The sequence below is a fragment of the Pezoporus flaviventris genome, unplaced genomic scaffold (genome assembly GCF_033815535.1).
Source record: "Pezoporus flaviventris isolate CSIRO_AGI_PZ_B2104156 unplaced genomic scaffold, CSIRO_AGI_Pfla_v1 ptg000001l, whole genome shotgun sequence".
NCBI classification, from domain to species: Eukaryota; Metazoa; Chordata; class Aves; order Psittaciformes; family Psittacidae; genus Pezoporus; species Pezoporus flaviventris.
The window spans coordinates 39,390,262-39,534,440 of NW_026892549.1; the positions used below are offsets into that span (position 1 = coordinate 39,390,262).

Consider the following 144,179-nt stretch of genomic DNA (forward strand, 5'->3'; position numbering starts at 1 on the left):
TACTAATGCACTCTTTTCCTGTTCTTTAATTCCCTCAACTAGATTTAATCAAATCATACCCTAATAATTTCTGGCAAGGGTGTCTTAATGACTTTTTCCCCAGAAAAGAAAGTAAGGAGGGATAAGGACTTAAGTGACTGACAGCCGATGTGGCCTTGTTTCCATTAGTTATGTTCAGCTGTTAATGAACAGTTACTAATAGGCATATTAGCTTTATTTGAAACGTTGACACATGGAGTTCTTTAACAGGTACTGACAGCAGATAAGAAGATAGATGTACCATGAACATCCCTAGCCTTGCATATAATTAAGAATTATTGACGTCTGTGACATACTATAAACTGAATAAGGTAATTTCCTGCTCCACCAAAGGCTGCTGTGGGGGCAGTGGTGTTCAGAGTACTTGTGGTTGCTGTGAGTGTGGGGCTGGCTCTACGGCGCTGTTCCGAGAAACTGAGCTGAAGAGGTGCATTTTGCAGCTTGAGGCTCCACGAAACAGCTGCTCAGGCTGCAAGGTCAAGGCAGGAATGTGGGCGAAGTGTTCGTGGTGAACGTTTCATGGCTCTGGTGAGGTCACAGAGTGGGCTGTTTCTGAGCCCGACAGCCATCTTTTAAATCAATCCTGCCCAACATTAAACCTCCCTGTCGCAGTTGGAGCTCTGTTTGTTTCCAGGAAGTAGCTGTGCAGGACCACGAGATGGCGTGCAATAGTTTCCTTTTGCTGAACTCAGGATTAGGCTCAGCAATGAGGGTGGTTGTTGGTTACCGCCTCCAGCAGCAACAGTAGTCAAATGGATGCCAGCTGGATGCTGAATGATGGTGCTTTCAGGAATCACAGATAACTGTAGAACCCACTGATTTGAAGGCAGAAATGGGCTAAGCTGAAGCTATTTCTAAATTCCAGTATTTTTCTGGCAATTTGCTGTCTTAAGCCAAGCTAACCATAGGGCAGGGTGAAAGATTGTTTCAAAGGAGGCAGATCCTTACAGGAAGGGACTTGTTTGAGATACCTTAATGCTGAAGGAGAGGCCCCAGTAACATTTCCAGCCTCTCAGTGATGCAAGTGCTGATTATGGAATTAAGTTGAAGGGGGCAGGATAAGGATCGGTGATGTTCAATCATGGCGCCCTGTCTTCCTCAATTACAGGCTTTGTCTGTACTAGTCAACAGTGTTCACAATCACTCCCTACTGTTGAGGCCCCACTGGCACCAAGCTCAGATTCTTTGGTTCATTGCTTGGACTTAGATGCCTAGAATCTGTCTCATTTTAGATTTGAATCTTGTAATGGTATTGGACTGCAAAAGTGTTTCTTCATTTGTAAGTGTCCATAGTTGACAACTAACTCATATTTTGTAGTCCTGATCCTTATTTGTGCAGCTCAGCAGTGTGCTGCATGTTTTAGTAGTAACTTTAGCAGAGAAAGCAAAAATCTTCAAACTGTTTTGCCTGTAACATCTGTGGCAAAAAGGTTTGGGGTTTTTAAGCTGTGATATAACGGGGAGCCAACACCTACCATAGCAGTTTTAAAGTGAAAAGAACTAATCTCAAAGAAAACCCCCAAACAAACCTAAACCAAACCCAAACAAGCCAAGCCACCACCCTAATCAAACAGAAAACTTCATTTAGCTCAGATAAATCTCCATCAGTTCTGCCCTGCAGGCCTGGTGAATGATCTCAAGCATAGTAATCTGCCATTTTACAGCATATCTAAGAGATTTGCAGATGTTGGCTAGAGAGCTTATAAACTGAGCAAGGAACAAATACATCCTTTTCCAGAAACCTCAATTCATGTTTATCCTTAGGCGAATATATTACGTTGCCAGGGTGCAGCTAGCAAATCAGAATTTCACTTGGGTGGATGACTGGTGTTTCTTAGGAACAGCCTTTGCACATATTTCAGTTGCAAGTTAGCACTGAAATGCAGGTTTTTTTGCTATGACATGCTTGTCATGCAAAACTGCATCAAGACTTAGAGTTCAAAGGAGAAAGACCTGGCATGTGAAGACCTGCTCTGGCTGAGAAAGGCTAGGTGGTGTGCATGGTTTTGTTACCTTACTCATTCAGAGCAGGAAAGCGCAGTCCCATCTCCGTCAGCCACGTGCTTGCCTCTCTGCTGCCCTTCCTTGCACATAGAAAGGCAGAATTTTGCCCTAAGAGGAGACTGACAAGCTGACTACGGCCCTATCAAATAATCACATTCTCAGCCTTGGAAATTTTATGCTATGGGATCAAAAGGTACGTTTCATCCGTAGTTGTGCAATGTAGTATTTTTACTCCCTCTGAACAGTTTCCTGTGTTAGGTTCACAGTTAATCCATCTTAAAAGCTGCATTCCAGCATCGCTCAGTTCACCCACAAAAGAGAGCTTCAGAGACCACAGAGGTCAGGCTCACCTTGGGCAACCCAAGGCAACAGTGAAAGCCACTTCTGCCAACAAAACAACCCATTTTAATAGCAGTCCTCTTGCCTGAGAGCTGTTTACTCTGCCTGCAAGTGGTTGCGTATTCATGTACTTTGTTCATGGCCCTTGCAGCCTTGCGTGAGCTATGAAACCTCAAAAGAAGCTAAAAAAAAGGAAACACGAGTGATGAACTCAAGCCCCAAAGACTATAGTCAACATAGGCTTGGTAGATACGTAAGAAAATCCTGCAGTGGAAGATTATATTAGCAAAAGCAATGCAGAGCCATGACATTTACATTTGACAAGGGGCACTGGACGCAATGGATGTCACTGAGAGTCAGCCCATCTGGACTTTCTGAGGTGCAGAAAGGACATTATAGCACTGCCCAGATCCTGCTCCTTGGAGACATCACTTCCCAGCCTTCGCATGTATCAGCCAACGTCTTCTGCTAGCAGCTTTCATGAATAAACAGCTCTTTGCGCTGTTCTTGCTCCTAGGTGAACAGTAGTCACAAATAACAAATCTTCACCCAACAACACTTCATTCTCACCTGCTGTAAGAGAAATAGCTTTCAGTTCTTGCCACTGGAGAGAGTGAGAAAACATAGCTAAAACTTAGCAGTGACCTTGCTACCATCTCACCCTTATCTTTCAACTTGATTTCCCCTGAAATTCTGGGGTTTGAGTCTTCAAAATAGTCTTCTTTAAAAACAAACTGAAGTTTTCTCCTATCCTGGTATTTCTAAGTGCCTGTTGTATGGGCTTGAAGCTGTGCACATACCATGTGCTTGGATTGGCACATGCCATCAGGCACTGCTTAAACAATTTAAAGAAAGAATCCGGGCATTGAAGCTTGCCCAGAGAAATAGTGCAATTTCTTTAAGAAACATTAGACCTTGGAAACGAAATTTGACATTTTTATAAACAGCAGCTCAATATTAACAGTTACTAGGCATTAGGTCGAGTTTTGTCAACTATGATACTAAAAGCTAGAACTGTAAGAAAAAAGATATAAGAAGCTATTTCACAACACTGTTTATGCCCTCAGGTGAGTTTGTGTTCACATGAAACAGGGAACAGAACAAGCATGCTCCTAGGCAGTAACACTACTAAGGCTCAGAAGTCTGACAATAGAAGATGCTTTTGTACATGTATACAGTACTTGGGTAAAATCCTTTTAGAGAGCAACTGCAACTGCTAAGAAAATAGAAACCAACTGGAAGTCTGTGTATTGCCAAGTAACATGCTGGGCACTGGAAATGGCTGATTTTGTAAAACAATTACCTTTTGTTTCAAGGTTACATTTTTATTTGAACCAGATTTCTTGCCCATCTTGCCAGTATCACCTATTTGGAGAGAAGAAAAAAAAAAACCCAAAACAACCCCAAAATTCACACTTGCTCTCTGGGCACTGCTTAATAATGAAAAGGAACTTAATGCTCCTAACCCGCTCTTGACTGGGTTTATTCCTAACTACAAAAAGAGTAACAAAAATAATGTTCTTCTGATTGCACTGTGCTTCTGAATATTTTTAGCCTAAAAGTACACATCATAAAGGAGTAGGAAGACTTTGAGGTGAAATATCGAGGACTTTGGGGAACTGAGTGAAATATTTTTAAATGCCCCTTGGAAATTTCCACACATCACTCATATGGAGGCATCCTCATACATCCGTACCGAAAGATTCACACTGCTGGAGTTCAGCGTAAGCGCAGTCTGCTCCAGAGTCTCTCACCAGCTTGCAGAATTACTTGCTTCAGCCTGGAATCCTGTCCTCTCAATGCTTGTCTGTTAGCCCACAGATTTCTTTTGGTATGTTACTAGCCCCTTCTCTAAAGCACTTGCTGCTTGGTGACTGCTGCCATATCTCGCACTACAAACACAGTATTTTAGGATAAAGCCTGAAAGCATCTTGGATTCTTGTCTACTACATCACTGAATTTCTCCCCCTTTCCTCTTTTTGCCTTACTCCCCATGTCGTTTCTAGATGGGGCTGTGTAGTATCATTCAGAAAGGCTAGAAAGGGTTACTAAAAACACAGGGAGATTTCTTGTGGTATATAGGAAGAGAGATACTGAAAGAGAGCTGTTAAAGGATAGAAGACAGATGGCTTTCTCTTTTCTAATCACTGCATTTGGCACTCTGCTTGGCTACTTCACAGAGCAGAGGGGTCCTACTGTCACCTCTTGCCTAGGACTCCTCATTTGCCATCTTTTCATGGGGAGTGCCATGCTTTTTGAACTACTTCTTGGACTCTCCAAGAAACGAGTAGGAGTCAGCACACACATCCACTGCCTGGTGTGCTCTGCACACCCTGCCCACCCCCTTCAGCCACGGCCTGTGCTCCACCTCAGTACTCTGCGGCTTCAGTGGAAGACAGGGGCTGGCCTGAGGGAGGATCATGAGTCAGCCGGTGGGAGAGAACACCCCCGGACATTTCCCTGTGCCTGAGACACCACATCCTGTCACTATGAAGGCACAGCAGCAGTTTTTAAGAGGCTGTTTGAAAATAGCAGCTCACTGACACCTTTTGACTGCAGGAGGAGAGGCACCATGCTCTCTTCAAGAACTCTTCAAAAGGATTCACAGTAATAGAAAAATGTTGTCATTGCGCATGGGCTGAACTTGAACAACCTCTATGACTGATTATGATGCTGAGAACAGCTGATGAGCACAGTGCAATTTCAAGTGCAAGGTCTTTGCTTGTGCTGTGTGTATGCTGTGCAGGGGGAATATTGGCTGTTTAAACAGTAGGTGCACTTCACTAGAGCAGGGTGTTTGATGACTCCTGTACGTATCTCTTCATAAAGACTAGAAATATGCTTTCTGAAAGAAAGATAGTATTTAAATTGATTAGGCAAATAATAAATACTGCCCTCAGCTTCCCATCTGCAGCAGTCTCTGAGCGCTGGGCATATGGCACCCTTCCAGACCACATGGCAGCCAATGAAGGAAAGCTGGTGGCTATTATTTCACCCACCTTTGGCAGGAAATAAAACATCTGTTTAATCCTGTCAGTGGGACTCCCCAGCAGTTAGGCTGAGGTGGTTAAGAAGGAATATGATTGAAAATTATGTTTAAGGCAGCAGAAGGCAGTGATATTCTTTTCAAATTTGATAAGACTTCAGCTGCTGATAGTTTGAGGGTTGTGGCCAGTCAGGACCTCTGTTTCACAGCTGAGCCGTAGAGAAATCTTCCTTTTGAAAAAGGGCTTCTTTCAGCTGGGCTCAAGGGACAAGTGGTTGTGGATTGGGACTGCTCACAAGTAGAGCAGCTGTACTGGCTGCTGCTCTCAGTTCTTTTGGTTACCAATGGTATTTTGCATTGCTGTTCAACCACAAGGCAGTGTTAAATGCTTCAACACTTGGACTATTAATGTGAAAAAGCAGCATGGGCAAACATGACATTCTGTGAAATATATAAGCAGATGAAGATATTTTGGGGGTGAAGAGCAACTTCTAAAATGATCTTTTCCCCTGGAATGTTAAAACCTGTACTATTGACTGTGAATGATAAGCCAGTGGGCTGACCGAATAGCTTGGCTAAGCAGTGATGAAGAGGAAGCTGGAAGTCCCACCTCCTACAACAGCAGCAGAGCCCTAAGAGGTCAAAAGAGGCAGCCTCAAAAAGAGGGAGGGGATTTACTATAGATGATACGGTCAGAATGGTCCACTGAAACTGAGCAAAAGGAACTTTAGACCAGGCGCTCAGATTAATCTACATAACAGTCTCTAGCAGGGAAGGGTTCAAATCCCTTTCCAGAAAAGGACAAAACAAAGTCTTGGGTTCAGCAACCAAAAGAATAAGCCTGTGCTGAATTACTGGAGCAAGATGAAAAACATTTGCTGTTTTGTGGGATTCATCTTGCTCTACCCTCTTCATATCCAGCAGAGCCTGCTCACAGACACTGTGGTGCTCCTTTTTGAACTGGTTTGGCTCAGTGGGTAGATGGGCATTTAGTTAGCGGTGGTCACTTTGGAGGGAGGAGGGTTTGGAGAATCATCTTTTTCTACAGGCAGTCACTGAGAACAGATTCCAGCTGGCTGCAAGCACTCCCACTAGGATGTGAAGCACAGCAAGGTCTAAAGTCTAAAGATGCTTCTGAGTACCCTCGTCAGCTGGTAGGCACAAGCACCCTGGCATGCAGGGCAGCACTGAAATGCACAGTCATAGCCATTACTGTGCCACCATTTAGAAACAGTTGATTTTGATGCAGTTTGAAGCAACAGAGGTGGACTAAACCCTCTAAAAAATTGTACCCACTTGAGGCAGTAGCACATAATTAAGAGGATCCCAAGTCCAACCAAAGACACCAACCAAAGCTGGAAAGCAAAATGGGACTTTGGTAAACTTGACTTTGCCACATTGAACCCGCTTCTCTACTGGCTATGACAAAGTCAGAAGAAAAAGGTCCAGTCCCTGCTGCTGCAAGTTCCTGTTGTCCTTTGCTTATCAAAAAAAATCAGCTGTTGCAGCAACAGGCTGCTGCTCTGCTTATGGGCTCAGACTTACTAAGGCTGGGCAAGATCATTACCATCTTCCACCCTGACCTCTTGCAGTATGACCACCACAAAATGGCACCAAGAGTTCCTGTGCAAGCTTCACATGCCTGAATGAATTGGAGCATATTTTGAGAAGGAAATTAAACCTCAGTTGATAGTGGTGGATTATATATTTACAACTACTAAAACTCTTACCATGTTTTGTTTCCCTCACTGTAAATAAGGGGTGAGCTTTTCTTCTACCTTACGGTGTTTGTAATACTCTGTGAAATGGCATTTTTTCAAGTCTACACTGCAGAAAGAGTGCCTTGCTTGACTGTTGGCTACACAGTCACAGGTGTCTTTGCTCTCACTTATTGATGCTATCAAGAAAGCTGCATCCCTTAAAAGGCTTCCAGCTGAATTTAAGCTCCAGGCCAGATACTTTCTCTCTGCAGGGTAACTTTTACCATCAACTCTCACTGGAACAAGGCAGCTTTAAAACTAGGAAAAAATGAACGAGGAAATCAGTGACACCAATTATATGCCAAATGAAGATAAGTCCCTCTGTCTCATTAGCACTGTTTAATTATGCTTGGATTTACATTCTAAATGTAGTTCATAAGAATTCACAAGGGCAAGTGTTCACTTCCACTGTTGTAATCTGCTCCATAGCTAATACGTCTCTCTCCTATAAGATCAACAGTTTTAAGGACCTGTCTGCTTGATTCATAAATAAAGAAGATGCTGACATTTCACCCCTTAGAAGTGAAAAATGGTGGTTAACCAATGGCTTATATTTGCATTGCTGTGAGAGTCCAGAGGTCTCATCTGACTTCTCAGCTTCCAGTGCTGGGTCTATATGACCACACAGAGAGTCAGGGCTACAGGGTCCTATAACTGCAACTAGATGCAGAGGTAGCATATTTTCAATATGCATGCGTGTATGTATTAAGGTGTTTATATGTCTGTCTCTCTCTCTTCTGTCTATCTCTTTAAATGCAGAACATCAAAGTTTGCAGGAATTTGAGTCTTATCTCCCCAGTCTCAGTCAAGCACTTGACGCAAGGCATCTCTCTTTGGGATTGATTTTAAGCTCTTTAACAGTGTATCACTACAAACCCGGTAACAAATGTTCTAACTACTTGACTCAATCTAGTTACAAGTAGATTGCAGCAGGATTCTAAAAAGCTGCCCTAAATCTGGGTCTTCTATCAAGGGGTTCAGCTGAGAAAGAAAGGAGACACACTCCCTCATGCCCTGGAGAAAATGCCCCCAGATCCAGGTCCTTGCTGACCAAGAGGAAGACTTCTCTTGGACCATGTGCAATGTAGCTGTCCAAAACATTAACGAAGGAATATCTCCAGTTTGAGAAAGGTGAGGTTTAAACAAGCATTTCCATACCAGCCAACTCCAAAAGGAGGGAATGGAGCCGTTCATAGGGGAGGAGAGAAGCAAACACTCTCTTTCCCTACCAAGTCTGGTTAGGAATTCAGTGTTAAGAAGATCCATCTAAGAAGACAAAGGTTTCCAGAACATCATCAGCATTTCTAGAAGAACAGTGAGTGCAAACATGCTGCCTAACATGGCACCAGTCTTTGCTAATCCTTTCTAAGTGGTTTTGTTTGATTCAGAAATACTATTAATTAATCTAACCACATATAAACACTATTGATTGAGAATTTTACTGTTCTCAAACTATTGTTTATTATCTTAGGAAAACATTTTACATTTGCATCCTGGATTAGTACATATCTGCCAAGAACAGATGTCATTGCTTAGTCACAGTGCACAAAGGCATCTGATGCTCGGTGTAGGTTAAGCGTTTGGTGTCCAAAGGGTAATGAACATAGATGCAGTATTAGATATGAGCTTCAGATGCTTGAATTCATGAAGGACCTACAGGAATAAACACTTGCGTGCCCATGGGATATGGAATAATTGGAACAACAGGTTCTTCCTACATGAGCTTAGTCAGGGAATGCTTAAAAACGACGGGGGGGGGGTGTGTGTGTGTAATTTCTGCTCTCTAGAGATAATTATGCAGAAGCTGAGTGCTTAAATGCTGGTAGCACCCAGATCACTGTGGTGGCTGCTGTGATGGTGGTTGTTTCTAGGAAGCTTTGGTTCTTTGTTATATGTTGCAGAGGACAGCATAGGCCAGCATGAGCGGTGTGTTAGGACTCTGTCATATGCCAGAAAAAGCACTGGCTTGGCCAAGTATTTGTATTTGTATTTGTGTGGTGGCATAAAAGAAACACTAAACTAAACGGCCGCCTGAGGGCCCCATGGGAAATGGTATTGACTATCAGGGGATGTTTCCTGTATCTCCTGCTGGTGGCTTTCCTGCTGCAGCGCACCTCTGCTGTTTGCTGTTTGTCAGGTGAGAGATAATCTCTAATCGCATTCTTGCCCTCCTCTTAACAAACTGATTTTGGTCAGTGAATAAAGCTAGTATTTCACCCACAAGGGCAGGATTAATAGCTGCTGTGTGGAGGAACACTCTCTGTTCCAAGACCTGGCTGAAAAGTTTCCTCCCTGTCAAACCAAACAGTGATCCACAGACACTGGAAGCAGACTCTAATCTCTGGCAGTTTAGAGGGGTGTAATGCAAACATGAAAGAACATAACTGCTGGATACAACTTGTTGCTTTAATGAGAACATGCCCTTGGAGTTTACGACAAACAAATTCCAGTTGCTTTATTGTATTGTGTCTGAATTTCCCCCTGTCGTTTCAGCTGGATACAGCACACTGCTGGATCGTGCCTGGAGAAGGAAATTATTTGTACAACTGTGGAGGGAAGGAGAAAATCTTTGACAAGATGTCCACAAAATGAAAAATTGAGAATACTGGTAGGGCAGCCAGGCAATTGCCCCTGTTAAGAAAGCTGTTGCCCCTCTTAAGAAAGCTGTTCCTCCTGCTGGAAAGCCAGTACACCAAAGCCCAGCTGTGAGAGTAAGCCTGCCTCTGGGGAAGCCTCTTTTCCTCCAATGGGCTCTGGAGTGAGCACAGCCAGGCAGTGGGGCAGCCTGAGCTGGAAGTGAAGACCTGTCCTGCACCATGCTAAGCCGCTGCCATTTCCCGATGTGTCTCTCCATCTTTGCCAGCTGCTGCTCACACACACTTCCCAGTGCTCGTGCTGCTCAGGCCTTGGCTCAACTCAGTCCTGGCTGAGAAATAACCCAGCCAAAAAGAGAAAACTGCGTTTTCACCCAGGCCCACAAGCTGCGTGGTTGTTGGTCTGGAGGCAAGGGAGGCTGTGTGTGCAAAGGCCTCGGGGGTGAGTCCTGGGTTGGCTTACACTGACAGCAAAAATCACATCTCCAGCTAGGAATGTGAAACTGAGAGGTATTAAACCCTGGACCAAGACCAAAACCATCATAACTCTTACACCCTTCGTGACTTTAGTTGCTATAAGACAGCATTTTCCCCTCCAAATGAGCAAACAAGTGCAAAACAATGGTTTTAATTATTAAGAAACTTCTAACATACAACCACACCTTAAAGGAATCAACTTCTGTGAAGCACTTAGATAATTTTCGTATTAAATATTTGTCTTGTGTAAAAAATACAAAATCTTTAATGGTAAGAGGGTATTTATTTGCCCTAAACCACAACAGCCATGCTATGAGGTTTACTAACTGCTGCATTATATCTTTAACTGAAAAACTCTGTTGCAGATTGTATATTGTAGGAGCTACCAGTATTTCTTTCACCATTTGAAATTAGTTTAGAACTACCTATCATTAATTCGCCTTTGTCAGCACAATGTCCTGTGAATAACATGTTAGAAATCATAAGCAGTGACCATCACAAGGAAATGTGTGTCTTGAAAATTATAAAATGGTATTTTAAAAGGTTTCTGAGTTGTAATTGTGTCATTTCAAATTACAAGAATGGCAGTAATAGGAACGAAATCCAGAGCAGAGAGCAAAAGAGCTGAATTACAATACTTCCAGCCATTTTTAATTATAAATATATTCTGTGAATCCTGCTTCAAACTATTTAGGTATCAATTAATGCATTTTACAGATTCATCATTGTAGTACTTGAGCACCTAAAGCTAAGGCTTAACACAAAAATTGAGGAGACAAAATTCAGAATGGTTAGAGTTAAGTACAATTACAGATCCTATTTCCAGACACTACAACTTAATACTGCTGTGAACTCCAAACAGAAGTCAAGTTTCACTCTGGAAGCTCTGATTCTTATTTTAAGACTCTTGCTTCAAGTCAGGTGGAACGTATGAATTGGTGAGTTTTCCTTCACCCTTTGTTACAAGCTATTTCTCCCTGCTTTACATAAGCTATAAGAGAAACCATTTTCTCTTAGTATTTGTTGAATTGATAGCTAGCCAAGTACAGCCAAATCCAAGCAAATACCGCTACCACATGCCAATTTCTAGGAAAATTAGTGTCATTAATATTTAAATCCTCTGCCTGCAGGAGGCAAAGAAGCTCTGGTCCAATATCGCAGAGGGACGAGCAGTCCTGACCACTAAGTCACAGCATCTGCTGCTCTGATATCATCACGCCCGAGCTCTGTGTCACACCAGTGGGATATGCAGTCAGGTACTTTAGCAGTACTTTGTCTGAATACATCACCTTGTTTTGCCATCTAGTGGGCGCTGAGAAACCGAATGGCTGCTGGCAAGTTCGTATGATTCACATCTCCAGTGGCAAGCCAAATTTTGATGTACCTCCTTGGTTTTGGGTTGACTTTCGAGCAGCAAAGTGCTGCTTATAAAGTAGTGATGGTTCAGGCACCACTACTTGTCCCCTTGTGCCCATGTCTTGCCTTCTGTACCACAGAATCATAAAATCAGAATCACAGAATGGTTTGGGTTGGAAGGGACCTTAAAGATCATCTAGTTCCAACCCCATACCTTCCACTAGACCAGGTTGCTCCAAGCCCCATCCAACCTGGCCTTGAACATTTCCAGGGATGGGGCAGCCACAGCTTCTCTGGGCAAGTTTTTCCAGTGCCTCACCACTCTCACAGTAAAGAATTTCTTCCTAGTATCTAATCTAAATCTACCTTCTTTCAGTTTGAAGCCATTCCTCCTTGTCCTGTCACTACACACCATTGTAAAAAGTTCCTCTCCTGCATTCTTGTAAGCCCCCTTCAGGTACTGGAAGGCTGCTATAAGGAAGTGTATGTTCTGTATATCTGAGTATGAAACAATGTAAAACTTTGCCACTAGCTATTATAGCAATCTACCTTATATCCACCCAGTTGCATAGCGGCTGAGTCTGAAAATGTTCTGGACATAGAGCAAGTTATCTAAGTGAGCACAGCTGAAGTGTCACTTCAGTCACACCATCCGTCTGGAGCCTTGCCCAGCTGACTCCTACTTGCTTTTCCTCAATTTCGAATACGAATGGCCCATATTGGCTTTTCTTCATGATCTCTGTGCCCCATCTGTGTTGCTCCTTAGCACAAAACTAGCAAAATCCTTTGCAACCTAAGTAATCTTTTGCAAAACCTAAAAAGAGAAAAACATGACCTGACTCACTAAATAAAAAAGAGACCTTCACATTGCTGCCTGATGTTAACAGAGCACATCAAAGCATGCCCCAAAGTAGAAAAGCTATCTCAACGTAATTCAGCTGATTTCCTCGTAGTTGTCTCTGGGATAAGGATAAAAAAAATCCTGATCTTTACAGTTTTCACCATTTGAACCATGTTTTGTTTAACATGCTACCTATTCATTAAAGTTTTGATTTTACCAATACACTAAGGTATTAATACAAGTGGAAGAGGCTGAGGTTCATTAAAAACACAAGAATTCTGTCAGATGATGAAGGATGAGAGTAATTCTATTTTATCTGTATGGGTTTTGTTAATTGGGTGATAGGACGATAATTTATGATATGCTAATTTGTTAGATTGGAATGTGTTTGAGCTCAGTAATAAAACTGTCCTGATATGTGATAGCTCTGAGAAGACAATTTACGAGATCAGGCTCAGCATCTGATATATCCTTATGTAACCCTGCAAGCAACATGGGAATTTTGTGGTATCACATGAATGTACACGAGTTGACATTTAACAAATGGAATAATAAGGGCAAATTCACTATAGGCAAGTGCTCATGTGCAGTTTTCCAACTTATACACTACTTACCTGGCTTTGCAATAGAAGGGCATGCAAGGAAGGTATTCCAGTTCTCTAATCAGTGATGAAAGCTCTGCCAGCTGCCAACGAGCCACAGCTGCAAGCCTGAAAAGAGCCATTTGTGTACTAGTTAGGGTGATTATTTTTGTCATGAAGAAAGTTTCCCAGTATGCAAATGTAGAAAGCTTTGCAAGAACTCTTCATGTGCCTTTTTAGAAGGGCAAACCTAGGTGAATGACAGGATCTGCACCTTCTCGCTAAGTCAGCCCCGTGTAGGTGACCACTGTCAGGTCTTGTTGTCATGCAGATGAGGAAGAATGTAGAAACCTGGGAGCACGGGGGAACATGTTTTACTTCTTCCAATCCTCTAAATCCTTGCTAATCCCAACAGTTTCAGTAGAAACTGCTGCTTTACCAATGAAGGTAAGTGAAGATCTACTGGATCTGTTCACACATGCACAAAGCAGGGCAGGTCTTAGTGCTCTGTCGTGCAAAGCTCTCACCAATGCTAATGGCAAGTCAGCTCTCTTTTACATCTTTCCTTCCAGGCCTGCTTAAAGTCACAAGTGTGTCCCAGCAGGTTAAGACACCAGAAACCATCTCTCCCGGCTTTAGCTTGCATTTAGACCACTGAGAACTCTTTTCTGGAAGCAGTAGTGGAATATGAATAGGAAAGAGCTTGTGCTTCAAAATACATATCTGTGTATTCAAATGATATTTCTCCAGGCCTTGCACATGTCACTGTACCATTATACTGGTTCTTACAGGAATCTTTGTTACCCATCCAGCTGCTTACCATTGCACATTTCAGGAATGTATCATGGACTATGGCTGCATGGTGACATATTGGAGCTGGCGGACATACTGGCGACTCTTGGACAAAGCACCAGCCCAGCTTTCCTGGAAGCTGCAAGACCAATGCCTTAGGGCTAGTAGATACATATTTAAGCATCACAGGGTTTCCTTCTTTACAAGTCCCAGTTCCACTTACTCCATTACAGTGAAAGGTATGCAGATAATATGTAAAATTAGGTTAAAAGGCATTTGGGCAATAGGAGATACATATTGCCAGATCCTACCCAGGAGTACTATTCTGAAATACCATCTTTGCATACATTTTATACAAGCCACAGACTTGTAGATGCACGTGGCACTTTTATCCCTGCAATTCGAATCATCAAAGAAATAGAAGCTATGCTTGTATTAAATACAGCATTAACATAATATATACAGTACTTATCATAATATAGTTATATACAGTATTTATCATAACATACTTTCTTTCATAAAGCCACATACAATTGATTTTTTCAGCAATCACAGTTTTATATTAGTGGCCAGTATTTAGAAGAAGCTGGTTTAAAAGTGCATAAAGATTCCTTTCCTTCTGTCCTGAGCTATAAATATTTCAGAATTTCAGCATCAAAAATAAACTATGGTATTGATTCAGTTAAGGTACTGACAGGCACTTCTAAGCGCTGAAGCACTGAATCATGCTTATGCCTCTTTGAGCCACAGCTGCTCCCAGGCCTTACTGAAGTCAATGACTCTGCTAAGGAGCATCCTTCCAGTTGAGGTGAAGGGAGCAATTGCACAACCCCTGTGTGTATCAATAAGAAAAATAATCTGAAGCCACAACCCCAGGCCACCTGCAAAACTAATTCAAACCCTCTGTATGGGTAAACAGGTTTCCCGAGAGTAACAGCAAACACAAGGGTGATGTCCAGTGACTGCTTATAGTCTTTTGCACTGAAAGCACAACTGCCAAAGTAAGAAACAGTACTGAGCTTGGGGCTGAGGCCATGGCATTCTCCTACCAGGAAAAATTTGTTTCAGTGAGCTGCAAAGCTGTGCTTTGCTGAATACCACAGCACAGCTTCCACACAGGAGCAAGAAATTCCTTACGTTAGTAGCTGACCTGCTGGTCTGATGGTAGCACACCTCTGAGGATATAGCAAATGTGGTTCTGATCTCCATCTGCTTTCAAACAGAAAGTCCCTGTATGTGTTTTAGTGATGCACAGAAGATACCCACAGATTTGCACCAGGGGATTCTGAAATTCAAACATCATGTAATTTCTTAATGGCACCTGATTAGCTCTAGAGTCACTAGGTACAAAATGAGAATTTGAGGGAAAACATTTTCCCTTGATTTAAGCACAGAATTTTCCTGGTTTAGGAAACATAGCACAATGAAAACATCTCAAGGTGACTCAATTACTTAGAGCAAAACAGATAAAAGTAATTTCTTCAACAGTAAGTCTCCCTAACATTGTGTTAGGAGTTGAATATCTGAAATAGATAATGTGAAGGTCTCACTTGTTCAGAGGATAATAATCTTAACTCTGAAGGATACTCAATAAACATGCATGAAGTTCAAAATTAAATATATGGAGGGGGCACAGTAAGCCATAATGCATAGGACTGGAAGTAACAGGCTTAGTAAGCAGCAAGAAAGGATGCTACGAAAAACTGGAGCAGATTGCATGGATAAGTAATGTAGCCTCCACTGATGGGCATCTTTAAGAATAAGGTGGAAAAATTATCAGGATAAAAGTAAACTGGAGCCAAACTTGGGTACTGGAATGCCCCAGACAACTTTTCAGGGACCCTTGCATTGTAAGCATTCAGGACCAAGTAAAACCTGCTTGGTTTGTGGAAAGAGCACCTGGAAACACATTGGGCTCAGGTGGCAGGTACATAACACCAGGCCCCCAGGCTGGTGACGCAGGGGGAGCTCCGTTTATCTTATTAGTCTCCTTTCATCAGCCAGTGGTCACAGGCATATGAAATTGTTGGGTTATTCATGATCTCTTTGAAAGCATTTGCAGTCTTACCTCTCCATGAAACGCAACACAGTTCTTCACTCTACCATCCATGGCTGCTGGGTACGCACCAGTCCTCAGGAGAGGTATTTACACCTCAAAGCCCACGGCAGGAGTGGGCTGGGACTGCAGAAATGACAGTGCCTGGCCTGGGTGATGTGACAGCAGACATGGTGGGTTGGCCTGCACACAGAGTGCAAGTCCATGATGGTGAAACACCATTAGTCGGTGCTGCCAGGAACCCCTTCCCTGCGAAACCAGGGTCTTCCCTCCGACAGCAGCTGTTATGTATTTGTAACATACAAAGCCAACAGCAACTGAGAGTCTGAACTGGTTTAGACACTTAAGTTGGGAGACTCTTACTGCTCTGCCTCTGAATTTAGAGGCTGCCCCAACCCCCTGCCCAGGCCCCACACTGGGCCAGGCTTCCCAGTCCCCCTTCCCAACACAATGCCCCACTTCTGGAGAAGACCAGCAAGTCCTGGGGCTCTCTGAAGACAAAGAAGTGTCTCAGAGACACCTCCCACCCTTCCTGGTGGCCCCTTCACCCAGCGTCCCTCACTATTCCAGCCCTCTGCACAAAATACGGTGGCGGGTAAGGAGGGAGTGGCTGCCACCACCTGCCCAGCAGGGCCCTCAGCTGCCGCAGCTCCTCTGGGCTGTGAGAGGAGCAGCCTCAGCCCCAGCGGAACTGCAATCCAGAGCAGGACTGGAGCAGCAGCGTGGCTGGGCACTTGCACCTGCTCCCAGAACCGGAGCTGATGGGTTGGGGAAGACAGGGCTGGTGGCCCCGCCTCAGACCTGTGGTTTCCTCAACAGAAAGATGTTGAAGCTGGAGCAGGAGCACCCAGGATGCTTCAGACCCAGGGCATGCTTTCCTTTTAAACACAACTTAGCTAGTCACCTGCTCAGGCCACCATTAGCAGCCCCTGACCTCTGTGCAGGGTCCAGCAGCAGCTTGGCACCTCGCACGCCCGTGACTTGCATACTGAGAGGGCTCCCAGCTTTGTGGGCTTTTGAAAGCCTCTCTAATGCAGCGGTTTGCTCATAGCAAAGTGTGTGCAGTCAATAGCCCTTGGGCAGCTAGCCAGCAAGGAGATGCCCTTCCAGTCCTCTTGTGTTAAAAGCACTCTTTAGAAAACTAAAACAGTAACTGGCCTCCCTGAAAACGGTACCTACCAACCAGCACAGACCCAGCTAAGGGAGAAGAATGTTCACTGAAATCTGAACAACTGCAGTGCAAACATAAGTAACAGTGCAACAAAACACAGCTGTTTTCCAGAAACAAGCCGAACATTGCTCGCTCTTGCTGCAATGACCTGTAGTGCTACAATCATAGTTAAAAGGGCAGAACTTACCCTACAGTCACCTGTTTCATATGTAGTTTGGGCTTTTATTATACAGCAGTGTAGTATTTTAGCACCTTCCATGAAATGCAGAAAATTGGAAGTATTTATGAGTTTCAAGTACAGGAAGCCCATTGTTTCCAAGGTTCATTAAAACCTGCCTGATGAGGTTCAACTTTATTCCTTTTGTCTAGCTGCTGCTAAATCAAGAGAGCTTAGGACATCTAGTGATGGATGATACATGATTAAGTTAGTAAAACATGCACGAAATACAGACTGAACCACCAATGCATCAATTACCTGGGTGTGGATCAGCATTGCTCCACAAGCAGCAGTAATTTGGGCATCTGGACTCAGTCTCTAGGGTACTTCTATCCCAAGCACAACTTGCTGAATACCAGGCACCAAACACACTAACTCAGATGTCTTCTTGTGATCACAGAATGAGTCCATGCGGGGATATGGAATTTCTATTAACAATACTGTAAGATGCTAACACAAACATCACTGTGTGTATTGGAGGTTTTTACCTCCAACTATGATTCAAAACATGAAATGGTGACTCTCCTTTTCTTTCGCATATTTCTACAAGAAACTTTGTTTAAAGTGATGGTTTAGGTTTCAGAAATGTGTACCTGTAAAGCTGGAGTAAGTGCCATGCACTTGGCCACAACAGCCTATTCCCAGATGCTAACAACAGGAAAAACAAGTCTGCATGTAATTAGTGCAATGCATAAAGCCCCTTAGTTTTTAGGTAGCTGTAAGATTTCTAGTTACTTTAGTTCTCTAATACATTGCCAAACTTCCGTTTACTAGGGGTAACCATAACAGATTCTTCAATTTAACTTCCAATACTGACACGCAGAGAAACAATGAATGAAATCTAATGAGAACCTACAGCTATGGCACATTCTCCTCCCTTGAACCATGGACCTGGTCTCACACTGTGGAAGATGGAAGGGATGCAGTCCCAGTACTCTGATGAATATAAGGCAGAAAGAGTATTTGAGTCTAATTTTATTCTATGAGCTAATCTTATTCCGCAGTTAAATAACTCTAGAAGGACCTGCTGAAATACTTTAAGTTGTTTCTGTGAGGTCTATTCAGTGAAAAGATGCTTTGGTTACTCCATTATGACATGTGTCATGACAGATTCAAGTTTCATGGAATCCTTCACTTACACCTCCAATGTAACTTTAATTATTATTGCTTTTTGTTTGTAATTGAAGAGCATTTGCTTTAAATAGCTAAGTGTAGCTCAGCGATGTGGTGAGCTGATTCACCCTGGTTGAAATGCAAAGGCACACAATGAAAACCTTGAAATTTCAACTGTCATTGTTTATTACTGTTTTGGCTACATTCTCTACAATTTCAGCAGCATCTTAAAGAGACAGTTAATGTTTCTTTATATACAATGAAAACAAAATGGCTTGCAACATCAGAAACAAGAGCAACAGTTTAACTGTACAATACTAAATGAAAACCGGTGGTAATACAGCCTCCTTTTTCTGCAACATGGACAAAATTACATATAGGTATTCAGCATCAAGAATGGGATAGTAAAAAGAATAGTGAATGAGAGATACACTGTTCTGAAAAGTAAGTTTCTACCATACAAGGCAGTTAGAAAATGTTTCACATTTTAAAATATCTGTACAAGAAACATTTCCTTGTTGATAGGAACTTCCAGAAAGAGAGAATAACCATGAGCAACTTCTACATCTAGTATCGATGCGCCCTGCATGTCGAGAACGCAATAAACCGGCTTAGAGAACTGTACTGTATATTGCCAACACAGATCTGTTTTACATGCCTTGATTGTTAATGAATTACTTACTCTTAATCTCTCAATAACGTTCAGTTGACTTGCACCTTAAGGAGGTCATTTGATTCTTTCGCAAAAGTAAAAGCAACGTCATTTAGCAGCAATTAAAAGCGCCTTGAGGGAGACTTAAAAAAAATACAATATCCAATTAGAAAAAGCCATACTTTAAACATTTGTACAGGAATAAGTTGCTGGAACTTAACTGAAAATGTGACATCTGTACAACAATTTACAATAGAGCTAGAAGGGAATTTATCATTATTCCTGCATAGAACGTTATACATGACCTGTTTGCATTTGGTTTCATACTGCTGCTTGCCTGTATCAGAAGTCTGGAAAGATTCACAAGTTTCAATACCACAGCAAGTATAGTTTTTTTAGAAAATTGAGCAGATTTCAAAATTAGCAATCTACTTGAGAAGTAAGTACCAGGAATTCCATATCACCCTTCCAATCTAAATTCAGTGAAACACCACCACATTTTTGGAGGTACAAGCCTGAGTTGCCAAATAAAATACTACAATTTTATCTGCGGAATCTGACACAGAACATATCTTCAACTGTCTCACACTCCTTACTTTGGTTTCAAAAGATCAATGTCTTGGAAAGATGGCAGTTTATTTAGTTTATAATCAGGCACGGAATTTTTCCTGTTTTCAAATTGGTTCACTACCCTTTTTTATTTAAATAATGAAAAACTACCCTTCATGTTAGAACTTTCCAGTATCAACCAAATGTACTTTTAAGTATTAAAAAAATTATTTACAATGTTCCCCAGAAAAAAAACTAAAATCCTTTTCTTCAGTCTTCAACACAATATACCTGTTAGTGTGTAACAGGCAGTGTCATCCTTCAATGTTTAAAAGTATTTCTCAGAAGGGTACATCTATTCACAGTCCATGATCCATTCCAATCATACAAATGACACTATGTAGGAGGACTTCAGTCTGAAAACACAGTTATCAAACTTGTCCTATGTAAAAACACTCAAATGCTTTCAAGCTCAAGTCTGCATCTGGAAACTACACAAAGGTATAATGCCATTTCTTGGTTGGAGGAATTTCAGTACGAAATAATGCTTGAAGTAGGTGGTGTAGGGGATGCTGCTAGCCCAGTCATATGCAAGTTTCCTGAAGAGTTTGATCTCCTCATATGAGGGAGGAGATAAGGATCATTAGCCAGCTGGTGGACATCAAATCTATCCTCTTTTCGGTATGCTAAACAGCGTCTGATAAAGGCCTAGGAAAGAAATACAAAAAATTACAGTTCCATTCCAAATAATTACATCTGCTTACAAGCAAATATGCATGTCCTCCTGTACAAACTCTTGTTCCTATCTAATTCAATTCAAATGACAGTGTAACATTTTGCTACTGAGACCATGAAAAAATGTAACATCACTGAAGAAACAAACAAACAAACACACAAAATCCAGCAAATTAATTGGCTTCATATAATTACACTTAAAACAGTTATTTCCATATTTAGGAACTGCATTTACAAGTGAAATATTAGCATATCACACAGTTAGAATTCTGCATGTGTTATCCCTGAACAGCTTAGTGAAAACCAGAAGCAAATGTCAAGAGGACTGAAAAAGTAGAAAGGAGCTCCACGGAGCTTCTAACACCATTCAGCTGTGCAGCAGATGAAGAGTACACAGAAGATACAGGGACAGAATTTTAATGCTTTAGCTGACCTCTGAAACCAAGCATTACCACATGTACCACGATGGAATAAAGCAAAATGTGAAATTTCACAATGGTGGTTGCCATTTTCAATTGGCATTAAATAACTAATAGACTATTAAGAAGCACTACCTAGCTGGAACTCCTTTCCCAGAAAAAACTCAATCCCATCAACTGACAAATTCTGTAGCTAGCTTCAGAACTGTTTTTGAGACACTACGTTATCCTGCATTTAGGTCCATACAATGTATGCCAATCAGTTTATGCTGAAAGTTTCTGTCAAGTCTTGTCTAGCATAAACAGAACATTAGGTCTCCTGAGAGCTTGGCCTTCAACATTTAATGATAGAAAATCCTTATTATTACTACAGAACTGACAAGCACGTCATTACTTAATTTAGGACTTAATTTAAAAGAATTGCAAATCTTTTCTTTGATAAATCTGTTCAGCTGTTTGTTCTTTGCTCCAATTAAAAGCAGGAGATTAAAGGAAAAAAATCTGTCATGCAAGCCTCCAAAGAATCCTGCTAGAATTTACTTCTATCATTTATATATCCAGCATGAGCAAGGCATAAAATAAAAATATGCACATCTTTCAATATATATTCAGATGTTCACGGACATTATGGATTTTAACCAAATTCTTCTCAATAAATCCTTCACAACAAATGAATTGTTAAGAGCTGTTTGCAAGATCCTCAGAGTAAGTTTGTGTCTAAAATGTTTGTAAAAGACTTCATGCTTCTGTGACACTGTAGACACATTACTGCAATGAGAAGGAGAACACTGCACAAAAAAGGAAAAAGGGGGATCAAAGGACAGTTACAGTCTGGAAACAAACTAACAATGTCATTTCAGGTTCATATTTATTTCATCTCCATGTTTTCCAAATCAGAATCTCAGTTTACAAGCTGTTCTTTTCCAAGCGCCAGGCCTATAAATCTGAAAGACAATTTGGATTCTACAGAGTCATCATAAATGGTCTGAATTTACAAGTTAGTCTGAAATTGTTTTATAGCATTTCCACTAGAGAATAATTTCCCTCTCTTACAGCTATCGTGACAATGTTAGTAAGAGTGAAGAATACTGAAAGTTTATTTTAGTCTTTCAAACAAACAAGAGAGAACGTAAAATAAAAGTTGCCAGTCCTCCACTGTCTACTCTTGTCTACTCTTTCCCAATATTAAAGAAAAAGTCCTAATGACAAAGAAACACAAAGTTAAAAGACAGGGTTATAAACTGTTAACATGCAATGTTATGAAGTTATATGATGTGTATCTGTCAAATGCATTCAAAGAAGACAATTCTTCCAAACAGGGGTGAAATCCCAAGAAAAAGCAACCAGAAAATTCTACCAAAAGAAGTACAATTCTTCACCAAATATTCATAACCTTATGCAACTCACTAACATTACTTCTAGAAATTATAACTGATGGAAAAGTACTACAAATTCTAACAGTGGGTTTATGTATCCAAAAAACTTATTTTCTTGGGAGGTTCCAGCCTCTAGAAACAGGTTGCCTTTCCTTTAAATCTTCAGAAGCTAGGTCTTAACATTCCTAGCATTTTTTCAGCATGTGTCCCAAATCTAAGTATGTTCAATTAGTTGCTGAAATTTGAACAGGAGTTCTATCATCTTAGCATTTTTTTCAATGAGCGCATCTCTTCTGCATCTGGCCATGAATACATTTTTCAAAAACTGGGACGCTTTTACAAACAAGTAACATATATAATGTTTTTGTCCTTATTCAGAGAACTGGATTTGTGTTACGGATGCTCTCAGCAACAATCATTTGGGAAACCACCTTAATTTGTTTCAACTAGTCTACAGAGATGAGAGAGATGAGCTTGATACTGCAGATGTTTCAAAATAACATTTTTCAGGAAACGGCCATCCACACCTTTATGCCATCAACGTATTTTATAAGATTCCTAACCTTAAAAATTTACATTTCTAATCTCAGCTTTCAGTTAACACACACATACTACAACCTTTCAAGGGGAAGAGTGTTAGCAGCCATGTACTCTAGGTATTTGGCAGTCAAATAGTTCTTCAAGCCAGTAAAGCTGAAGAGAATAACATTCACTATTTTCAGAGAGCTTGTTGCTGTTAGCATCAGTATTTCACAAGAATTTGTAGTGAGACAGCTTGAGTGAGACACCAGGATCCTCTGGGTAAAAGCAAAGCAGACAATTTTTGAGGCGGCCTACTTTAAAACCACTTGCAAATTTCTGGAATATATATAGGCTCACTTTGAAGTACATGATTTTGAGAAGTCCCAGAATAAGTTTTCTTAAATAAAAACATAAAAATACTAGTTCTCAATTATGTTTTCCTACATGTTTAGTTACTATGTCCCATAGCATTCGTAACAGTGATTTTACAGCAGAATCCTCTATGATGAATGTTTTAACTGTTACTCAGAGATCATATGAAAAGTTACCTTAGCTTCATTGCTTACAACAGGTTTAACAGGGAACTGAACTTCTGTGGCTTTTAATATTGTATTTTCTTGTAAGATATCTTGCTGCGATTGATTGTGGCCAAATGGCTGAAAAATAAGCACATTATTTGCTTCATGAGAGATATCCAACTACTTTGATTACATAAATATTTATGCTGCAGTAAGTTGCTGAAGTGTTAATACAAACTGCTAGCCATTCTGTAAATAAGAAGTTTCAGTCAAGATCTTCTACATTTCTTGCAGTATCAATGCACAACACCAAAAAGTAACACAAGTAATTTTCCATGTAGATTCACATCTTTGTAAGTATAATTCACATTCTACTGGTAACAGGCATTTACACTAAACCTCCAATTTTCAAAGAAAGATTTCCTTACCTTTCTACCATAAAGGCATTGAAAAAAGATTACTCCAACTGACCATACGTCAACCTTATTAGAAATCTTTGGCGGCTCTTTGCCAACTACAAAACACTCTGGAGGCAGGTACCTGGAAAACAAAATATGCATCTCAATGTCTGCAAGTAGATGTATGGCATCACTAGAACTTCCTCAAATACCAAATTATGCAAACACTTCACATACACATCTCTGATCTTTTGACAACTGTACAGCTGCCTTATGATCCACATTCCAACACTTTGCACAGCCATCAAAACTGACATGACAGCTTTTTGTATAGTCAGTCAAATAGAGGGTCTATTTCACAGAAGCACAAATACCAATATTCTCTGCCTAAATCACTCATTATCACCTTTCTTTGTTTTGTTTTAATTGGAATCCTAGGTTAAATATGAACTGTCTCCATCTATCAGAGCAAGAAAAGATGAAAGCCATATAGAGCATTTTAGTGCAAGGCCTGGTTAGGAATCAAAGATAATATAGATACGACTTAAAGACCCTTTTATCTAAGTTTTTAGTAAGAATAGTGACATTAACGAGAGGTGTATATAGTAGACAAAGGTGATTGGTATTTCCATTCGTATAATCTGCAGGAAGCCATACTTAAAGAGCTGAAAGTTGTGGGAGTTCCTGTGGCACTCCTGAATTACAAAAGAACTGGTGAAATGGAACATCCTTAAAAACAAACAAACAAATAAAACCTCCCAAGCATATCAATGTGGGGGCAGTCATGTATTATCGACTGTAACATCTAAAATCAAGAAAGGCATAAAAGCGATTAGAGTTATCTACAGACCAGACATTCTTTCATCAACAGCATATAAGGCTTTTAAAGAAATTTTGAAGAAATATTTGTAGAAATGGGAGTAAGGAGAAAAATGAGATAAGAATGCAACATAAATATGAATTTCACACAGTATCACAAAACTCATCCGGAATACTCGTGTACAATTCTGATTGCAACAATCAAGAGAAATGAGCTTAAAGAGATGCAAGTGCAAAGAAAGCTACTAAAATGATCTGAAGAATAGAGAAATTCAAGGAAAAATATTGAAGGCTAGAAAAGCATCAAGAGGAAAGTACGAGGAAAGGAAACAGCCTACTTCAGGAAGGACAGTGTTGGCACAGGAACAAACAAGTATAAACTGGCCACAAATAAACACAGTCCGTAAATGAGAGGATTAGGTTTCTAATGATCAGAGAACTGCGGTTACAGAACACACTTCAAATCAGATTACTGGGGACAAAACATTAACTAAATTTAATACAAACGTCTTTAAGTTTACAAAAGAGATTATGTGACTTGACTATCTGGAAAGGCAGGTACCGGATCCAGTGACTGAGGAAATCCCTTCCAGGACTATGGTGCTGGCAGTTTGTGCAATATGCTCTGAAGAGACTCGTCCCCACCTCAATCTCATTCAAAATACTGCCTTTTTTAAAGAAGATTTTGGGCTCACAGGAATTATGATTTAGTAATGCAGAGATTCATCATGAACCCATAATGGTCACAGACTGTTTTTGATGTCTTAGTTTACAGCAACACTAATGCCTGTGGCATTTTAAATGAAATCCAAAGCCTGAAACTTTTTTACATACACTGGTACAATAAACTGGTCTTTATATAGGTAAAGTATTAAAAAGAGTAACAAAACCCTAACACTTCTAAAATGGTTCAACTTGAACAATCATCTTCTCACAGCATGTGCACATTGCACTTGTGCAAGAGTATGTGTGTTTGCTGTTCTAAAAAATCCAAAGAAAAAGGAAAAAGCTTTATTATGTGCAACTTCCGAATATAGGAAAAGTTGCAGAGCACATGGGAACAACACTGGCTTCTCTGTTTAGTTAGGTTTCAGCTCCTGACTCTGACCTTGCTACAGGCAGAATGAGGAGAGTAAGAACGAGGAGAGTAAGAACAAATGAACTCACAAATAGTAACCTGGCCAATATAAGCTGGCATAACTACCACGGCAGCTGAAAGAGCTGCTGTGCCATGAAGGATCTGCATCTTTAGAAAGCAAATTCTAGAAATAGTTTTTCTGTAAGCTTATTGTCATTCCTGTTCCCTAGACAGCTCTAAAACTTCAGGTTTTTGGACAAGCAAGCAAGTGCACACAGAAAACAAATCACAGCTACTGAGCTGTCATTAACCTTTAGGATGGAAGAGTGGATACTCTTTTGTCCTAAGGACATTACCTGCTGGTAATCCCTGCTCTAAAATCCCCAAGGACTAAGCACCCACACTTAATCATCATAGCTCTGTCAAACATCTTCAACCACCTGCAGCTGAAGATTAAACACCTGCTTCTTGAGGGAAACCATGTTGCTAAATCATAGTGATCTTCTCCATATATTTTTATATATATAAAAAAATAAACAACACACCCTCACACTCTCTTACCTTACTTGTTATGTTACCATTCTAACATTTGTGAGTATCAACATTCACAGTACTTCACAAAAGTCTTGATTGCCATCCATTTTAATGGATTTTAATGCTAGCCTTCTCTCCAAATTGGCTTGGTAAGAAAGCATTTATGAAACATGAACAGCAAAATCGAACCAGGTATTACCAGTAAGTTCCTGCTCCCTGTGAAGTTAAATCCATTCCATCCACACCGTAGCTATCATCATCCATTATTTTCGAGAGGCCAAAATCAGTAATTTTTATTTCTCCACATGCTGTTCCATCTACAAGAAGGATATTACCTATCCAGGAAGGGGGGAAAATAAATAATTACCTCAAAAAAGCTAACAGAATGCTTTATTTTCACAACCACATTCAATTTTCAGGAATATCTAACTTCATGAGGGTAAGGGACAACTTTACATCATCTTTATATCCTCGAGTCTAGAGTAACTTGACTATGACACATTTCAGTGCAGTCTCAGGAACTCCCTAGGTTATCATCATCTGAACTGGCGCCCTCAGCTGGGGGCTGGCTGGACAGTGAAACACCAAAATGTAGTGAGGAAACACAAAAAGACACATAGCAGGATACCAGTTACAATGAAGTTTTGATATTTTTCTACCCAGAACAAATCCTACACTACAGGTTTCAGGGCTTGCGCGTGCCATAAAACTGTGCCAAGAAATTGATTAGCTGTGGTAAAGTAAAATTTCTTGATATAAAAGTTATCTGATGAAGTTAGTCTAAGAACAAAAAGATTTACAAGATTAAGAATACATTCTGTACAATTAAATAATGTTAGAGAAATCTGCATGAATCTTATTTATTACATAGCAGGAAGCAAACAGGCCAGCATTAAGAGTTACATTACAAATACCACTCTTGGAAGTGTAGCAGATTAAAGTACATGAAGAACACAAGCATCTTTCATGTAAGGTGGTAAATCAAAGACCATGGAATGAAAACAGAATACATCACTTATGACAATGCTTGTTATTCATTGTAAAGAAAACTTCCGTAAAGTCCTGCTTTGAAGTGCTTACATTGAGATGCTGAAAGTGACTGAATACCTATTTAAATCCTTTACAAACTATGAAACACATAAAGGAAAAATTATTTACACATCAGCATTCCACAATGATCAGAGAGGAGAGCCAACTAACGATATTATCTGGTTATATTACTAAATACCAATGTATGCATCTATATGCTGCTGTATGATTTTTTTCCTATAAATTTGAATCAAAATAATACAAAGTAGAAAAGTTACAGCAAATATTTTTTTTCAAAGAAAAGACATTATTTTGGCAATAAAGCTAGAAAGAAAGGCTGTTTACAGTAAGGCTGACACACAGAAGATAATTTTGGTATGTTCAGACATGAATTACAAACAAAAGGACTAAAAAAAATAATTACATTTTCAATTGTAACATTCCTCATTTACCTGGTTTAAGATCATAGTGTATAATAGGGGGCTTGATCTCATTGAGATACCGTAGTGCATTTACTATTTGCATTACAATGGACCTAGCTTCCTTCTCTGACATCAGTTTATGTTGCTTGAGATAGAAATCCAAGTCATTGCCTTCACAGTATTCTAACACCGTGCAAAACCTAGGGCAGAATTCAGAGACAAAATTAAATAACGTATCAAACTGCACAATCAGAAACAGAGACAACCTAGTTTGATACTGTGAAGTTTAAGAATGGCTGCCTGAATATTAAACTATATGAATGAAATTGTTAGTAGAACACATGGTGTAACTACTGCTTTATGAAAATTAACATCAGTCAGAACATTCATACTCACCAAAAGATAAAATGTACCCATACTGATGAGAGGTTAAGTTAATAAAACCTCACCTTATGCAGGCATGTTTCTCAATAGAAAAATGAATTCACTCCCTTAAGATGCAACACAATGTCATGCAAAGAGATGCAGCCCAGTGACCATACTACTAGCTTAGGCTAGTAACACTCCTGATGCCATTTACTCTTGGAAACTTTAAGATGCAGCAGCCCTTGCCCTGCCCCAAAACATTACAGCACTGCATACCCCCTTCACCCTCAGGACGTGTTGCAAAACAGTGTATTCATCACTTTATAGAAGGCCTGCAATAGTCAGCTGAGACTAGTGTCTACAACTAGTGTGGGGTTTTTCTAAAGTCCCCTTAAGGACTAAACACTTTGGCTGAAAGCAAGAACATGCTACTTTTGTTCAAATGCTCTTCATTTCTGTTTATCTAATATACAGTACTAAAATCCTTGCCAACTTCTGGAAAATGTATGATTTTATGTACTTACGTATCTGTATCCAGGGAGAAGTAGTCATATAGTTTAACTATCCGGGGGTGATCCAGTTCTTTGTGTATTCTATACTCTCTGCAGGCATGTCTAAAAGAAAATGGATACATTAACCTTCCACAATCAATAAAACGCTATTCAGTTTAACATACGAAGCGTAAATCATTAATATTTACTTGTGGTAGTTTTCTTTCTTTTCATCCCTCCAGCTTTTGTTAAGCTGGTGAATCTTCACAGCAGCATATCTTTGTTCATAAAGATCAAAAGCCTAAAAAAGAAATCCACGAATATAGGAAAATTACAACCAAAGATGATAAAAATAACACCAAATAGAGGAAAAAAAGTGGCATGTAACTGACAGGTCTACTGACAAGTCTATTGTAATGCTCCCTCCCTCCACGGGTTAATCAGATTTTGCTCAACCGGTGCTTAAAGAGTATACCACAGTACAATCATTCTGCCTATTTGGATCCTTTAACTCTCCCAGAAACTAAGTGTACAAATGTATCTGGTTCAAACATTAGGTTTAGCAGACCCAACACACTCTACCTTGTATACTTCACTGAAGCCACCTCGGCCAAGTAAGTGGAGTAACAAATACCGTTCATTCAACGTGGGGTGATCTTTAAACCTCGAAAGAAAAAAAAAAAATAAATAATTCTATGTAAGGTATACAAATAGAGTTTAAAATGTAAACCTCTTGGTATTACTCCTCAGATAGAGCTTTCTTTTTACTAGCAATATACGTATATTATATATAATACGCTGAACACTGTGTAACCTTATGGCACAACTGTACAACTAGCCAATTTCAGTGACTTTTGGCTATTTAGTGTACAAATAATATCACAATACCATCATCCAACCAGTCGATTCTGCCATACTTTTTTGTTATTTTTCTCCATTTCTATGAAGGTAAGGAAAAAACCCTTAAATTCAAATATCTGATAGAAGGGTTCTCTCTTTATTGTACCAAAGTTTAGAGAACCCTTAGACTTCAGCCTTTTGGAACAGACAAGGAGGAATGTGACTGACCTGTTGTATAAGCCTGCCCCTTTTTAACAAAATGGATTCCATGTAACACAAAGTAGTTAACAGCAAGATGGGGGAAACACACCAAAGGACTGAATATCTGCTCATACTCAAATCAAAAGCATCCTTGACCAGTAGCTCAATTCTTTTAAAACCACACTCAAATTCAGATTCACATTTTTTTAGTCCTTCTACTAAACGTATGCCTCTAGTGAGGCCATTTTTGTGAACCTCATCACCTTCCCTCTCCATTGCTGCTTTTGTTACTCTGTGGCTCTCCATGGCTCAGAACCTACATCTTGCAGGTAGTGCCAGCATCACATGGGTCCTAAACCCAGACAGGGAAGCCCTAACCTGCACTCTCACTTTTCCTGTTATTGTAGTGCAATTGTAAAAACACATGCAGACATAAAAGGTTACCCATCTCTGAACTGGGCAATACTTCATACTCTTCATTGTAAAGGCTGGAACCCCAAAGAACCAAGTTTGCAGCCTGCTTTATATTTGGGACACTTGGGGAAGTCACCCGTGGGTAGAGGGACATAGAGGGGAACATTGCTAGAACAGGAAAGAGGGCTCAGCTTTGCACCACAGCTGGAAGCTGAAAACCTAAGAGGATCCGAGTTACGACGGAACAGCTGCTTCACTTCAGAACCCTGTGTCCCTTATCAAATGGCCAGTTGCCAAGACATATTAGGAAAGACAGCAGGGGCTATAGACCTAAATTACTTCTCCATTGGGTCTGTCTTCTGTATTACGAATGTAAGCTGCAGCTTAGCCACTTGGTAAATACACAAGTTTAAACTCCTACAAAAACATGTTTAAAGCATTTAGTTCTGCACCATAAAATGTGTCAACATTGACTGCAGAAAATGAGCAGTGAAGCTGTAGTATTCTGCTTGCCCAGGTCCTGTAATTCTGTTTTCAACTGGGAGTGTAATCTGGACATTCTTTGCCCCACATACACACTATTTACAGTCAAAACCTGTCATTTTTCTGCACCATTTATTCCTTCATGCTCAAGTATTCCTTTAAAAAAACAAAACAAAACAAAACTTTTCTAATGAAAACACTGAGAATTAAAAGAGTTATCTTTTAACCTGCAAAGAGCTGCTTGTTTATTTGCTGCAGGCAATTTATTTTAAAAAGAAAATATTCTGCCACTGAATTCTAAGAATCAAGCCATTATTATTTGTACCAAAAACACACCACCAGTTTAGCTGCCAATTACCACTGTGGCCACAAAGGAACAAAACTTCTCTGTATTCCTGCATAGTAGGTATGGAAACCATTAAAACAGTTAAGCACAATTTCACATCTTGTTGCTTTCATGTTTAAAAGTCTTGGTGTAGGTGTACTTCTAATGTGTCTAAAAAGTAAAAATTAAATACAATCCTATAGTCTTAAGGCTTCTGTTTCATAAACATTTACTATTGCAGAAAGAAAGAAACCCAGTCCCATCATCTCCTTCCCCCAGCTTCTCATACCACCCTTGCACTCCCCTCTCTCCTCATGCAACATAAGCATTTTTGCAACTGGGGCAAAGAACTGGACCTGGAAATTGATCTGGAGTTAAAATTAATCCAGGAAAAGAAACCATAGGAGATGGTTTCAACTTGGATCAATTTCCAGCATCTGCTCAGTAAAGAAATGCCATTGCAGGCATGTGAAAGGAAACAGGGCAAGGGCATAAGCAGTCAGGGATAAGCAGAACCAGTTCCCTTCAGTCTGAAGTGCTGGTATTAGTGCTTGTATTTGCCATTACAGAAAACAGACAATTTTTATTTAGGTTATGTAATTATTACTTTCAAATCTACATAGTAATCGCTAATGTTAAACAATTTAACTTTATGGTATATTGCTATGCAAGCTGAAGTACAGAGTAATGTTTAATATGTCCTTTATATGTACAAGTACCTTGTAGAAATGAAATCACATTGCAGTAAAACCAAATGTGATTTTAACTGCATCACAAAGTCACTACTGGTGCAAACTTCCCCCGTCATTCTCTTGCATCATTGTCAGCTAAACTAACTGCATTAAGTTCAATTACAAGTATTCTTTTTAGCTTAGCAATATGGTCCAGGAAGTTTTAGCTCTCCTGCACTGTAAGCTGTGTATATATAACTTTGTGCGTATTTGTTAAAACCATTAATAAGTTTACCAAACTATAAGTAATTCTTTATTTTTAAAAGTCAAAACCTAAAAGAGAACCAAAGTAAAAAATCATGAAAAACCCTACCCTCTGTAGGTAAAATGTGATTCTGGAGCATTATTTTAAAAATAGACATTCAAAATTAAGACAGCAAGTCTCTTACTGTGAATTATCTTCATTATTTATTCTTTTCAGCTCTCTTATGTGAAGATTCCTAACTCTTTCCAAACGTTCAAGTTCTGCTTGTATTTCAGCTTCCTCCTGCAAATGAAAAGAATGAAATATAAAAGCTCATTTACTCCCCATTTGAAAACGATATTTTTACCCCTGCATCTATACTAGTGGTGATGGAGGAACATTACATTACAAAACCCTGCTGAACTAGAAGAAAGCACTGCTTTTCTCTTAAAGCCAGAAAAATTCAGAAAGGTAAGGCAAAAGCCTGTTTCACGGAATCTTTCTGTCCATGAACCCACAGGTAATGGGATGTTCACCATTTTGTTATGCACGGTAGGGATGCTATTTGAAATGAGAGGAAGCTGGGTTTTGTATTTCAGCCAAGGAGAGAAATTATCTGGGAAGCGGTCTAAAATTGATGTACAAAGAAAAAACTGAGATATGCGCAGTTACAGATCTTGTACAAATTGATGAATTAAGAAAAGACATGAAATATTTTGAGGCTGAAGTGCAAATAAAGAAACAAGGGATGAAAGTGTAAGTCATTACAGCAGAAACATTCTTAAGATGTTGATACAACACACCAAAACCAAGCTAATTTACGATTTTTCCATTCATATCTTATTAAAATTACAAATTCAGAATGTGTACTGCCTAAGATTTTGAGTGCAATTTCATAAGCAGCATGTCAGGTACGAGCACATTCCCTACTAATTTCAGCACTTAAAATTATCTCATGTTTATGTTACATATTAGAGAACATTCAAACAGTTGTTTATTCAGATTCTCTAAGAAAGTAAAGAATTCATGATGCTTAATTTATGGAAACCTATGTATCTATATTCGAAGTGGAATATCTACATTCATCGAAAAACACTGAAGAAAGGGTTCTACTGATTTCAGTTAGTACTTCTAGCACTTGAAAGTTTGCATAAAGTGGAGACAAAAGTAGCCCATATCAAACAGCTCGTATTTATGGAATTATTCTAGCTGAAAAGGGAAAAATAATGTTTGGCACCTGATACGTATTTTTTAGTAGCAGTGCCAGCAGAAGGAGTGCCCCACATCATCTCTTGTTATTTTGGCACAGCCTCTTGTACAGCTAAATCGTGAGCCAAACTGGAAAACTAATCCTTTTTTTTTTGTTTTTTAAAGCCTCAAAAAAAGATACATATTTAGTTTTTGAAAGAAGGTAGACTAGTTCCCCAATTTATACTGTGACTGCACAACCTGGTGGTACTGATAAAAGCAACAGGTCAGCAAGTCATAGCATAAAGGGCTGGAGGCAGAAGTCATCAGAGGGGAGAGAAAATGCTATAAAGCTGGTATTTTCAAACACTGTATATCATAAAACTACATCCTGAAACAACTATATTTATAAAATCTAAACCACAGATTAAATAACCAGATTTCCAACGAGTTGAGAAGTCCAGACCAGATCATTTCAGTGGATATCCTGAATCCCTCCCCATAAGCTAAGGAAAAAAACCCACTATCCCAAACCAAGACATCAGATGAATCTCTATTCAAAAAATGAAAAATAAATTCCTAGTAATTTAAACCTGGATTAAGTAACACTAATCTGCCAGTAGAGCTGTGTGGACCATTTGTTTTTCCTAACATATAATGTCAAGCTTCTCCCCTCCCAGTTCATAGAATGTTAAACTCTTCTTTTTATTTAAATTTATCCTCTTAAGAGTTCCCTGTTAAATACCCTGAAATGATATGCAGTTCCTCATAACCCAATAGTTTCTTTCTAAAGACCCCAAGCCCTTCTCCCCCCGCAAAAGGCCACACACTTATACACACAAAATTGTCTATGTTCTTCCCAAAGGCTGACAAAAAAATCCATCAGTTATGCCTCTTTCAGGCTTTTTTGTTCATATATTATGCAATTCAGTGGTTCTCAAAATGTGGCTCATAGGCCAATGTTAGTCCAAAGAGAACTGGCTGGTTGCATTGTTTCCAGCTGTTATTTAGGACACTCAGGCTGTGAATACCTTTAAGCAAGAATGAACCAGCTTAGCTGCCTCAGGTCACTGCTATATAAAAGGAAGTGAGAAAACAAGAGCCTCTCTCCAGGACCAAAGTGGCTAGCTGGAAAAGAATTTCCTGGGGAGCAGAAGGAAAAGAAAACTGGTGATGGCAGCATGTACAGGGCACCAAAAATAAGAGCACCAGGAAAGCATCTGGAAAGTGAAAAGGAAGAGGAGCAGACAGCAAAACAGCATATGCAGAGGGAAAGAAGAAAAATAATGTAACCAGCAAAAAAAGCACTAGGGAAGAAATATAGCCATGTAAAAAGAAGATCACAAAATTGTTTTTCTTAGTTAATGACAAAATCTGTATTGCACATACGAATTAAAATGAAAATATCTTAATTATTATTTTCAGATATATTCAAGCATGATTTGCTAAGAAATAACATTTGTTTCCGCTCTGCATTTAGTCAAGTTCCATCTATAGAGAGTACCCCAGCACTGATGCTCAAAGTGAAAAGAAAATTCAACAACTTTGTAACAGCTTCCTTCATATGTCACTTGAAATTTCCATTAGACTTCCAAAAAGTTAAAGTGTGGAAGAAAACCCACAGAACTTCCTGTGGAGCTGGTGCTATTTCTAAAGCATTAGCCATGAAGAACCATGTGGGCAGTCTACTTCACTAGTGCCAAAAACTTTATATGCAGACTCCCTACCACAAATTCATGTACTTTCTTGTCGTATTTTTCAAAACCAGCAGTGTTCCAAAGGGACCCAGTTCAGTTTATTATAGTAGGATTTATAACAGGTGACTTATACAGGCCTGAACAGACTCTTGCAATATTTCAAGGGGAAAAACACTATGACCTTTTTTGACTGAACACCTCAAGAACTACTGCTCAACAGGTAAAGGTACTTTTCTTTCACACTTGAGATATTTCTACCTGCTTCAACTGTCATTCGTTTTCACTCAAAGCTTTCCTTGAAGTTTCTTAATATCATAATTACCTCATTACAAACATTTATTAGAATGATGGGCTTCAAGAAAAAAATATTGGTTTGTTGTTTGCTTTTTTTTTTCCAAAAGTAAAAAACTGAGTAAAATACCTGACTGCAAAAATAACCTAAGATACAGAGAAAAGATTTTCCATAAAAGTAGGAAAATTGTATCTCTGATAAAACTGAAGTGAATGCTGTAGATGACTAAAATTTGATATTCATTCAGAAATGCAATGGTTTGTAAACTGGAGCTTTCTAAAGGTCAAAAACTAACATAAAAAGCCCATATATCAACTTGGCTAACTCTACTTCCTCTGTTCTGAAACAAGAACAGTATTGGTGGCATCGTCACTACTCCCACTGTTAGAAGGATTCAAGGAATCAGTACAGTGTTGCACTGGATGGACTCACAACTACTCCCCTGCACTCCCAGTGCTTATGGCAAGTTGCATAAAAAAACCCCTCCAAACAAATGAAAAAGGAAGTAAAGCCATTATTAGGCATAAAATTGTACAGCGCTTTTAGTGTTATGTTTTCTAATAAGTCAGCTCTCAACAAGCCCTCTCCCGACAGTACTAGTATTTATGGTTTGGAGCATGGGAGACCATATACATACCTTTTTGAGATGTCCTAATCGAAGCTTGAAAATTTCTTCCTGTTCATGATACTCTGCTAGAGTCAAACTAAATAAACAAACCAAACAATCATTTTATATGATGACAAACAAAACAACAGCATTCTTAATTACTACTACAGTAAAAACAGTATCTTATGTTAATTATTTACTACCACGATACTAGGAATACATTTTTGAATCATCTGAACATCCTGGTTTGTAATTTCAGGATCAAAAAATACTTGGAGAATGCCTCTGTCTTTGGTATTCTGGAATATTAACTGCCTCTCCCACTGCACCATTTCTGTTCTCTCAGATTATCTGGATGCATACTGAATCATATCACCATCCCAGTATTTTAGCTGATGCTACTCCACTGCTTGGTTCTCAAATCTTAATGAACCAAAGGATGGAGATCCAGAAACCAACTAGACAAGACTGATAACACTGGATTTTTGATCCATGATTTAAAGAACACACTGCAAACCCACACATTCCAAGTTCATTAACACCGCATTTTGCATGAGACCACAAATTCAGTTTGGAATCAGAATGCGACTCTTCTTGGTCTCTTTCTGTCTTCCTTTGAAAAAAGATTCCTGGCTACAATTAATTCAGCAGTGTCTGTAGACTTGCTAGGACACAAAGTCAGTTATCATCCAGAAGATTTAGACCGTTCATATGGATTTGCAGCTAAGAAACCCGTGAACTGTATGCAGTGTCCATCTGGCAAATAAACAAAATAGACACGGGAGACAAACTACCAAAGAAAAGAAACCAAAGAGACTTCAAGTTCCAGAAAAGAAACCATATGCGTAGGATGAAGGGGAGCAAGGGATGGGGAAGGAGAAAGAGGTATGGCCTCACAGAAAGGATTCATACAAATCCTTACTAACAAACATTTTGTCGTTTTGCCTAGATCCATTATTTCTTGCATGATGCCAAATTAAAACTAATAGCATAATACATTTTCACAATGTTCATTTAGGGAGTTAAATTATCAACTGGAAGGTAAGTTACACAAAGTGTTTAGAGGGCTATACATACTTTTTATATTGCAAGTCTAAAGAATGAGAGTGCCTTGAGAATCATCATTAGTTTCCCCAACGGTGAGGGATACCGATTCAAACTCCTCTCACAGCAAACGCCAACTTTGGCAAAATTTGCAGAATTCTAATTAACTGCAAGACTTCTTTCTCCCTCTTAAATCTGGATGAAGTTCACCATAGTTTCTGGAATTCTAAACCCTGTATTAATTTGGTGTCAAAAGTTGTTAGTAAAAGGAGTGACTCTTTTGAGGATAAAACCTGCTTGTTCTGAAGCTTTCACAGAGTCCTTTCCTACTCCTGATTTCATAAATACTGAATTTTGCTGCCCCTTCCCTGACTTGGCCAGGACAGAAGATTTCATTGATCAGATATTCTCCATTAATATTAGTGAAATTGCTGGATTCTTTTTTACTACAGCATCTAAATTTCCAAGAAACAGCTTCACAAGACTGATAAGTTCATTAACCTTCTGGTCTATAATGTACAGAAGCCTTTCAGATCAGGTGACAAAAGCACCCATCACCACACCCTGTCAGTATCTGGGAAGGAAGCAATCACTTCTTTCAAAAAGCATCCTGCAAAGTTACCCTGCATCTTTTTTTCCTGTGGGAATGAAAAGCAGCCTTGTAGTCCAGTCAGCAAACATCCCCAAACACTCTGAAGGTGTCACAGTGAGAAAATTTGCCTCTCCAAGAAAGGCAAAAGGTCCCTTAGTACCAGATTTTGGAACCAAATGTTTATACTCTCTTCCTGGGTTTAGACAGTTTACGCCACGTCTTAAAAGAAGAGGCATTAAAGCAAATATGAAATGGGGTGTCTCAATACCTAGGAAAGCTGGCAATGCATTCCCTGTACAGTGTGAACAACAGCAAGAAACCCAAGAAAGCAATGTTGTAATTCCTGCTCTAATACATCTGCTAGACGTACCGAAGAGAATATCAAGATCACGTGAAGCAACACACAGCAGCATCCCTGTCACTTTTTCAATACTTCTACTCAAACAGTGAGCTACTCTAACATGGATTAAGTTCTCAATCAAAAGGCAAAGGATCAATGCCAATGTATATGAGTTTGAATATTATTCTTTCCAGATTCCTGTCTGCAGTATAAATTACACGCTTCTGAATTTCCAGAAATGCAGATAGTAACATTTGTCTTTCTTAGGAAGAAAAGACATTGAATACAAAGTTTATGATATGACCTTCTAGAATTTTCAATGAATACTGAGAGCCCTAAAACCAAGGCTCCCTTGGAAAACTAACATAATAAAGAAAATGTGGTCCTTTTAATAAAACCTCAGTTATCTACACAGAATCATGACAAAGTGCCTAGACAGCTTTAGCAATCCCTGCCTTCCAAAAAGTTCTTAAATAGCCCCCTTGAGCATACAGCACAACAGAGAGGTCATATTGAAAACATTAAGATGCAAAGTCACTCTTTCCATGTTTCCATGCTATATCCCAATAAATGACTGTTTTCCATTTTCTATTTCCTTACAAATCTAACTCTATTAGAGGCACAGCATGATTCACAGCAATTTGAAACTGTTGTTACTGACCACCACACTTTGGAGAAGGCATATAAAATGCTGAACTGCAGACACAGTTTTTGGATTTTGTTTGTTTACTTACGAAAAACAAAACTTTATTCCCTCATATTCATAAACATTTACTCTTTTTAGGAGTTTTCTGCTTTTTATCTATAAATATACTGGACTTCATATGCCTATTATTAAAATAGCACACAACAACCAGCAGTAAAAGAGCAACACTGTGCATGCTGTCTGCTTTCTGGCCAAGGGCCACCACCCCACTGCACAGGATGAACACAACCAGCCTAGAGACTGCTTACCATCAGCACATTGCTTCCCACCTGCACGTTCCTACACCTTTTGCAGAACAGTGGCAAGCTGGAGGCACCTTCTGAGAACACAAGTCACCTACCAGACCATCCTTTCTCACAGAAGGGGTTGTTCCTCTATCACCTGAGACACACAGGTGTTGGATGTAGAGGAAGAATGGTTGAGGAGCACAGGTGCGGGACACTGGACAGAAACAGGCTGCTGCCAATGAACCTAGTGAACTTTAGCTGGATAGCCAGGCTTGAGGCTAACCTGAGGAGCACCAGGAAAGAAAGGCAGCTGCGAGCAGGTTGCACGAATTAATCTGGTAACAATCTGGTCCTGACCGTGATCTTTTCTGCTCAAAATTACAGTGCAATAAATGCTGTATTTTAACTGTCTACAGCCAAACAAGCTATCATACATATGCAATGGATTCCTAAAATTCACCAAAAAGCACTGGACATACTTGTGCATGTAGTGTAATTTTCCAGTGACATGTAGGGCCACAGTGTGCCACCTCCACTTGTCATTGAAAGGCCAGCTTTCCTGGCCTGAAACACTTTTTTTTTTAATTAGCAAAAATAGGCTTTTCAGTTGTTTAACAGTGTTAAAGCCAAATTGCAAAGGCCTTGACATATTATGCATGGGTAGACATAACCAGTCTTCTCTGCACTTCTTCCTTACATGTTCAGACAAAACCTTCTCTTCATCAGAGACTGTAGCAACAGGAAAAGGCAGAAGGGGTTTAAACAGAGGAAGTTCAGGCTAGATATAAGGAAGAAGTTCTTCACTGTGAAGGTGATGAGGCACTGGAACAGGTTGCCCAAAGAACTGATAAATGCTCCATCCCTGGCAGTGCTCAAAGGCCAGGCTGGACAGAGCCTTGGGCAACACAGTCTAGTGTGAGGTGTCCCTACCCATGGCAGGGGGCTAGAACTAGATGATCTTAAGGTCCTTTCCAACCCAAACCATGCTATGATCAAAACACTGTTATTACAGGGCACAGACAAAACAAACAACCCAACAAAACAGCCTTCAGCTCCTTGGTTTTCATGACAATCAAGCCTGGCACATTTACAACCATCTCTACTCCCTCCTTTTTCCAGTTGAAAAATCATCATGGATACACAAGTGCAGCCATGCCCCAAACAACCATACACACATCCAGTATAAGTTTTTTGCTACAATCTCTGAAGTGCCCCTTTTGTGGCCTCTTGGTCCAGCCTTATTCTCACGCAAGTTCCTTGAATTTCTGCAAGGACAGGCTGACACTGACCAAGACAAAGCCTTCCATGAGGTCTTTTCACCCATTGTTTCTATGTTAGCCTTAGAAAGAGACTGCCTCAGGAAAGGAGGAATTTGCTTGTCCTGTAAAGCCCAGACACATTGTTGGCACTTCAGCCTGAAAAAGTTTCTGAAAATATTTTTATTTGTTCCATACAGAACAGAATGCTCCCTCTAAATGATGCATTTTTTCAGCTACAGTAACAAACTGCCAGCTCCCTCTGCTCCCCTATTCCAAATTGCATGCAGGGACAAGGAAAGGACGCATGCAGACTCCAACAGAGGAACTGGGAAGTAGAGGTGACTGTGAAGTAAATACGAGTGACATGGCTGAAGCTGCACAGAAAGGACTAAACCCACCTAAACTAAATAAAACATTACTCCTAGAAATAATTGTCTAGTGAGATAAGAGCTGCTTCCAAAAAGCAAGGACTAGCATTTTAATCTCTCAAGTCTCAAAAAAATTTGGAATAGAGTTCCCAAACAGATTTTTCCAGGGCTAAGGCAGTAACCCCTACTTCAAATAAATGTGTAGGTCTGGGTTTTTTGTTTTATTTTGTGGGGGTTTTGTTTGTTTTTTTTTTGGGGGGGAGGGGGGTTTGTTGTTTGTTTGGGTATTTTTCTTTAAATATATTTCAATTTATTTCTTTCATGTAAGACTAATAAAATTACTCTGCTCAGTAGAACAGAGATCTCTCAAAACCAAAACTAGTTTTTAGTTTTGGTTTGGGCCACAAAAATGGAAAGAATGATGGAAAACCAGGACAATGTTTAGACTCATCTGTTGCATGTTATTTAAACACCAAACCCACCATTCACTCATAGAACACTGGCAGATGGCCACTTTTACACTAGCAACTTCAGTGCAAATATTTTGCTTTTAAATTCCTACCAGAGACCATAATATATTCAGCAAAACGACAACAATGCTCTTACTAAGAATGCCTCAGGCAACACCTTCAATCCATTTCACCTGTTTTCAGAAAGGGCTTCAATAATACTGCTTGTTACAAAGCTACAGATCATTTTGTCTTGTCAATACCTGCAGCTGGAAACATTTTCTAAGACAAACAACTCAGTAGCAGAGACACTTCTTGCTAACAACTGCTAGCAAGCTGTTTATTTCAAAAAGATCTGCCTAATCACTTGCATATACATTGTACTAATTTACTGCTGGTTTACTTCATCAATCTCAAGCAGCTCTGCATTTCCCCATGCCTTATATAAAAAAACCCCTTTCCTTTTGGCTCTACTAATTAAGATGACGACTTTCAAAGTAACACAGAACAGTGATAAGCACAATGTAATAGGAGGGATGAAAAATTTACTCTAAAATGGAAGTGCACAATTATTGTTTTATGAAAATACACGAGTCATCACATACTACTATACAAAATTGTAATGAACCCTAAATACAAACATTTAAAAAACCCTTCCAAGTAAAGGCCTAAGAGCATGATGCAGCTAAACAATTCTGTGATCTTGGCCACATCAGAGACCTTCTCAAAGATCTCAAACAGAACTTATAAGCTTATCACTTAGGCAAGCAACCTCTATCTAGATTATATAATGTTCAAATTAGGAAGCTTAAAGGCATACCAGCTTTGATTCAGTAACAGCTTACATTTATGCTAGCATTAGATACAAAAGGGCAATTCTGATAGTTCTCACAGCAGCTCCATGAGCAGCAAGCATTTTCATGTGCCCCTTAACATGGAACTGGTTAAGCCGAATTTTTTAGTCATTTGGAAATTATTTAAAACTGCCCAACACCAGAAAATATTCAGAGGTCTATTATCAGGAATTAATCTTGTCCTACTTAACAATTAGAACATGTCTTCTGTATTTTTTTCCCAAATGCATATTTTGTCATCTCCTAAAGCAGCAATGAGATTATAGAAAATTTAACATGAATGAAGACATGGCCAAAGGCTGTCAAATTAAAAGTTCTGTTTCAGATCTTTCCACTACTTACATGTTACCGTTAATAAGAGGTATTGCATTCAAACAAAAAGGTATTTTTAACATGACAGTAATCTTTACCATACTATTCAGAAGTACTAATGTAGGCACTAATTACTACTAAAGAAACAATCTGAGTGATAACTCTTCACCTCTCTACCAAAACACACACGTAACACTAATCCGGATTTGTTTACATTTCCAGCCTTACTACAGTATTTTAATGATATTTTTGTCACAGCCAATTTCACAATGAGAACTTTAAGAATGATGCATTATGCAAAATATATGCAGCTGTCCTCAAACTGACTGTTCAAATGTATTTATTTTTCAGATCTAACCAGAGTAATTTATTTACCCGCCATCCCCAGAGGTATAAATTACTACCTCCACAAGTAAAAGGTGACAGATGACTGTGTTCAACACATGTACCCTACTTCTGCAAAGTAACACAGATTAATTTGTCAGTTTTTTAACCCTAGTTATTTCCTTTTTATTTAAGCTGACTAGGAACAGACACGCTATCAGCTGCAGCTTCTTAGCATCACGGACAATAACTAGTATCTCCAAGCAGCAACTTCTTAAAATACTAAAATTAGATGTCAAGAACACATCTGTCTGTGCCTTGAATTATGCCATTTCTGTCTGCACAAAAAAAAAAAAATCACTTGAAAAAATGGAGAATTTTTTGATAGCTCTCAATTTTTATTTTTAAATGGAAAAAACCCCACATTGTCAATATGTGAGGTGGGATCAGTACCTTCTGACAGTTGCTCTCAAGATCTAGCATTCAGAAGGGGAAAAGAACGTTCTTTTCCATTTGTTTGTAGACACATGTCTTCAAACACTGAAGGCTGAAAAAAGCTTTTGTTGTCAGCTAAAGTCTCTTATATGAAAAATGAAATGATCTCTAACTAAAGAAGAGGCTCCTAAACCAATGTGGATCAAAGAAAGTTCAATAGGTATCAATGACACTGCAAGAGTAGGAAACCATATAATAAGGACTCTTCTAGATCAGGAAAACAGAAGAAACATTGCATAAACACAGAATGGGCCTTTCTCTGATGACTTTACCAAAAATAAATTGGGTGATTGTGCGACATCTTCATAGGCAGTGGTGCAAATTTCCCTAACATCAGCAAGTCCTCAGTGAGAATATAGCTGCTGAATATACCGAGTGTCTTTTTATGCTGTTATTTGAATAGAACTCACACAGACAATATCTGAGAATTTATGTAAAAGACTGATTGAAATGTTAAACTTACAGCTGTGGTAAATTGGGTCTAACAAAGGGATCGTTTTCTGCCCCATTCACAGCTTTATTTTTCCTCTGCTTGGGTTCAGAATTGGCAGATGGTGCCTGAGAATTATTTGTAGTTGGAGGCTTTCGCTTGGCCAGGAGCTTTCTTTGCCTTTCAATGTCTTCCCTTTGTTGATTCACCCATTCTTGCTGCCTGTAAACCCCAAAAAAAACTTTATTAAAGGTTCAGCATTTTGCACCTTTTAAAGAACTACCTTTGCAACTGATAAACCATAAAGAAATTTATAGAACATTTACTGCACATATGAAAATATTTCCAAGGAAAACAAACATCAATGCTCTTCATGAGGTGGAAAAATTTTGCTAGTTTTGGCACAATTTAATTTTGAAATGTGTTGTTGGGTTTTTTGTTGTTGTTGGGGGTTATTTTGTTTTTAAGTGTTACACATGATTTCTGTATTAGAAAAAAACAAAAGTATCTGAGCTGGTAGATACCTCCTTTTATGCCACCAAAAGAAATGTAATAGAGCGTACTTGATTTTTAGGCCAAATACTTCATTTTATCTGATCAATCCCAAATAAATCATCATCTTGGTTGTATGGTAAAAAAATCACAGGTCTTATGCAAAACAGGTATACAGATAGTTTTTAAGACTCTTAAAAAAAACAACAAAAAACAATGCCCTAGGCAATCATATAATGTTAAGACTATGCAATGCCCTTTGAAAACGAAAATCTTGCTGTCTTACTTTTATATTTTTATATATATCTATATATACACATACATCTATATACATCTCCAAAGACTGAATCAGACTTGTTACTGAAGAACACCTTTTTAGGCCTTGATAAATTATTTCACCATAATCCCAATGTTCTCCTAGAGCCCTTTTCCTTGGCTCCATCTCTGCTGAAATGCCTGTTGCAGCAGCTCTTTTCCAGGTGGCTGCTCTTCCCCATCCACTTGCACTAGACCACACCTGAGGCTGCCAGATTTGTCACTCCTTCTTCATGGCACTGAGGAGCAGGATGCCTGAAAAAGCTGCTAGTGATGGATGCACAGGCAACACCTATGTGACTAGTGAGAACTTCACAGACCTCATATGCCCCAATGATCACCAGTGATACACAGTTAGCCACCTGAAAAACCACCAATTTAGTTTTATAGCTCTTTCTACCAGCTCAGCGGAATAATCATGTGCTGCGCATTTAGTACACTCATGCTTTTCTAAGGATAGTTAAAAATCGAGTGAAACAAAGCTGTCTTTCAAGGGAACCCAGCTTAGTACTCCGTAGTTCTGCACTGTATTCTCAGTCTGCAAAAGGCAAAGCAAAATACAACATATGAAAAGCTGCTCCAATCCTAGAACCTTAGTAATAAAAAAAAATCCACTAGAGGGAACTAACAATTAGTGAGAATCTTAAGAACATAGCATGGACTAACTTCACAAGATTTTGAAATGCAAAGCCATCTGTCCACTGTTCAGTAAACGAAGCACCATGACGAACTGTTGTAAAATGCCCCAGGCGTAATCTGTCTTGCATGCTCTTCTCTCTGCTTGCCAGCTTTTCCTGTGTGCTCTAAGAAAACAACAAAAAGAAAATTCATATGTGGCAATATAAAGTGTTCAAAAAGCCAGTAAAACACTTCTTCCCCTCAAGCAAGTTTCTAAGGGTGGGATAAAAGGAGAGTAGATAAAAATACCTTTTATTACTTTATTTAATTTATTCTTATTTCTGTAGAAGGTCTAAAGTTGGCAATTGTCAGAACTGGTACCAATGGCGATTTGTGCCAACAAAAAGAATAACCTGAGTTTGACTCAGTTTTTCTATGAAGTTCGCTGTTCTTTATAATTAACAAAATATTTTACTTGCAAGTACAGCAAAACAGCTAGAGCATCAGCACTGTACATTAAAAGTATGTCTGTACATGTCTATCATACTAATTGAGCCTGATCAGGTAACACAAAGACTGCACTTACTACACTTAACCTGGAAAGTCCCTTGACAGAGCATCTATGTTATCACCTGTACCAAATCGAGTGAGTTCAGGAGCCTCTATGTAGAAATGCACTGCAGGTAGACTTAACCTGCAGTAACAGAAGCAGATGCCCTTTTCAGAACCAGTCACTACTACCACAAGCATCCTTGGGATGTAATAGATAACTCAGTCTGCCTAGTCTGCTTCAGCACAAGAAGAGGGAGCACTAAGAGCACTGCTGATGGACAGAAGCTCCTTTAATTGTTACAAACACTTGCTTCCTCATAAATGTCTATGGCCCAAAATTACACACGCACTCACACAAAAAGAAAGGAAAAAATGAGAAGAAATTGAAGTGAGTGAGGATCTTTGTGCAAACAGATTTCTAGACTGAAAAGGGCACCTGTATGACCTTTCATGAAATATGGCCTATTTCAATACCTCAGTTAAAAGCTGCTCACCTACCATCATGCTGATCAGATCTGATGCTTCTTTTCCCTGCATTCCCCTCATACTGGAACTTAAAAAGGACTGCAATAATTTATTTATGGCCTGCTAGTGAGGAAATTCCCCCTGTTCCTCCAGCAGACCAGTTTGTGGCCTTGTATCTGACAGCAGTATCTGTTAGTGTTAGGGAAGAGACCTGGCTGCTTACATTAAACTTTTTTGTATCCTGATTTTAATAAACTGATTTTTCTTTCACTTTTTGTTATTTTTTTATTTTATTTTGAAGAACAGGGAGTTAAACAAACATCCTTACCTTCTAAGAAATCGGTGCTGGCTTAAATGTAACTGGCATTAGACTTGGAATAAACATTTATTTCACAGGAGTATGAATGTAAATGGTCACCTTCATTTCCTTGCTTCCATTAATTCAGAGCTAACATAGCATTTAATCATTGTACGTGAAAAATTATCTCAGCCACTTAAGTGTCTCTCAAAGAGATTTTATCTGTCTCCTCTCTACAACAAATTACATTCAGAATTATTTTCATCCACTGTAATCTTATTCTGACAGGTTGTCCAGATAATTTGCCACATGCTAAATTCTTATCATTTTTGCTTTCTTAGATCGGAATTACTTGGGGAAAACCCTCCTTCAATTAAAAGAGGCACATTTTCCACAACCTGAAAAGAAAGGCTCAATATTTTATTCTGCCTATTTAGGCTTATAAAAACACTTATTGCCAGATAGAGACCATGCACACAAAGTTTCAGAATCAGAGACTAATGTGAAGAAGAGAAAATGAAGGAATTATAATGGAGTGCTTCAGTTTTTAATCAAAGATTTTAAAAGCAGTAAACTTACCTTTTCAATAAGAAGCTTCTTGCTCATTGAAATACATTTGTTTAATCTTTCTTTATATTTTTCAAGTAGTTTTTGTTGTTCATCTATTTGTCTTCTAAGATCACAGTTAGCCTAACACATACATACAAAATACAAAAAGATATATGGAAAAACTGTTTTTTTTAAAATCAGCTGTCATAGAAAATAAACATTTATCTTCACATGACTGAAGGAACATGCATAAACATAATACATATATATAAAATCAATATATATGCAAAAACCTCATTTAACAGATCTATCCCAACTTGTAGAAGGATGCCTTGCTTCCTTTTTTATTTCCTTTACACTGAGCTGCAGTCTCTATCACAGATCACTCAACATATAGATAATACGCAAAAGCATTGTACTGATCACATTTCTAGTCCTCCACTGTTAAACTGAAAGTTTAATTTTAGCTCTGGATCCTTTACACCTGACTGCTGAAGTCATGTGAAATCCTAACTTTTAAAAAGGAAACAAGAAGTTCACAATGATGAAAGTTTCAATTATCTGAGTAGGAAGTTAAATAAGTTCCCTACGTTCCAATTATATTTAAATTGTTACCTTAAAAAGCACAGCAATATTATTTTGTTTAAAACTACTGATTTTTTTTTTTTTTTAAGGTTAGGCTTGTCTATTCCATACTGTTGAACATGTGCTAGAAAAACCTACATGAACAGGTTAATACGTGTATACTTGTTTACTCGTTAGCACTAAATAGGCTATAAGTTGTGAATAGTGTTTTTTATTTCATATTTCTGTGTATTGCCTAACACTTCTTTCAAGAGCATAAGCATTCATTTTTTTTTCTGTCCCACTGATAACTGCTATTCACAATTAGGACAACAAAACCACTGCCTGTTTTGTGAAACTGTATTATGAACTTAAGGAATTAATCAACTGCCTGCAATACAGCAGCAGTTTTCTTTGTACCTTCAGAAAGTCTGCAAAAATATTTAATCATTAACAAGCTGTAGCACAGAAGCATTAAAAAAACAAAACCAAACCAAACCCTTATGCATTTCATTTGACAGACTTCTTGGATTTTCGGGGAAAAAAAAACCCAAACAAACCCAAACTCCAATACAAAATTAAAAACTCATTTCACCTTTTAATTTAGGTAAGTCAAGGGTAATTTTTAAATCCAAGGTTATTCAAACACTTAAAACATTTGCCTCAGATTGACTGTCTGTTGTTCTGAATAAATATCTTTACCCCATGTCTAACACTTACCCTGAGTAAGTCATCTATACGACCTTCTTTCTTTTCCAAGTCTTGACTTTTATTACTTTCTAGTGCAGCTAATTTCAGCATTGTGAGATCAGTCTAAAAAGAACATTTTGAAATATTTATCCTTTCCTTTAACAATTACAGCATTATTTTTCTCATGCTTGTTATGCAGAGAAATAAACTGCTTTAAAACATTTAACAAGACCAGCACATCTTATTTTCATGTGTTTTGAAAGTGACATAGACGGCTCTTAATCAAAACTGCTTTCCCTCTTCATGAGTATGACTGTGAACTGTCACGACAAACCACCAACAGTGTTAAAAGATTTCACCACTAATGGAAAAGTTATTGTTCACAAAAAAGCATATAAAACAGGGCACAAATGTAAGTGTCAGCTAATTGCTTTAAATTCTCTCTATCTGGTCAACATGTGAAGTAGACTTTTCTGACTAACTTGTGAAAGATAGACTAGATCATGTCATAAATGACAGAGAGGATAAAACAGTTGCTTTTGGCTTTTAAAACTCATGACAGAACTATATCTTGATCATTCTGATCAGCAACTCATTTTTCTTCTTCAATGTCATATTTTAAATGCAATATGACAACAGCAGCTGTCACTTCAAATACTGCCTGAAAGAGCAGTCTCTACTGAGATCACACAATGCTTGAGTAAAAGCCTTCCAATGACATGGTCATCTAACTACTCATGGAGTGCAACACTGGCAGCAGAGCAAGTGCAGAATACAAAACTAATCAGAGATTTAAATTATGAACTGCTGAACTTAACAGAGAAATGCTTTGGTGGACTGTAAAAAGCAAAGCTTTTGAAAGCCTTTAAGAGTTCAGAAGAAGCTGACAAAGAAATGTATCAGGTTTTTTCCACAGTCTGAAGTGATACAGGACAGCTCTACTCAAAAATAGTTACCTGAGTAATTTTAAAAGATAACTGCTTTGGTTGTGTGACAGGGTGGTCCCCAAAAGCTAATGAAGTAGGAGAAGGACTATTCTGTCGAACCTGGAATATATGAGAACAAAGTATTTTAGATAGAATTGTAATAATTATGAACACAGCCTTGTTTACAACTCATGGCAAGAAAATCAGATAGAATAAAGAAATAAGGTATCCTTATTAAAGAAAATACTACTTGGAGTACTGCACTGAGAGCTATCACTACGCTGTAATACATCACTTGTAGTTGAGAAAGGATGCAATATATTCTCTGAGAAAACTAAAGATTGTCACTTTTGGGAAACAGACTGAAAGATTTAAAACAATACAAGACTAACATAAGGTGATGTTAGACTTACACAGACTTATTTTTCTGATTCTAAGCTTTCACAACCCAAAAATAATGTGAGTTATTTTTGGAGTGGTTATTTTCCATGGGAGAACCACAAAGGGGAAGCTAGTGTTGATCATGACACAAATCCTGTTAATAAAACTTTCCAAAATCCACCAGTTTGTGTGAACAAGACCGTCTTCAAGCCAAATTCTACATTCTGTATTACACTCCATACTGCTAGCAAGAATAAGATGATGCTTTAAGTTGAAAGTATGTGACACAAAAGCTGAGGTCTACCAGCAGAGAAAACAAATCCCTTTTGTAACTGGCAGAATCTGTTTGGCAATCTAGAATCACATGTGGATATGCATAACACTGCAATTGTGCATATGAGGAAGAAAACAATTAATTAGCATAAAAAGCGAAGAGAAGTTTAAAAGGATACAGGCAAATCAGGTGCCAGTTACTAAAAAACTTACAATTTATCAAAAACTGAGCTTTTAAAGTCCCAAGTTAGTGGTCTAGTTTCTTCATAAGTAACAAAAATCGTCCCCTTTGTATGAAGTTTCTAAATAGGTGTCATTAGAGCATTTTAACATTTATTCAACATTTTACATAATTACTTTGAATTTAAAAATGATGTTTTAGAAAAAAAGTCTTAGCATTAACAGAAAATTTAAGTTTTAATATTTAATTTGATCTTTTTTTTTCCCATTGAAGTAATGAACATCTTCCCATGATTCCTTACTTTCAAAACTCTTCCGCTGAATATAATTATTTTCAATTATGCTACTTTTAGACTATCGAAGTTTCTCCAGCAGTTAAGAAATTCACAGACTTACAGAAGAAGGAGCGGAATGTGAATTCTGAGGAGATCGGATTGCAGGAGGTACGCCTCGCACTGGACTAGAGCCGTTTCCACCTTGGTACTGCAGAGAAGACGGAGCACTCCAATTAGTCAATCTTATTATCAAAATACGTTAAACATCTACTGAATGATACAGCTCATGTGTACACAAGACTTGTAAATCAGATTGTACTACTTTTAGTAGTGCGGTATCTGGCAATTTAAAAAAAGCATGAAAGAAAATGTTTTTTGTTTTTTAGCTCAGGTTGCAACAAGAGACAGTGCATCTCTACTTTAATGTTTAATACTTGCAAACATACATAAAGAAAAGAAACCATTCTCTCAAGAGGCTTCTCCATTACAAACAAAAATCCTTTTAACATAAAAAAGTGCTAAAAGTACATTTTAAAGCTCAAGAAAGTTTTACAAACACACAAAAGCCTTACCTCAAAATAGTCGCTAATCTTGTGACCACGTCCCCCAATATTCTTTCCTGAAAAAAATATATCAATGCATGTTAGAATTAAATACTTATAGATGTGTCTTACATTTTTACCTATAATGTAATTATAGCAAGTCTTACCACTTGTTAATTGGTTTTCTTTGATGTGCTACTATTTGATCTCCTTATGTAGATAATTAAGGCATTTGCCACAACAAAGATATTTGCATATTCCATTCATTGAGAAATCAGAAATTAAGTCACACTTCAATTCCTAAACCAGATTAACACAGATTCAGCAGTAAGCTTAGACCTCTTCTAGATAAAAGGAAACTCATCTCTCATCCTACAGATCAAACCTTTAGCTTCAAGTCCTTCCCCTTTTTAAGCACTATCTCAAAGTTCCTTAACTTCCAAAATACCAAATTATCCGAGTTTACTAACATTATATGATCCAGGTGAGTCCCTGTGCCCAAATGTCCAGCCCAAGTGCCAGTTAACAGTGAGGGCATGGAGGATGACAAGTACTTACATTCCCCCCAACCTGATCATGAATTGATTAACTCTCAGGGTTAACTTGGGAGATAAAAGAGCTGAATGAGAGAGTAGAATTTCTTTTATCTTAATCAGTATTGAGACTTGAGGAGCATCAATGTGAATGAATCTTTTTTCAATTACCTATATGTGGCATTCCAGAGATTGCACCAATGCTTTTACCCAGTGTCATAAATGCTTTCATCTATTTGGCCCTAAGATGACTGATAAATCTTAAGGCTGTCTCTTGTATAGGTGAGACTACTTGTTAGGATATACAGACTATTGTTCAAAGCTTTTTCCTTTATAGAAAAAAAAAATGTTTTGATGAATTAAATCATCAGACATAGGTCCAAAAAAGTAATTTTGGACTATTTAGTAAAGATTTCAAAACACTTCTGTAGTTTCAGCTCTAAAGAATTCTTTCTAGTCCAGTATGCTGGCACTGCTGCTAACTTTGTGTCACTAAGAAATATCACAAAGAAACAGAAGTATTTGGCAGCCCATTTTGTGTCAAGACTTTTAACAGAAATATTTAGGTAAACAATTACACACACACAGTATCACAGTATGCTAGAGATTGGAAGGGACCTCGAAAGATCATCTAGTCCAATCCCCCTGCCGGAGCAGGAACACCTGGATAATTCAAGCACTTAGAACAGCACACACATGACTCCTCCAGTAGTTGCCCTGTTAGTGTTCATATTGCTGCTACTGTCCTTCAGCCAGTTCTTTACCTACTCTGTAATTCTGCATTTCTGTCTTCATGCTTAATTCTCATATATCACTTTATCAAATTAAAATTTGCTTTCACACAGATAAATGAAGACAAGACTGCATTCCCTTTTAGTATAGAAAAATCTATTCTGTATCATGTTACAGAACTCCACACTGAAGAAATATATAAAAATATTTTGGCACAGCCAATTACGAATAGATTTACACTGATTTTATCCCACTTCCAATTACGGCTGTGCTGTAAATGATACCTTGCGTCAACAGTTATGGCTTATTTTGCATATCACAAAGTCAAAATCCTAGGTATGCAATATAAAAGAGAGAGAACTCTTGAAAATAAGAACAACAGTGGTATTTGCTGTACTTCCACTGTCCTGTATGTACCGCTCCAATATGCTGCAGTTTCCTAGGCTAGCTCCTTGAGAATACTGCTATGCAGACTATTCCATTTCACTGCGGTTGACGGTAAAATAGCAATTATAAGACACTATTATAATGTTGTCTATGACAAAAAGTTCCTAAAATTTCTATAATCTCTAATTTCAACTTTCATTGGTAGCAGGAAGGATAAGCTTCTAGAACAATGGAAGTAGGAAATTTCATTCAAGTTCTTCAAATAAAGCAGGTCTCTGAAGCAACACTTACAAAGAAATTAATTTTAGTTGAACTACATAATTCTTCTACTAATAGCATGTTGCATCATGAAGACTTCCAGATATGAAAAGTGATGGAACACCTTATCCTTGGTGCCATCTTAAGGCATATCAAGGATAAGAGAGTTATGAGGGGCAGTCAACATGGCTTCACCAAGGGGAAGTCATGCTTGACCAATCTCATAGCCTTTTATGAGGAAATAACACGGTGGATGGATGATGGCAGAGCGGTGGATGTGGTCTACCTTGACTTCAGCAAAGCATTTGACACAGTCTCCCACAGCATCCTCACAGCTAAATTGAGGAAGTGTCATCTGGATGATCAGGTAGTGAGGTGGACTGTGAACTGGCTGAAGGAGAGAAGCCAGAGAGTTGCAGTCTATGGGGGGGAGTCTAGTTGGAGGCCTGTATCTAGTGGAGTGCCTCAAGGGTCAGTACTGGGACCAGTATTATTTAATATATTCATCAACGATTTAGATGAGGGAATTGAGTGTACCATCAGCAAGTTTGCTGATGACACTAAACTGGGAGGAGTGGCTGACACGCCAGAAGGCTGTGCTGCCATCCAGCGAGACCTGGACAGGCTGGAGAGTTGGGCAGGGAATAACTTGATGAAACATAACAAGGGAAAGTGTAGAGTCCTGCATCTGGGCAGGAACCAGGTTCCAGTGTAGGTTGGGGAATGACTTGTTACAGCAGTGTAGGGGAGCCCACACTGTGCCCTTGTGGCCAAGAAGGCCAATGGCATCCTGGCGTGTATTAGAAGGGGGATGGTTAGTAGGTCGAGAGAGGTCCTCCTTCCCCTCTACTCTGCCCTGGTGAGACCCCATCTGGAATATTGTGTCCAGTTCTGAGCCCCTCAGTTCAAGAAGGACAGGGACCTGCTGGAGAGAGTCCAGCGCAGGGCAACGAAGATGATTAAGGGAGTGGAGCATCTCCCTTATGAGGAAAGACTGAGGGAGCTGGGTCTCTATAGTTTGGAGGAGACTGAGGGGTGACCTTATTAGTATATATAAATCTATAAAGGGGGAGTGTCATGAGGATGGAGCCAGGCTCTACTCAGTGGCAAACAATGATAGGACAAGGAGTAATGGGTACAAACTGGAACACAAGAGGTTCCACTTAAAACTTGAGAAGAAACTTCTTCTCAGTGAGGGTGACGGAACACTGGAACAGGATGCCCAGGGAGGTTGTGGAGTCTCCTTCCCTGGAGACATTCAAAACTCACCTGGACACATTCCTGTGTAACCTTATCTAGGTGTTCCTGCTCTGGCAGGGGGATTGGACTAGATGATCTTTTGAGGTCCCTTCCAATCTCTAGCATACTGTGATACTGTGATATCTGAAGTGACATTTCCTAGCTCAGTTAGAAACCAAAAAAAGCTAATACAGATGTTATCAAAACTATTTCCTCTCCTCTTTTGATGAATTTTTTATTTTGAAGTTAAATTTACACCATTCCTTACCCAAAAGTTGTATCAAAGAGAGGACTGATAAAAACTGTGCTTTGTAAATACAAAATCAGAAATCAATCTCATCCTGATTTCCCCAACCCTTTAGACAACTACCTTATCCATAGAAAAGAAAGAATAAGATTAGATTTTTAAATATACTTGAAAAACAAGCAATCAGTTATTATAATCCACAATTCTCTTTCCCCCTTACCCCCTTACCCCCTTACCTCACCTACTGAAAAGAAATACAAACCACAAAGGTAACTCAAAGATGAGAAGAGCTTCTACAGTTCTTAAAAGGTGTACTGAGTTGTATCATAGCTGCAGGCTGCACACATATTAGTGCACAATTCCTACAGGTAATCATCAGCCCAGTTCAGGTTTTACTTGCCCATGCCTTCCAGTGACAAATGAGGGCAGAGGGGAGAGGATATGTAATTTAACTTCCAAAACGCAACACCTTTCTTATGCAAGCAAAAATACAGATCTTTTAAGGCTAAGAGTGAAAACTCTGTGCATTATAATTTGACTAAATACATGTAGTAACTATTTAATTAATTTAGATTTTAGTTTACCTTGGCTGCTTTCACTCTGAGTGTCTGCTTTTCTTTTTCTTCCTCTGGAAGGTTCTGACTGTTTCTTCTCTGGAGTCTACAAGCAACAAAAAGAACATGATTCAATAGCAGCTCTATTTATTTATTTTATTGCTATATTATTGTGAAGTAAATGTAAATCCTCATTCACAAAACATGATTTCACAATTCAGCAGGGATGTAATTTCAGATTATAGTTGAAGCAGATAATAATGATCCTTGGTCAATCAGATAAATATAAGCTAGAAAAGATATTTAAGAAAGTGAGAAATAATTCTTAATTAATTTCCCAGAGGCAATTCTACATATTAATTGTTAAGCAATTATACCTTTTCATCCATTGTGGGGTTTATGAACACCCAATTTGGTTTCACCATGGCTACATTTTACCAATATCTTTGTATCTTTGTTTCTGGGTGTTTTAAAGCTCCGTACTTAGGGAAATAATCTGATTTACAATAGTGGTGTTTTCTAAGCTTTGTCATGCTGTAAAAACAAAGTCCTAGTGCTTCGATAAGAAGCCAATAATGTTATGCATTTTCAGAAGTGCAGGAGTCATGTCCAAACTAAAATAAACTGCAGATTTCTAGAATCTGTTTAGGATTAAAAAAAAAAAAAAAAAGAGCAATTTCTCAAAATTTGAGTATCCGCTTGGAAAGTATCGCCATCTCCACCCCCTTATATTTGTATCTCAAGAAGGTAAAAAAAAAAAGCATCAGTGGTAAGTGAAAAAATCCAGACCTGTTAAATTTTTAATCCAGAAATATTATATATAATTGCCTAGAAACTACAGTCAGCATGTATAACACAGATAACAAGAAAGGGCTGTGATCAGAAGCATCTCTAAATTATATTTGCTCTCCCTTGATCTGAGGATTCAAACCACTTAGTCTCCCCAGTGTAAGTTAAATTCTACAAGCTGCTTTAGTTCAAGGAAAAGATACTGCAGCTGTGTGTGTATTCAGCCTCTAAGCAGCCTCATAACAGAAACTCGTGAAAGCACAGAAGCCATTACACGTGCTCTGTGCTACAATCAAGAAATCAATGATCCCCAATACTTCTGACTAAATTTGAAATCAGTGATAAGATGCTTAACTTTTTTTATGATATCATTTTATTATTCCACTGTATTTGTCACTTTGTACTCCAAGTGCCCTTTCTCAACACAGCAAATGATACCAAAATTCAAATTTCAGTTTCTAAATCTAGTTATGTTTCAGTTTCTAAATCTTCACATGGATACTTTCAAATATAATTTTACTACTAATACACTAAAATATTTATTTTGGCAAAGAACTACTTTAAGTTACCAGTGATCCGTAGAAAATTATCAGTCTATAAAAGAACAGTCAGGACAGAAAGGTCTTTCTTATTTACATAATGTATTTTTTTTTAGAAGTTTTATCTCTGTGGACAGCTTCATAAAAATACATTTGGAAGTTTCACAATTGTAGCTGTTGCACTTCGGGCTACAACTGAAATTAAAATTAAATACATTTTATCTTAAATAAACTCTTCCAACCAAAATCTGCATCTTTTATAGTTTGTCTTTTACATTCGCAAACTGTACAACACAGACTTCTGGAAATGACCTTATCCTCAGACTGCGTAATTCTAAAAGCAGAAAGCATAGCTTAGGAATATTACTGTAATTACTTGCAATTACTGCCAGGTAAACAGGTGACATTAAGCTATCTTTCCACAAAAATAAATTGAAACTATTTAATCTAACATTTTCATGGTATTTTGTTTTCCAGCTTACAATTCTGCAGTTATCATTCTAATGTAGTCAGTTTTGCCTACTATATCAAGCAAAAAAAAACCTGTTTAAAAGCCAATTAATGACTAAATATTTAAGATTTCCCTCACCAAAAATAGTTTTGAGCTGCAGTGACTGAAGTCTTGTATTTTAAAAAAGATATTTAAAAAGGTTAACAGTTTTAAAACTGAAGCTCAAGTAACTCATGTCTATTTCCTTAAGCTCTTCTGATTTCTCTCAGTGTTTAATTTAACCTTCCAAACTAAAAAGTATTGGCACACTAATCAGGTTAGTAATGAGGTTATCCAACAAGGTCACGTTCACCTTTTCCAATTACAAAACTCACATGGTAATGTACAGCTTACATCACTAGAATACGTTCTCCAAAATCTCTTCTAATGAACGAAATCATATGAATTACAAGAAATTGAAGACTAATGGGGCTGAAGAGTATCCTGAAAAATGAAGACTGAAGCTGCTTTCAGTTACTTCAGAAGGATTTACATATAGTCAAGATTTAGATTAAAACAGCACTACTTCACAAGCAAGACAACTAGTTTTGAAGTTACCCAAAATTAGATTGCAAAGCTATGTTACTTACACCTTGGCCCACTACCACAGCCTCATAGATCCTAGTTTACCTTTCAATTTTAATGTGCTTCCCCTGAGTCCTGTCTTCACCTTTACAGTTTTAAATCTTGGCTTTCCACATTCTCTTTTATAAAATAAAAATTTCTAAGAACCAATTCTCAGATAGTTAATCCTCTTAAAAAAAAACCCACCTAAGATAACTATTTTTATGTATTTTATGTATAGTTACATATTTTCCACCATTATTGTAGAACTGGTAACAACATAAGTCAGGAATTTAATTTTGTGGACGAAAAAAGAAATTAACGTGTAATAAAATACATTGTTTTTCCTCTTAGAAGTTAAAGTCTCCAGTATGATTGTTATTATTTTGTTGTTAGTATTTTTTGTATGCATAATGAATGAGTTGACAGTTTTCCACAATTATTTTGTTATAAATCCTACCCCCCACCCCAAGCTTCACAACTACAGCAAATAAATACAGCAGCACTGTTTTCCTCTGCAATGCATTATAAATTCCAATTAGATCAAACCTTTAGTTACTTCTGAAATGACACTTATGAGTGTTCTATATTACTGGGAATCACAGCAACTGAACAGCAACTACTAGAGAGCGGAGTGAAACATTTATATAACTAATCAAACTGGATAAACCAAGCCACAGACAAAGCTGTCCTCCTTTACATAATTTATTATCTATGGAGAACAGAAAATACTAGTTATAAATAAAATAGTGCATTTGTAACCAAAGGAGGGAAGAGTAATCTACTTAATGAGGGACGGTGGGGAGGGCCAAAATATCAGAAGACTACTAGAAACACTTGTTCACAACCTAAGGAAGCCAATTTAGGATTTATCTTAACTACAGATAGCTAATATACATTCAAATTAAGACCTATGTACCACATCAATAAAGCATTTAATAAAATAAAGATAAGGTATACATTTAAAAAGAAGCTGAAATACAGGTCTGGATATTAATATCAAACATCCAGCTAATGTTTACTGCTTACAATGCTGAACTGAATTCAGAAAATAAAGCCTGGTTCAAGATGTTTTGCAGATCAAAGTTTATCTCTGGGAAGTATCTCAATTAAAACTATTACTCAGAGAAGATGCCCCTCTTCATACATCCATCAGACAGACCAACAAGAGATGTATTTTCTGCAATCCCATGTGCAAAAAGTAAAAAAAGGAAAAATTAACACCAGAAACAAAAAGGGTGTTTATGTTGTGTGTGTGAAGCCTGCCTTGTTTTGAAAACTGTGAGACTTTTTCTTTTAATGTGTTGCTCAGTGATGAAAGCGCAGAATGGTGACATGGATGTACCATTACAATTTGATCAGAAACTGACGTTCTTGCTAGAAATTAATTTCAATTATTCTGAGATGAGCATTTCTACTTTTTTTCCGACCAAAATCTACTGTGATAAAACAGTTCTCTGCTTCCCATATGAATAAGTCTTTGTATTTCTACACTACCATCCACAAGAGAAACTTGCTATTATGATGAAACCTTCATTGTCACATCATTCAAAAAAACAACCAACAACAAAAAAACCCAACACCTCGACCACCACCACCCCCCTCAAAAAAATCCCACAAATAGTTTGCAATATTGAGAAGTGTGTTTCTATAGGATTACAGTATATAAGTAACCAGATGTTACTGTAAGAACAAAACTGTAAAAACTTATTAACATGTTTGGTATTACAATTGCAATTTAAGTGACAACTGACTACGTCTGAACATGGGTGAAGAAATCATATTTCATTGTTCAATGTCATTAACAGTAAATGAAAAAAAACGTCTTTCAGAAAACAGAAGACATCTGAAGCACAGAGCAATGGAGCGCTGGAAATCTATGTGTGCAGGGACTTTTCTAAGAAAAAGTCTACTTCTATTTTAGAATCCAAATTTTAGAACATTTTAAAATAAAATAAACCCATCTATCCCTACCAGAAGCACTGCTTGAGGTTAAAAAACCAAAGATAGGCATTGAACTGTCAAACTTACATGCCTTGGAAAAACCTTGCCTCCGTATCTCATTTATACAACTGTAAAATAATATTTTTATACACCAAAAAGTTATTACAGATAAAGTCAGTGTTCTGAGATCACTTGACTATTCACAGACACGCTATTCTGTCAAGTAATTGCAATAATGCACTGTAACCTTCAGGCTACTGCTGCACATTTCCATTACCACCCTACACCAGAACTGCCTCACTGCAACACTAGGGGAAGTATTTCTAGGAAAAGCCACGAAGAAAAGCAACAGGCAGACTCTTTTGCTTAAGAAAATAGTCTACATACAATTGAAAGGAAAATCCAGCTGGGAAAGACAAAGGGGAAAAAAAAACATAGTAGAGCCTTTTTCAAAGAGAAAAACATGAAATCACACAATTCTTTATAAGATATTGGTATTAGGAATAAACTAAATTCACTTGCTAGTCAGTCCAGTGAAAAAACAAATATCAGACAGTGTTTCATAGTGACTAAGTGAATGAACAATTAGGCCCCCAAGTAAAGCTTTAACATGTGAAAATAATGTTGAAAGCACATTCCAAACAACATGCCCTCTGGCACGACACACGCTCAAACACAGGTCTAGCCTTGGCTAGAAATGCGGTCCTGCTTACAATGGGTATAATCTGATTGATGCAATCTGTGACGTGCACAGGCAAAATTGTCAAGGACTCGCTGACTCCAAAACAGGTGAATTTTAAGAGCTGCCATCAGAGTACCTATATTAATGCTGGTCATTAAGAGGCAAATCTTCTACTCCAGGGAAATCTGCACTCTGCACATTAAAGCCGAATAACAGTATGAATCCTTTTTTGGATTCTGAAGGGGTACTAGGTAAGAGAACGCACAGTGACAACTGCAGCTTTTACAAATGCAGATGATAGCTACTGGCTGCACTCAGAGTAAATCTGTATTTTTGAAGAGAACACAGCAAACTAGTTTCTAGAGTATTTTCAAAGATGCAGCAAATGCCTAGGTGAACTTTATCTGTGCTGATAAAAATCTTGTTACTTATTAAACAAAAGACAGCAAACTGGTTTTAAGTATTTTCAGCTCCAAAAGCTGTACGTATCATCACAACATGACTACGTAGATAATAAAGAGACAGAAGCACCTAGTTTCATGACCAAAAATCGAAAGAAAAGGAAGTAATTTCTCCTCCTCTGAGAGATGGTATCTTTCAGTAATGTATGCTTTTCCTTATCTAGCTGCATATTTTGTATTTTACTTTAAAAGCTTCTATATAAAATAAGGTAAACTGGAATATAAAAATATTACTTGCAGCACTAAATTTCTTAAGTAATAAAAAATGTCCCCCATGTACTTACCTCCGATTCTTTATCACTTAAAGATCCCAAGCTTCCAAAGCTGTGGTTTGAACTTTCGTTATTTGTTGAAGCCTACCAAGACAAATAAAATACGAAATATTTTATGCAAATTTATACGGCAGCTAATCCACTAATATTATTCACAGTTATAACAAGTAACAGTAATAAACTGTCATGCTTGCAAGAGAAAAAAAAAAATAAACCTATTAACTATAGAGCATTTGTGACTTGCAAGGAAGATGAAGAGTTTTACAGGTGGACGTTTTGACAGGGCACAGCAAATTCTGTATTTCAATTGCTTTTAAGCCAAGTAAAACCCCAGAAACAGTCAAAACCACTTCAGTCTTATTTGGGAATAGCAAAACATCCAACAAAAAATCCTACCAAACGATTCCACAAAACAAGCTTAAAAAGCCAATACTGCTGAAGGTGCTGGAGACTATGAAAAAAACCTCATTTTTTTCATCATTTTTCAAAGAAAAAGAGGGTTTCATTTCCTCCAAGACAGATAGTAGGCTGCTGCAAAGATTTAAGTTTTTTAAAATCCATTCAGTAACAAACAACTTTTGACAATATTCTTCTACATTCTTTAAACAAATAATTTCCCCTAAAGTAATAAATTTAGACCGGAGGAAAGGGGAGAAGAAACTGTGAAATAGTCTCAAGTCACAATACTTCTAATTAGAAATTTTCTAATGCTGAGATCTTTTGAACACAGAATGGCAACAAGGACATTTTACTTAAGGAGTCTGCTCCACGTTCATATAACAAAAATGCCAACATCAGCTGAGCTTCTTTTTATTAAAAGAAAACCAAAAATCTTATGTCACTGGATTATTCTCCTCCATATAAGAAGGCAGAGCAAATACTTTGAAGTGAAACAACTACTTCCAAGGCAAATACTCATCTTGCTTCAAAGCACTGCATTCTAACTCTGCATCAGTTTGCAAGACAATACTGACGTGTGACACCTTCTGAACAACTAGACCATCTCTGAATCGAAATTTCTGGAGAAATGTTAACTAAACCCACAAAATTTCCGCATGTGCTTTTCCCCACAGGCAGTTGCTATTATGGAAAAGCCTATATGTAGTTCTTCCTTGCAATGTCCGAGTATGTGGTGATCTGAATCAGATAAATCAATCTCAGTAACCCATACACGCTATTTCCACTCTTGCTTACTGCAAAAGCTTGAAGATTATGTTCTTCCCGCCCCCGCCCCAACTATTCGAAAACTCTTCAGCAAAACAGTAGATACAGGTAGGTTTTCAAAATAGTAGCCCAAATAAATAAAAATACGTCTCAATTTAATTACCAGAAAAATAATGACCTAGAATGCTTCAAAAAATAATCAGTAAGTGCAGCTGCAATCTCTGTATTGTGTTGCTGTGCTAGGAAAATGAGAATTTGGTATGTGTGGATTTGGATAGGTATGTGCAGAGGATTTTTTCTGATTTTTACCTTAAAATTGAAAGCAGACAAATGGAGATCATATTTACACATCACATTTTCCCAGTTACCTTTGTACATCAGATCAAAAAGGTTTTATCAGGTTAATAAAAATCAGACAAGCCTCTATCAACAGTTCCCACCAAGACTAGAGACTGTATTAAGGAGGAAAAAAAAAAAAATAAGCGGGAGGGGAGGGAGGGAAAGGCATATTCCAAACACAGCCCAGACCTTCTACTACAGTTAGTATTATCTGCTTGGATATCCTGAACGGGCAGAAATAAGAGAGATACAAATCTGATATTGCCATTTTACTGATGGTGGGATAAATAAAAGGACTAGATACTGGTATTCCCCTCTGACTCCCTGCCTCCCAAAACTACAAAAAAAAAAAAAAAAGCAGCAAAAGAAGAGATGTTGCACTGAAGATAATTTGTGGAATCTTTCTGGCCAAAAGTGAGAACAATGTCTTAGGTAAGTATCTGCATCAACCAGAAGAGAGTGGTAGTAGCATCTTCTGCAAACAATTATCAAACCTTTTGGCAATATTAAAAAAAAAACCAAACACTTTATCATTCTATCCATTTGGAAACCAACTGGAAGAGAAAATTATCTGTTCAAACAGACCTTGGAACATGTCAGGGACAAGAAATTCATATTTTACATGGTAGAGTCAAAAAGGGAAATCAGTTGGTTTAATTTTTTTATGGCTAATTTGGATGAACAAATCGAAAATCTGGGAGTGGAATGAACTCTTTCTGAAAGTGAAATTAGCTGAACAACAGACAGTAACACAACAAAAAAAAACCCCAAACTTGAACAGATTTATGGAAATGGTAAGCAGCGACTTAGAGGGGATAAAACTTGATGATTACTTGTAGGGAAAATGTATTACACACATAGCAGCAGACAGATTCTGAGGAGGAAAGACTGGCATTCAGGCAAGGAAACAACACAAGTGGATCAAAAACTAATGGAAGTATTTACAAATACACTGGTTAAATGAAGTTAAATGAAGTTAAAAGAAGGTACAGAGCTAGTAATGAAAAAGGACAAGTGGTCAGCATTTACCTGAACAATTATGAGCTGAAAAATGAGGGGAGTAAGTAGTACTAGAGAATCCAAAATTTGCCTGTATCTAATTTTAATCACAAGATATGGCTAGTATACATTTTTGCAGTCATAATTAGAAGGCAATTAACAAGAGAAAAAAACAGTGCCTCAACTACATTGTGTCAATCCAACCTGATTCCTCCCCCTGAACAACTACCTCACTTCTTGGTTAAAATGGTAGTAACAGAAGTGATCTGTCACCCATTTTACAGCTTTGTGACAATTAACTTGCTGTCACTCCCAAAAACAAACTAAGAAGATGCAAGATTACTATGCACCAATTTCAACCCTTTACAGTTTGTTAATAGTCATCAATACATCACACGTCCCCAGAAATTTAGACTTCTGCTATCAGGCAGTATTTTGTTCTCTGGTCTACGCTGCTAATTAAAATGCAGAATAAGAAGTGAAAAATACTAACCAAGTTTAAGTAAAATACTTAAAATTTTTATGAGGACACTGCAGACACATTGGAAATGGAATTTAAAAGTACTTTGGTCACAGAATCATAGAAAAGTTAGGGTTGGAAAGGACCTAAAGATCATCTAGTTCCAACCCTTTGTTAATCTAGATATACTAGTTTTCAAACAAATTTAATCTTAAAAAACAGGTCACATCACACCCCCTGTGTCTATTTCAAACTGAACTGTAAACAGCTGGCCATCTGCAGAAGGGACAACTCCACTTAAGTACCAGGAAAAATTTCCATCTCTGATCACATGTGCACTACAGTAAAACCACAAAAGAGCCTGCATAAGCCTATTCTTTGGTTGTTTTCAGAACAATTCAATCTCCATGACATAGACAGGTTTAGGATAAATAATCCTATCTCAAAATAACATAACCAACAAGGATTTTCCTGAGACTCCCTTCCAACTCAATACTTTTGCAAGTAAATCACATGTGCAATATGCAACTGAGACAGTGTGAGATAAATTCATACGTCAAAGATGGTAGATCTGGAAGACTTCTCTTAGAACTTACTTTAGCTCCAACACTGCAACTTCCAGTACTCCCAGTGCTGCCACTTACTACTCCTGTAAATCTTGCCTCTAACAATTCTTGTCTTCTTGGGTCCAGGCTATGAAGCTCATCCATTGCTCCTAAAAAGAGATAAATAAATTCATTATATTCCCTAGTATTTGCAGTGGAATATCTTGCAAACAAGCCAAACATACCACCAGCCTACGTAAAGAAAGGATTTATACTCTCAATGTGACAAGGATTCACCATCTGTTACCTAATAACGAATGCACTCAATGAATTCCAGAAATTTAGGGGGAAGTTCCGTGTATCAGAATAGCCTTGTCAATGTTGGTGAAAACTAGAATGTGTTAGAGGCGTGTAAGAGACATGGAGTCTGCGGTGTGTGATACGCCAACCAGCAAATTATTTATAGATTAAAAACTAGCTGACAGGAGCAAAACAGTTTCCAGCATAAACCCTCCCAATTCTGCAATCCCCTTGTTTTCCATACTATTAAAATTGTTTAAGACATTGATAACCAAGACAAACAAGAATCATGGGGAAAAAAAAAAAAAAATCAGAAGGTAGACCACAGTCCCCAACACATGCAAGGGAATGCACGATTATATGGAGGTTTGAAGGGCAGACAAGCAAGGAGCAGGATCAGCAATACGAGAGGAGCCATGAGTAACAGAGATCCTTGCACAGGTGGTGCCTCTGACAGAGCCCTGCTAAACAGGGTAATGCAGGGCTGCTGGCTCTGGTAGGGAAATGAAGATGGAAGGAAATGGAGGAACAAAAGGAGTTTCTGATGAGCTCAGCCTACATGGGTAGGCTGCAACATGATGTGCAGCTTTCTAATTTGTATTTAAATCACTTACGGCTGTTTAATGAGTCTGAAAGATGATCTAGACAAATAGTCTTCCATATTTACACAAACTGCATTCTTTGTTTTTATCTTTTCAACTACTTGAACATTCAGTTTATCTCCAATTGGAAACATTCCAGTTGCTTTATTTTAAGTAAGATATTTAATGCCAAAGTCGTTATGCACTATTTCATAGCATATCCCTCAAGTACCATATAAAGTGATATAGCCTTTTCTTTTTCAACTAAGACACAACTTAGCAAGTTTGTGCTTCTGAGTCCCAGAGGACAGCACAGCAGTTAAGAAAGGGCATTATAGTAATAACTATGTATATTCAAAGTGCCATGAAAAAAGATTTTTGGAATTTCATTTTCATGAAAACTTTTCATGAACTTCTACCTATCAGCTAAGCATCCTGACACCCAAGGCACCAGCACAGCCAATAACATTATCACCAATGACAAAGATGAGACACATTTTTATGTAACTCTCCAGTATCTCACTAAACGTAGCATTCAAAAACTAGACCTTTCTGTATCACACATTTTGGCCACTCCTTGCCATGCAGCTAATCCTCCTGGTAAGAAAAGCACGGGCTCTACTATTTGGCTAATTCAAGTTGCCTCTGTTCCTGGGGGTCAGCAGATGATGGCAAGTGGGGTGTCAGTGCTGCTTCAGCGCAGAGCCTGGTACCCAGACCTCCTCCAATGGAAGAAAACCACACCAAGAGAAAAATGGTTCAGAAGGAGACATTCAAGAACTGTCTGGCTGGCAGAGCCTTCTTTTGAAAAAATCAAACCGCAAGTGGTGGTTTAAGGATCCCACATTTTGTTTCTGGAGGTAGGGAAGTTTACTCAAATGCAGCCACATACAGAGCTGGAGGTCTCTTTTCCAGCAATGCAGGCGAAATTTACCCACTTTGAAACTGCAGCTGGTGTATTATCAGCAGTTGTTAACACTGGTTCTGAACTTGCCTAGTGAAAATTCCTCCAATTTCTACATATTTTAAATCGTAAGCTCTCTAGGGTAAAAACTGTTTTACTATGTGTATGCACAATGCAGAACAATCAGGAATCCTCTTTAAACACTTGCTTCCTAAAATATGCTTGTGTACTGCTTCCAAGAGTTTCAAAACCAAATTGTACATTTCTCATATGCACAGAATATACTTCTTACATTTATACATTGTGCACAGATGTGTACAGCACACCCTTCCTACGATGTATGTAATCTGTAACAGGGAAGTATTCCTCTGAAAAAGCTTAACAAACTAATCACACAAGTTTAAATTATTATTGTTCTGCTTCATAACAGTGGAAGTGTTTAAGTGTATACCACTCTGAAACAACCTATTCTAGTTTAATAAAGTGGTATTTTGCTTTACTAGCCTACTTGATAGTCACTGCCCACAAAAGCTTAGAGCTTACTTAAAATTACTGACATTCTAGCAATTACAAAACACGCATATATTATAGAAACAGATACTATCATATCCTATTTGTTTATTTTATGAAACACAGGAAAGCAATAGCCACTGTGGACAGCTAAGGCACATTTGAAGTGCTTCAGGGTAAAATTACTACAGCAGGTCCCACATACTGTATCTAAACACTAATGTACTGAATAGATGGCACCCCAGGTTACCTTACAAGTCATAATTGTAATTTAGCAGGTAGAGGGGTATTCCACAGCACAGATGAAAATTTTTCTTTCTGCTCAGATTTTAGAGCCCACACATGCTAATGAATACACTGTATTCTCTTCATTATTTCTGCTGGAGTGGTTTTCAGCATTACGGTTGGGGGGGGGGGGGTGTTTTGGTTTGGTTTTGGTTATTGGTATTAAGTATACAGAACCAAAAATCAACACGCACTCCTCCGTTCTGGTTATCTAAAGGACAAGACAGAAAAGCTGGATTCAAACTTTCTTTCAACACAGAGTAAATCCTATGAACATCTATTAAATTGCCTTCCTCATTCATGCTGTAATTTAATTCACCATTCACTCCCAGACACACAGCTGTTTTTGCAAGAACACACAGCTCTGTGCAATTCTGCAGTTCTCAGCACAAGTTACCTGCTTTTAAAGGTACCATGAGCTTTAAGCCACTTCATGTAAGGGACAAAAAAAAAATCAGCTTTTTTAAATACCAAAAATTATCAATTCTCCTGCTGCCCACAACATCGACATAACTTACAGTTCTGAACATGTACCCAGCCTTACGTGAACTAAGCTCATTCTTACCCCTGGAAGCCAACTCAGTAACTCAAAGGACACACAATCACATACTGCAGGTACCTTCAGTGTATTTACAATGATGCTAAATGAAGGACCGGCACTGCTACAATCCACTGCCATTCAACCTTCTACTACCACCTGAAACTCACAAAAAAGCCCTAAAACATGCCACTACTTTACTTCTTGTAACTGCTTTTGGAATGCTTATTCTAGTATTATTTTTAAAAGTTACCAACACTACCTAGCTCTTGTGTTTTTTTGGACTGGTGGTATCTTCCATATCAATTTATCTTTCAGAATCACACAGACTCTCCTCTAAAAACTAATATAAAATACACAGATTTCTTGTCCTGGAGAGTATACTTTTTGCGAGAATTCTACAGAGAAGAACTCCAAACTCCTCTGAGAATATGTTGAGCAATGGGTTATGTCAGAAGTCGAAGTTGTAATTCAGACAAGCAATTTATAAGCTTTCTTATGGCATTCAGTATAAAATCAATTATACTGTACTTTAGCTTAGGAAAACAGAGATACAACGAATCAGAGGATTCTTCATGGCAGTTTGAATTTTCCAGAACTGGTGACCAGAAAATAATGAAGTGCAACTACACCTGTACCCCAGGTCTTGACACCTCCAAATATACAAATACTTGCACAAGATCTAGTTATTTAACCAAATACTTGCTTGTATCTGAGTGAAACTGACATTTTAGAGAAAAAGTTTAGCAGTGAGTTGCAACTGCAAGACTTCACCTCCTAAAACTGTATCTTTGGGATATACATTTACTACAGTCTCTATCTCAAAACACTGCTAGACTACCGAGCAGCATCACAGACCCAAACACAAAGGCCTGACAGTTGAGACATATTTCTCTTTTCCACTAAATATGGAATCAAGCTCTAAGACTCAATCTTTATCTCTGACCCTCTTATTACCCTGAATGGACTCTTGTCTGGCAATCAGTTACAGCCTGGAGATGAAGGAAGCTCAACAGCTTCACACACTGTCAGCTTTCTACAATGAAGATAAAGTTCATTATGGAGAAACCAGATTTGTCTTTGAGCAACCCTCCAGATTTGACAGAGGCCCCCCCACCCCCTGAATGCAAGGCCAGCACAAACCACCTATCACTTAAGTGAAAGGCATACTGGTTTGGTCTGATTTCTTTAACAGAGTTATTTGCATATAGCTTTTAATGCCAAAGTAAAATACTTCAACATGGAGATGTATCTATTGAATAGAAGAAGACACTTCAACAATAGTCCAAATGTAAAAAGAATTTCCTGATGTGCTCATAGAGGGCACTTAGCTTTTTTGGTAACACGCACAGTTATGAGAATTATGTCCAACATACTAACAGCAGAGAAAACCAAAGCTTTAAAATATCAAAAGCAAAACAGACTACAGAAAATTACTAAAAACACAGATTCTAAAATCTTTACTCAGTCTCCTAAAAAAAAAAGTCCACAACTATTTTTCTTTTCTTTCACCAACACGAAGATGCACCTTGTGTCTGCATCCACATGTATTTCCTTTTAAGTGACCTAGTGTCTTGTCTCATCGGGAAAAAGAAAAACAAACCAACCAAACCAGGCACTCCACTCTTCTTTCTCACCTTTCTGGAAGTCTGAACTCTCCTTATTGCAGAACCAATGAGAAAGGACTTTTTCAGTCCCCAGGAAAATAGGGGACTGAGCAAACATTTCTGCTTCCAAAAAAACCCAAACTATTTAATAACAAAATATTTTGTAGTCAGGTAAATTCCAGCAAGCCACTGTCATGCTGATCAAGGTTTCTTTCTATTAATAGTAAAACTTCCTATTTATTAGAGCTTGCGCTTTATATTTGCTTCAGTACCTTACAAAGCCAATTGGGAATAAAGCAACACAGAACAATTTGTCAGTGAAGGAACATATAGAGCTCTAAAATACAAGTCTAATCAAGTGAAAAAGTATGACAAATCAAAATACAGTAAGACAACAAACTCTATAGAGTGGATCCAAACTTCTTCATTTTTAAGTTGGAAAAAATGACACCTGTTCCACTTAAACTAGAACATCTGGGCTGTGAGATTGTGAGATTCAGCCAAGGAAATACAAACCAAAACCAAACCAAACCAAACCAAACAACCAAAACAAAACAACACAAAAAAAACCCAAAACTAACCTGTGTTGCTAAACCATGTCTTGAATAGTCTTTCCTCCACAGCGTGTTTTGGGGAATCACAGAAAATAATTGGAAAAAGGCCTGAAAACTACTAATGTGCTAAGAAAACAAGCTGAGATGCTCATACAATGGCATAAACTCAAGCATCAGAAATATGAAAAGACTTAAATTCCAAGGTAACAGTAAAAACGCAACCTGTCCTTAGCAGAAGGCTTTGAAGGGCATCACCATCCAATGTGAGCCACAATCCCAAGGCCCCAGTGATTCTGTACTGCAGACCCAGAAGTCGAGAAGGTCCCACTCAACCTAAACTAGCAGTCAATAGGGCAGACAGCAAGATACAATCACTGAGACTTAAAGTAAAACAAATAAAAAAAAACCCTGAACTATATTTATCTCCTAACAATAGCTACATAATCAAAGCTTAAAGGACACCAGGGCTCCATCTCTTCCAAAATACCTAACAGAATAACAACAAACTGCAGATTACCCATGACAAAGTTTAACCTGAACATTTAGAAATGTTTAAAATCACTGGTTTTCCAATGAAGAGAATTAATGACAATGACTTTCACAGATGACTATGTAGCTACTATAACCTCCAAGCAACAGGTAACAAGAAAAAGGTCAGGGTACTACATTCGAGTTGAAAACCAGTCAACTGTTAGCTGGTCAAACAGCAGCAGTAAATGCAACAGCAAAGGGGAAAAATACATCCAGATATTCAAGCAAAACTAGCTGTTTGAAAAGATCTTAAGTGATAAGAAATTCCTAATGAGATATGTATCTAAGCGCAGAGTCAGGAAAACACAGAATCAATTTAATTAATCAAGAGTAGTTTTACATGCACAGTGAAAATGCAGCATTTCTCAGCACTTGAGCCACTGACACTGAGCACACAACACAGAAACCAAGTATAAAAATAGTATTTCTCATTGAAGTTCTATTCTCTATTTAGGTACCCCATTTCCTAACGAACACCAGCACTACGACTACTGCTAAGGTGCCCAGGTGAACTCGAAATGCTTTTCTTAATAATCTAAAGAGAGTTTTTATTCCACAAATTAACCCTCTTAAAATGAGAAAGACTGTGTCCAAAAGAATGGGCAGAGGGATGCAAAAAGCTAAAGGTTACTACTGCTTATGGGAAGCTGGGGGGTGGGTGTGTGTGTGGGTGTGTGTGTGTGTGTGTGTGTAAGGAAAGAAAGGAAAAAATTGGATAATTAGCAAATCTAACAAATTCTAAGAAAAAACCCACCAACTTCCATATAAACTTCAGAAGACAGTTTTGACAAATAAAACTTCTGCGCCTGCTGATTACAGTTGTATGATTGTTGGATGCAAACTTGTTAAAATACAAAATAGAGAAAACACCCCAAACACAACAATTCTCACCGACTTCCTGTGAACAGAAGAGCTGACAAGAAGTGCATTTCAGACAGGTTGCTGGGTTACCAGGACTTTACCACTCAACATTAATTCTCCTAGTGCTCAAAGAACAGGAAGATGTTTCCTGTGTCCCTTCTCTCTCCAAGATGCAGTCTATTTCCTTTTGGAAGTTTACATTTTGGAGGGCTTTTTTAGGACCGCAGCTCACTTTTTAAAAGTGCCATTTGAACATTGTTTATTTCACTTTTTCCAACAGTTCAACGGTCCAGAAACTTGATCTAAAACAAAAATCCAACTTTGGCTGCTGGAAAGATAAGTAATTCTCTGCAAATCATTCCACAACAGAAATCAATTCTTTAACGCTAATAAAATGGTAATGATCATTAGACTTCATCTCTGTGCTGCCAGCTTTTGGATTTCAATTGTCTGGCCAACAACCTGGAAAGGAAAAGTGAATTACAGGGAAATACGTTCCCGAGGGAACATCTGCTAACACCCTGCAGAAAGACTTATGAATGAACTACTTGAGCCAACTCTAGATTAGCTAGCAGACATTTCTGTGTAACAATTTAAGAATGTTTAACTCTCCCCACCTTTCAGCTAGGCACCCTCTTCTAAGGATCCCTTGGCCATCATGTGTCTCCTCAGACGGCTGTAGGCAGCAGCAGAAGAGCTGAATTTCCAAGTTGCCTCCCAATGTCTTTATCTGGCCACAGACAACATATACTCATGCGTGTGGGTTTATGCCACAAAGATGGCAACTCAGAATGGCTCATTCAGAGCTCAGGGAGTGATTCATACAACAGAGAGAACAATAGCTCCCCAAGGGTCTGTTCTATTGTAATGGGGGCAGAACCAGGCATGCAACTATGACCAAGGCAAGCTGGTGATGCCTTGTTTCTGACAAGTCCCTCTGCTAATCCAGCCCCTCTACAACTGAACTGCCTTGAAGCCACACACAGCTCAAGAGCAATGCACAGGCCTCTTGAAGCAAAAAAAAGAGCTCTTACTTCTGAATGACAGCATTTTAAATACATACTGCATACAAAAAACTGCACTTTCCTTCAACACCACAGACAACAAACCCATTGCATGGGTGTAGACACAACCTGCTTGAGGTGCAGCACAGTACCTAAGATAAGTACTAATGTAGGAAATGGAAAGACCTGAAAACAAAAAAAAAAAACCAACTGATTAAGTACCTTTAAAAATTACATCCCAAACCTGAAAAAGACAACACGCATGTCTATGACAGTTTTCAAGACTCAGGTCTGTCTAACAATTAATGGTGCTGATGGGTCTGAAGCTTTTTGCAATATTCACTGAAACAGGCATGCTGTGTCTCATTCGAATCCTGTTTGTTATTCAGAAAACAAGTAAAAATTTAGTTTGGCATGTGAGTCCTTACATTGGTTGGGTTTTAGCCAGACTTTTCTTTATGCTAGTTCTTCCTGAAGGAATTCTTCCCAGACCACATTTTCCCCCATCTTGACCCAAAAATTATTATGCCATTATTTTCTGCGGTCTCTTTTTCCATTAGGAATGTTAGGAGTCGGCAAGTACAGAATAATTAATAAAGGGGAAATAAGATACAGTGTAGAACATTCAACATGGCATCCACTTGTCCATTTCCCAGACTTCTAATGTAACTCCCATGTGCACCATGTACAGGAAGCATTAGCATGGCAAATACTGCTATGAGCAACAGAACCATGACAAGGTCCCTCCTGAGTCTGTTGAATAATATTCAACGTGATGAATGAAGGAGGAAAGGACAACTGATAGATGATGCAGTACATTACCAGCATCTTGAAAGCTGTTTATCTTGGAATTTCCACCCCTCAACAGCAGTAAGGAGGCTGGTATCACTGCATTTTCTGTTTTCTTCACACACCTTAACTAGACAAAAACTGAATTCAACAGATCAGTTCATGTACAGAGTAACAGAAACATCTGCTGTGCCCTCAGAAAAAGAATTCCCCACATTCAAAATCCCTCTCCTTGTCCAGTAATTCCTTCTAGGCTCGTAATACCAATACTGACCTAAGCAAGATCAGAGTGTACTTCCTACATTGAAATCCCAAACTGCAAGAACTTTCTCTACCATGAAAGCCCTCTTGCATCAATCAAAGAAAAAAGATGCTACAAAAAATACTCTGCAGAAAAGCAGCATCAGTGAATAATATCATAGAATCATAGAATGGTTTGTTTGGGTTAGAAGGAACCTTACTGATAATCTCGTTCCAACCCCCCTGCTATTAGATGAGATTGCTCAAAGCCCCATCCAACCCATCCAAATCCCTGAACATTTCCAGCTGAACTCATACAACTAAGAGCTTAAATAATAAAAAAACTGCTAAAAACAGATTTCCAGAGTTGTTGGCTACAGTACCATATGCAGAATGAGCCGGACAAAGAAGTCAATGCTTTGAGCATATACAAACCAGATAGCTGATATCCTGAATGTGTTCATTACAGCAAATGGTATCTATTCCTTTGAAACCTGTAGCTATATAATCCCAAGTGTTGTATTTTCCTGATTTTTTAGAAACCTGGATTACTCACTCGCGATTGTCCTCTATATTATTCTGAACTGCCAAGAGCAATCAAAGAGTGGGTTCTGATCTGACAGAAGGATTTTGATGCTTGTATTAACGCCACCAACTTCTACTACTTAATACGGAACTGGCAGAGCCAGAGCGTTTCAAAGAAACAAGTAGATTTGTTAACTTAGTCTTCACTGATTGTTTTGCACTCTTTACAGATAAAGATGGTGATACCCATGAGCAAGTTTATTCACTAGTTGACTTTTGCTGTCTGATGTGCTTCTCTAAGCCTTTAGCTCATTTTGAACAAGTGTACAGGTACTGAAAACAAATGCATCTTCAGTAAAACTTTTTGTAATGACAGCATCTGATTTGAACATCTGCTACAGTGATGGAATAATGAGAGATACAAAGCAATCATATGAAGCACTTTTAATAAAGTTTAAGACAACTGTCAGTTATGGCAGCAACTGGGTAGCCTACTAATAGATCCTTCCTGATGTTTCTTGTCATCTCTGACCATTATAGTCTGTGCCTGCATAAACTGGATACTAAGGTCTCTGAAGTCTCACCTAAAGCCTTAAACAACCACATCAAGGTTCCATGAAGCTTTCTCCTGGAAAGGGAAGCCTCATTACACAGTGGTAAGGTCAACAGCAGTTTTGTTTCTTCAGAGTTAAGAACAACAGTATGGTTAAAGAAAAACTACACTAAATGCATAGTTAAATGTTTGTATACTACCACGTTAGAAGAAAGATGAGAAGAAAATATGACGGTACCCCTGTGTATGCTTTAGTCTACTGGAGATCCTTGGTCAATCAAAAGTAAAAAAAGTCCTTGTTAGTGCCCTATACAGCAGTATCAGTGCTGCTTTACTGCACTGCTCTACTACTACTGTGATAGATAAACAAATATACAGTATAAGGATGGTAAGTTTATGCTTACAATCACCCTATAACATAAGAGAAGCCTATTTATATTTTACAAAAAGCACTTAACATCTTGGTCAAAATTACACAAGACATCTGTAGCAGAAACACTAAAGCACTGTCTTCCTAGGTAGCAAACATCTGCCTTGAACGTAACTTTATGTCAAGAGAGATAAAAACTAGCACAGCCTGGGCTGCACATATGCAGGTGACACGATGCCTGCCTAACTCTACCAGTCCCCTTTTCATCTCTATGTAGAGGAATCTGCAGCAATTACTATTGCTTCCAGACAGCTCTGTAAAAAGTAACCAAACAGAAATGGAGAAGCAAAATTTGCCCATTTCAGCTTCATTTGCCACAAAGCCAGACGCTCCCTGCCCCCTTGGGGAGAAGCACACTGCAAGTTCATGGGTCACTTGTTGGCAATGCAGACTAACAGGTCACAAGGTAACACCAGTTTTGTGATACTTTCAAAAAGCGCATCACGTTCTGAACAAAAGCTCTCTACATTCCATCTATTTCTATGCTGAAAAGGACTAAAAGCCTGGAGCAGTCCTGAAGAATAAAAACATCTACCTAGAGAAATACCAGAAAGTACAGCAAATTTCATTTGCTGCATTCATTTATTAGGAAACAAACCGGGAGCTCTAAACACTCTAGTCCACGAAATGGCTGTACTGCAAGGATTAAAATGGCACAGACCTTTTGCACGTATCAAAAATAAACAGTGGTTTCTGCTATCTAACGAAGAAGTGAAAAGGAAGTTAAAAGCAGAGGTCACCTACGGAGCAGGAAGAGAGCGAGCAATGCACCTTCCCATAGGGTTTTTGGTTCTCAGCCTCACTCTTTAGAAAAAGTAAACCATGAAGGAACAAATTGTGCACCTTTTCCCCAAATAAATCTGTCTGGAAGTTAACTATAGGATAGAAAGGCAGTCCAAAATCCCCTAACAATGTCACAGAATAAATGTATCTTATTTTTTTAATACCAGTCATTTGGTATTTGAAAGCTGTATTTGCATCAAAAGAAGTGTGTTTCAGTTGTTAATTCCCTGTATTTCCTAATCTCCTTACTTCTGTAACTCCTACTGCCATTTCTGCCCTCATGATCTCCAAAATTTTCCCAGCACAGTCCACTGACTGTAGAGGCAGAGGCAAGTGTTCTGCTCCCTAAAATACACAGGACATAACAAAATGCTGATCACAGTATGTAACTCTCAACCAATGTTGTTTTCACCATGACATTGCAAGCAAATGCTACAAATAAGAAATCAAGCAAAAAACCCTAAGTCTTTCCAAATACATTCATCTATTTCACTTATAGCATTATGATCGACTAGAACTTCAACCCCCATATACTTACATAAGCAACCACAGTTTAACATCAAACATGTAGAAAAGCTTATTGCACCCCTAAGATTAAACTGGGACAGTAAACTCACCTGTAACTGTAAGCACAAGACTTATGAACTATTTTGGCTTCTGAACTATACCATCTTTAGAAAAAAAGGCACTAACCTCAAACAACACGGCCAATTTCCTCTTCTCAAAATATCTGTGTGGTGGACACAGCATAGAAAATAGTGATAATTAAAACAAATAAAACAAATTTACATTAAGAGATTTAGGCTGCTGAATTACGGCTTTGTGAGAAACCATCACACCAGTGGGCAGCTCATACAACAGGGACCCTCTCCCCAGTGCTGAGAGAGCCATGCTACCTACAAGATGGCTTATGATTTTTTCTCTTGTAGGCAGCCTGTCTATAGGTGGTGCTCACAGAAGGCGCTTCTTAGGTTTTTGTGGTGCTCCTTTGGTGGTGCTCCTTAGGGGTTTGCGGCTTTTTAATTTACTACTCAACCAGCAGCTTCTGAACTGACAGGACAATCCAAACTTCACTGAATAGGGGAAGAAAATAATTTCCGTAAAGTCCCTTGTAGGGAGGGGCCTCTCAGAATATGGCTCTAAATAGAGAAATTACACACATGTAAAGCTGACATGGTTATGACTACGCTTATATTTTCCTAGGACTTTGCAGTACTGCTCCCATTCTGAACAGGGAAAAAATGACTTGTATGAAATCACACATGAATCAGCTAAAAATCAAGTTTAAAAGTAAGGGGAAAAAATATTTTCAACGTTGCACTCGTCTTTCTTACAGCACAGCTACAAAGCCTATTGATACCAACAGTGTACAATAAATTCAGTTGCAACTTCGTGTACTGAACATTTTCAAAAATTCAGCACCCACCCAGTGCACAGACAAAGAAACATCCTATGTAATCATCTGTCAAAAATTCAGTTTTAGTGTTGCTCAGCATTACCGTTAAAGAAATCTGCTTTACAGCCATTTCTCCAATCCAGCGCTCAACGCCTAATTTTAAACCAGCTTTCTTTTCTGCTATACTATCACTTTCATTCATGTTTTAGAAGAAAGGGATTCTCATTCCTTTAAACATAGCCCCTTCCTGAGAACTGCCCATCTTGCAGGCAAAGCAAACAGGTTTCAGCGAACTGACTTCATGGAAGAAAATCTGTGATCATGTGAATAAAATTTCATAACATAAATCATACAATAGTTACGGTTGGAAAGGAATGTAAGATCATCTAGTTCTAACCCCACTGCCACAGGCAGGGACACCAGTTAAAGCCCTGAAAAAGGACAGATTTTTAGGCTTTGATAGTGGAAAAAAGCCCCAGACAAATGGATTTAGGTATTTACTTCAAACATACTTCAAGACACCAGTAAAAATACTTATGTGCAATTAACATCATCCAGCATGTAGAAGCACTCAAACACTCAGCTCATAGTACTTGTTCCTCTACAAAACTAACCACAGCTCTTCTTCGTTAAAGGATAAGGATGCTATACCAGCTTCTGTGGACTACTGTGGCTGTAATTTAAGCAAAAACAAGTGTGATCCAAGTTCTCTTCCCAGCTGACAGGAGGTAATGCACGGCTTTTCCTGAAAATAGCTAATACCAGACACAGAGGAGGACGATGGAATTCTTGGATGGTTGAAGCAGGCCTCCTGGAACCTATCTCCTACGGCCAATTTGACAGAGGCGCCAGTGCTACCAGGAGGTTACCAAAACCTAAGAAGTGAGGGTGCCTTTCACTTGGCATACACTTAACATGCATGCTCCCACACTCCTGAATTTGGGGGTGACTAAACCAAGCTAACTACATGGGAGATTTTTTAAAACTGAGTAAATCTATCAACAAATCTACGTCAGACTTCGAGAGGATCCAGAGCTGAGCCAGGCTTACCTCCACCAGTTAGAAAAGGCAGAGTCCAAATGAGACAGTTAGATAAGGCTAAAGCCCTGATGAGCCTCCCCTGCTTTGGTGTGGCAAAAAGACAACTGAAGTTTAAGAACAGGTAAAAGCAACGGTACAAAACCACATCAGTGAGGAGGAAGCTTCACCGGCAGCAGTTCCCAGGGAGAAAAGCCGGTGGCGCCGGAGGCCGGCCCCCTTGCCTTGCCGTGCCGTGCCGTGCCGTGCCCGCTCCGGCAGGGCCAACGGACAGGACGCGCCCCCCTCAGGTGGCAGCCGGCAGTTACAACCACCACGCGGCGGCGGTGAGCACGCTCACGTGACACGGCCGCGTGACTTTAAAGAGACAGGAGAGCTTTTAAATAGCAGGTGGTAAACGCAAACGGAACTGAGCGAGTGCACCCGCAGGGGCTGGTAGGAGGCGGTCGGACAAATACCAGCCGAGTCTCCAACGAAGCCCTTCTACATCCCTAACAGCTAGCCGCACCACCTGGTTCGGTAGCTACCTCCATCACTAATTCGAACAATATCTTCATTTACTGCTTTTATGTAACAAAATGTTGCTCTGCAAGTAATACATCCTAATGCAATTATTTCTCCTAATGAGAGAAGTCAGAAATTACTCGGTATCTTTGGCTTATTCATGCAACAAACCCAACAGATTCAATGACTCGATGGATGTAACAAAAAGCAATTGTGATGACCAGTCTTGAATTAAACCCAAAAGAAAATGAGGCATTTCTATTATTACAGACTTAAAGCATACTAAAAATATGTTATTTCCCCAAAATCCCTCATTTGGTCCTTTATCCACAACAATCTGAAAATGGATTTCACCTTTTCTCAAGAGGAAGCTGTTGGCCAAGCAGGATTTTGACACCCAAGGTAAACCAACGTTCCTCTCCAGTCTTTCTAGACACGGGCACCCATGAACTCTTTACTGCACAAAGCACTTGCGACTGCTGCCAGCACTACAGTCCAGTGCTCCCACGTGGTAACGCACCAGTGGACACGAGAGGAGACATTCCCGGCTACATCCGTGCATAACCATGCCACCAAGTGCACTTCCAGCTGAGCATGGACGGTCAATGCTTGAATGTCCGGAAGGTTCTGGCTTCTACCACATCGACTGCTCCCTTTGTCAAAATCTACCTTTCCTCCAGCAAAATCAACACCATGCACAAATGGAAACTGAGCAGAGGGACCACAATCTGGGGAGGAAAGTGACAGTTCAGAGAAGCCCAGGGGAAGCAGAGGAGCAGGACAAGACTGGAGGTCACTCTTGTGGCCCAACACTGGTCAGGAAAGGAAAGGGGCAGTGGGAAGAGGCAGGCTCAGGGACCTGGTCTAGGGGAGAGCACACACAACCCCCCCAGATAGTGGCGCACTGCCAGATTCTGCAGCTCCTGACAGTCACTAGTACTGCTGCCTCATCATTGCTTCCCTTAGAAAAATGGGATTTCAAAGCCACAAGAAGAAGAAAAAGAAGTAAAAATAGCAGGTTCTCTCTCTCTCTCTCTCGTATGGACAAACTTAAAGAAAAAGATTTAAGGAAAACAGCAGGAAAGTGGTGTCAGACACTGGCAGAGGTCGGTGCCTGTTGTTTGCACTTCTCTAGAAGAGAAAAACAAGTGAAAGGATCGGAGAGAACAGCACGTTGCGATTTAGCCAGGAGAACAAATCAGGTCAACTTTCAATCACACGACACAGAGAAGGGGAAAAAAAAAAAAAAAAAATCACTATTAAGGTCATTTACTGGAAATTATTTTGTTGTCATAGCTTCAACATTTCATTCCCAAATTACGATATATGTTGCAAGTACAACAGGGAGAAAAAATACAAGAAATACAACATTAATGTATAATCTAATATACAACCAGACTCTGCTTTTTTGTGAACTCTACATGTTTCTATTCTCCTCTATGATTTTGTTTAGAAGCAAACACCCATATAAAAAGCTAAAAATCAAGATACAGCAAAATTATCATGATCAATCTAGGAGCCAAATTTTGTATCGTCTGCAGTATTCATCAGCAGGTTTAACAAAATCACATCTTTGGAAAAATAAATCAGGTTTTTAAGAAGTATCTAATAATAGACAACAGGAATTTAGAACATTTTTATTAAAAGGCAGCTGAAGTTTTTGTGTAAGCTGAGCTTGTTTATGAGACTACTATGGGGGGTGGGGGGTCCTAACAACATTAGTATTCCTGATGACTAAACAGACTGCTCATCAAGACTTCACACACACATTTTGTGTATATATAAAAGTGTGTACATGCATGATATAAGAAATTGCCTCTTCCTTAATACTAACTACTTGGATGTTCTGGATGTGACAGCATGTATCAAACAAGAGACTGAAAAAAGAAAATTATCTATGAATGCAGAATACAAAATACCATCTAAAAAGGAAGCAAAGACCATGATTTTTGCCTTTCATAGTACGAATACTGGCGTTACCCCTCTTAGGCATTACTAGTATCACCATCATTTAATGATACAATTTAGTTAGAAAGAGGTAATACATAATCTGATTATGTAAGTAGAGGTAAATTAAATAGGCAATGAACTTCACAGAAAGCAATAGCATACTGAAGCAATAATGTGCACAGCAAAAAGTGCTTTTTGTATCTCATTTTAAAATTCTAAACCTGCATCTTCAGGAATTCCTCTCATCTCACTTTAAAATACAAAAATCCCACTCATAATGGCTCTTCATGACAGTAAATACAAAGGTACTATAACAAGAATTAGTCTACTGAAAGTTGAAGCTTGCAGAAAACTTGCTACATAGCCTTCTATCATAGTTCTGAACTGTGAACAAAACTACTGAAACTAAAACGCAACACTAGCAAAAAGTTTCTAGACCATGTATCAAAGACACAGCAACCACTCCCAACCAACAGCCAGCTCAAGGAATACCTGACTTGCAAGAGAAACAAAAAAACCAAACCCCATAGTGACCCATACCAAAAAACCTATTCTTAATAATCTATAATCAGCACTACCACAACTAAAATTACTTCATGAAGATAATCAGACTACCATCACTCTTCACACCACCATGTAAATTCTCATCTAGCAGTGGAAGGGGACACACAGGGGGAAAAGAGCTGCTGCAAGGGCAGCAAGACTCTCGTGGATATACCTTACCATGACTTAGCACTAACAAAGGACTTTTCAAAGTTTCAAAACTTCTGATACATCTTTTCATAAAACTTTTAAAAGAACTGTTAAAAGCAGATTATTCCCTATCGAGACTAAGAGAATTTGCCACTAAATTAAGACCTCCAGCATAATACCTGCAAAATGTTTTCCTGCATAAATATGGTATTTGTAAAAGATAAAATAACAAAGCTATTTCAAAGTTACTATATTTTTCACTACACAAACATATTTATTGAAAGACCTGGTTTCATTATGATCTTATATGTGCAAATATGGTTGGTCTTTACAGCGATATCACTTACAAAAATATAAACCTTGTTGTAAGTCACCAGTGTCCATCAAAACTAGAAGTTGTCCTGTAAACAAACATGTTTTAAATTATAATTCTGTATATTTAATTTAAAACTGCACATTTCTACTGATCTTAAAATGAATACTATTAATTGTGTATGTTTTCAATTGCTTCATAATGAAAATAACAACTTACTAAAGGACACGACTCTCATTGCCATTTCTTAGCTTATTCCTAGTAAAACCAAAGACAGCAACCTCCCCATGGTCCAAAATAGCTAGAAAGAGGGTATTACGCTACAAAAAAAAAACAAACAACAAAATCACTGGCAGAAGTACAGCTGCAAAATGTAGGACAAAACTGGGGAACCTGTGAGAATGCAGCATTAACTAGAAAACACAACACTTAACAAATACAGCTATGCAGTGCATAGGCCTGATTAGCCTAAGCCACAAGAATGAAGGAAAGAAGTATTAGAAATCCTACTGGTAGCCTCATCTGAGGTTTTCTCCATAGAACCAAGGAGTCCAAGAGTTCAGTGGTGGAGAAATGAGAAAGACCTCTGTGATGCCAAGGGCAGACACTCACCAAGCGAAGACCAGATCTAAATCAAATTCTGTCAGACTTAAAGGAGTTAAGAAAAGCAACTTAAATATTTGCGTATTTAATGTTACTTTCCAATTTGCTGCCCTTAGGTAGCAGTTCAGAGGTTCTACTACTTACAAAAAAAATAAGAATTTGCAACCCACCGGAAAGCTGCAGGACAGGGTGCTTGAAGCTATTATGTGCCTTGAGCTCCAGGTACAGTCATAAAATTAAATATCTAAAAGGTTGGGTGTATGTGACATCATACAATGGATTTTTCTAAAAGCATCAAGATTACCTGTTATTCTTAACATAAAAAAAAGGAAAAAAAAGGTATTTTTCTTCCTTTTCTCTTATACGTACAGCTGTATTAGAAGTCCAAAGAAAGGGAATCCAGCAGTTGCCAATCTCCAAGTAATTCCGGTTAGGCTTCATTTCCTGTAAAAGGCACTCTGGAGTTTCTTGCCACCATCCTCATCTCTTAAAGGAGTACAAAGTGCTTTGGTCTTAAGGACATTATAAAGAAAGCACTGCAGCCTTTAAGTTTCCACCCACTTAGAACTGTGCAGATATGATGAGGCAAGATACATTGCTTAATGCTCCTGCTGCCACCTCTCAGCATGCAGAGGCAGTCCCAGGGCATACAACCTCTCTGTGGCATTCCGTTTCACGTAAAAGCTCCAGTAATCTCCAAAGCAACCAGATTCCCATCACAGTTGTGTAACTATCCAACAATCTCTAGCTTTATCTCTGACTCCTTGGAGGACATTCATCTGTCCCAGGACCTCTCCAGCTAAAGCTACAATGGCCTTTTGAGCACTGAGTTGGTAATTTTTCCTAGTTGTTTATTTTAAAAATACACTCCAGCATTAAACGCTTAAGCTAAACTTGACGCATTAACAATCCTTGGTGAGGTTTAAACTTTACGATCCATTAAATTCATACAAGGTAAAAATACATTCAAACAATATAAACTTTTATGCTCTGCTGGCAGCCAAACCATCACATCGCTGGAAGCTGCCAGCAAGATGCCAAATCGGAGCTCTGAGCAGTTGCTGGCTTTTACCAGCAACTGCTTCTGCCATTTTCACCCGTTCAACCACTTCAACAGTTGTTTCACTTGGAACTGCTGAAGAGCAATGGAGACCTAGGAACATAAGAAAGCCTGGCTTTCTTTTCCAAATCATGAACAAGAAGGAACTGTGACTGGATTTGATCTATTAACTCCAAATCTCACAGGGTGCGATGACAGGAAATAACGGACTCATATCACAAACTACAGACAAGTCTACTTAATCTGGTTTAAATGCAAAACACATTTGGATATATTTGTTTCTTCTTATGTATCTAGCACAATTAGGATTCATTTTAGTTAGCTAATAAAGTTAGCTAAAAGCTATCTACAGCATGGGGAATTATGTTTCTTAAACATTAAGGAACTAAGCTGCATAACTTAGATGCATATAGATGCATACCCTCCTGCCTGGCAAAAGGCATGATCAAATTAGACCAATTAGAATCAACTTTTCTTTAGAAAAAATAATTAAGCACAAATGCAAAATAAAATTAAAAACAATTATTTAATCAGGATTTCCTGCTTGCTGATTTATGTCATGATTAAAATTAGTAATATAATCACTCTGATTTCAGTCAAGCCCTCTAGCACAGACCCACCCCCAAAGGCTCGCACAGCCCCAGCCTTCCCCCGTTAAAACTTCAGCCCATACAGCCTCACTTTAAGTCCTTCTTCTCCATGCTTTGGCGACTAAGTTTGACAAAGGTCAATTAAAGCTTACACACATTCATATTCCCGCCACCTACTGCATCCTCCCCAGGGAAATGCTGGTTTGCCAGGATTCTTCTGTTGGCGTATTCCAGTGCTCGGCTCAGGAATTAAAGAAGGGAGTAAGACCTCCAGAGAGGTGCCTGGGAAGGAAGCACAGCCTTAGGTTCTACCTTAACAAAGCATCTCAATAAGGACGGAGTCAAGATGAAGGGAAATGTAGGATTCAAAATACCTTCTGATGCTTACTAATTCTTCTCTACTCCTACCAAACTTCAACCCTTGAGTACTGAACATAAAATGCAGTGCTTTTCCCTTGTTATCTTCAGCAGCCATTAGAAGTTGTCTACTTGGAAGCCCACCTGAGAAACTGGACTATATTATGGTGGCCAGTTTCTGTTTAACTGCTCTCCAACAATGACAAGTGGAGCACTGGCATTCTCAACAGCAAACCTGACCACTCTTCTTCCTCTAACCACTTTCACCTCCACTCAGAGCAATTTGGCAAACCAAATTTCCCTTTTGCTCTTTTGCAGCAGACACACCAAGCCGAACAGGAAGAAGTTCATAAAGCTCTTCTTCCCCCCTCCTTGTGTGCTTTTACATTTCAGGGGAGCTACAGTTCGGAAAATGCTTCACTGCATAAACACAGTTTTCCAACTTCAGTGGTCTCACGTGTAAAAAAAAAACAACACCTCAGCATAGGGGCAACAAATTGAGTATGGGAGTAATCTGGATTGGGAGCAAGTACTACTTCAAAACACAGCCTTGTATCCAGAACACAGAAAGCATAAAGGATTATTTAAACCTGTTATATTTGCATAACCTCCATTCTTCAGGTAGCAAAATTCTGTAGACCTAACTTTGACCATGATGCACATATATACAGTACTCTTTCCCAGGACTCCCAACAGTATTTTGCAATCATTTAGAAATACCCAGCCTTAAGAAAATCCAAAGAAATGACAAGACTAATTGCTTGTTAATAACAACTCTGGTCTGCAAGTTTATTACAGCTTACTGAAGAAAAAAATTTACTTGCTGAAAGAAATAGCAAACAAGAAAAAATCATAGGGGAAAAAACAAATAACAAACTTTTTCTTTGAATTGAGATAATAAATAAATAAATAAATACAGCCCGTCCTTAAACATATTGATTCTCTCTCCCTTTAAAACAGAATAGGTTAATGGGAAATTCCATTCTACCAAGTTAGAATTAAAATAAAACAATCACCCAAGCACTAATTTGCTCTATTCTCTGCAGCACTTGCCTTTCAGAAAACCAGATTCAAACAAGGACCTATATTAAAAAAGGTCACCTTTTCTCATGTGGGCATGCTACAAAATCTCACCAGAATTTGGCATTAGCATCAGCTCACTATGAGAAACACATCTTCAACAAAACCAGCAACAATAATGCAAGCTAGAATCTCTGCATACCAATGGAACAACATGAAGTCTTCCACAACACCTGCTCATGCTACAGCCAGCCCAAATAATCTTTCATGATTGCTGTGCTCATCCTAAGTAAAAACATACCACCATCTTTAAATGTCAAGTGTTCTCATTTTATTCTGTCCTCACGTGAACTGGCCAAATCCATCAAATTCTCAATCTACAGTTGAATGACAAAACCCAACAAACTTACTGAGAACTTACTGGTTAAGCAAATAAAGCAGCTGAGCTTTTACACTATAAGAAAACAACAGAGAAAAAAAAAAAAACAGGAAGATTTAGTAAGATCAGGTATCTTTCATGTTCATGGACTAATACACTATATGTAGCATATGCGATACAACCTGGCATCTAGAAACGTTTTCTAGACTGCAAACTTGAGGAAAAGCTGTACCTTTATAACAGACAACTACCATTACATTTTAGGTAACAATAAATAAAAATAATATACATTTATCCAATTTAAAAGAAAAAAATTACCAACAAAATTTATTACTCCTACCGCATTAGTTCTCCAAAGTGTTTCAGATACATGTGCTGAGTTTATTTACCATTTTGTCATCATACGTTAATTTGGCCTCAAATTTGAAAACTGAAATGTACATTCCTGTCATGGTAATTCAAAGTTGTATTTGGCATTGTTTTACTTTTAGTAAAGTGTCAAAAGCCATGAGCACAAACAAAAAATAACTTGCATCATGCTTGACTACCAGACACTGTGGCACTGCTTCCCACCTCAAAAGAGAAGCTATTCCAAAACACCCATATGTATCTCTCAAATCTTCGAGGCGTTGGTTGAGGAAGAAGCTCAACATGATCTGACAATGGGCACTTGCAGCCCAGAAAGCTGCATGGAAAGCACTGTGACCAGCAGGTTGAGGGAGGTGATTCTCCCCCTCTACTCTGCTCTGGTGAGACCCTATCTGGAGTACTGTGTTCAGCTCTGGGGCTTCCAACATAAGAAGGATGTGGACCTGCTGGAGTGAGTCCAGAAGAGGCCACGAAGATGCTCAGTGGGCTGGAGCACCTCTCCTATGAAGGCAGGCTGAGAGAGCTGGGCTTGTTCAGCCTGGAGAAGAGAAAGCTCTGAGGAAACCTGACAGCAGCCATCCAGTACCTAAAGGGGGCCTACAAGAAAGCTGCAGAGGGACTTTTTACAGGGTCATGTAGTGATAGGACAAGGGAGAATTTAGATTAGATATAAGGAAGAAATTCTTTACTGTGAGGGTGGCAAGACACTGGCATACGTTGCCCAGAGAAGCTGTGGATGTTCCATCCCTGGAAGTGTCCCAGGACAGGTTAGCTTTGAGCAACCTGGTCTAGTGGAAGGTGCCCCTGCCCATGGCAGTGGGCTGGAACCAGACAATCTTTAAGGTCCCTTCAAACCATTGCATGATTCAGGAAATTTCTTCTGCCTCTCTGCCTTGTCAGCAGTGGCCTGAACATCCCCCATTTACAAAACAGCATTCTCTAACTATGTGCTCTTGTCTTTTTAGTTGCACGCATAAAGCAGTCAAAAGTTAAGAAACTTCAAACATGAAGTTGCACGACTGCAGTTATGTGAGCTGTGGCATAGGATTTAGTCCCATGATCACATACCTTATGTAAAATAATACACATAACAGTCCTCCTAAATTCTCAATAGCATCTATTGCATGGCTATTGAATAACTGACCACATATCCCACACATCAATTATCGGCATATAAAATAATTGACATAACTACAGATAGTTACAATCTATACTGAAATGCAAACAAGAGACAGTTCTGGTACAATGAAAGTATATAGATGCAACTGCATTTATGTTCATCCCAGTCCTTACATTTTAAAACTTTAGAAGATAAGGTCAAAGCTTTTCTTTTTGCTTTCTCCGTATTACAGCTTCAGAGAATATTTTTAGGACTTTCTAAATCAGGGTGCTGGAGGTTTCTGTTCTAAATAAATCAGAACCCTTGAAAACCCATAGAGAGATGTGGGCTGTTGCCAAGCTTTCATAGTGAATCACAGGTAAGGTCAGATAAACCACATCACACGTGGTTCATGCAGTGAAGGCCTGTGCATCCAAAGGCAACATGAGCATAACTGTCACAGAGGTTTGAATCCTCAAAGGCGAAGGCCAGGCTGGGCCACAAACTCAACCCAAGAACTGAATGCACCGTAACCTGGAAATATCATCCACCCAGAACCAGCAGAGGCATTAGCACAGCAACGCAGCTCTGATCCAGTATGGGCCAGCAGCCTCATGCGCTGCTCCAAAGCTCATAACCTCTGTAACATCACAAAGTATCACAAGTTCAGAATCGATGAGAGCACAAGCTCCTATAAATACACTGCACTGAAAATACTGCACGTTTATTAGTTTGATCTGACATCATTCTTTCACATATATAAGCCAATGTCTATGGCATATTGACATATTTATATTTCAGGGCCTATTGCTTTCAGGCAAGATACTTCACTGTAGAATGTACATACATGAAGTAAGGTGTGCTGATAACATTCCAAGAGCATGAATGCAAAATATAAACCAAGCATGGCTGGTAGCTGATGCCTGTCTTCAAACAGAACTACCTAGTGAGGACACACAATTATCCCGACCCAGAAACACCATGCAAATACAGTACCATATAGCAACGAAGCAAACACCAGGGTTTTGATTACTCTTTAACTCCTGAATCTATATTAGAAGACGTAAATTACAGTACCCAGAAAAATCCAACAGCATGAGTCATAAGAAAGAAAAAAGTAAAAAGAATCATTATGTCAGAAATTAATTTCACAAAAATGTTCTTCCTTGCCTAAATAGAGGTAGTCAAGGAACACCCTTTTTCTTTAAAATAGATAAGATACGCAAGTTGTGCTGCAATAATCTTCTCAAGCCTGTATGCTGGCTATCTGAATCCAACAAAAAATATCTCAATGTATACATGCTATGTGGATATTATGTGCAGCATATTTGTAACAAGTTGCAACATTGAAGAAACCTACTCTCTGTAAACTTAAACTACACATTTGGCCGGTGGTTGTTGCTCTGCTGAAAGCTTCCGTTTCCCAGAGCAGCCGAGCACAAAATGCCTGCCACTTTACTCAGCATCTTTAACATATACCATAATTCCTCTCCAGGTATTTTCTAGAGCATTTCATGTCAATCTACCTGCAGGAGCGTGTGCAAAAGTGGCACAGAGTGATACAAGTCTGACAACTACTGGTGTGGAAAATGGAGAAACACGGGCTGCGTTGCATGTTTCCAGGATGTCAGATCCCTGTTACCAAGTCCTTACATTGCTTATCAACAAAAAAAAAAAAAAAAAAAAAAAAAAAGGCAAGCAAGCAGCTACAGGAAGACCTGAAAAACAAAGACTTCCCATTTTCACTATTATTTCTATTTTAACTTAGCAAGTTTCCTGCTTGGGCAATGACATTCTGCGGACGCCACAAGAAATGCTACATGGTATTCATTAAACCGGGGCAAATGGAGTAAAATTATACAACTGCTCGGTATGCAAGTATCTCTGTATAAAAGTTCTCTTCCACCACTAACCGGCGTTCAGCAAGTAGTTATTTTAGCTAAAAGCACCGAGCGATCCACTAGCTGTATAACTGCTACATCTTGTGGCAATACATTTCAACACAAGGAGGAAAACCAGACAATACCCGAAAGGGAATAGCGAAGGGACTTGTTTGCTCATAACCTTCATACAGATATTCCCTGCAAACACCCACAACACCCTGCTGTCGGTGTAACACAAGAGGGGAGGAGCAGGGGAGGGAGGAGAAAAATATTATCATCTAAGGCGTGATGGAGGACAGGGGAAAGTTGCAGTCATTCCGCGGTGGCCGTAAGGCGCCCTGTCACTTCTGGCCGCAAAACCAGCCACCCCGAGGGAGCCTTCCCCACGGGGACGAACACGCCGGTGTCGGCCCCTCTCTCCTCCCCACCTCCATGATGCCAAAAGTGCCCGACTCCCTTCATCTAGCAACAACGGCCGCATCCTCCGGCGCAGCACTTTTACTTTGCCGCTGGCGGAGGGGAACCGATTTCGAGCGGCCGCCCGAGGAGAGCCGCGGCGGGAGGAGACTCGAGCGGCTCTTGCGGGCGGGAGGGCGCTCGGCCCCGGAGCGGAGGGAGCGCGGCCGATCCCCCTCCGCGGCCCGGAGGCGCGGGGGGAAACAAGGCGCCGCCGCGCTGACGAGCGGCGGCGAGAGGCGCGTGCGGGGGCCCCGCTCACCCAGCGCCCGAGGCTCCTCTCGCCGCCACCGGGCCCAACGCTGACCCCGCACCACCACCACCACCACCGCTCCCCGCCAGCCCGGGACCGGCCTCCGGCGGCCGTTGCCGGGCCCCTCCCCGAGGGCCGGGCCCCCCGCGCAGCCCCGCGGCGCGCTGATTACCTTCCTTGGGCGGCTTGCCGGGCGGCGCGCCGTGGAGCTGGGAGGCCGCCGCCGCGGAGCAGCCCTGCAGGCTCGGTGGGGACGTGGAGAGCCGGGACCAAGATGGCGGCCCCTCCAAACTTCCACTGCTACTTTGGACACTCATCAAGCTACTTTCCTGGAGCCCGGCAGCCGCCGGGGGCGGCGGGGGAGGCGGCGCGGCGGGGGGACACCCAGCACCGCGCTCATGGCCGGGGGGCCGGCCCGACACCGGCGCGGGGAGGCCGCCGGCGGGGAGCGGGCTCCGGAGGCAGGCGGGGCGCAGGAGAGACGGGGCGCGGGGCCAGCGCAACCTGCCCGCACCTCTGCACTGCGTCGCCGCGGCCGCCGCCGAGCAGCCGCCTGTGTCTGAGACTAACCTTCCCCGCTGCCGCCGGGGAGGGGAGGGCGCAGGCGGGGAGGGGTCATGCGCAAACACTATCGTGAGCCGAGCGAGCGCCGCGCTCCGCCGGCGCCCAGCCGAGCCCCGCCGTGCTGTAGCCGCCCAGGGGCGGCGGGCGGGTAAGCGACGCCCGCCGCGCACGCACCTGCCCCGTGGCCTCAGAACGCCGGCCGACCCCTACCCGCTCTCTGACCAAGCCCACTGACCCCTGTCCCGCGGCCGGCACTTCCCTTCCCGGCCCAGCTCGCACCTTCCGCGCCGCGGCAGCGCTCCGCCGGCTGCGGCGGCGGGGCCGGGGGTGGCTCCCCTGAGGCCGCGGTGCTTCCCTTCGTGCGAGTCTCCTGGGCGGCCCGGTCAGCACGCGCCGGAGCCCTCGGGCCGGCCTCCTCGCCTTGCCCTGCCACCCGCTAGGGAAGGCGCGGCGGCCGGCCCGAGGGCAGGAGCGAGGCGGTGTGCGGTGCGGCTGAGGCCGCGCAGGAGACCCGGCACCACCTGGCGTGGGACCACAGGGGGCGAGCCCAGCCCGGTGCTGCGGTGAGTACGGGCGGTAACGGCGGGGCTGAGCGGAGCGCTCCCCAACGCGGTGCGGGTGCGCGTTGTGTTTGCTGCATTTCTTCCTCGGCTGTGCCGGGTTTCAAGTGTTTTTCTTTTCCCGAGCAGGGAGGTGTGGCGATGGAGACGGCGGGACCCGAAAGAAGCTGTTGCCCTGAGGGAAAAGGTGTTGCTCGCCAGCCGTAACCTGCCTCGCTGCAAAGCAGCAGCTCCCGCTAGATGAGCTGCAGCTCAGCAGGAGCCATGTGCCAGGCGCCACCAGCGCTCACCTGCCTCACCCAACAGGCTGGGGCTCTCCGCTGAGCACCAACACTGACCTGTGCGTCTTTCAGAACGTACGTCTCCTTGAATGAGACTAAAGTGCAGACATAGCGTAATTTAAACCCAGTTTTCAGTTTTCCCATCCTTAAAACCTAACATAGTCTTCACTGAGAATGTGAGATACATGGCAAAGTCAGTTCTGGAACAAAGCCTTTTAATGAATGGGTGCAACTTAGGTATGACAGTGAGTTAGATTACTTGAAATAAGAAAGTCATGGTTTGTAGATATATTGCATTCTGCATATAGAAAGAAGCATATTCATCAGCCAGGCATGGCTCTTATTTTGTGGTTGCTGTGTGGAGACATCCTGGCCATCTATTAACCTACTTTCCCCTCTTTGAGAAAGGCAGGAATAGACTACTAATGTTGGGTGGCAGATCTGGCAGATATTACCAATTCTGTCTCTTCCTTTTAAAGTGACATCTGTCAAATTATCCAAGTTCTTCACCTCCCACAAGTATACAGCATAGCTGCAAGTTTCTTAGCAATTTGGTATTAACTTGAAGTAAAAATTAGTATATTTACTTGCTAAATAAGTTTGTTCCAGACATATATTTAATAACAGTTATACATGGGGGGAGAGGGATCTTTACTTTAACTGATACTTACTTAGTTTTAAGGTCTTGATCCTAGAGAAGACTTCTCAGGCTTTACCTAAGGAAATTATATCAGGAAATTGCTAGTACTTAGGCATGAAGTAAACCAGTGCTAGTTCACTGAATACAATATTAATATTTAGCAGCTGGTATAGAAACTTCTTGCAAGGTTAAAAACAAAACATACTTACAGTCCCACAATCCAGACAATAGCCTAAGTGAATGTGCACCTCATTTCCTGATGAGTTTACCCTGCTGCAGTATGCTGCTCTTAAAATCTTGTCAAGTAAGAAGCAGTAAGTTACAGAAATTGAGTCTTTGTTTATACTCATTTGCATCCACTTAATGCAAACCCCTGCTACCCTTACCAAAACATACATAAACAAGCATTCTTTCTGCTGCTTTTGCTTACAAACTGTTGCCTACAAGTCATTTCACTGATAGTTGGGACTTTGTGTTTAAATAAAGCATCAGTCGCTTTGACTAGGGGAACAGGCTATGAAGAGGAAGATCCCATTCATTCATTACTTCTTCCAGCAGACATGCAGTTTAAATATTACAAAAATGCCATGATGTCTTTAAAATTGTCATAAATTGACACTGTGAAAAAAAACCAGATACTTGCAATATCTCAGTATGTGTTAGAAGAATGTCACTGAGGGACCAGGGGTGAAGGGGCATATATTGCAGGACTCATCACCAGAACAGTCCTTAAACACAGCATCTCCTACATGGCAGAATGGGGTACCTGCTGCAAATACAGGTCAGGGTCTACTTTCTGTAACGCAGAAGAGCTATATCTCATGGTTTTGTGAGCTGTTGATGTAAACTGAAAGCAGAATGTGAATTACATAGATCATCTCCAGATAAAACAATCCACATAACTTTAGAAGTGCATAGAGCTGGTATATTTTCCCTCTGTAGTTTCCAGAAAACTTTTCTTAATGTGTTAGTGCTGACACTGATTTTAAGGTATCCCTTCATCTGTAAAGCTGCATTGCTTCAGTGTTACCAGTTTAATAGTATCATAGCAGGAAAGAACATCTTCATTAATACCTTTTGGAAATTTCCAAACATATTCTAAAAGATTTGCTTTATTGCATAGCATCGTTAGTGTGCATAATGCTTTCCCTTGAAAGCCCTGCCTTCATTTTGCAATAAAACTTTAAGGTCCTCCGGCCAGATGGATAACCTCTGTCTTACAGTGGTGAGCTGTGAGCTCAGTGTCATGCACCCAAAATGTTAAAAACTAAACCCAATTCAAATAGTACCGAGTAACTACTATGTCAAGGTGCAACTATGACTTACTCCTTAAAAATAATAATATGTATATAAAATAAATACTAGATCTTTGTCTTCTGGTTTTCAGGAGCAAAACAGTCTGCTATCAAAGTGTCCTATGTAAACATTGCATATCATCAATATCAGGCATAACTTCAGGTAATAGATATGGGGAAATCCCCTTGCGATGGAATTGCACTGGATAATAATGCAGAAGGTGCCATATACCTACCTACAAGGGAAAGCTTGACTCTAGGCAAAGCCCAAGAGAGCTCATTTAGTTTTGCTAACTGGTAAGGAAGAGTATCTCAAAATTCAGATCAGAACAGGGAGGAGTGAAATACCTATGTGCTATTTTTCTCATGTCAAATGGAAGTTAGCAAGGTTTATCACAGTAGTAACCCTCAAATCAAGGACACTTGAAAAACAGAAAAGCATAAAGACATTTCATTATCCCAAAGATAAAAAAGCCAAGCAATAATAATACTGAAAAACATTGAAATCGTGAGAGCTTTCAACTTTGCCACTGGAATTATTTGTGCAAGAAACTTTTCTCACAGTAAGTCCACAATCTACCCCATAATCTTTAGAAACATAAGAGAAGTTAACTGGCTGATAGTGAAGGAAATGGCTTGAAGAACAGAACTGATGGGACTGCATAGTGAAAATAACATTACAGCAGGAGCAGGTTTCTGGAGACATCTGCATCGCATCTATAAAGAAAATGGTGCACTCAGGTCAAACGTAAATTTCAACATTTTTACATACACCCTTTACAGAACAAAGAAAAATCATTATTGTCAAACGTTATTGTCATAAAATCCAGAGTTTATCCCAGGTGTTCTTGAGGAAGAATATGCTATGACTGTAGGACCAGTTAGAGATTAGTTTCCTCCCTATTCTGAGATGCTCAGCTTCACTGTTCACGGGCACCGAATACATTTTGATGTCCTAATAAAAAATATGTACTCTGTTAACAACAAATAATACATGTTCTTAATACCCAGGTATGTCTTACCTCTTTTTCCTGGAAAAAAACAATCTGAAATTCACTGGCTTAAGTTTCCTGTAAGCAGCAGATACTGAAACACCTGGGAGTAGTGACTGCTCATGTCAGGTAACCAATTATATAAATAACATATGTTTAAATATAGGTTCCAAATAAGGCCATTTTGAAATTATGTCAATTATTAGAAGGAAGGCCTCAGATTCACGGAACAATAAGAAGAAGGAGAGGTAGGAGAGGAATGTGACTTAGCAAGCTCATACTTCTAGGAATGAAAGTCGAGTGTTTTCAGAACTACGACAAATGACACTGTTCCTGGAAAGGTATTAAATTGTACACTTCCAAACTTAAATCAGTCTCTGTAAGACAGAGATGATTAAAATGTCAGGAATCAGAGATTACTAGTGTTTTTACTATAGATGCATTTTGTATCCATTTCCTTTACCTGCTTCTTTTGATTAAGAGTTCTAAAACAGGTCAAACAAGGATATAACATCTCTTTGTTATTACCTTTTCATATATTCAATCAGAAATATTTAATATGTAGCTTTCTTCCATCTTCTTGGAGTTGGAGCAAGTTAGCTCCTTCGACAAACAATAGAGCTACCTACTCTTGTTTCTGTTCTTTTCTCAAACAAGCAATTTTCATCTGTAAGCAATATTCATGTCCTTTGATTCAGCCCATCAATTAATTGCAATGCCAGTGAAACTGAGGTTTTGTTTGTTAAGAAGGCTTAAAATTCTTAGCTAGTTCCCTGTCATCCTATCACTTTGGATAATAGACCTGCAGTGGTATTTTCTTAAAGCATAAGCTATTACAGTATGCCACACTGTATTTGCTATTATATTTGCCAATAGATATATGAATTCTGTACATAGGTATATGTATACACAACTGCACATGCACTCACCTACCCCATCCATACATAGGAGGACATACACACATCCTATATCTATGCCAACACCAGCAGTCAATCTGATTTAACTATCAGAGTGTAAAATACTCTTGTAGCTAAATAGACATACCAGTACAGCAGCTAAAGTAGAAAATGCCTAAATTATTTCATCATCAAAGTTATGTATTTATGACATTTCTAGGTTAGATGGAATGTAGTATGCTGGGAAAACAGGTCTGGAGAAGAAAATGCTGTTTTCTGTCTCAGGGAATGCTGGAAGTTTGTAGCTCAAAACCACTGTCCTTTTGACACAGCTGAGCCCACATATGGACTCTCCCTGTATCAGACTAATGCGCTCCTAGCTAGTATGAGCTGGAATGATGACTAGAATCTTCCAGTCTATGTCCTGTAGGCTCAGAAGATTGAAAATGCAGTTTTGGCACAAATACAAGCTAAAAATGCCAAGTAACTGTGACAGCAAGTGCATTGCTGTGATAGAACACCACCTCAGATTGTAACAGCTTCTGCACCTGGTTCTCACATAGCATTTCTATTTATGAGCAAACAGGAATGTTGCAATTGTACTAACATTCATTTTTGAGCTTAGGTAAAGTTTTCTAAAACTGATTTAGAGCAATAATATTTTTATAGGAAAAAGTTATTTAGAGCTTGATTCCATCAATTTTGAGGCTCACTGCATTAGAGCTCTCTCCCTGAGCCATATACTGCACTACATGCTTTATAATTTTTTTAATATAGCATTTCCTAGCAACTCTGAGTTACAAGGTAACAAAAACATACATAAATAATATACTAGCAAAAATATCTTCCCTAAATATACCAGCATATCAAAATGCAGAGAAGCCAAAATGAAAGAAAATGGTATCACATTAAACCTACATTTGAGAAACAGACACAAACACCATGTAAGCACAGATACATTTTTATCATTGATGTAATTGTCAAACTGCATTTATCCTACCTTTGCTATCATCAACATCAGTCAGATCCAGTGATCCACCTCTGCTGTGGTTATTTGTACTCCAAATCTCTAAGAAGCCTAAAAACAGCTTCCCTTCAAACCAAACACAGAAATTAAACAGTGTTTTTTTTTTTACCATAGAAATGTTCCCCTGAACTCCGGTCTCCCTGCTCTAGCTACTAAGATTATTAGCTACATTCCAGTCAGAATCAAGGACAGTTTTATAATCCCTTCTTGTGTTTGTCATTTTAATAAAAAGTAATTTGGTTTTAAATGTTCCCTGGTGAAGAAAAGAAAAACCCATCCTGATGGATGCTACATTCACTTTCTTTTTCCCCACCTGTCTGTTTTCATTTCATTCTATTGCTTTTCTTCCCATGTTCTTTGCAATCTACTTGTCTGCTGTTCCCTGCAATTTTTTTCATACACTCAGACTATTCCTTTTATAATGCTGCTGTCAGGTAAACAGGCCCCTCTTATCTTTCAGGCTTCCTCTGTTTTTTAAGCTCATGCTTTTCCACACATCTTTCGTACTTCTGTCTCACTCTATACACCCTATATCTTCTGTCCTGAAGTATCTGCCTAGCCTGGAGCTTATTTTGTTGCCTTTGATTTTAAGCCATTAGAGACAGACAGTGTTTGCAGAGAGCCATGTCTGTGTGTGGTTTCTAATAGTAATGGGGCATGTCTTGATGCTTTTTTCAGGCAAAAGTCATACCAGTTTACAGTTGTTGGGTTTGGTTTTTTTTTTTTTCTAATTGTTGAATAGTGACTTCAATTTTTGGCCTGATCATCAACAAAAAGCCAGACTGATGGTGCAATACTAGATATTAAAATATCAGTAATACAATTTACAGATTCCGCACCTCCGTTCCCTTCCAGCTGCAGGTGAGCTGCTCTGCTGCCTCGCTCTGCAATGCTCCTGTGCTGGGAAGAGGGGAGCTGCTTTGCTCCATCTGATCTGACACCCACTTAGACTAGTGACCTATCCCTGGTTTTGTCCAGAGTTGTCATATTCCTCCAAGAAAAAGATAACAACCCCACAGTCAGCAGATCTGGGACACCCTTTCCTTCTCCCCTACCACCCCTCCACATACAACACACTTGCAGTCCTGGAAAATTGCTGTACAAGAGAGGAGCTGCCCAGCACATTCCTGAAGGGTACTGAGAACAACTATTTGTGGTTGCAGAGACTTGAGGAGGTAAGAGAGGAAAGGCTGTTTTGAATATTATTTACCTTATCAGTTAATATTTCCTGATTAAGACAAAGGTGGAAGGTACATGTATAAAACTGATCACAAAACAATAAAATCAATGATGCCAAAGAAAGCATGGAGTGGCAGAAAGAGAATGGGCTTCCAAAAGCAGATTTTAGTTGGCTTAGGGAATGAATGGGTGGGTAGATCTTTTGGAAGAAATTCAGAAGGAAATGGGAGCATAGTAGAGCCAACAGTTACTGAAAGAAGTGTATTAAAGGCACAACAGCAGAAGACCCTGATGCAAAGAAAGCACTGAAAGAGAGCAGCGAGGCTTCAACAGGAGCTATTCGATTAACTAAAAAAACAAGAAGGGATCACACAAAAAAGTGGAAACAAAAACAGATGATTGAAAATGAGTTTAAAGGAATAGCATGCTCAGACGGGGAACAAATCGGGAAGACTAAAGGCAAAATGACTTAAATTAGGAAAGGACCTAAAAGCCAATAAGAGGTTACACACACACATAGGGTAAGGGAGATAAAGGAAGGTTCAAATCCAGTATCTAAAATGAAAGATAGCAAATAATGTGACACAGAGAAGACTAAAATATTCAATGCTCTTTTTTGCCTAATGTATCTACGAAGATCTTAGCATCAGATATGCAAAGCAATTGATTTTAACAAAGGTCCAAGAAGCACAAATCAGAAAAGGGAATGAATGGGTTAAATGGTATTAAGACGTTAGTTTCCAATCTTGCTGACTTAAATGTGTAGTTCAGAATGCAGTGGATAAAGACTGCCTCCCTATAGCCTTGTGTCTCCTGTTTGGATTAGCCCAGAGCAAAAGCTCAGACTGACATTTATGGCTGGAATATTCATAATGTTCTTCTGTGAGTATTCCAGTGCCTTATATCATGGTTTCATTTACACTGAATTTCTTGTTGCCATGGAGGAGACTCTATTTACCTGCTCATTTTCACAAAACCTACAGAAATGTGGTAGCTTTGAGACCACAACTACTCAGTCCAGTTCAGTTGGAAAGTGAGCAACAAGTTCAAAAGGCACGGTGTGGTCTGAGTGGTCATTCAGTGTGATCATATAAACTTGTCTCCATAAGAGAATGTGCTAAAAATGACCCTGGAGCACTTTAAAAGATACTATAATCTCTGCATGATGATTCCGGGTGGGAGTGATTTCTTTTGGTTTCGGGGTTTTTTTTTTGAGAACTTGTGGAGTACAAGGGAGGCCCTAGAAGAAGAGAAAGGATGAAAATACTGCCTGCCTTAGGTATTAGAGTTCAACTGGCCTAACTTCCATAAATACTTCATCCATCTCTGAGGGATAATATCATAGGTTATTAGGCAGTTAGTGTATAGGCATGTAGATAACAATACGATAGAAAACAATTAAGCCATAAGACATTAAAATGTAATTTTAGGATTATTATTGTGTCAAACCGCTCTAATTTCCTTCTTAGAAAGGGCAACAGGCCTACTGAACAAGAAGGAAGCAGAAATGTGATATCCGTGCTTTAACAAAGCTTTTAGTTGGGTCCTCTCTAATTTTTCCTGCAGTATGAAAAAAGGTGTAGATGAAATCAAGGAACACTTGATACACATCTAGTTAAATATTTCTCCCAAACAGTATTTATTAACAGTTTACTGACAAAGCAGGATGGCACTGCAGTAACATCCTTCAGGGATTTCTCATCCATCCTATTCTATTCAATTTTTTATTGAACAGCTTGGATAATAGAATAGGGAGTAAGTAAGCTTGTAAGATTTGCAAAAAATGTGGGAGGGGGCTGCAAATATATAGGAAAACAGATCAGAATTCAAAATATCTAGATAGTGTGGGAAACAGTATAACTGCAACAAGCTCATATTATGTACAGAGAAACAAGTACTACCCATGACAAAAATAAAACAGAGTATATCAGTGTAATATGATGACACTTTCACAAGGCGACAGGATTGCAGAGAAGGATAGAAAGGTTCAAGTGGATTTCAAACTAAATATGAGTCAACAGCATGAGGATGCTGCAGAAAGGCATTTTACATTCCAGGATGTATTAGGAAGTGTGCAGTATGTGAGATGCAGGACCTAATTATTTTGCAATCTTCAGTGCCGCTGAGGCCTCAGCTGGAGCATTCTGTGCAATTCTGGGCAATGCACTCCCAAGAACAATTTCAATAATTTGGATGGAGTTGAAATGAAATAAACAGGAATGATAAGTTATTTTGAAAATATGACTTACAAGGAAAGGTTGAAGGAATGAAGCTTGGCTTCCTCAGAAAAAGAAGAATGGGGGAAAAAGCGTATTTTTAAAGGCAGCATAGAGAAAGCCACAATCAACAGTTGCCACCTGAACTATAACAAGTAATTGCTTAATCTGCAGCAAAGAAGATGATGAAAAAATGAAGCAACAAAAAATCCCTCAATTTAAAGTCTAGATTAGATGGAATAGGTTTATGGAGGTTGTGGAATCCCCTTCATTTGTGGTTTTTAACAGCAGCCTACACAAACATCTATCAGAGATGAGCCAGTTACCCGTTTCCTGCCTCAGAACAGGGATGGACTGGGATGACCTTTCAAGGTCTTTTTCCGCCAATCTCCTTTTTTTCCCTCCTAATGCTTTCACTACTAAAGAACCTACTCCCTCTTAACTTGGCTGCTATAGGTTAGACGGTACAGGTGTTGTAGGCAGCAAAAGACTTAGAATATAAAACAAACTGCCATGTAAAATAAGAAATAATTCAGAAAATGGAAAAGTAAAGAATACAAGCTTTTGCAATTTTTAAACATAAATGTGTCAAAAAAATCCCACCAAACAAACCAAATCAGATAAACAGCCCCCAGATTTTTATAATGGCATATTCTATTAACATTTTTTTAGCCAGCTTGCACAAATATATCTTTGCAAAAGCTTTATTCAATACTCACTATATTCTGTTAATAATGATGGTAGAGTTGGCTGTCATATTGAGTGATACAATCAATGACATGGCAAAAATCATAGTACTGTGTTAAATTTAACAAAAATAATATTATTCTTGATTAATTACATTATTTCTTAAAATACAGTTCTGTTGTCCAGAACATCCATTTTATAACTATTAAGATGTTAAATGGAGATTTTTGAACTCTTTTAAAATAACTAAAGGTGGCATATTTTTAATCTGGCTTTATTTAAAGAGCAAAAATATCTATGATTCCAACAAAAGTGGTAACATGAAATATAGAAAAACAACTCACAGAAAAACTGTGAATGAAGCTCTGTCAGTACCTCAGGGTTATGATGGTATCATAAACCACATGACAGCTTTTCTCCTGTGCTTAAGATGCTGTCATCAGAAACCTTCTGTGTTTACCCAAGGTAGCCTTAGGTATCACTGTTACTGGTACTTAGATAATATCAAGCTATGCACATGAACAGAGGCATGAAGTGTCAAGCTATAGTTACAGTTGATCTGATGACACTTTCATCCTGAGAGCTAATGCCATCCCTTTTAAAGAAACAAAACCACAATTTGTGTTGAAGTCTTCAGGGTTACTATTGAACTTTTAGGTGATTTCTAAGAGTGAATTTTAAAAAATACATATTTCTTTTTTTCCATTTTTCATAACTACCAAGAAGGCCTCTTCCAATCATCTAAACATGAAAAAAAATCTGTTGCGGAATAACATTTTAAAATATTTATTTAAGATTACTTTCCTAGAACTCTAAAATGGTTCTGTTTTCAGGCCAAGCTTGTAGTTTACAAAACACACATAGATGGTTTTCATGTGTTCCAACCAATCAATCAAGAAAATCCAATTCCTACTACTGGCCTGCAGTGAGATAAAAGGGAACAAGCTGGTGAATCACAAACATCTGGTTCAAAATGTGGGATGTGTGGCCAAGCATGTTCTACATTACCAAGATCCCCATCAAAAACTCTATCAACCTTTCTGAAACAGTGTGAATTATCAAAACTACACTAAATGGTAAGTTATCCAAAATCAACGTAATTCTTGTGTTTGGCTCTCCCACTTGTGTAGATGAGTGTGCTTAATTCTGTGTGTGTTTCCCAGACACTGCTAGGTGAAAAGGACAGAGAAGGAATTCACTGAACTAGCAAGACAAGAAAGCAAAATGGCCATTGTTTCAGTTGGTGTACGACATTCATAAGGCAACTGAGGAGATTAGCTTTAATTTCCATTCTTGACACACAATTGCATGCTGGATTTTTACAATGCAGAAATATGAGTGGGAGGATATTGCAGGAACACCGACACATACCAATGACTCTCTTTTCATTTTCTGGATTGGGTTTTTGATTGTTCTGCATGCCAAAAGGTAGGCCTTTCACCCCTTTCCCAACCTTGTTTAAAGCACACAGAAGAGATATGAACTATACAATGTAAGAATTAGTGTAACCGTTTGGGAAGTACTGAGAAGAAAGTACAATGGTTGTGCCTGTAAAACTAAGTTCTTTACATGCAAAAAACCAAATGTATACACCTAGCTATGCACTTTCTACCTACAAAGTGAAAGTTTGTGCATATAAATACATGCTTTTGTGGGTGCAATGTATGTAGAATTGCTTCTTTTTACACCAGCTCAAATTAAAATTGGATTTTAGGCCTTCCCGTCTTTCCACCCCTCTGGTATAATACTGCATATAGAATGAGTATCATCATAAGGGAATTTGTTTGTATCACATCTTTTTTTTTCACCAAATTGTATTCTCAGGCTGTTCCCAGCAGCTGTTCATCTAATTCACCAGCAAGAACCATAGAATGTATTCAACAAGATTATACTGCTTTCATTTGTCCCCTCTGGAGAAGCAGAGGGACAGTAGAGAAATAGGAGAGGTAAGATTGTAATACATGAGCATATAGGAAACAACAAAATTCTCACAGTCCTGCAACTCAGTTAGAACTTAGCTATAGGCAAAACCCCACAAACTGCCCTTTGATGTGTTAATTGAAATCTGTCTTTCCATGTGGTCCCATTTTCTTCTCAACACAAGGGAGACTAGGCGCTCTTGAGAAAGAAAATCTAAATGTCTGTCATACAGTTTTTCCTTGCCTACTTCAAGAACAAAGGGTTAAGGCAGGCATTGAAAAAGCATCCAAGAGATTAGATAAATAAAAATGCTTATGTATGTGTATATGTGCATATGATAAGACAATTCTTAGACATCTTTCCCTCCTTTCCTTGCTGCAACACAAAAGATGGTGTCAAGCTATTTAGGCCTCCTCCCTTTCTCTTCTACTGCAGCTTTCAGTAGGCACAATGCTTATTAGTACCACAACAAACAAGGATTTTGTAGTTCAAGTGAATCACATTTTATGGGGTGTAATCAAGGCTAAATCAAAAAAAGAAAAAGTTCATAAGTTAAGGACTCAAGCTGCAAGCCAACCCAGAAAGTAGCAGCAGATACTAAACCATGCCATAGTATGCAGAGATTACATTGACTCTTACTGGCACCTAATCAAAGCAGCTTGAAGATCAAACTAGACACATTCATCTCTTGCTTCTAATTTGCTCTATGGCAGTCCAGCAGTGTTTCACAGAAGTATTAACGATCACAAAAGCTACAAATGGAAAAGAGATCTGCATGCTCTTCGTCCATGCAGGATATTTTATTCTGTGGTTTTCATTCCTTGGTTCAGTATCAAGCACTGGTGTTTTTTATTGGTGGATTTGCCACCCAGTAGCTCTCAGTACACTGGTGTATTCTGCATGGCAATGTCAGATTTGCTGATTTTTCTAGAAGGCAGAAAAAGGTTTTTTGCTGCACTCTCTCTTTAACTTCCCAATTCTCCAATAAATATTAAGAGGGTTGGATTCATCATTCTTGCCAGTTTTAGTAGGAAGCATTTACTGTCCACTAATATTTATATTTGCAGAGTTGTTTTCTGTGTTATGTTGACCCATAGCTGTTCTTTCAGCAAACAATCCATATTTGTTGCATATTTGTGAAAGTCAGTATCAGTATGCAGATACTGAGGAATATTCTGAGGATGTCTTTTGCTGTCTGCAAAAAAGTGCAATTTAAGTCCTCCATTATGACCTCATTTTGTGATATCCTCTATTTCCCATCTATATTATATTTCAATCCCCCTTTTTTAGATTGTCTCCAATTTGTTGGCCCCGTTCTGGTAATGAAGTGTCTTTAACTGAATGCTTTCAGTCTGGTCTGACAGATGTATGCCAGGATGAATCCAGTATCATAGTTCATATATTAGAGAAAAAGATCAAAACTGCATTGATTAAGGGACAGCTTGAATCCATAAGGCATTTCAGGGCATACTGCTAAAGATATTGCCTATAAGAATAGGGAAATAGAATCTATTGCATGTCATATAAAAGGCTAAATATTGGAAACACTCAGCACATAGCCTGAAACATAGTAGCATGAAATGAGGCAGTGAAGTGGTCTTACTGTGCCAAGCTGAATATCTCAGGATGGTGACATATGATACCACAATGCAGAAATTTGCCCAGTCTTGGGTAAAGCTTCCAGAACCTTCAGACTCTACAAGGACTCCGTCACCTCATACTACTGGTTCACTTCCTTCTGGTTCGATATACTTTTTTTTTCCACTTCATTTTTGGAAATTATTCAATAAAATCCTTTTCTTCTGAAGTTCTCTCTACCACATGCACAAACTCCTTCAGAGTTTTCCTATTTGCAGTCAAGAAAATTCAAGTTTCTCAGGGAGGATCACGGCAGAGAGATTCTGGGGACAGCTTTAGTCTTGTTTTACCATTTACAGTAACAAAAGAATTCCTTAACACAGACAACAGCCACTGCTGAGCATTAAGCTACAAGGCAGCACTTGATCTGAGAGTCAGCTGATTCTAAGGGGCAATCAAATACAGGCAGGGAAAAACTGACTGATGTGTCAGAGCCTCCTTAATTTGGAATAAGATACTACACAGTGCACATTATGGCTGCTATTGCTGCATATATGTATAAGCTCAGCATAAGATGATCTCCACTGCTCTGGCAGGAGGCACCCAGACACTATTCAGAGAAAGAACAAGTACTTCCATGTCATTAATGGAGCTGAGAGAAGCAATCAGAAGTACAAAGTAGAGATCCAATTTCATAGGGAGAGGCTGAATTAAATTTCAGACTACTCTTAACAGGTATCTGGGGAGCTGCAGGAAACTATTACACAATATAGTTTTATCTACAGGATTCATTCTCATGCAAACACATCAGAGTTATTTTCTTAGCCAACATCTAAACAGCCCTATCAAAAAGAGTATGTTAGTCTTACCTGGAAGATACGGAGTCTTCAATCCATGACCTGTAGGCAACATACTGGCCAAAGACCCTGTGTAATGTTGCTAATGTCCACAGGCAAGACCTGAGGAAGGAACCTAGTACAGAACTAGATAGAACCAAAAAAAGAGAGTTGAAAAATTAAACAGTGCCTTGAAGGGCTTTAAAAACTTACTTAGTTATAAATGTTGTGCTCTATTAACAAAAAGCAAAGAAGCTTTACCACATCTGACATTCATTGACCAGTTAAAAAAAATAAAAATACAAACCCCAAAGTTCCACAAGGAATCCCAACTCATCCTGAGTCTACCTCATTCAGGTATGAAGAAAATAATCTCAACATAAATCCAGAAAGCTGGTGACTAACATTGACACAGCGCTCAACAGGATACTCACGGCAGCTATTATTGGCTATGGATGTCATTCCATGTTATCATCTTTCTATGCTATCACATTGATGATGTGCTGGCAAAAGCTATATTTTATACATTAGCTTTCCTAGGAAAGCACAAGTACACCTTAGGGGTAAAATTGTGATCCTACTGAAGTCAAGTAGCAAAGCTCTCATTGTTATAAATAGGGCTAGAATTTCACAGTAGGAGTTATTGTATGGAGAGATGTACTAATGCTTTATTTCTCATCTGTCTCTCTAGGGAAAACTTACTCTCACTTTTGCAAAATCTTATATAAGAGTCAATGCTAACACGTAAGAAAAGCATATCTATCAGACCTGACCACTAAAAGACAATGCATCTCATTTTCTGCCTTCCAAAGATAGATTCACCATTCACATTCAACTGTCATAGAAACAACAGCAACGCCTGTCTCAGATCATGTGATTCAGTCAAGGTTTAAGGATCCTAGGGAAGCAAAGGGAACATAGTTTGCTCTCAGATTATTTGTTACTAGTGTACTTAATAAAGCTTGCTCAGGAACAGTCAAAATACTTGCTTCATTGCCAACAACTTAAGCTTAAAGCGCTAAAATCAGTCATAAGACTCATACAAGCAACTCTGTATACGAGTTGCATTTTTTCACAGAAAGTCCTACCCAATCTTCCTATCAGGCAATTCCACTTTAGGTAGTAAGGGAAGTGCCTAATAACACAGAGGGCTCCTTTAGCTGCTTGCATGCTAACAACTAATATAATTGTGCCTAGCTTTTTATTTTAAATGGAGACTACCTGCTTCCCATAATAATGGTCCTTCATTAGAAGACCTATTCCATCATGACTTGTGTGATACCTACCCAAGTTCCCAATGGGAGTTGTACTCTGGATAATAAATGTGACTTCTTTGTTCCATACAGATTTTGTGCCAGTTCTGTCTCTTTTTCACTTACTCTAGTCATTATTTTGATCTTCTTTTTGATCATAGTACCACATCACACTCAAAATCTTGTATGCCAAATTATTAAAAAGTTAAAAAAATATAAAAAATACAAAGAAGGAAAGAAATATCACATAAAACTTGTTCCAAATCAAGTTTTCAGATGCTCATGGGCAAAGGATAATCCATGGTCAATTGCACATAATCATTTATTTATAACATTATTTAGAAGCAAACAAACCCAAGACATTTCTGCACATTAATTTCTATTTTTTCATTCTATTTTTTTATGTATTTCTCTATTGTTTCCTGACCACATCTCAGGCATGTGTAAAGCAATATGCTATCTATGCAGTTCTGAGATTTTGTCTGCATGGAGCTGGGAAGTCAGCTTGCTTTGTTTTGGAATTTTTATGTTGTTTTACATACATGTGCACACAAATATGGGTACTTATGTTTGAGCAGGCATTAAAGATAAGTTCCTTTCCTATAGCTTCTGAGACAGAGCTGAACCATTTCCAAAACAATTCTGTCCTCACACAGTCAAGTTTTGCCATTGCTGCAGAAAGATCTGTTGTTCTAGGTGACCTATGTTTTCTTTCTGAGCTTTAGTACATTCCTTAAATACTCAAAATCTCATTCTTGGAGTGTCTAGAGAATATAGAGCAGGATATTAATGCTGATTATTTATTCTTTGAACAGGCAGATCAAGGAGCAGAAGACAAATGGGGAGTATCCTCCATCTCTGAGAATACACAGCATTGTTCTACTCTAGTTGTGAGGCTCAAGTACCAAAGTTACTGCTATGCATGTTATCACATCACCTTCCCTCTAACCCAACCATGAGATAACAATGAGTTGATAAAAGAGTGAGATTAAATGATTATTCATCAGGATGGGACAATTTCTTACACAGCTTCATAGCCAATTACAGTTAAGCAGCTGTATTGAACTCCAGGATTGCAGCCATGCCCTTTTTGCTGATGTGACATATAAAATATCCGGATTGTTTGAGAATCCTCTGTAAATATATGGCTTTAGCAGCCCTTTAACAGGGTGCCAATAACTGAGGGTAGCACACATTCAGAATAACTCAGGAGATCCCAGACTCTGGCTCAAAAGAGCAACTGCAATGTTATTGCAAAGTTCCCGTAAAGAAAGTGTGAGTGCAGAGTTCACAAAGCCATTAGCTTTTTCCTGCTTTTCAGGATCACGACCAAACTATCAGCCTGCCTTAATACAAGGAAGGAGTTATTGCTATGAATAAACTCAGAAATGCTACTTAGGATCTGATATGTCTAATGCTGGCTATATTAAATAGAATATTAAATCCCTGTTACCTGTTAGTGATTATGGGTATTTTTCCACAAAGCACTTCCCGAATGTAATTCACAAACTACATTCATGTCTGATTTCAATATGATTTTGCTTTTGCATAAAAATCACAAACAAATCCCATAAAAATCACAAATCCCAAAACATTACAGGTCTTGTTAAATACCACCTTACGCATAAAGACTAACCTGAGAGATCTACACAAAATGGTGAAACAGAACAGGACTAGAATAGGTGTTTCATACAGAGGTCCCACATACACAGCAAGATTTCTTTTACACTTCTGATACAGTTTTTTGTCTGACCCCCAGGGCAAAACTTCTCATGACCACTATCTGCAGGAAGAATTTATTGTCAACTTATACTGTACACAAGAGGAAAAAAATGAGCTCAGTCCATATTCATACCAACCCCATAGCTCCTTAAGACACTCATTGTCAAAATACTACTATTCAGTAAAATGAGCTTTGTTTCAGGTTTCTTTATGACAGGTCAGTAGTATCCATGTGAAGGCAGGCTTGCTAACCATTCAAACCACTTCCCTTCTTTTTAATTTCTCCCAGGAATGAAAACTATATTCAGCTTTTACTCCTTTGGCACCACACTCTGCCCTCATAGAAGATTACTGAAACATGAATTTGAGAAGGCTGTTTCAAGCAGATGCATGTTCCCATGTATAGGAACAATGTTAATTCCTGTCACTGAGCATCCAAGCGAGATTGTTGTTAAAGCTGCTTCTAAAGGACCAAGGGAATTTGTGCCACTCAGTTCAATGACTTTCATCACCTCTATCAGACTAAACATAAATGTAATATAACCAAGCCAGATTCCAAAGGTTAGTCTTTCATTTAGGCAAAATACTGGAGATGCAAAAGCTGTGCAGCATTTACAGGAATCTAACACGGATTCAATAAACCGCTTGAACACGAAAGGAACATCCTTTCTAAATGTAAATTATTAAGGTGTGATTTGAGTTCCTTAAAGATTACTCTTCAGTTCCCACTCCCTGTCTAATAAATGAGAACACAGAACAGCTTAGTGTCCTTTTTCAAAATTCTTCTTACTAAGTCATCCTGCTGCTTCTATTACAGGCCTCTTCTATAAGGAGCAGATACAGACTCTGGACTGCTTCTGTCCTGTGACTGCTGAACACCAACATTAATCTCTTACTAAAGCAGTTCTAAGAAGAACTGAAAAACTAATTTTAAAAAGTGAGTTTGACAATGCAGCAATGCACAGATACACTCAAGCTGCAGGATTTTCTCTTTCCTTTTCATTTTGAAATAGGTATTACATTTTCCTGTCTGGAAGAGTAAGATCACAAATATCAAGAAGGTAAAAAGAAAATGTAGCCCAAGAACACTTGATATTAAACTGATCAAAGTGTCAACAGATCTACCTGTGCAGGTATGTACAATAGCTACAGATCTGACTGAAATTTCTTTATGCTATCTTGTCTTGAGTGAAGTCAGTGGCAAAACTTGGTTCCTACGGGTCAGAACAATATTTGGGTCTTAGGAATCATGAGATTCCTATCATACTGTGTTATGTTATATTGTCATATTAGAGATGCTTTGAGGGACTATATTCGTGCATAAATTAAACACTGCATAATAGTAGCTGCTGACTAGGAAGCTGCTATGGGCCCTTTGTGGTGCTGGCACATCCATCAGAGAAATCCGTAAGTATAGTTTATACACAAAATTTGCATTTTCTATGGAAATTTAATTTCATCACAACTCTCACAACTCATACAGCAGCATCTCAAAATTAACAGGGATGACTGAAACTTCATGGACTTCAGACAAAGAGAAAGAAATGGCATTGAATTCCACAAGAAGAGAAAACCCAAATGGTAGTACTGGGAATTACTGCTACCTAACTGTGTGTATCTGCCTGTTAAAGATACAGGGGAATCATTTCCACTGGAGAAAAGAAGTACTAGCATTTCTGTGCATACAGAAAATATTTTGTACTTTCCATGTTTCTTTTCATACAAGGTTCAAATGAAACATAGTAATTGGTCAAACAATGTTAAGAGTTTAAGCTGGAATTATTGCTACATGTCAGATAACCTCCAAGTCAGATTTCCTATCTCTGTCCCATCTCAGGTGCATTCTGTATTTTTTTTAATTGTACCAAGGTCTCATCCATTATATATTAATGGTAGCACACATGAAATAACTAGTGTTTTGAATGTTGTAGGTATAAAATAGACAAACAACAGTAAGAAGATCAATTAAAAAGTAAATAAACAACAGAACAGATACATTCTGTTGTTCATCCTGTGCAAAGACAGCACCCAAAATAAAGAGAGTTATAGTAAGGACTAGCAATCAAGTCCTAAATCAAAACCTTCAACATATTGTACCTAATTAAAAACAGGATTCAGCCCGCTCCAAAGAAGATGTCATAAAGACCCAATAAAAAAGGCTGGGTATTTTTTATTTACTAATTTGTCCCCTAGTGAAATAAAATGGGACTTTCTTGGGGTTTTTTTTTTGTATTTATAACAGGCAACAGACATGCACTTGTAGGTCACATATTAGGTACTTATCTTCTGGAGCCGAGATCTTGACTCCATCTACGTGATGCTGAGAAGCTCCACAAGTTCAGCAGGTGTTACAGAGCAACAGACAAGAAGCCTGTGGCTAGGGGCAGACTAGTAAGTACCTTTTTTGAGAAGTGTCAGTGTAGTCTTCCACCCTAGTTTAATCCGAAAGAGATTCTTCTCATCATCCTGCTGTAATATTGTCAAGAAATCCCCTTTTGTTCTAAAACCATCTGTCATTGTCTTACACCAGTTGGAAGGAAACTGATAAAGTTGATTTTGAGCTAGAAGCAAATAAAAAACACTCATTTCAAATTTTAACCGAAGTTGCTAGCCTGTTGTGGTTTTGTAACTCACACATGGCTGACTAGCTTTTAAAACCTCAAACTTTGCATGTTTTAAGTTCTCACAGAAAATGAGGGCACAGTCTCGTTTTGAAGCTCACATCTTTTAGCAAGGTAATGACTTTTTTATTAACTAACCAATCAGCTGCACATGAACTACCACTGTACAAAAGCCCTGCACGCTGGATGCAATGGCTAAGCACTGTTGCACCCTGTTAAGAAGTTCTGTTCCCAGCCATTTCACCTACAAAAAATAGCTCTTGAAACACACTCTGGGTACTCAGGATGAGAGTTTGGTACAAAGTTTACAGAAAAACCCCTATTTTCCCTCAAAACAGTCTTTCCTTTGTGCTATCCACTTGCTAGATATCCTTCTCTTAATTCAAAAATCACCAAGAATTTTGCCCACCTGGACTGTAATCAATCTGAGTAATGAAGCTTCACTTAAACTAGAACCAGGTACTGGTGCACCCCTGGGCTGTACCTGGCCTGCCAGAACAATTACCCATCAGACCTCATAAGTGCATTCAAGGACTCGCTTTCCTGCAAGATGTTGGTAGCTGGGTGGGGAGAAGGCCCCTGTGCTGCAAATGCAGATCTATGCAGAGAGAACCAGGAGCGAGTCTTGGCACCTCAGTGGCACCCCGTGCACTCAGTCGCCAAGGCCTGCCCTCTCAGAGAGGTGTGACACATTTGGCCAAACTGATGTAATTGTTGACTAGACAGGATTTCTCCTTCCCTGCCCCACATTTTCAGGTGGTGAAGCACCCAGAAAGCATTTCCTCAGCTCAGATCTACACAGACAGCACAGCATGCTCTCAAAATAAAACACTGAATCACCAATGCAAACCCTCGCCTTTTTAAGAAGGACCTCCTACTATATAGTACTGGATTATATAAATTTATCTACAGTGAAAGTGAAAGCACCTTTTTGCAATTCTGATTCTCTGCCATGGCATTTTGAATGTCAAAGGACCTATTTCAGCAAAGTTCCCAAACAATCGAAGTGCGCTGAAATTCATCAGAAATTAAAAGAACCCACCAACCCATGTACTGAAAGCGGATAAAACATACCAACTGCAAAGGTAAAGTTAGTACAGAAGTTCCCTGATAACATTTATTCAGAGAACTGACAATTTCCAGGCATACTCCCAAAATGTCACACTCCTTACCTCCTGAACACAATAGCTAAAACCCAACTGAAGACTTAAAATTCACCTCTTCTAAGGCTTAACCTGAGCTTCCTTCCTTAAATCGGGTTACTCTTCTGTTCCCTCCCCCAAGGTCTACTTGTTCCACCTCCTCTGTATAAACTGAGAGGACATGAGCTATCTTGAGAGAGTCTGATGCTCAGCAGAGACTGAAACTTGCTACTCCATTTCTTTTAATGATTTTTAAATTATTATTTTTTTGGTCATAGGAGCTAGTTTGTCAGGACTGTGTGTACAGCTTTGGTTCTGATAAGAGCACTGCAAAGAATTAAATCATTCAGGTCACCAGAGCTGCATACGAGTGTCCACTGTTCCCAGATTAGGGCTTTAAATGTTCACCTCTATATTTAGAAACCTAAAACCAAATGGCCAACTTTCCTGATGACTCAGCACCCATACTGACTGCAGAAGAATGTGGATCCCCAGCAGGCCCCTTGTATGAAAGTGCTTAGAAAGTCCAAACTTGAAAGTTACAGCTTATACAGTTTTCCAGACTAAAAACTAAAAGTCCATTGATAACTTTTCTTTTACTTCTGATCCCATACTATCATTGGTTTTAGGAAGAATTTCTAAGCATATAGACTTTCTCTTTTACCTTATATCAAATGCCTCTATAAAGAATTTCTTTTTTCTCATGCCTGGACTTTTCTTTAATTGGATGCCAGCCAATTTCCTCTACCTCCCAGCCTGCTGATGTTCTCGATGCTCTCCGTTTTATACACACACATGCACATATATGTATGCATATATGTATATAATCTAAGCCCTTTCGGCTTCTCTTTGGCAATAACTGTTCTGTTGCGTTTAGAACAAAACCAAATCAAAACACAAACAAAAAATCAGGAAGCACTGAAGTACTTGGCAGCACTCTTAGAGAAATAAAAAAGGTCTCTCTAGGTTCCTGTGGGGAAAGTTTGCACATTCCTCGCTGATTTTGCCCTACTAAGCTGGGGATGAAAATAAAGAGGCCTGAAGCTATCACTGTGCATGTAGTTACACGTGGGGATTTATGTTAAACTTTGTATTTATTCACTTTACGAATACAAATAGTAATACTTAGATAATGTAAGTAATATGTAAGTAATACTTACATTCCACTTGGGAATATCCAAAAGCTTTATTAATGTAAATCAGAAGGTAAAGTAACTGGAAACAAACACGTGAAAATTATATGAAGTATCACAAACATACACATAAAATGCTGGTAGCATAGCAGATAAAACTGTCCTATTTTTGAGCTCATAGACAGCAAGAAAATCCACTTGAAACAACACTCAATTACTATTTGCCTGCATTATCATCAACAATTTGTGGCTTTCACAGAGTACTATTAAGTTTGGTTTCTTTTTTAATCCGATGGACTGATTTAGGAAAAGGAGAATAAACAATTGTGAAAAAGACAGGAAGCCCAAAGCCTAGTGTAAGTTTAAATTACACTGCTTTACTGATATTTCCTTAGAAACACATACCAATATGCAAAGCCTTTTGGTAATGGAATAACACAATTTCTATGATATCTAAAAAGGCAGGGAAATATAAATATGAATTTTCACTTCCTGATAATGTGTTAAAAAAAGCCATTTTTTTCTTTCCTGTTTTTTTTCAAAGTCCAAATTTTGTTATTTTGGACTTCAAAGGACTATTAAGTTTAAGAATAGGCATTCTTTCTCACAGGTACTTTCACAAAAGAAGGAGAAGAGAGAAACATAGGAAAAATGGGTATTAAGCATATTATTGTAAATCACTTATCTTAATTCCTAATACTACCTGTTAGTGAATGTCATAGGATAAAAAATGTAGAATATCTTACACTAAAGTACAAACACAGATATGTGAGCATCTTAAACCCAAACAATATTTCAGCCCTTAAAGAAAGTAAAGAGCATTGGACAGAGCTATTGTCTCTGTGCAACTGATTTTGACTTCAGTATTTAAATGGTTAACATAGATGTTCTTACTGACAGAATATTTTTGTACTTCTAGGTTTGCATTTTTACTTGTACAAGGAATATTAGGGACCAGTTAATCTGGATTCTAATTGCAAACAATTAGATACCTTGAAGCAACTCCATGTCTTCTGGACTTATATTGACATAAATGACATGGAGAATCTGAGACGAAGATACAAAATTTTATTCTTTCAGATTTAACCCTGAGGCCTTTTATCAGCATTAATTGTTTAAAAGTAAAATAAACATTTACTGTTTCTATTACTCTGCCTCAAGTCAATCGATGCAAGAAGAAGAGTGTGGTTTAGCAGTTTGTTAACTATTTTAATACTTACATGCTTTGCAGATTGTGCCACGCAGTTTCTTTTTTCATCTGCATTCATTTGTTATTAAAATAAGTACATGCAAAATAAGAAGAAACTAAAATCAAGGTTGTTGATGACATTGATTCCTTGGGAACTTCAGTAAAAAGAAACATAGACTTCTTGCCCCTACGATTTTGTTGTCTCTTTGTATAGGATAGATCAGGCTGTTTCCAATTTTAAAAACAGACTTGATTTCAGAGTTTGGTAACTATCACTGTGTATTTATTCAACTCACTAATATTCACACCTGAATAACAAGATGAAATATTTATCTAAAATAAGATTATGAGTGTTTGCTGCAATTTTTATCTCAAAGCAAGTCATGCTCAGTGACAATCACGGCTTTGTCACGCCATCTTTTATTAACAAAAACATCTTTGGTTGCTAGATCACAAAAATTGGAAAAGGATTAAATAATTGATTTTGAACAGCACTGTGTATCATCGTTGGGTTTAGCTCAGCCCCTGTGTAAACAGACAGTGTTGTCATTGAGAATTACACCCATTTTTGCCATGGATTAACATGCCAGGGTCTCTGTGAAATCACAGCTCCATTCTAAAGATGCAGCTTTTTGCTACTGTTATTTTCTCTTTAAGTAAAAGCACATTTGACTACAGGCTGCACTTGCAGGGATGGAGATTAAACCTGAGTACAGAAGGTTCAACTCTGCTCCACTTCAGAGTAAAAACTGTTTCTCAGAGGGATTGTCACCCACATGTAAGTGATGGAATGCAAACCTCCTCCTTGAAATGCCTCACACTGCCTTTTCACTTCTCCACCCACCACTCTTTCTCATCCTCTCACTGTTGAGTGTAATCAATGTCATTGGAAACTAAGCTGCCCGATTCCTCAGAATGACATCTGACTACTGTGCACTTAATAGGGTATGTAGCAAACAGAAGCCTTAAAATGGCAAAGCTTTTTCTAGTGTAGAATAAAAGACTAGTGGTAGGTTCAGATTCTCTACGCCCATCTACTAAATCCTACGCTGCACAACAACCCTTTATTCAAGTTCAAAGATGCAGCTCCTCCATTTAAAGAGCACTTGTTATTTGGGAAAAAATGGAAGCTAGAGTGTGCCTAACACTAAATAAAGAAAAAAGTCCTGTTGGCTCTGCAATCAAACCCTCTGATACAGCCAGTCTGAACCAAGCATAATCAATAAATTGTATGCTCTTTTAGCAAAATAATTCTTTTTATTCTTTGGGTTTTGGCTTGTCCACATGCCAGTTTACAGTGATATTGTTGTAAGTGACAGGAAAGTGTGGCAAGACTGACGTCTCCCTCTCAGGCACTGCACTGAATTTGTCATTCTATATAAAATACTAACTGCTGTATGATTGCTACAGGACTACATGTTGTCATGCCAATTAGTATGTTACCTTTTTTTTTTTACTTCGCCACCACTCCCCTCTTTTCTTAATTCAGTAAACTGTGCCTACTAGACCATGTTCAGGTTTCTTCTCCAGCTCTACTGCTGTGCAATGTTAGGTAATGAGAAAGGTTGTAGGATTGTTGAGGTTTTGGGTTAGTTTTACTGGAGGCATTTTAAAATTGTAAACAGTAAATATGCAGATTTTCTCATTCACATATATAAAATAAAAATGGAAAAATATAACCCAATTTTGGTAACTTACCAATCTTTTAGCCTTGTGAACAATGTGACTCCTTGTGTTTTTATAGGGCATACTGTATCAATGTAGGTTTGCTGCCTGCCAACGTGACTAGTTCACCTTTTTGTGTTGTGTAAAGGGATAAACTAGATGTTCTAAATAGTATAACATAGGGTTATATGCCATCCTCACATTGTCTAGTATCCATTTCCCTAACCTGCCTTCATATAAAGTTTTTTCATGTCTCCAGGAATTTTCATCACCTATTCGTACTGCATCTTTTTCTAGCTGAACAGGACACACTACCGAGAAGGCTATATGCTGGATTTATGCAGTAGCTATAGAGAATTCTATTTTAAAATCACATTTATAACTATCTAGCATTCTATTTTTACATCATATTTCTAAATTTTAACATTTTGGTTGTTGTTATAACTAGCAGCATACATCAAGTCTATGTTTTTTATGAATTTATAAGCTCATTTAGTATCGATACACATGAACGCTCAGATTATTCTTTGAACATTTATTAAATTGTATATATCATTAGTGTGTTTTAGCCATCATTAAACTAAGTCACTTGCTTTCCTAATCTTTCATGTCCTTTTCAACATTGTCTCATTTTCAGAGGATATTTTATTGATCAGGTTACTACAATCTTGTTGCCAACTAGTTTTTCATGATAACAGTTGACAAGGTATCTTTGGGCAAGTTAAATAAACAAAGCTTCATAACAGATATTAGGTTTAGTATTCTTGATGATGTACACTATACCTCAAATAACCTAAATTTTCAGCCTCTTGGATGAGTGCTCCTCTGCAGCTGTGAGTGGGTTTTAAAATAATAAACATATTCCTTCTCTAAACTGTTATAATCCCAGAAAGCCTTCAGATTATTCTCCTATTTTCCTTTTAAATTGTATTTCCAGTTCATATAAATTCATTTAAGATCTATGGAACAAATGCAAGTATAACAGAGACTGAGATTGGGAGGCACTTCAAGGTGATAATCTGCAGATTTGGTCTTCATTGAAAGGGGGCGACATCAGAATATATGGAGTAAATTTAATTGTTCCACCTTGACTGAACACAATCAGGATGCAGACACTTCTGTTATTCTTTTGTATTTGCTTCCCAGGAGGTTAGGATTGTGGCTTCTGTCACTATAGAAAAAAGGTAAAAACATTGTTCTCTAAGGAAAAAAGCAAAAGCAGGTGTATCATAAACCTGCCTCACTGTTGCAAACATGTACATAGCCTATACAAACTACAACAAATGAAACATTCCATCTTTGTAATAAATTGAAATACACTGTGCACATATGGATGAAAGACAAAACCTATAATCCACCAAGATGTGAAAATATAGTACCACTTGGAAGAAAAAGACTTTGAAGATAGGTCTTCCCACCTCCAATTCTTACCCCAAGTCCTTTGTTTACGCAGGTTACACCCTATTTCCTATCTTGTTCTTCTTGGCTCCTCAATTTTATTTCACTGATTTTTCTTGGCTAGTATCCTTACCCCACCACATTGTCTCCTGATACATCTTCTCCCTATATGGTGCCCATGGTGTTCTGTTTCTCAGTTCTTCAACTCATTTCATCTTCATGTCCAAGCTTCCTTCTTACTCCTGTTCCCAGAGGAAACACTCAATCCTCTTGTCTGCCTTTGTGCTGCATCATCATCTTCCTCTGCCCATATGGCTCTTGCTTTCCAATTAGGCAAGCTGTTCTTCTAGTTGCTTAGGGCTAGCAAAGGGTAAAGGACAGTTGCTGGACAGAGAAGTTCCCTTCTCAGCTCAAAGGCCAGTCTAGGCATGACCTATATGCTGGACCACCAGGTACAACAAAGAATCTGCCAAGATGCCCACGGCAACCCATGTTGTTCTTACTGACTGTACACTTACTGTAACTGCATTTAGCAGATTTAGATTTATCCAATTTTTGGCCAATTCTCAAAAGGATGGCAACTGACACATAACTGGTGTAGAAAACCCCTCCAATATCCAATCTTTGTTCCAAACATGGAAAAAAGTCTACAGATACTGAAACGCAAAGTGACCTGTACTGTGAGCAATAGTGGCGATTAATATTTTAATTATATATATGATTTTTTTCCAAGGCTGTTCAATCACCCATTACGAAGACACTCTATGAAGAAAGACAGTATGAGCTGTCTGCTATTATCACTGCCATTACAAACAGCATACCCTAAGTTATATTTAGCTTAAAAGAATTTAAAAATACAGGAAATACTGCTATATTAATTTATCATCTATACAATTCATTGCATTCACACAAAAATAAAAAGCAATCTGGCCGGTACAGAAGGAAACAAAACTCTTTTGCTTTAATACTAGAAACAGCCCAGACAGCAAACTTTACTGCAAATGTTTGTATATATAGCTCCTGTGGAAACTGCTTGTCTACTATGCACAGGAATAAAGGGAAACAAGGCATATGTCAAAGATGAAAGAACACTGCAGAACAGTGAATAAAGATGACACCACAAATCAAAATGAAGTAGCAAAATTTATGTGATTTCCACTGGTGTTTAATACAAATTTCAGGATGGTTTGTTACAATTTCTTAGTCATTATTAAACAGCAGAACCTGCAGATTTCCTTGTCTTTCACTTGCAACTCAGCTAAAGACAGAACAGAAATAACAGTCTCCAATACAAGAAACTTTTCCCTACTGTCACTAGAATTCCTGCTGTCTCCCAGTTTGCCCTGCATTTTGGTTGTCCTCTTCAGATTCAGTGGTTTTATAGACAAGGCACAAGCATCTGTCTTGGTTTTGCTGTAAAAAAAAAAAAACAACAACAACAAAAACCCAAATAAACATTTTTTTATATGATTTGTTGTTGACTAGATACTTCAGAATTAGTGTAGGAAAAAAGGTTCGTTGCTTTCTTTACACCTCTCTTGTAGTTGCTTAAAAGTACAAGTTCTAAACCAGTAAGTACCATTCTCATGTACCCCTGTATGTAAATGTACTGCAGTACCAATGGAGATGGGCAAAAAGTATACACTATTGATAAAGCAAGCCAAAGCCAATGGGGCCAAAACTCAATTCTAACAAGATTATCTTCCTCTAACTGCCATTTACATTCACAAGTCTGTTTTACCAGCACAGGGAGTCATGCTGAACCAAACCCAGAGCAATTAACAATTAAAATGTTTGGTATTTATTTAGAGATTTCAGGTACATATCTGACAAGAGAAATAACTTCAGATTTCAAAAAGTGAAACTTACAGCCTTTTTCTATACTGGTATTGCAAATGCTACACTATTGCACACTTTGTTTGCAATGCCTTAATTTCCTACCCCCCCAAAATTAATTAACAATAAGTTATTTTAAACTGCATTTCCTATATAGTTGTCTGCATCTCCCTTCTTTCTTTTACTTCAGTAGTTCTACTCGCCTTTCTTTTGGCAGTATTGTAATACTAATTTTCACAAATAATACAGATAATATGAAGTACTTTAAAAAACATGTCTTCGCTTAAGCTTTTTGAAAATTGCAATGTCACAAAGCCAAAACACAGAAAGTTCTACTCAGATTCAAAAGTTCTTATTGGGAATGATGGCTCTGTCCATTTCCTCTTCTATCAGTCTTACAACTGTTCAGAGTAGTTACAGTTCACTTTAGAGTGGATATTCTACACTTATAAATAGTAGCCAATCTTATTACTTACTTCTAAACCAGGCACCACTATTCTAAAAGAGGCAGCCAATACTTGCACTCCAAGGTGTGGAAGAGAAGCAGCCAATTTCGCCCAAGGCCAAAAGAGATTTCAGGGTTTGGTTTCTTCTGATGTCACATTTTTGTTAAGCTAACAACACAGCATATTAAAATCTTGCCAGAATCAACACAGCAGTGTGAGAGCCAAAGCAAACGTTTCATTAGCTTCTACACATGGAAAATCTACATCACACACATGAATAAGATTGTGTGATGCTCAAGAGCTTATCATCACCATCACCACCCTGGAAAATTCTACAACTGAAAATGCTTTGCACTAGACTAAGAGCTATGCATACTCAGAAGTCACAGTTAATAGCACATGGTAGCAACCTAATTAAAACAGATACTTATTTATATTTCCCACAGAGATGCTACAGTCTCCTAGGGCTCAAAAAAACCCAGCTTACATTTTAACTTCTGATTTATATCAGAAGAGTTTCACTGCAGGCTACAATAATGCCATTGCTAACCAAACTTCCTGAGCCACTTAATTCATAAAACAGTATCTTACTCTAATGGTAGTGCAGAAACACCAGAAATGCAGCATCAAATTCTACCTTCAAAGACTCCTTATTACACCTCATTCTGGGAACAGATCTGGGTTTACAAAATTAAGCAGGTCTCTCATCTTGTCAGAGGGAATGAAGATACTGAGCATCTAAATTTAGATCATTAATTTTTTTTCTAGAAGACAGTCAGTTCTACTTAGCTTACCAGATAACTATTTGCACAAAAATGGGTTGCCAGCTGTGACATGCTTACCCTTCAGACTAAAACAAAAGCAAGAAAAGAGACTTCGAGAGTGTCACTGTATTAATGGCACTCAAAGCTGCACGCATTTTATAGATCACACGCATTCTATATCCTTGTTGAAGCAAGAGATTTATTTTATTTATTCACCTGGTTCTTGTACTCTCCTCTTTGTAGCTGAGTGATTGTAAATTTACATTGAAATAGCAGAAATGGCATCTTTAAATGCCAGCTCAACAGCCTCAGCATCACGGTCTGCACCTGAAAACAGTGTGTGAATTTTGTTTTTCTTCTTAAAAGCACTTGACATACTAGTGTAGTCCTATCCTCCTAGGGTCAATGCAAAAGTATTTGTCTTTTTTCTAAGACTCAAGCCCTAAGAAAGAAACCTCTCTCTGTAAACAACAAAAATATCCCAGCTGCCATTTTAGTGTGATTACATTCTGCATAAAAGTATTAACAAAATGTACTCTGGAGTACTCTTGCCCCTCCCTCTAGCATATCTGACATATCATAAAAATCATGCTTGTATTTATCCAGGCAAATTTTAACTATTTGTTTTCAGCACTGTTCTGGCATTTTGGTAATTCTTTTCTACATGATGTTCAGTTTACAATCTATGGCACTTCAAAGTTATTTATCACTACGCTGTTACAGACACTTGAGTTTGGCATGTTTCTGATGACCATAGAGATGAAAAGTGGACACTTCAGAGGGATAAATCAATCAATGGAGGATGCCAGTCACTGACTGATCTGAAACCTATGCATACCACATGCAGTTAGTATGAAAGGATAACTTACATGCAAACCAAAAGGAGATTTTGTCTTCATTATTTATGCACCATGATATTTCCCCCCAAACAGGAAATACAGTTGCAAGACACACAGTAGTTAAAAGACACATGACCCAGAAATTAACACAATAGTAAGAACAGATACTCCGTTTCTCTAAATCTCTGAAACAGTTATGTTTCTTCTAAAATTTTTACATATTGTGAATTTCAACAGGAATGAGTTACATGCTTCTACTTACTGACTACTCATATTCATGGAAATAAAATAGTACCTGGCCACATGAATAAATAAATGCATATCCCTTTACTGCATATAAAGCAGAAGTAAGAAATGCCTTCCCTTCCCCCTGCCCCAATCATTTTCACATACATAAATTTACAAGAAGAAAATCAGGAGAAAGTTCTCAGTTCCATGTTTGCCCTTTTCAACTGATAAACACAAGATTTATGGGAAACATACATACCCAAATTTGCCTCAGTTTCTGGAGCTTGTGGTACAATTAAGGGCACCTTTTGATGTTTTCTGCAGAATCATTTGGAGATAGCAGCAATGGTTTTTGGAACTTGCTTTGAATCCAAACTCGCTGCATTTTCACTTGTTTCTTCCTGTTTACTTGTAATCGCCGATCGACTAAGTTCTGTACTTCAGTTAATCCAGCCAAGGTGAACATGTTCCATACCTCATCTATTTTCTCATATGAAGATTATTATAATTAAAAAAATATATTTGTAGAATGTTGTAATTAACAACCTGCAGTTCAACCAAAGATGGAACTAAATCTGGTTTGAGATTTGAAAGATCAATGAAACTGCCTGCAAAATGTCTTTGTTTGAAATTCATTTTCACAACTTTCAAGCTGTATTACAGTAAAAAATGTTACGTTGAAGCCCAAACCACATTGGTTATTATTCATGGCTTTCATAGGTCCCCTTTCTTCAGAAAGTTCAGTAGGCCAGAGTTGAGGAAAACAAAATGCCATTTGGTTACTGTTCACATATTATCAAGATAAAGCTAATTCACCTGCCAAACGACAATCCACACATTTATGCCAACGTAATTATCTCCTTCTTGTCAGTCACCACTGGAAAACTTTAAGCTTCTTTGTCAGGAGTAAGTACAAGACAAGACATCTAAAATCTGAGAAGGTTCTTTGAATTCAAGTGGTTTCCCATACATGTCCCACATCCACCTCACTTCTAAAATTACTCAGACTGGGATAAATCCTGATCCACCTCTATTGCTCAAAGCTGAGGTTGCAGAGCATAAAAAAAACAAAGTACTGTGATACTCACTTTCACAGTTTCCAGTAGCCAAGCTAAAATACACCAGTTTAAGCTGACTGCCAACAGAACTAAGTGACTGGGTGGGCAAGCAGCCTCACAGCTCAGAGTCACCAACAAAGCAGAGCAAAAGATCAAAGCACTGCTACCAACTGTCCTTCCAAGCCTGCTTATCTCAATTTTAAGAAAGAAACCAAGTACCTCTTTAAATAACAGAATTTGAGCATACTATTAGACGCAAGACACTTAGACAAAGTTTCCAGTGATGTACTGCAAGATTGCTTACAGACAACAAACACAACAAGTGTACACAGAAGAGGAATTATTTTCTTAAAACAGTAAGCTTCGGGATTTGTAAAAGCAGAGAATTAAAAAAAAAAAGTAAAAAATCCTAAAATGAGCTTTTATAGCCCAAATCATCTTGAAAGACATGCAACCCTTTCAATAAAACTACACCATTTCATACCTTTGGTAAAGAAATATACTCTGGTTCCATCTCCTCGTACATAAAAATTTTCTGATAAGCAATGACCTAAGAAATTAGAGCAGTAATGAAAAAAGATAGGTCACTTTTTTTTTTTGCAAAAAGAGTTAAAATGAACAGCGAACTTCAAAAGCATTCAGGAATTACCTTTTTTAAAACGAAGCTGAGCTGTATCGTACCTTCCATAGTCTCGAAATAACAACATTCCTCCAGGTTTCAGTAGTTTAGCCAACCTATTTACAACACCTTGCATCCTTAGAAAATAGATGGGATACTGGTGAAATTTGCAAGCATAACTGCTTTTTTTTCTAAATGCTAGAAATATACATAGATTTCTGAAACTACAGTGAGAAGATGTGTCTATATTTACCACAAAAAGGCCAAGAACTAGTGAACAGCAAGAATTGTACAAAAAAAGCCTCGAAATCAGAAGTTTAAAAGGAACTGTAAGAGAATACAAATTGGAAAGAAAAAAGAAGCCCTTTTCCTTCACTTGAACAGAATCTCAAAGATGGATTATAACAGAGTTTTTGAGTATGTGGGTCATATCGGTCAGGCAGATAGATGACAATGAATGAACAGCTAGCTGTGTGCACTGGTGAGCTAGACTCAGCCTTCTTACTGTACATAGCAAAATCCCGGGCCTGAAAGGCAGATGAAAACATCTGATTTCTTTATGGAGGTACTGATCATACACACAGAAACAGTATCTCCATAGGTAATGGTTGAGGATGGAAAGAAAAAATCTGAGTAGCATCTCAGGAGAGGAATCTGGCAGAACTCCATCAAAGGATATTGCTAGTTAGATCAGCAAAGTCTGCATACTCCAAAATTGTGTATCTAACATCAACTCTTCCTTACCAAGATTACACCAGTCTGCTGCATGCATGATAGGGATAAGTAACATACACAGACTCTTTCCCCTTCACTAGACCAGAGCATCTTCATTCTCACTTTTTAACCTTACTTTGGAGCTTCATATTTTGCAGAGTCATGAATAATGGCTTAGGTTTGTCTCACTCTTTCAGAATAAACAAAGATTTAGGCTACAAAAGGCAGTCTGCACACTTGCTTAATTCAAGCCTTCCTCCTGCAGGGAAGTGGATAGACCATGTAGAAGATGTGGAGCCAGAGTGAATGCAAAATGAATGGAAAGGAAAGGCAGGATGCAGTATATGAAAAGAGCTAAAGAAGAATTAAGTCCTACTTAACTATATAAAGTCAGCAAACCATTACTGTGTACTGTGAACATCCTTACACCATCCCTTATCTATCAAGCAGCCCTACCTCCTTGCCCCAAGAAAGTTAGATCTCCAGCACTAATGCAATTTGGTCCTTATGCAACAGCAGCACAGGTATTTTACCTTCATTTTTAATGGACAGAATTAGGATGTAGTTCAGCAGAAAACAATATCATGTCTACAAACAAACAAAACCAAAAAGCAGCATACACTTTTAAAGCACATAATTCCCTGAGAGGAGGCCAAGTGCTTCAAAAGTTGTCCTCTTTGCCTATGCTCAACACAGACTTTGCCTATGCTCAACACAACGCATGCTGTCACAGACACACAGAAAAGGCAGCACCACCTAAGATTAAGAAACTGTTCAAGACAAGTATTACAGACTTTTCCCATATCAACCTGAGTTTTGTGAATATAGAAAATGTTTACATGCACAAAATGTGAAAGTGCTTTGAGAAATATCATCTGTATGACTACAGCACATTAATAATACAGCTTCAAGAAGTTCAATACCTTACAAATTCTGCAACCAACTTTCAGAGGGATTTTCTGGCAGAATTTAAGTGTGTACAAATGGGGTACAAGAGTAGCAATTATCAAAACCTAAGCACAACAGCCTGAAGAGAAATCTCTAAGTAACAATTGTGCTGAATACAAATGTGTCCCTCTTATGTATTTTCCAGGTCTCCAAAGTACTTAAGCTCTGCGTCATCATTTTCTTGGTTTTCTTTTTCATTTGTGACTTTCAAAGTTTCCAGAAAAAAAATGTATACTGAGCAAGATGAACCTGGATTACAGTTACCTTTATGAAGTCATTTTAATTCTAGGAGATGACAGTAATGACTAACAAATCTTTGGAAAGTGGGTTTTACAACACAGGTAATTACACAGAAACCTTCATGTGTGTATACACACACACACACAAGCATCCATGTCAGCCTTTAGATTATGATATAGGGAGGAGAGGAAAGGAAAAAAAAAAAAAAAAAAAAAAAAAATCAACAAAACAGACAGACAAACCAAACACATTCCCAAAAGGCTAACAGGAAAAGGTCCACAGAAATTCTGACAGAACATCTGATTACTGCTTCTACAGGCAAAGCAATTGAATGAATGCATCTCTATTGTCCAATTCCTTCCTGGCAGTATCACCGCAGTTACAGAGATCTGAAATCTACTGCTTGAATTGTTTTTGAAATCTGGACCCAGACTTTGCATGACTCATGTGCTCATCTCTGAACAAACAGGAAGGAGCAATATCCTATATGGGAAAGATTTTTCTGCAAAGCTAATCATTAATAACTCAGGCAGGGAAACGGTTCTCAGACTTAGGCAAATACTGTTGTTTGCCAAGCCCATTTTAATGATGTTCTTAAAGTAAATGTACTACAGCATGTATTTCCCTTCATATGATCTAGTTAAAGGAACAGTCAAAGGAGTTTAACTTACATGCAACTCTTTTGCATTTTTCCCATTAAAAAGGGCATTTGCACAATCAGGCAGCCTTAACAGTCATAAAGTTTTGTTCATTAGACATTGACAGGCATTAGTAACAAGGCTAACAGTACTCAGCATAACATTATGCATGAAAATTAGATCAAGTTTTCTTAATCAAAACAAGTTACAAAATTCAGAATGCATTTTGGTTTAAAAGGCCTGCATGTAAGCATTTGTGTGTGTATAAATCAGCAACCTAAGTCTTTATCAACATATTGTAAGATGTCAAATCAAGAGTGTTTGGTTTTGATCACTAAAACCAATTTCCTTCTAAAAGACTAGATGTCTGTTTTTTTTTTTATCATAATTGCCTTGAATCACTGTCACTTTTAATAGGGATGTATTTAGTTACAATACACCCTTGTATTTTGATGGAGAGGGGAGGCTCGCTAACGAATTAACCTGACCAGGTTTTCTCTTGAAGCCTGAAAATGGGAAAGAGCATTTAGAATACCTTGTTATAAATATATATATATTGCAGTTTTCTAAATAATATATTAAGGATTCATTATCTTATTTTGCTATTCTTGAAAACCTCTGGTGATAAAAGAGATTTAACCCATTTGCTTTGCCCTTTTGTCTTCATTTACCTGTCAGGATGAATAGTAGAAAGCACAAAGACAAGGAGAATGACATCCAGGATCTCATCTGGAAAAGGATAGGGTAAAGCATCATCACACACATCATGAACAAAGGCAGAACACCAGGCTGAATTGTAGGACGAATGTGACTGTCAGGAAAAAGATGAAAAGAGACACAGAGAGAACAGTAGTAGTTAATACGTTTACTGTGACTCAAGAAACTTTTTTCTTCAATTTTCAGCATTGTAAAACATCTCATATAAAAGTCTATTCTGCCTGGTATCATACTCAAGCTGAGAAGCAGGCTCACTGATGGTATTCATTCCTCTCCACATACAGTAAGACTTTGTTCTTTGGAATATTGAAAACTTCAGTTAAAAGTTGTCAAAGCTATTACATTCTTTTTTCATGAAGACGGCTTCCTGGCACCCTCCTGAATTACAGGCTTACAAGGTACTCTAAAGCGAGCATATGAATTACCTTTACCAGCTCCACTGCTCCTGAAGCAAAATCACAACAGTACAGAAATGTTCCAGGTGTATTGCTAAGAAAACAAAACCAACATGAGTTAAAAAATTATTATTGTAAAAGATGAAAGTCTACATCAGTGTTCATGGAACTACAGAAGGCCCTTTAGGGTTCTCCACAGGCTTGATCAAGCATGTCTTATTGATGTCTACCACATGGAAAGCCACATAGGTTGTAATGAACCAATAGGGCAGACAAATTCATAAGAATACCAACAGGCAGCTAGTATAAAAAGGAGAATTATAGCCTTGTCAGGGAGGAAGTGAAAAGGCAAAGAAAGAAGGTCACAGAGGGCTGTCAGGATTGATGACAATGTCCTAGTGTTGTATTACATAAATGCACATTAATAGGTCACATTTTCTTACAGAAGCACTGCTTTAAGTCTCTATCATTAGCCCCTGTATGCAGTTTAATTAGCAATATGATTTGGGCAGGGGTGGGGGTGTTGCAAAAGTCATCCAGTTCTGTAGATGTTTGGGTTCCCCCATGCCACCTTGCTGTGCTTCTAATTAGATTAAGCAAGCAGTATTGGTTGTTTCCCTCCATTATCCCCTTAGTTTTGTCAACCAAGATGAATAAGAGTTTCCTGAAGCACTGTTTTCTCTTCCTTTCCCATCCAAGACTAAGCCAGCTGCAAATTTTCTTGTACTATTCATGAGATACCAGTAACTCTTGGGAGAATTTCTTTTTACCTTAAAAATATATATTTAAGAGAAACTGAGCAACCCCCTCAAAACCTACCAAGGGATGAACTCACAGCCAGCTCATGATCAATTAATCTCTCTTTAAAAATATTTGAGGTTTTGGATAGATGGCTTCATTAGAAAGCAAATCAAACTCTGACAGCGTCTATAAGATCTCAGTACATGCAGCTGAGTGACATCTCTCTGAGAGCTCAACAGAAGAACTCTTGTGGACCAAAACATATTCCATCCTTGCTGCTCAGCAAAAGTTTTAACAGCTTTGTGCCCACCATAAGAGTTGAGGAGTTTAGATATTTATCATGGATGAGGACAAGCAGCCAGGCTTTGGACCCAGCCAGTCCCTCAGGAAAGGTTAAGCTGATGACCTAATTGAATTATTAGGATGTTATTCTATTTTTTTTTTTTTTTACAACAGAATAGGAGCTATGTAGAAGGTCAACTTAAAACAAAGACACAGCTTGATCTGGATGGTGATTTCATGATGCATTGTATCAAAAAGCATTAACTTAAAATTTAAGGGGGACAGGGAGAAGCAGTTTAAAAGTTACATTACAAACCTAAGCGGAAATTTTTTCTGTAGCCAGAGTACACTCATACTTGATACTGGCTTCTTTTTATAGGTATACAGGGGTGAGTTTTGTACTATTAAATTCAGAGTAAAACCAACTGTTATAAAGCCAAGGCTGCTAAGAGATGTTTCCATCAGGTCATATACAAGACAAGTGTGTGAGTTGTTCAGTGAGCAAGTTGTTCAGTGAGCCAACTGATTTGATTGATCGAAGGATTTGCACAACAATAGAGATCTCCAAGAAAAATATCTAATGAGTGGATTCTTAATTATCAAAAATGCCAACCTATGACTAATGCCTCACTAATGTGATGAAAACACAGAAGTTTGTCTCCTCTTTTTTAATACAGCCACATGATAACTTTTTTTTATATATATATATATATATATATATATATCGTTATTTTCCAAACTTTTCATATGAAACGGGGCTCCCCTTTCATTACATGCTGACTAAAGCAAAGCATTTATTGTGGGATGAAGATGCACTGCTAACACTGATAAGTTTCATATACAAGCCTGGTGCATCTCTTGATTCCTCCCGCTCTGTTTCCCTATCTGCCAAGTGGAGTATTTTTGTACAGTAGTGATGCAAGCAATTAGAATTCATTTATAGAATAATGAACTCTGTTGTATTCAAGCTTTTGGAGGCATGAATAAAAGAAATCTATTTCAACCCTTGATACATACTAAGCCATACCAATAAAACCTTCCTGCATACATGGAAGGGAGGACATGCTGTCATAACAGCTTTTTCTAAAACAGGAAGATAAGTGTATTAAGATGTTTCAAGGAATTAAGTAATGCAAAGCAGGACTTGTACCTGCCTTGACACTAAAACCTGAGCAACATGACAAAGTGTACTAGCCAAATTCAGAAATAATACAACTTATTACCAGTAGATCGTATGCCATTACCTACTGTCTCTGATTTTGGCTTTTTTGAAAAGATACCTAATAGCTTTACAATGGCATATAAGAAAAGAGAGTATTCACCTGCCCAAGATTAACTATGAGAAATCGGTCTGAATGCACCTGAAGACAAACCCTGTCAGCAAATATGGTCCCCCAAAAACTAAGGTTGACCAGTATGAGGAATATCTTGTATTGATGCTACCAGCATTATCTATGATCTGCAAACAATCCAAATTTCAGGGCTGGAAAACAGTCCACTTAACACTTCCTGCAGCATTGGTCTAGCACCAACAACTGAAGAAAGTAAATAAGATGAAAATAGAACTTTGACATTTGAAAATCCATACATACCACTATATACTACATACCATAGAACTTTCAAAATATAATCCATACTACATACCATAGAACTTTCAAAATAGGAAAGACACTGTTTCCAGCACCACAACCAACCTAAAATCAGAAGAGAAACAGAAAGTTAAAATAAATGAACAAATAAGACCTCCTATGTTTTTTATTTTTGTCTTATTTTTGTCTATTGGTAGGTAGGACCCATTAGACATGAAGGTATGTTGGACAGAAAAGGTATCAACATATCATACTACAGTTCTCAAATCACTTCTATGATCATGTTTCTTCTGTATGTCTTTCTAAAGTTAGTGAGGATCCACCTCTCCATCTGCACAGGAAAATGCAGTATTCTTGCCCAATTTCACCATTTGGCAAGAATGCATCAAGTACTTGCACTTTAAGAAATAACTTTCCTTAGGAAATTAGAAACCCAGCTTCCAGTGAAAACTGACTCAAAATCTAGCCCTAAATTCTGATTTGGAAGAAACTTTATGGGGAAAACAAAGCTCAGATCCTAGGTTTCTCTGAAAGTTTCTGCCATAAATGATTGTAGTCTGTCAAATTCTAAATGTTTACTTTCTTGATACTTACTAAGAGTCTTTACCAGGGTTTTGAGAATTAAGTGGAGTTCTACATGAGGGGTAGGAACATGTGCAGTGCATTACCTCTAATATTCTGTAAGTGGCATCACTACCAGGGAAGGATTCAAGCCTGCCAAGTTCTTCTCCATCGTTTTTACCCTGAGGATTGTCAGTAAGAGACTTTGCTTGGGTTTTATTATATACATCTCCTTGTACAGAAGTAGAACCACCTTTGTAACTTTTCTTCAAATATTTTTCTCCTTCTTCAAACATTTCATCTTTGTGTGAAAACCTGTTGGTACTCTTTATTTTTGTGAGTTCTGAAGATCTTTCTTCTGTTTTCAATCTTTCTCTCCTTTTTTCTGGAAGAATTTCTGGAAACTCCAGGAACAGCCAATTGCGATCCTTGAAAAAGTTATTTTTATGAGTCTTGTAAAATTCATTCCAATATTTACTGGCTTGTCTCTCATATTTATCTGAAATTAAAACAAAATAAAAAAATTAGTGAATATGAGCTTAGCTACAAATTACTGTAAAGCAACACGGAATTCGGACCCCAAATTTACATTTTAAAAATCCATTGTTTTCCACAGTGTACACATTGAAATAAAAACATATGGATTTGGGGTCTGAACTTAATCTGTACCCAAAATAACTCCCATGAAGGTTTAATTAGATTTTATGTCACTTAAGATGGGGCAGACAGGCTTTCTGATCATCTTTCCCTCCCACCTCTCTAAATGTAGTGACATAAAGGAACTGCATCACTGAAATATGCAAACCTAAGTTTCTAAGACATGCTTTCATGTCTCAAATTATAAAAACAATGCATCTTTTCAATTAAATGTTCTCCATGTTTTTCCTATTTAAGTAATATTAAATTGAAATTAATTTAATGATTTATGAAACTCTATGAACAATTGCAAATTTGTGAGTAGCTAGTCATCTCTCAATAAAACCATCAATTAGAAATCCAGTTCTGTGAACTGGAGTGATAAATGCTACCACGTAGCCAATAGACAGTAATTCATTCTTAACCATTCAACAATGCAGTTTTGACAGAAAACAACAATACAGTCAGAAGCAACATACTGGCTTTCTTACTTTCAAAACACTTCAGAAAGTCTTACAATAGACCTTTGTTTTAACTTTTAATTCACAAAACATTCTAACTGAACATTAGAATGACAAAGAACAGGACTGGAAGGGATTTCATGCAGTCAGGGAATTCATACCCCTTCTCCATGGAAATTTGTTCAACTTGTTCTTAAAATACCATCTTTCATACAGTTTGACAACTTTCTTCGGTAATATATTACAGTCCTTCACCATCTGTACAGTTAAAAGCCTTTTCCCATAGCTAACCTGAAATTTTCTTATTGCAATTTAAGTCTAGTAATTGTCCCATTAACCAAACAAATACAGCAAAGACCTCTTTGTAAGACCTCTTTATTTATTTGAGGTCGTTTACTATGTCTCCCATAAACAATCTCTTTTCTACATTGTCTAAACCTAACTCTTTCCTTTTTGCTACAGAAGTCATGACTTTCAGACTTCTGATCATTTTCATTTTTCTCCTCTAAATACTCTCCAACTGATTTAGTACTTTCTGTTGCTGTATTCTGGTAAAGGCATTATCAACACAGAGCAAAAGGACTATTTTACAAGGCTTACAGGCTGTAATCGTGTTTATAACTCCCAGTTTGCCATTTTGCAACAGCATGACACTGCTGATTCAGCTAGTGATTCACCACAACCCTCAGATCTTCTTCTGTAAAATGACTACCTAGCCAATTGTTCCAGAAGCTAGTATTTTTTTTTTCAAGGAATTATTCCTAAGCCAAATATTCTGCATCTATTTTTAGCAAATATTTGTCTTTCAGATCCTTCCTCCCCGCATTTGTCCAGATCTTTCTGAATCCTAATCTCAACCTTCACCATATTTGAAACATCTCTTCACTTAATATCATCTTCAAGTAGTCCATTTCCTGAGGTCACTAATGAAAAAAACAAGCAGAACTGGACATGGAACAAAACATTTCCATGCCCAGCACTGCTTTCCATTCTGAAACAATCTTTCTAGGCATTCATTCACACAAAAGCAGTTTTATTATCTCTTGCTTGCCTAACTTGCTTATGAAAATGTCAAGCAAAGCAAGTCAGAATCCTGACTAAGGATAAATTTCAAGACGTCTGCTGTTTTTTCCTTATCCCCAGGGCCTGTAACCGTCTCCAAGAAGGAAATCAGCTTGATTTTACATGATTTATTCCTGAAAAATATTCATTGGCCAGTATTCATCTCCTTTGTTCTTCCAAACCCAGTGTCTTGCAAGCTCTGGATTAATTCTTCCAGTATTTTTCCAGGAATTGAAACTCATTATCTGACTCTTCTCTTTTACGCCCTCCCTTTTTAAAAAAGTAAATATTCTCTTTTCTGCTTTCCCAGTCATCTATGTACTCTATGGATGTACTTTGTAACATGTTCTTTCTCAGTATAAGAACAAGATCTTTCTACCTTCTCCCTAGCACTAACTGTGCTAGCCACTGGACTGCAGCTAACTCTTTCAAAGGAAGGCTGATAAAAAGATAAGAATTTCAGCTTTCTCAATGTCCCTTTTGTTCATGGTTTTCCCTTCCTCATCCCTCCAAATCTTTTTCTTGCTTCCCCACCTCCCCATTCCCCAAGCATTTACAGAACTATTTCTCATTATTCTTGATACCTCTTGCTAAGTGTACATCATATAACGTGTTGCCTTTTTTATTTTGTCCCTACCCACTTACACTGACCCAATTGTTCTTTGAATATAAAGGCACAGAATAAATATATGGTGAATTTCTCCTAATACTCTCATTTAAATCTTAAAATACTACTTCCTAAATCACTACAGCTTTTCAGAGATAAACAAGGCTGGGAATTATCATTAGAGGCACAGACAGGCAGTGGGAAGTGACAAGGAGGTGGCAGAATGCCTTGTCCTAGAAATCTGCATAATTTTCTTAAATTTAACATTTAATACATCCAATTGCATTATTAAAGGGCAAGACCCAGCCATGCAGAGTAATTGGACAGATTGGTTTTATATTATAAGTGCAGTGTTGAGTGAGGTCATATAGACCAGATTTCAATAGTGCAAGTTGCACATTCATAGACTGCTCAAAGTTGGTATAAAAAAAACCTGCACAACTTCCACTCAAAAGGTTCTTAAATCACTATCATCTCTTGTTATAGTCATTAATTTTCTACAAGTCTGGTCAGACTTGTAGACTGTATTTAAATACATTTAATATTTTAAATAGACTTGTATTTAGATTCCCATCAAGTCTTCCAGATTTCAGAACTGAAGGAAAGCAACGGCTTTCCTGAAGGAAAACAACAGCCTTTCAAATTGTGTTAGTATGGTATTAGGTAGGTTCAAGGAAAAGGGCACTACTTTCAATTCTTTCACTGGTCACTCCTGCAACACGGTGTAATAACCATGCATGCAGTTGTATTATCCTTTTTTTGCTTCATTCTGCATATTTAAGTAGCCCGACTACTAAATTTTCCAAAACATGTAAAAATGACAAATCTAAAACTTAAGGCCTTCAGACGAAAAAAAAAATCCTTACTTAGTCAATAGATTTTTCTCTAACAGAATCTTTTGACACTAGCAGGCATGTTAATAAGTGAATCAAATCCCTAAAGGTAGTACCATGAGTTCATTCAGTTTAACTTTTCTTGTTTTAACAGGGCTCATCAGAATAATCGATCACTATTTTAGTGATATAATAAAACTGTTGAAATCTGTCTTGTCTTTTTCCCCTTGCTGCAGTTCCCAAAGCCCCAAAATAACCTGCTCATTACCTTCAGTCTAGCTCATTGTTTACCCAAATAGGCCAAAATGTACTTCCACTTGCAGAATGAAGCTGATGCTTTCTGAAGGGACACTATCAGCAATGCTCACCTATTCAAGTTCTAAACAGAGGGGCATTCATGAGAAATGTCTGTGGATTCTTGTATTTCTTGGCAATAGACAAATGCCTGATTATTCAGTTTCTTGCCAGTACAAACTAAGTTCTAACTGATTCTAGATGAAGAAATATTCCATGAGCCACATGGTTACACAGCTTACTTTTCAATTATGAGCCCTTTCTCAACTTTTTATACAAACCAAATGAAAATATTGGATGTAATTTTTAAAAAACAAATACTGTACTCCTGTGTTTAGGTACAGAATGTGAGAAGCAACAGAAAAGGACAGGATGACTATCCCAAGGTATTTAACGTGATAAAGGGCACACAATCCAAGACACATTCACAGGTAATTCAAATGAACTTCAACATGTGCCCTAGTTACACCAATGAAACTGAGCACAGGATCATAATGATACCAGCTAATTTGATAGGTTCAAGACACACTAAGTAAACTGAGGCCAAGGACATCCAAGTAATTGTTCTCAGAATATTTTTCTAATAAAGGAACAAATTGAGAATCCAGTCTTCTATGTTACTATCAAGTTGATACTCCATCTTTAGCATACATAACTATCCTACAGTTTAGTCTTAGTTTGCCAGCTTGAACCTAGAGCTACCATTCTTCAGAAACGCAGAACATTGTTTCCTTACTGAAGACAGGCACAAAATTCCTTAATAACTTATAGAGCAGACTCTTCATGGTGTATTGGAACACCTTCCATACAAAGTGAACACACTGCTTCCCGAATTCAGCACTCCCAGCTCAGCCTGGCCAAGGCAGCAAGCCAGGACCAGCTGGGACCAGTGCAGCTTTCATAGCACTTAACTGAAACATGGCGCAATATACAAACACTAGCTCTCTAAACAGTCCACAGATCACTAAAAAGCATTTGAACTTGGGAACTTTCATCCCCAGTATCCCAGCTGGCTGCAAATTCTTTCCCTTTGATGAAGTAACAGTCCTATGTAACAAGAAATAACAGTCCTGTGTAACATTCAGAAGAACTGCAGAACTCAGGACTTGTAACTGCATCATACTGATGTATTTGTTTTACATAAAGCCTATTGCCCCCCAAAATACAAAATTGCTCAAGTAAGTAACTAAAATGCTAGAAAAATACACTTTGAGACAATCTTTTGAGGCCACCAAAAAAAAAAACCAAAAACAAACAAACAAAAAAAGGGCAGGGAAGAAAAAAGCCCACAATGAACAAATTTTGATATGAAAATGTACAAATAAAAAGAGTTCCTGGATTTGAAAGGATCTTTCCTTGCTTGAATAAATAGTATTTTAAAAGGAATTTTTAAGCTATTAGAAATTTGTTACCTTGCTCTTCCCACTGGACTTTCACAAGTGAGTTCTCTGTCGCTTTTTCCTTGGCATTCTCCTCTTCTTCTCGTGACCACTGCATGTGATCCCTGCAAAAGTCAGTTGAAGAACCAGCCTTTAAATAGGATTTCCCATAACATTTTTTTCCCAGGTAAAACAGTGACAAATGAACTATACTGTCTTAAATACACCTTTTTTTTTTTTTTTAATGCAAGCAAATGCCCACAAGGAGACTGACAGAACGCACACACACACACACACCCTAAGTTTCAGTGTATGATAGATAAAAATGAATTATCAGTTAGGTAAAACTGAAGGGATAAAGAAAAATCTGCTAACTGCAAAGAACCTGAAGTAGTATGCTTTTTTTTTTCCTTCATAATCTTATAATGGTCTGGGTTGGAAGAGACCTTAAAGATCATCTGATCACCCAGTTCCAACCTGCCCACCATGGGCAGGGACACCTTCCACCAGACCAGGTTGCTCAAAGCTCCATTCAACCTGGCCTTGAACACTGCCAGGGATGGGGCAGCCACAGCTTCTCTGGGCACTCTGTGCCAGTGCCTCGCCTCCATCACAGTGAAGAACTTTTCCCTAATATCTAATCTAAATCTACCCTCTTTCATTTTAAAGCCATTAAGAAGATTTAACATATATCTTGCCAATTTAGTACACTTATAGGAATGTATTTTGAGTGTCCCATTAGAATTGTGTTTAGCTGGATATTATAATAGACCTATCAACAAACACCCTGATCGAAGAAATTTTTCACATAGCTAATGTTTCTGATGAGGAACAAAGGTCATTTAGCAAAGCAATCAGCTGCTCCTGAAAACAGAGAGGATAATCCACTTATTCAAGTGGAACAGGTGGAATTGATGAACAGGATTTTACTTATTTGGGGAATAGAGATAGGAAACATTTAGAAAATGAAGAATGAGATATTCATAAGAAAAGACAAGCAGCACTTCAATGGTTCCAGAGTCTTTGCTATCTATATTTGTGTAAAGTGGTTAAATAAATGTTATATTAATCTATTAAAGGGTTGAGGAACCAAGCCAAGATCTGACACTGATGACTAAACAGCCTTTCCTGCAGATTCTGTGTTTGGATCAGGCCACAAAGGCAATGCCCAAAAATGTGCTGCTGGCAGCTTTTAAAAGCAAATTAGCTGTCCCTATAAATTGTCCAATTTGAACAGCTTCAGAAATCAGATAAAATTAGATAATATAATTCAAGTAATCTATTAGATCCTAATCCTACTGAAATCAATTAACTGAAAGCTTATGACTAAAATTCCTTTGGTTACTATGGGAAAAGGAACAAGGTGCCAACTTGAAAAGAGTCGATTGTCTCTAAAAGTTAACAAGCATCTTCCTGTTCCATGCTTGGTGACATGCAGATAATTTAATTCTTAGACCCTCACTGTTCCTCTTTTGTTAATTGTGGGAGACTAATTGGTATGTATTTGTCTGCTTGCCTCAGACTTGATTTCCGCATTTCTACTGAAATATTTCTCATTATTGTCTCCAGCAGGTTGCCTCTCCCCTTCCTGTATTTGTTCGTATAGCAAATGTTCCTGTGCAGTGTCAAGGCTCTGACAGACGTGCTGTAGTAGAATAAAACTGAATGACCCAAGCATTACCAGGCAGCTATTCCCTTGGAAAGACTTGCTACTCTCAGTGCTATCACTGTTTTTGACCTTGCCTATTCCAGCAAGCTAAAACCAAGCACTATTTGGATTACAATAATATAAAGTCAGCCCTTCTGACAGATGACTTGCTGTGGTATAAACTTTAGCTGATAAGTTTTAATCCATTACTGTGTGTTTGTCTCTGTAGGTGCCTGAAGTCCTCCATCTTCATCAATAACGTTTTTTTCCTTTTTGTCCCCCTTGGAAATTCATAATGCTGAAAAAAGACCTTTGGCTCTTTCCTAGAAATTGCTGTATAGAAGACCCCAAACAACAGGACTGCAGCAACACTTCTTGATCAAAATCTGCAAAAGAGTGGACATAGCATAGTTCTTATGCAAACTATTTACATAGTTTGGATGCTTCTAATGAGGCAGCTCCTTCAGCAACACAAGTTGGCAGGAACGCAGAAGAATTCTAACTACATAAGTGTTTAAATATGGAAGTGTTTTTTAAGATGAACACTGCTAGCAGTAAAGCAAGCTATCCATTTTAACCACACCAGAAACTGTTAACATGAGTAGGCCTGACATGAGATCAAGCAATGCTACTTTCAGTTCAGCTTATTCAACTTAGCCCTTTTCCATTAACTTGTTTGCTAACATAGGGTTTAATTATCTCTGAAAACTAATACATGAAAACTATGTCAATTACTAACCTGAATAGAAGCAGACATTTCTTGCTCCAGTGTTTATCATCATTCATTATTTCTCTCTCAAAATGACAGAAAAGCACCACAGCAAGTATCTAAAGCATTAGTTCCCAAATTTAATTTGCTTAGTATTCCTAGCAGCAATGGTAGCAGCTCTTGGCTCCCTTCCAATCCACCACAGGCAAAAAGAAGGATGCCACTTTATGAAGTACGAAAGAGTGGAAAACAAAAAGAAATAAATCCTTATACATCAATACTAGGGAAGATGAATATGTTATGCTCACCCTGCACAATCTACTTAGCTCAACCATCATGCATCCTGATCCCCCTTATCTCCCTAGTGAGAACCATGCCAATTCTGCAAGTTTCAGATCCAAGGACCTCCTCCCACTTCACAACTAGGTTCTTGATTTATCAAGACCTTCACAACTTCCATGCAACCTCCACTCCAACTCGGTTTTACTCATTTTCCCTTCTGAGCTGCATGGATTCATCTGCAGATCCACTTTCTGAGCAACACTGTTCCTTTAAATCCCACCTTCACATTTCATCCCAACCACCTGCATCAGAGCCTGACAACTTTGTGTTAGATTGTTACTAAATGCTAGAAATAAAAACTGAAGCTACAATGATCAGTTATTTGGAAGGAAATTAAAAAATTAAAACTGAGTTTCATCGAGGTACAATGTTACAGGAAAAGGGTGGCCTTATTCTTAAAATCTTTTTCTACCTGTATAGCCCACATTCGAATCAGCATTCAGACAAGTAAGGGATTTTTCCACCTAGCAGGAGGTACCAAGTCCAAAAGATGCTCAAGAACTACACTGCATATAGATTTATGACACCAAGATACTCTCTTTTAACGCAATAACCAGTCAGCTTCCTTGCCCAAGGAACCTACAGAATCATGGCATGGTTTGGGTTGCAAGGGACCTTAAAGATCATCTACTTCCAAACCCCCCCGCCACAAGCAGGAACACCTTCCACTAGACCATGACTGGTTATCATTAGCCATATCCAGTGTCTTTTCTAAATTTTGCTAAATTAAATCCTTGTTCTCAAAATGGTGTGTGGCATAATTCAAAAACATTTTAAAATTCTGTAGAAAATAATTTCTTGTATAGCTTCTAAAATCTCCACTTCTCTTTTCATCAAATATTCCTTGTTCTTAAGTTATGAACTATAGGAATAAAAAATCCTGGTCTTCCAAATATCTTTGGTAGATATTCTTCCACTTTCTACATAGATTTAGATATTCTTCCATCCTTCTAACACTTCCTGTATGACTTACTGTTTGGTATTCATCTCCATTCCACAGTCAAAAATCCTAGCCTTTTCAGTGTCCGTTTTCCTGCTGTGTTGACTAGCATTCCCGCTCTTTTCTGAGCCCATGTTAATCACAAGAATACCTTTTAGTGAGGGAGCTGTACTGTTGTGAATCAGGGCAATTCTTATTCTTGTTAACATTTACATGTTAATGTTTTCTCTGCAATTACATCCCTTATTTATGTTAAGACACAACTTCTTTTGACACTTGTGCACTGTATGGAAATCTCTGCTGAACTTTCTGTAACACCTTCAGTACACCTTCAGAAGGACACAAGTAATTTACGCGTTCCTTTCAAAATGTGTCCATTTTAGAATACAGGACTAACCCAGTATGCAACGTTATCTAACGTGTGTCTAACTAGTAAATTTCTGCCATTATAAATAACATGGACTATCTTACCTCTACGCTATCTGTCTTCTAATACATTACTGATCTGTAACAGTATTTTGTTCAGCAGCTTTTTAGACAAGTCACCAAGCACTTGTAACTGTGAGGTTACTTGTGACAATCTCAAATTCTCTCATTTACACATGTATTCTGGCCATCCATTGTAATACGCACACCCACACACCATTATTCATCATGGTAAATAATATACAAAAAAATATATGAAAATCAGCATTGGAAAAACATCTCACCACATGTTATGCTCAAAAACCTTAGAAGGATCAGTTAAAATCCGTGATCCAAGTGGAGCAGTTGGTCGTCTACTACTTTGGTGCCTCTGTTGCATCTTGCTTTTCTTCAGACAAAAAGCAGAAAGCCTTGTAATGAAATCCATTTTGTTCAGAGACCTGAAAATACAATTAACTCAAATTACAGTTTTGCTGTAACTTAATTGTTTATGTCACTTACATGAGAAACTGGTCAAATAATCAAGCACCAATATCAGCTTTAGCAATAATCTTTTACTATAATATCAATTTAAAAGCTTTTTAGAAAATAGCAATATCCCTTCAGCGTGCTGAAAGCCCAAATAATCCCAAAACAGGCTACTGGAATGAAACCAGTTGAAGTATAACTGACTTGGTATCATTTCAAAGACCTGTCAGGCAGGGCAAGGAGAAAAACCAAGAAATACACAGTAAAGCAACAAACCAAGTCTGACACTGTACATTTACAACAAGGAGGAAGAGATCAGTAAAGTTCTAGTGGGTACATACTGTTATTCAAATTAACATTTTTCATCCCACTCACCAGATAACAGTCTTCAGAAGATTTCATTCCAGAATTGTGACTGTGGCTTTACACTTATAGGTAAAAAAGGATTATGTTTTTTAAGTGTAAACATTATGCCCCAGGAAGGCTTCCAAAATTTCTGTGATGAGTTCTCCTGATCCCTGCTTAAAGTGCCCTTTGAAATGAATGGCTTTAAATGTTAAGCTTCTATTCATGCAAATTATAACGTGCTTGAGATTTTTCTACTACATGTATAATTCTGTCCTATATTACTTTATTTTACTGGGAATCTTTTCATACAGTATTAAGAATGAAAGATAAAATGTGTGTGTAGCTACTACTAGCATTTTGTCTTGTTAGGCTTTTTTGGAGGTAGTTTTTGCATATTCTCATTAATGTTGGCTTTCTAGGAGATGGGTAAAATGAAATACCCCTCCTATGACTTTTACCCTGATGTTCCTTTGTTCTTTTTTCCATTCCATTTTTTTCGAGTGCCACTTCTATATAAACCACACATACAAATTGGAAATACAAAATGTTGTTACAAAAGAACAGGCACAAGACATTATTAGAAAACATTCTGTGCAAACTGGATACAAAATGAAGATTTTTATCTTGAGGAAAACAGTACTACTTGATCACAAGTCTTGTACTGTGAATAAAAAAAGATTAATTTGTACACATCAATACAAAGCCTGGCAAAGGAACCACTTCGATGAAATGAACAATTGCTCATTTAAGGTGTAGTTTTGAATGAGTCATGCTTTAAAAATGGCATTGTTTGTTCAGTTTAAGCCTACAGAAAAAAAAAAGGGGGGGCAGGAAAAAGATTAAAATTTATTTTTATTTGTCAAAGTTTAAACAAAGTGGGGTTTGCTTTTGGCTGTCACAGCCAAATAAAAACACTGATAAATTTGGGCTGCTGCGGCTGTAATATTAACCGGATATGGAGCATCAGCATACAGTGAAAATGTAACATTCAGTCCTATTAAAACATTAAAACCTCTTCTAATGTTAACGAGTTCATTATGGCTTTTTTTTTTAAATGTGGCTCAGCAACAGTTTAATTACTACAAACTGTTTGTGCTTTGTCTTTGAAAATATGTATGCATTTTTCATAACATAATGCATAATTATTAACATACATGGGGTATTATGAAATAATAAGACACGAAAATTAAGACATCATGACAATTTCTGCAAAATGTGTTATTTACATAAAGGCAATGTTCTTGAAAACAAAAACAAATAGAAAATCCCCCCAAACCCCAAGCCACAATCTGATCTAAAATTATTATTATTAAATTATAGAAGCGTCTGGATAAAGATTCCATGATTGCATTGCAAACTGTTTACAAATCCTCTTCCTCCTTCAATCATTCAAAAAGATCTGAGTTAGTATCTTGCATTTCCTGTGCCAGCATTGATATTCAACATTAAACACAATGATTCAGCTGCTAGGCTAGTCACATAATTTTTCTTGGCTTTCTAAATATCTCAGTAAGAACATGAAAAGATGCACAGATGGGAACTATAGTCAGATGACTAAGATGATCTTGCATCAGTAAAATCCAGAGATGCAACTCTTTTTATGAGAATGTGATCCTTTGAGTGATAATTGCACAATTTTAGCTGATAAATTCTGAAACATCAAGAAAATGCAAAGGGTAGGTGGGGGAGTTAAGTTTACTGTTGCTTCCAGTGTTAAATGTGAAGGAACCCTTTGGAGACATGCTGTATATCCCTGAAAGTGTGACACACAGATCATCAGCCTAATCTAGCTACTAAAAGTTCAAAAAATATCTAAATGACTTGGATACCTAAATCTCAGAAACCAAACTTTCAGAAGCCAGTCTGTGTTTGATTGTTTCTCTAAATTACTTGGTTAATGAAACGCCAAACACTCTTTGTCACATATGATGATCACACCCTGGAGCCATGACAGCAAGAAGTGTTATCTGAAAGAATTAGGGGTTATCTCTTTGTTCAGAGCCACAAGTCAGAAAGGCTCTAAGTTTGTTAATCAAAGCAATTCAGCCTTAGTCTTTACAGATAATGAAACTACATTATATTAAAAATGCTTGTATTTTGTGGCAGCATAACTATCTTCAGAAAAAAAAAAACAACAAACCTTTAAAGAAACAACTCACTTGGTAACATGGAAGCAATATAGTAAACTTTTTTTCCCCATGGAGTACTACCTTTCAGTCATTCAAGTTTTGTCATGGTTACAAACATTGATAAGGGCCTTGGCTGAGTCGAGCAGCTTTAAGAGAAGAGCCTTAAAACTCCTCCTATCCCCAAATAATCTAATACAACACCCACCCTTAGCACAGCTTTTTAAAGGTGGACCTGCAGAAGGAGGTATATACATTTTTTACCAAGAACCCAACTGAATGAACTTACTGGACAAAAACAGTCTGACATTTGACTGACACCCAACTACAAAGCTAACAACTTCTTCCACCCCAGTCACTAAGCCTACTTGTAGGGTTTCTGTTAAAAAGGAAAAAAAAAGAAAAAAAAAAAAAGCCTATATTAGAAAGAGTATGGACAGCTTATGTTACATTTCTAGTCAGAAAAGTATTCTGGAAACAATGAACTTCAATACAATTACTTCTGCTTAGCACTTGGAAGCTTATCTACACAGCATTTGACAATTAATCCCCAACACTCTCCTGTAAAGCACAGCTCATCTGTTTTATCACCAAACACTACAAAACCTCAAAACACCTTACAGTAAACAGATGCAAGAGGCAATCATAGGCAAATGATTTCATGAAGTAAAAAATTCTTCGAAGATAATGGTAACACAGAAGGTGTAATTATGAATTGCCAGTGATTGTTTTTGAAATACATACATATTAATATTTCGTAATAGTTCAAATTGAGGGGGGGAAGGAAACACACTTTACTGTCAAGGAGACTCATTCATTAAGTGAATGCTTAATGCTATTCTGTTCTGCCAAATGACTAAACATGCCCTCTTGGGGCTTCATGACTCCTCTTTCAAAGGTATCATGTTGTTTCAAATGTATTTTTAAGTATATTTCACAACTTTCCAAACTCAGCAGATCTAAACTCTCAATTGTTTTTCCTTCCTCATTACCAGGAATGATGCAGACCTCCCTGTGGGCACACAGCAACTTCAGTAAAGCTACTCAAGAGCACTGACTATGAGAGGAAAAGAAAAACAAAACAAAATTATTTTGATTTATTCTGACTCCTGTAGACACAACACAGGTAACACTGGTTAAAAGGCAACAGCAGATAAAAACCAACCAACCCCACCAGATATGATTTTAACCACACCTACACAAACGTTGAGCAAGAGGCGCCTGTTCTTACACTACCTGCCAGGCAGCCTGTTAAAAAAGGGCACAACAAAGAGAAAATAGTTCATACAATATTAGAGGGAGGGAGAGAAAGACATAGAACTGCTCATATATTGAAAACATTTACTTGAATCACCATATATGCAGAAGATCAACAACAGAACTTGAAGGTACATTATTTGGGCAAAAATAATGTATGCAGGTACTACATAATCATTCTGAAGGTAAGAAAGCAGACAAAGAGCTATCAGGGACAAGCAGAGACTTAAAAGTCCTTGAGAGCTTAAAAAAAATATTATGTAATTTCCTAATTTTGCATTCATTGAGAATTGCTTCTTGGCCACTACTCTCCATCGTGATACTCCTGTTGGACAGGTGTTTTGTTGAAACTGCATCATTCCAATTTATAAGAAATGTTCTGACTGCTATCAAAGACTATTTTTGCCTTTTCAAGGAAGTGTTTTAACATAATTAAAACCACTTCAATTTGTGAAGAACACTTTTATTCCAACTGAAGGTAAAACTATATTTTTATATCCCAGAATCATTCTTGGAATGGAACTTCTACTTTTCTAATTAATCTACTTATAATAATAGTTTCAGTGTTAATTGTTCTACTGCTCCCTATTTCCTAACACCTATTAAAGGCACACTCTGAAACAGTGTAATTATAAATATTATTGACTAAAATAATTGGAATAATAGAAATTAAGAACATACCAGTCACTCTGTGAACTTTCTTAAATACTGCACAACATAAAGAGACAAATTCACTAATAATTCTTCAGGCTACAATCCTGTAAATACCTGTACACTTGTTTAATTTTACAGACAAGTTGTATTCCCACATATCAATGAATGTTTGTATGTAACGGAATTTAAATACGTAAGTACTCTGTGCAATCCTTTACCTTTTCCCTTCATTTTCCCCCTTTTCCATGAGGTAATACCCATATTTCCCATGGTGTTGTATACAGCACGATACAACAAGAAACTGATTTATTAAATCAATCTACTCAAGTTTAACACCAGGAGGAAGCCATTCAGTGACAACCACAGCTCAGAAATAAGGCTTCCCAGTTAACCTGTGCACCCTCTGCTGGCGCGTGCTTACATGGAAGAACAAAAAAAAAAAGCACATGAAAAAAAGCTGTGGTGACTTTATGTATACACGTACATACATATGCACAGTGAACATACATCTAGGTCTCCAATTAGATCTTTCAATTACTTAAACTGTTTTTCAACCTTAATTTCTACAAAACACTGAATATGTAACTGTATCGCCTAACAAAAGATGATTTGTCTCAACACAAAACATGTTTTTCTGTTATTAAAGATGCTGAGTACAGAGACAGAGCAACATGATTTTTACTGCTATCTATGATTTGCATAGAAGAACCTGCTTCATTTACACCCCTGCCGGGCTCTAGATGTCCACATGGGCTTTGCTTAGAGGCAACTTGCCCTGTCAGCTCTGATGTCACTGGCAATGTTGTTGATCCTCCTCTGTGGAGGTGTGACTGCAGTCACTGTTTTATATGTTTAGTTCGTTTCATCCAATTATCTGCAAAGCACCAGGAAATGACAGGAATATGTCTTTTGTCACAGTATCAGCAAAGATTAAAAGTTTCGCTCAGAAATCCTGAAGGACAGACATGGAAATATAAAAGATCAGCAACTTTCACATTACCCCATTTGGGTGCCTGGCCTCTGGGAAGCAAGAGAAACTAGTTTTTCCACAGACTTTCAGTTGCTCCACTGGCCAGCAGCTGTTGATGATTGTGACAACTTTTGGGACATCGTTCTAAAAATATAAAAATGAAGTGTCATGTATTTCAAGAAGTTGCTGATGTCTGGAGTTTTAAACAAATCCCTTCATACACACACACACAAACAGACATGCACAAGCCCCCCAAGCCCGGATACACCCATCCAACACGGCGGCGGCCAAAGCCACTCGCTGTCGATACCACATGCGCACTGCCGCGGCTGCTGCTTGACGGAGAGCGCCGTAGGACCCCCCGCCTCCCGGCAGCCCCTCGGCCTGCAGCGCCCGGTCCCACCACTCAGCTCCGAGGCGCGAGAAATGGTTAGTCTGCAGCAGGAAGACATTAGAAGGAAGGAGATACAAGTTCCCACTTTAACTGAACTATCACTAACAAAACTTCCTGCCTTTATTTAAAACAAATGACCCGTAAAAAGCTTCCATTCACACACGCCGACGCGCACTGCCTTTAGTTCAGCCCCTCAAAGCGCAGCTCGGCCCGGGACACAGCTCCCGGTGAGCGGGCGGCTCCGCGGGTACCGGTGGGCGACCACTGCCGGCGTCTCCCACCGACCTCTGCGTAACTTCCCCTCCTGCGCCGCGGCCCCCCGCAACACCCCTATACCGCGGGGATTACGCTGCTCCCGCCCGCTAATTGCGGGCAGCCACGCACCACCCCGCAACACCGACCGGGCCCGCTCCTACTGACAGCCGCAGCCCCTGAGGGAGCCAGCCGGCTGGCTGCTGCGGGGCATGGCGGGAGATGCAGGCTGTGCGCCCACGGAAACTACAATCCCCGGCGGGCCGCGGGGAGAAGGTAACTGTGTAGGGCTGCCGCCGGGCGTTCGCCATGACTCGGCCCTGTGGTGGTGGTGGTGGTGGGAGGCACCGTGCGTACCTGACCCCGCCCCGGGACGGGACGGCGCGGCGGCAGCGGGAACCTGTCGGAAGGCCTCGGTTTGCGTCTCTGGGGAGTCGGAGAGTGAGGGGCCTTTTCCCGCTTCGCTTCACCTCTCGGCGGCTGGGCTTGGGCCCTGCACGGCTGCTCGCCTCGCCAAGAGCGAGCTACAAGTAGGGGCTTACGGCGCGCCTGCTCCGAGGCCTGGGAATGTGCCCGCAGGCAACCGCCGCCGCCGCCGCCGGGAGGAGGAGCAGGGCCGCTCCTGGGGCTCACAACATCTGCCGCCTCCTTACCCGCAGGACCCTTGGCTTTTACGCTAGAGATGCTGGCGTCGCTCACAGAACAAACCTGGGCCTTCTCAGGCAGATAATATGTCAGGTAATGACAATGCTTTCCGATGCTGGCCGCACCCCTGCGTGTGCCGGCTGCCAGCCGGGTTGGGCTGAGCGTCGGTCAGGTGTTTGAGCAGTCCCTGGTCCACTGACTGACGCGTTTGGGAAGAAAAACGGTGCGGTTTTGCTGAAGGGTGTTATAAATACTTAAACTTATTTTATGACGCTCAGACTTAGAACTGTAGATAGGACTATGCTGTGGAAAAACTAAAGAAGCACCTGTAAATCTGATAATCGCATTAGAAGTAGCGTTTTCCATCACTTATTTCATCCACGAAAATGGCTTATTATTTAATACCCATATTAAATTCACAGTGTTTGGGGGAGCATCAGTGTTAAC

At 38.6% G+C, this 144,179-nt stretch overlaps 3 protein-coding genes and 1 long non-coding RNA gene across 11 annotated transcripts in view; 2 read left to right on the plus strand and 2 right to left on the minus strand.

Moving 5' to 3' along the window:
- Positions 1–18,488: 18,488 nt before the first annotated feature.
- On the minus strand, positions 18,489–88,533 carry TLK1 (tousled like kinase 1). 2 transcript variants are annotated; one of them, XM_061453266.1, is made up of 21 exons: positions 88,045–88,533; positions 62,966–63,084; positions 59,420–59,491; positions 53,697–53,772; positions 49,747–49,793; positions 49,296–49,382; positions 48,096–48,185; positions 47,170–47,262; positions 45,916–46,026; positions 44,070–44,206; positions 42,630–42,818; positions 35,227–35,293; positions 31,618–31,715; positions 28,817–28,898; positions 28,444–28,535; positions 28,268–28,357; positions 27,408–27,577; positions 26,126–26,261; positions 23,526–23,637; positions 23,128–23,235; positions 18,489–20,235 (listed from the first exon to the last, which is right to left on the minus strand). In XM_061453266.1, the coding sequence occupies exons 1-21, from the start codon at positions 88,187–88,189 to the stop codon at positions 20,059–20,061; spliced, it is 2,298 nt and encodes a 765-aa protein (XP_061309250.1). In that variant the 5' UTR covers positions 88,190–88,533; the 3' UTR covers positions 18,489–20,058. The 2 variants fall into 2 exon arrangements, with proteins under 2 accessions (XP_061309250.1, XP_061309258.1); XM_061453274.1 differs by lacking the exon at positions 88,045–88,533 and adding an exon at positions 76,356–76,571.
- Positions 88,534–88,716: 183 nt separating this feature from the next.
- LOC133269252 (uncharacterized) lies at positions 88,717–91,112 on the plus strand. The gene is made up of 2 exons (XR_009743388.1): positions 88,717–88,999; positions 89,126–91,112. It is a non-coding gene; the product is annotated as an uncharacterized LOC133269252 (long non-coding RNA).
- Positions 91,113–100,113: 9,001 nt separating this feature from the next.
- On the minus strand, positions 100,114–143,864 carry METTL8 (methyltransferase 8, tRNA N3-cytidine). 6 transcript variants are annotated; one of them, XR_009743397.1, is made up of 13 exons: positions 143,741–143,863; positions 142,472–142,585; positions 136,903–137,058; positions 132,587–132,678; positions 127,389–127,780; positions 126,776–126,825; positions 124,139–124,202; positions 123,668–123,807; positions 120,487–120,593; positions 120,322–120,387; positions 119,039–119,259; positions 117,929–118,039; positions 115,791–116,079 (listed from the first exon to the last, which is right to left on the minus strand). XR_009743397.1 is itself a non-coding variant. In XM_061453318.1 (12 exons), the coding sequence occupies exons 2-11, from the start codon at positions 142,474–142,476 to the stop codon at positions 119,075–119,077; spliced, it is 1,257 nt and encodes a 418-aa protein (XP_061309302.1). In that variant the 5' UTR covers positions 142,477–142,585; positions 143,741–143,862; the 3' UTR covers positions 115,791–116,079; positions 119,039–119,074. The 6 variants fall into 6 exon arrangements, 5 of the variants coding, with proteins under 5 accessions (XP_061309331.1, XP_061309342.1, XP_061309302.1 ...); XM_061453318.1 differs by lacking the exon at positions 117,929–118,039 and having other exon boundaries at positions 143,741–143,862; XM_061453324.1 differs by lacking the exons at positions 117,929–118,039; positions 143,741–143,863 and adding an exon at positions 143,121–143,136.
- The window catches only part of DCAF17 (DDB1 and CUL4 associated factor 17), a 17,375-nt gene continuing 16,663 nt past the window's right edge, over positions 143,468–144,179 (plus strand). For both annotated transcript variants that reach the window (XM_061453298.1, XM_061453306.1), the window contains exon 1: positions 143,468–143,825. In XM_061453298.1, coding sequence (XP_061309282.1) covers positions 143,655–143,825 — 171 coding nt within the window. In that variant the 5' untranslated portion in view covers positions 143,468–143,654. The remainder of the gene's footprint in view (positions 143,826–144,179) is intronic.

Excerpts from the sequence above, each read along its gene's own strand:
- TLK1 (XM_061453266.1), bottom strand. The coding sequence starts at position 88,189 with ATGAGTGTCCAAAGTAGCAGTGGAAGTTTGGAGGGGCCGCCATCTTGG. Across the intron at positions 48,186-49,295 it reads CACATTCCGCTCCTTCTTCT|GTTCGACAGAATAGTCCTTC; the intron begins GTAAGTCTGTGA and ends CATATATTCCAG. Across the intron at positions 47,263-48,095 it reads TATCTTTTAAAATTACTCAG|ACTGATCTCACAATGCTGAA; the intron begins GTAACTATTTTT and ends TGTTCTTTTTAG.
- METTL8 (XM_061453318.1), bottom strand. Across the intron at positions 120,388-120,486 it reads TCAGCTTCGTTTTAAAAAAG|GTCATTGCTTATCAGAAAAT; the intron begins GTAATTCCTGAA and ends CTAATTTCTTAG. Across the intron at positions 119,260-120,321 it reads AGTATATTTCTTTACCAAAG|ATGAGGTATGGAACATGTTC; the intron begins GTATGAAATGGT and ends ATGAGAAAATAG.